The sequence below is a fragment of the Ictidomys tridecemlineatus genome, unplaced genomic scaffold, assembly GCF_052094955.1.
Source record: "Ictidomys tridecemlineatus isolate mIctTri1 unplaced genomic scaffold, mIctTri1.hap1 Scaffold_161, whole genome shotgun sequence".
Classification (NCBI taxonomy): domain Eukaryota; kingdom Metazoa; phylum Chordata; class Mammalia; order Rodentia; family Sciuridae; genus Ictidomys; species Ictidomys tridecemlineatus.
Genome location: NW_027521410.1, coordinates 165,790 through 309,968, shown reverse-complemented (window position 1 = coordinate 309,968; position 144,179 = coordinate 165,790). Strand labels below are relative to the sequence as shown.

Sequence of the window (144,179 nt, the reverse complement as noted above, 5' to 3'; positions counted from 1 at the left end):
GAGCTTAGGGCGATATTTGCCACAGCTGTTATCCATGTTGGAAGTGAGCTAACACTCTGTCCCTGGGAGACCTAGTGAAGGGTGCTTTATGGTAAATTCTGTGATTGATTGAAGAAAACTACCCTATTCAGGACAAATCTAAGTATTGGTTAGTAAGATATGTGACATGCACCTTCGGTGGAAAGATTGTAGTCTTTTTCATTCTGGGGAGGCACACTGAAGTAGGTGGACATACACTCTACATGTAAGAAGTGAGCTCTCCATAATCACAAAGTTTATGTAATTGGGTAATAAGCAACAGCAGGATGTCATTGTTTTCAATTTGGAGAGGAAAAGAGCAGTGAACTGACAATTCTTTGGCCCCACAAATGTTTCTTGAAATTAATTGTATGGAGGCATACATAATTGTATTCATTTGGCCACAACATCTATTTTTTTTTGTGATGAACACATTCTAGGATTTTATCATTTGACTTAATGCTTCCAAATATGAAAAAAATGTGAAAATTATAGTGTACATGAAAATATTCATGATATATTAACTCAAAATAATTCTTTAGCATATTAATTTTACTAATTCATTTCTTTAAGTATATTAATTTTACTAATTAAAATTAATTTGCTAATTTATGAAGAATTTCAAGACTAATAATGAAAGGGCACAATAGTCTTACAATGATTAAATTATCAGTGCTCTTGTGGGACTGTTGTGTATTCAAAGAATTTATGAAACATGGACAAAGTTCAGAGTCCAAAGTGATGTTGAAAGTATTGGCTTTTAAGTATACACACACACACACACACACACACACACACACACACACAATATTATAATCCTAAAGTACTTATTTATTTTTCCAAAATATTTGGGTAGGCAGTATCTATTCAAGACCAATTGTAATAATATTCTAAACCTAATAATTATGGGCAATATTTGTGGAACTGAAGGGTATGCATGCTACAATGTTTTTGCATGAATTTTCTTTTGTAATCACCAAACAATGGAAGAAGTTCATACTACCCTAATACATATTGTTAGTCTGTCCAGTCTGTACAGAATAAAGTTGAGGTGAATATTGATTTAAGTTTCCTAATTTTATCCATCTACTGGTAAGATATATAGATTTTAAGGTTAAGTCACCAGACCACAAATCTGTATTTCTGTATGCACATTATTAAAAGAAATGATTCTATTGAGATAAGGAAAAGAAGACAAATGCATATTAGTTCTTTAATTTTTAGAATTTGTCTTAACAACTCACATAAATTTCTGGATTTTCAGTGTCCACTTGTTAATATGCAGACATTCCACAGGATACTGCATGTGGAAATTTAAATAGAAAGGAGTGTTCAGTGAGTTAAAAGTTCATCAGATCACAAAAATGTTTTGAAATACTTTTAGTGTCAAATGATTTTCTTCTTCACATATAAATAGAGAGTACAAATTACATTGAAGTAATTTATGCTCTGCAGATTTTGTTGGAAGCTGGTGTCGACACAGCTGTTGCTGTTTTTATAAAACACCGGTCAGAGAGTAAATCCACAGCAGCAGGAAGCCAGGGCTGGAAGCCTCCAGGGCAGTGTGAGGTTCTCCCAAGTCTGGGACCTGCCGGGGCATGTCTCAGGGGGCTGGTGACCTGCCCCACATCTCACACACCTTTTCTAAGTAGATTTGTGCAGGACTTGGATGCTTTCCTTCCACTCTCAGGCTAATTTAGCTACCCATAATCATACCTCTGTCCATGATACACTGTGCTGCCTGGCTTAGCCACAGCAAGCCCTCCTTCATCTGTGGTTGAACCAGTCACAGAGCACAGTCTTTCCATCCACACCACACAGTGGGAAGACAAGCTTGGACCAGTGCATTTGTAAGACTGAGATATATGATAGCACTATTTGCTAACAGTGAAAATCAATACCAAACTCACAGTGATTATGAATATAGTTTACATAGCGATCAGTGGCACCTTTATCCAAAAATTATGCAGAGCATTCAGATTTGAAAAGCTACTCACATAATGCAGCCCATCCACATATGAGTAACAGCATGTAAGTCCACCAACATGGGTGTATATAATGCAAAGTTTGGTGCTAAATAGTGTTATAAAATTTTGGATTCTATAAAATAGTTCGGGGAAGATATCTACAATATATATAAATGATAAAATAAAGCAATTGTGTATAAATAACAAGATGTGTAAGAAACATTTTCAATAGAAAGAAGAGGAAAATATTTTAAAATGAGTTTGCAGATTAATCCAGGTGTCAAGGAGTAGAATAGTTTCTGCCTTGGTATCTTGGGAAATGTGACTCAAAACTTATTTTCATGGTATTATGACTGGCAAATTATTACTGCTCCTGAAAATACCTAACAACATCACAGCTGCAGGAATTGAAAAAGATTGACAGCTGAATATAGTGAGAAAGTAAGGGATTCATTTATCCTCAAAGAATAAAGGCAACAATTTAAGATTGTTTACTACAGAAAGTCTTACCACATATAAAGGACTTAGATCACCATATGAGTATTAGAGAGTTACCAGGCATTTATGAGTATAATATGCTATACACATATGTATAACTGATGCAGCAGTGATTAAGAATTGGTAAACTGGATGTATATATACATACATATGCAATTAAGAGAGCATGATAGTAATATGTTCAATATTATAACAATAATGTTAAATATTATGATAATTAGAACAATGGCTGTTTTGATAACAAGAACATCTAAGTATTTAAATTTAAAGAGCATTGTTGGCATACTACATTAGTCACTATAGCTGCAGTGTTTATTAGAGGTGTGCTGCCCACTTACAAAATTTATCTTGGGTTTTAATTAAATTGAAAAAGTAAATCAGAAATGGCCTGCTACACATAGATAATGACTGAACCCATGCATTTTTTATTGGTAGTCATTAATCTATTATTCTCTGTACAAACTTAAATTTATAAGGAGAAGATAAATCTCACTGAGGTGTGAGAAGAGAGCTTTTCACCCATGCAGGACATCATGGCAGAGAAATGCCATCTGGAGGTTTCAGTTACAAGAGAGCCATCTCTATGATTAACAGAGAGGCTCTGTGTCCTGTTCATAATCCACACTAAAAGAAGCTTGTTTGGGCCAGTCTTAAATTACAGATTGGTGCTTGTCTCCTGCCTGTAAGAACCTAGGATTACTTAAGTGTGAGAGTTTGCAAGTAGCACAGTTTGTTTCTTCATGTTATTTAAGTTCCTCTAAGAAATTATCAACTTTTAAAATAGGAATTTTCAGTCTAACGTAGGAGCTCTTTGAATACCTACTAGATGTGGAAGACAGTTGCCTGGAGGGTGTTGTACTGACCAATGGCTCCTGATCAGGAGGAGAAGTGGTGACCAGGTGAGGAGGTGGGCATGGTGGGGCACACCCCTGCCTTTGTGGAATAGAGAAATTTAGTCATGTTTTCTTTCCTAAACAGCAAAGTTTGATTTCAGTGGTTATACATTTTTGTTTAGATTACTTATTTAAATTTTAAATTTTAATTCATCCTAGCATTGAAGAAAATCTTCAGAAACTCCCTTAAATACAAGTGTGAGAAAACTGAAAAGTTACAATCACAAGAGAAAATGCAACATCCACTAACCTACATGAATTCAAAAGTCCTCCAACAGGGAGATATTTTAATGTAGAAACCTGGGATTACACAATATGACTTCTTTGGGCCAGGATGACATGAAAGGCATCACACTGGCAATCACAGGCCAAGCATCAGCCTTCTCAGACTAGCACTCTGCTGCAACCTGAGAGAGAGGCTTGTATAAGGCCATATATACATTTTGTATAATTTAGCTGGAATTGAGAAAATACTAAACTCCTGGCAGCTATTAACCGTGAATGCTACGGAAAATGTTTTGCTGGAGAGAAGAAAATTAAATAACCAGGCCTAAAGGATAAGGCTTTCTTTCATGTGACCAAGCCATTTTAAGGAAGTTCCAGATCCTCATTTTAACCAGACCAAATTCCTCAGACATTCTCCTGCCTTCCAGTTTGCCCATAGCCATGGAGAACTCCACTGACCCCACGGCGATGAACTTCATTCTCCTGGGGCTCTTTGACTACACAAAGACCCATCGAGTCCTGTTTTCTCTGGTGTTCATGACCTTCATTGCCTCCCTGGTGGGCAACATCCTGATGATCCTGCTCATCCACACAGACCCCAGACTCCACACCCCCATGTACTTCCTGCTCAGCCAGCTCTCCCTCATGGACTTGATGCTGGTCTCCACCATCATCCCCAAAATGGCAGCCAACTACCTGCTGAACTCCAGGTCTATCTCTCCTGCTGGCTGTGTTTCCCAGATCTTCTTGTTACTCACTCTGGGAGGGGGAGAGTGCTTCCTCCTGGCAGCCATGTCCTATGACCGCTATGTGGCCATATGCCACCCATTGCGCTACCATGTTCTCATGAGCCACAAGCTGTGTTCCCAACTGGTAGCAGGCTCCTGGCTTTTGGGAGGAATTGATGGGCTGATGCAAGCCAGTGCCGCTCTGAGCTTCCCCTACTGCCACTCCAGGGAGATAGACCACTTCTTCTGTGAAGCACCTTCGTTGATGCGCCTTGTCTGTGCGGACACCACTGTTTTTGAGTTTTTCATGTACATCTGTTGCATCCTGATGCTCTTGATCCCTCTGTCTCTCATTGTGGCCTCATACAGTCTCATCCTGGCTGCTGTGTTAAGAATGCATTCTGCTACAGCCAGAAAGAAAGCCTTAACCACCTGCTCCTCTCATCTGGTTGTGGTAGGGATGTTCTATGGCACCCTCATGGTCATCTACATGAGACCCAGGTCCTACCAATCAGTGGGCCACAGCAAAGTAGTCTCTGCATTTTATACCATCTTTACTCCTGTGCTGAACCCCCTCATCTACAGCGTGAGGAATAAAGATGTCAAGGGGGCCTTCAGAAATTGGCTGGGCAAGACACATGCTATGTGATTCCAACACGAGGATTTACTGAAATGGCACCTCCCAAAATGTACTCATGCTGTCATTACAAGTTACTAGTTTATTTTCTCTTTTGAACTGCTGGTTTTGTGTTCTTTCAATTTATTTTATTTCACTTTGTCATTTTACCTTTTAAGGTATTTCTGTGCAGTGTTTGGTGAATCAGTTAAAACTTTTATTGTAATAGGCCCAGTCTGATTCCCTCTTAAAATTGTGAGCCATCTCGCCACATGAAAATCTAATTTTAGCTTTACTATAAATTACTGCAAATTCTGATCTTGCTTGAAATGCCTGCCCTTGCCTTGAACTCACCCATGCCTGGCTCTCTCTGACCAGATAGCAGCCCTCTCTAAACTTTAATGATGCTTCATAAATCTTGGCCTTCCCTGGCCAAGATAATTACTCTCACTGAGGCTCTAATGACCTTCATAAATTCTGATGTCGGGGCCAGCGAAAATGTAAACTAGCATTAGTGTTATGCTCCTCAGAATTTTGTTATCTGTTACCCCCACCCCCTTGTGTAACTTTCTGCGCTATAAAACTGGGCTGCAAGAAAGATGCAGTTCTGTCTTGTTCCTGCGTTTTTTGTTGGGAGAGGCAGCCAGGCTGGTTGAAATAATAAGCTTACTTTAATTTGATTTTAATTGGAGTCAGTGATCTTTCCTTTGTGTCCTGGTCTAACACCATCTCCTTGTGTAGATGCCAGACTCTTTGGATAAGAACACATTGGGGGCCATGTTTTTGCCTGCCCACTGCATCCACTTGGTTTCAGGTGCAGTTAAACCCAGGGCTGCCCTGTTGGATTTCTGTCTGGTTGAGGTTCCCATTGCTGAAGGCAGGTGTTGAAGGTGCCTGTCATTATTACACTGCTGTCTCTGTTCTCACAGCAAAGAGTGTTGCTTTATATTGGGTATGTTTTTTTCTCCTGCTGAATCATCTCCTGTATAAATATGGTGACTTCAACTCTTTTTTCTTTCAGCATCAGGTCAGTCATTTTATTTGAATTCAAGCCTAGCTGGCTGCTCTCTTTGGCTTCCATTCATGGAATATCCTCTTCTTTTCTGCACTTTCCTCTGTGTTTTCTCACATGTGAGGGGTCTCTTGGAAGCATATGGGGTTGTTCTTTGGTGTTTTTAACCATTCAGCTCCTTAACATTTAAGAACCAAAGAATTTATTCATTGTATGTTCAATTTATTCATTTGATGTTCAAATGATGTAATTATTAATAGGTAAGAATTTATTACTTTCCCTTGTTTTTTTCTATTTTTGCTGTATGTTAATTCTTTTTTTTCTTACTGAATTCCATGTAGTTAAGCAATTTCATCTATTTTTATGTTTTGAATCTTTGCTTTTGATTTTCATTGCATTTGGTTTTTTGCTTAGTGATTACCACAAACTCTGTAGAGACTATTTTACAGTAATATCAGATTATATTAATCAAACACTTAATTAATTTTGTTTACCTTCAAAAAAAAAAACTAAAACAAGACAGGTGTATCTCTGTTGTACAGCACTTGTCTAGGATGCATAGGGACCTGCGCTCTGTCACCAGCCTCACAAATGTAAATACATAAATGTGAATACTCCATTTTAACTCCACTCCCTCCTCATATTTTCAAGGTAAGTTTTCATGATCTATAACCTTGTATCTTGCATACTTTTGAACAAATAATGGTTATTTTTAATAGATTCGCCTTTCAAACTTTGAACTAAGGAGAACCAGGGTACACACCCAGTTGTGTTGCTGGTACTTTGATTGTGACTTGAGACTTCTCTGTTCACTGGGCTTTTTTCCTCTAATTGTCTTTCTGGTGCTCAGCAAGGCCTTGTCTTTCCCTGACCCTTGACTTGGCACCTGTGTTTACTGGTGACTGCTGTGTGGGTGACATAGGAGCTCTGCTGTTCCCAGCCTACTCTGTGAGCAGTGTTCTGCTTGATATGGACCCTGAATCAGGAAGTCATGTGCTCTGAGCAGCAACTCCCCCTTCACTACTCCAAGGGGAATAATGTACAACACAGGGAATCAACTTGAGTGTATGACCAGCTAACTCTACAGTGGTTGGAGAGAAGTGAGTCAGAATTCTGACAGTAAGACATTGTGTTTGTCTTTTCACATTGTGTCAAATGTGCACTTGTACCAAAACACAGAATGGAAGATACAGATTTATCCACATGTGCTGTCTGAGGAGGTGTGATCACTATCTCTGGAGACAAGGGGAAGATTTCCCTTGATGCACCATGAGCAGTAAACCTTTTTCTTCCTCTTTGATGTCAGCATCACTTCAGGACTCATGCTTGCAAAAGAAAAGTGACAGAAGGTAGAGTTCTTGTGGAACCAGAAGCTTTGGGAGCCTTCCTCTTGCTCCTTATTTGCTTGTCTGCTGTGGTTGGGGCATAGCCTTCCTAGGGGCCAGTGAGTTTGCAGGAGTTTAAGCAGAAAGAAAGTTCCTGTGAAGCTAAGGTGAGGTCCACTCACACTCACCAGGACATGGATGGGGCATGTCCTGCACTGGGTACCATGGAGATCTGGGAGTGACACACCCACCTCCCAGCTCCAGGCCCACTGCAGGTAGTATCTGACCACTAGCAGTGATCCCATTCCTCTTGATGATGTTTACAGAAAGGAGTTTAGCATGCATTCCAGTTCGACCAGATGTACATCTGTGAAGAAAATTTTCAATATTATTATGACAGTTTCTTGAGTAGAATCTTATAAATACTATGAATTGTATATATAGAATTAGGAATGTGGCTCTCAGTTTTTGAAAGAAAAACACTCACATTCAAAAAGAAATTGTAACTCTATAAAGTAGAAAAAGGTGTAGAAGTGGAATTATTATATTATCAATCTATGCTGCGCCCCTCCCCTGACTCAGGCAAAGGAAAGGCCCTACTGAGGTGGATGGTGCAAGGTGTCCAACCTCTGGAGGAGCACAATATGTTTCTTGGTATGGGCTGGTTTGTTTTTGTATTCCTGTTAATAAGTATAGTTGCAACTTCTCATATGACCATTAAGTATGAAGGAAAAAAACATGACTTTCCCAATTAATGCAACCACTTCCAAAGAATAAATCTATTTGCTCTAAATGCAAAGATTCAGCTTTGGAATGTAAATTGATAATGTTTAATGAGAAATCCTTTATAGAAAAACAGTCAAGGAAGTTTTTGAGAAATTAAATTAAAATCTAGAGAAGAAAAATTAATATTAAGAAGACGGATTTGTGCTTGGTACTGGTCAACTTGTTCTTGTTCCTGTGCACAATGGTTTGGTGTTCTTACTCTTGTTTGATTAAAATTAGTAGCCTCTCTTTTCAAGTTAACCACATGCCATAACCGCGGCACCAGTTCTAGTCAGTAAGTCAAGAAAGAATAGTCAAGGTATAGGCCAATAGTCTGGGGCATTTCTAACTATTATTAAAAGCTAACTAAGCAGAAACAGCTCAAAGCAAAATGTGAACTGAAAGTAAAAATGCTTGCTTATTCATAAGCCAAGATATATTCTTTTTATCTAATTGTAGCTACGTAATACTTTGTTTCTTTGAATAATGATTCCTGATTTATAACCACAAAATACTGGGAGCCTGCCAAAATGAAAAGTATATATGATTAACTTCACAAGTAAAGATTGGGATTCAGCACCTTCACTTCGTGTCTGTGTTGTTTCTTGGCCACCTTTCATCGCCTCCTCACCATCCATTCATCTCCTGAGACCCCTTGCCAGAGCTGGACTCTGACAAATCTACTAAATTAAATGTGCCTCACAGTGAGCAGAAAACCTTCTCCTGAAATTATTAGGTGTTTGAGTTTCCAGGTGTTTTGTAGCGGGAATTTTTTATACAAATTCAACATTACTGAATTAAAGCAGTGCTGTTCCTAGAGCACTGCTGAGCATGTTGATGTAGCTCCCCTCCCACCCATGTATGCCACATAAGCAATGGTGATGGTGACTGGCTTGGAATGTAGATTTGCTCTTGAAGGCATGGCCTCCAGCAGAAAGAGGAGGGACCATATCCAGGAACAGTGGGCCTGTTGACAGGCCCATTATGTGTTTAAGAGCTCTTTTCATTCCATCCTTGTTTAAATATACCCCTGTAATCAGCTCTACCAGAGAATTATTTCCTTTAAATGATGAAACATCTTTAGCACATACTGTTAGAACTGTACATTATCAGTGATAACATAAAGAGATGCTTAACATTATTTGATATTATTGCCCCAATTTATTTTCATTCCATTTTAATTTCAGGCCCTATTTTTCTACATAAATCATACATGGCACAGTATTTTATTGCCAGATATCACCAAGTTATTGAGTTCAACATTTTTATACCTAAAAAACAATAAATGCAACTATATTTTTCTAGGCAGACACAACTATTCACAATCAAATATAATTAATTTATATTCTGGTTTTTGTCCATATTAATGTAAACTAAGTGTCAGAGAAATTGAAGAGTGTGTTCATCTTTAAAATCTCAAACATCCATGGACAAATTATTCTGATATTTTGCAGGCAATATATATTGTGTTTATTTTGAGTTTCCACCCAATGGCCACAATTCCACCTCACTCATAAAATCCAGTGCTTCTCAGAGGGATTCACACACTCTGAAATTTTGTCCCAGGAATCTCTGTGCTCTCCTCCCCAGATGTGCTCCCTTTGCCCCATGCCAGCTCTCCAGCTCCACTGTCTAGGGCCTGCTTTGTCCTTTGCAGGTGAACAATTCCTCCTCTGAGCACCAAACTACTTAATGTCCCCACCCCCTTGCATGGCTCACCTCCCTCTTCTAGAGCTCTACTCAGACATCAGGTCCTTCACCCAGGCCTCAGTCAACCAGGCCGTTCAAGATGGCACCTCAGAAGTGAGCACTGTTTCTGTTCTTTTCACCTATCATCCACTTTTAATTTGTATTTGGTTTTGATCACCTGTAATAATATGGATTTATTTGTTCATTTATGTGTTTTCAACCTTTCCCCAGAAGTTTCTTGTTTTGTACTAAATTCTTAAAATGTTACAGTGCCAACACTTCCTGGGGTGGTTAATAAATTGAATGGGATCTAAGATGAAGTCATAAAGGCTATATTTTTATACCCATCTAGTGTTTCCTCATTGTGGAATGTCCCATATCATGTGTGGGCCCCATCAGCCTCAGAAGTTCCTGTTATGAGGTAATGAATGTAGCATTGCTATGTCATATGCATTGACACTTGTGTCCCACTTCAGTGTGGTCTCTTGGGGCATCTGGTTGGTTTTCTGTGGCTGTCCTTGCTTATTGACAGTTACTATGAAATAATCTGTAGCCACCACTTCATTCTCAATATGTGAAAGCTTTGGAAAGGGAAAAAAAAGCAGGAGGTGGGGATAACCAGAGAAGCCTCTGTGTCATCACAGGGCCAGCAGCTGCTCAAAAGTGATAGTTGGCTCAAGGCACTGAAAGGAGCAGAAGCAGCATGGCTAGAATGTGTGTTTTATTACTGGCTTCTGTGGCTACAACACATGAGATTCCATGACCTGGAGTTAAAATTTAGAGTGTGGATACACAGCAGTTCATATGGGAAAGAGGAATCAAACAGGAAAAAAGGACAGAGGGAGATGTGGGCAGCAGCATTGAAGAAGCCACTTTGAGGAGGTGCTGCTGGGGCTCTCAGGCTCTGGACCACGCTGCCCAGACTGAAGAGCAGGACCAGCCCTGGAGGGAGTCTTCCTGGGTCATCAGGGCAGCAGCAGAAACCAGAGGGCTCTGGAAGCTTCAGACTTCAGGGCAATTGTGAAGGGAGGGATGACGACTCAGACTCTTCCCTGGACCAGATGAGAGGCCAATGGGTGTGGCATGGAGTCATGTCATCTTCTGCAGCTCACACAGCAGGCTCTGGTTGAGGAGAGAGGTGTGAGGAGGAGCCCAGGGCAGAGACTGGGCAGTGGGCAATGAGGACAGTTGGGGCTACCCTGGGTTTAGCATAGGAACCCAAGTATGCCAGGGACCCCTGAGGCCTGGGCACCTCAGTACAGCTGTGTGTATTTTAAGGACAAGGTGAGACCCATTGAATTCTGTCTCTGTTCACTGGCTCAGGAGCTATTAAATAACAGGCTTTCAGCAGATCTGATGATTAACTGAACCAACTATTAGTCTCCAAAGTAAATTAGTAATATAGACCAAACTAACGAAATCTGACTAGAACATTTTATAAATTAGTGTTTACCATGCATAGCCCAGAAACTAGGGCACTTTCTCCTTTATTGAGTCCAGTTTTAATTTCAGAGTAAGAAAGGAGCCAGCAGGCCTGGAAGTGCCACTCCCTGATCACACAGTCTCCTATAAGTTTATGACTTCCACGAAGTAGCCATTTTGAAGAGAGCCTCTGTTGACAATTATATTCTCTGCTATTTGATTATAATTCAGTGTTATAAAATTGTTTAATGATAATTACTGCAATAATTATTTTTCTGTTGAACCAGTGACACAAAGAAAAGGCCACTGACTCCAATTTTAAACAAAATTAAAGCAAGCATACATTATGTACACAAGAGAGCTGGTGGCCGGCAACTGTCTCACACAAAAGTCAGGCCGATCTAAGGGCATAGGGCTTTTTATAACCAAAATTTACAAAGACAACTGTCTTGGGAAACTTACAACTAACTTGTTTCTGGCAAGTGTAATACTAGGGAATTTTACTCAGCAATAAAAGAGAACAAAATCATGGTATTTTCAGGTAAATGGGTGGCCTTGGAGAAGATAATGGTAAGTGAAGTTAGCAAATCCCCCAAAATCAAATGCCAAATGTTTTCTCTGATATAAGGAGACTGACTCATAGTGGGGTAGGGAGGGGAAACATAGGGGGAATAGATGAATTCTAGGTAGGGCAGAGGGGTCAAGGAAAAGGGAGGGTGCAGGGAATTAGCAAGGATGGTGGAATGTGATAGACATCATCATCCAAAGTACATGTATGAAGACACAAATTGGTATGAACATAGTTTATATGCAACCAGAGATTTGAAAATTGTGCTGTATATGTGTAATAAGAATTGTAATGCATTCTGCTGTCATTTATTTTTTAACATAAAATCAATAAAAAAAATAAAATTCACCCTAATTATAATTATGTTCTTTGGATATTGTGTCCTTCCTAAAGAGGTTTTCATTTTCTGAAGTCCTACAGACTCAAACTCAAACACATAGATTTTTTACATCCTTTTGTGTGTGTGTGTAAGCAAATAACAACATTAAAACAATATGCAAGACTTTCATTCTATTTTTACATTTCACTACATTTCAGGAGGGTGAAAGTATTTTCTGTGCTCATGCTGTTAGGTTTGACACCTCTTGGTTGTTCATATCTACAAGAAAAGTTTACTCATGTAAATAACATGATAATAATATAAGGGCATCATGCAATTACAACATCAGAGGAAATCATAAACAAAGAAAGTACTGCCAGATTAAAAACCTATGAAATTGTAAAAAACTGGTTTGAATTAAAAATTCAATATGATTGTTTGTATTCCTATTTCGAGTCAGTTCTACTTATAAACTTTTTATGTAATTAATATTTTCTAAGTAATTTTTTTTTCTTTATTACATAAATGATAGAAGAATTTGTAGATTACTATCCAAAAAAATACTATTCTTTATAAATTGATTGAACTTGGAATTTTAAGTTTGAAAGAAAAATATAAACTATTGAAAAATGAGAGAAAACATACAATATGTTTTCAACATTTACAATATAAAGATTTTCTAATAACTGAATTTGCAGAGTGAAATTTGCATAAATTCAAATATCAAATACATGGCAGAGCCCTACAATTATGAGGTAAACAATGGATTATTTATTCATTATTAAAAATATAAAAACAACAGTTAAATGTGTAAAAAATTATGAATATCAGTGCAAATATGTAGACAAGAAATGTTACAAAGAAATACTAAAATAAGCATGCTAAACAGCACAGAGATGTGAGAAAAGACCTTACTATTGACTGGCATCAAATATTGGTTACAAAATCAAAGAATCTCTTGTTTTACTCACTAATCTATATGTAAATGATGTTAATTTAAGAAATAAGTGAAGATAATAAAATTCTCTTAATCCCAATATTTTACTTTTGACAACTTGTCAAGAAAAAAAATCATAGAAAATTTAGTGCTACTAAAAGCATAAAGTGGATGGATCGATAAGATAATATTTAAATAGATAATTAGGGTTAATTAGGTCAAACTTGTATAGATAATATTGTAAATATTTATCAAAGTTTAAATTTATGTTTAAAGCAATTAGTTAAAAGCATATTATCTATAAATAAAGAATTTCAAAGAAAAAACATGCACTTGTGTTTATATGCTCAAATATTTTGTTTTAAGAAGCAGAAAATGAATTTTGGGCAATGTATTCAAGTGTTTACTTTTCAAAATGTTGCTGTAATATTCTACTATTAAGAAATAGTAGGGAAGTTGGTGGTTGGCGGAAATGGCAGGAGCCGGGGCCCCAGCTGGTGGTCACGGCGCTAAGGGGACCTTCTGAGCCGGCTCATCAGCCGTGTAGACGCGTGCAGCTGCATTCGATGCTCGGGGCCAGGGCCTCGGGAGAGCTCAGCCGCTGCGTGCCCAGGACGAGGGCGTGCTGGAGATGGATTTGCGCCGACAGCCAGCAGCTGGCCGCCTGGCGCGGTCACGGAGCGCGTGCAGCCAAGGCTTCGGGCCGCGCGCTGTGAGCCGCTGGGCGGGAAAGGCAGCCGCAGAGCCCCGCGCACCCGGGCGTGGCGGGCGAGAGCACGAGTGGGACGGCCGCTGTGCGCAATCAGTGCAGGCTCCCACCCGGCTCTGACTCGGCGCGGCCGCGACAGCGCAGCCACACCCTCGGCCCTGCAGCCGCCACCGGCGCCGCTTCCTGAGAGCGCGAGTTAGGAGATGTGCCTGGGGCGGCTGTGCGTTCCAGAGTGCCAGCCCGGGCAGCCGTCGCAGAGAAGTGCCGCCTTGGCGGGGTCACGGCGCCTGAAGCTCACGTGTGCCGCCGAACCCAAGGTGGCCTGTGGTTGACAGCACAGCAGGAGCCGCTGCCCGTGCTCCTCCCCGAGGAAAGGATTTTGATTTCAAAGAAAGGAAGGAAGTAAAGACAACTCCCAGCTTCCCTGTCCCGCCCTCTCCGCTCCGTGGCCGCCAGGCCAGGCCATGCCCAGGAAGGCTGCGGCGGCTCAGCAGAAGGGACTTTCCTGGCAGCACCACGGCGAGGAGCGCGGACTGTGAGTGTATTCTCCCGCGGTTCATGCTTCCTGCAAGCTTTCTAGGAGGCCGAACGCTGCAGCCTCTCCTCACGCCCTGAAGAGCCCCCGGTGTTCTCTGGCCCTCGGGCTCACCCTACGCTGCCCGGGCTCTGGCCGCCGTAGCCCAGTGCCCTCTACCCGCGGCGGTGGATGGCATGATGGTGCGGGGAAGGCACCGCGGCCTTGGCCAGCTGAGGCCCAGGGGCGGCGGCAGCGGCGGTGGTAGCGGGCTCCCCAGCGGCATGCCAGTGCCCCCTGGGCGCGATGGCTAGCGGCAGCGCTGGGAAGGCGGCTTCTCCCGCTCCTGTGAGCGCCGTCGGTGCGGCCAGCTCGCAGCCACAGAAGAGGCTGGTGTCGGTCTGCGACCACTGCAAAGGTAAGATGCAGCAGGTGGCCGACCTGCTACTACTTTCCAGCGAGGCCCGGCCAGTGCTCTTCGAGGGCCCCGCCTCCTCTTGTGCTGGTGCTGAGTCCTTTGAGCAGTGCCAGGACACCATCATTGCGCGCACCAAGGGGTTCTCCATTCTCACCCATGATGTGCAAAGCCAGCTTAACATGGGCCGATTTGGAGAGGCTGGGGACAGTCTAGTGGAGCTGGGCGACCTGGTGGTGTCGCTGACCGAGTGCTCAGCCCACGCCGCCTATCTGGCTGCAGTGGCCACCCCAGGCGCACAGCCTGCTCAGCCGGGCCTAGTGGATCGCTACCGCGTGACACGCTGTCGCCACGAGGTGGAACAGGGCTGCTGCGCGGTGCTAAGAGCCACCTCACTGGCCGATATGACCCCGCAGCTGCTGCTGGAGGTGTCCCAGGGCCTGTCGCGCAACCTCAAATTCCTGACGGACGCATGCGCCCTAGCCAGTGACAAGTCACGGGACGGCTTTTCACGCAAGCAGTTCAAGCTGGGCGTCAAGTGCATGAGCACCAGTGCATCCGCGCTGCTGGCTTGCCTAAGGGAGGTGAAGGTGGCACCCAGTGAACTGGCGCGCAGCCACTGCACGCTCTTCAGTGGGCGCCTGGTGCAGGCGGTGAGCGCACTGTGGGCTTCGCCACTGAGCCGCAGTTCCTGGGTCGCGCGGCCGCTGTGATCGCAGAGGGCAAGGCGGTGCAGACCGCCATCCTGGGTGGTGCCATGAGCGTGGTGTCAGCCTGCGTGCTTCTGACCCAGTGCCTCAGGGATCTGGCGCAGCACCCGGATGGGGGAGCCAAGATGTCGGACCACAGGGAGAGGCTGAGGAACTCGGCCAGCGCCCTGTCTGAAGGCTGCACCCTGCTATCTCACGCTTTAAGACAGGTCTTCACCCAGGACTTTACCGCCAGTAAATTCCAATTCTGTGAATTAGTAACACCCCCCTCCACCCCATGCCCTTTCTTCTACCCCAGCCTAAAGGAAGACACTTATTCTCTGCCCCTCTCCATTTATACCAAAGAAATCATAGGTGGAACACCTGCCACCACCACCACCCCCATGTTAATTGCCCAAGAGGAATCTTCCAGGGCCACACACACAACTCACATGCACCGAAGAGCCCAGGGGTCAAGCAGCCCAAACAGGAGTGGGGAGCAGAAAATGGGTAATCTGCTGGTTGTGGTTTTACCCCTACACCCCCCACCCCTGTCCGTCAACTGAATTTTATTAATTGGGCAGGAAGGAGGTCATGGGTTCATTTCTTCTTTTTTATTTTAATTAAAAGAAAGGTTACCTCAGTTTCACTCCTTAGACATGGATGTAGGTACCTTTTTTTTGTATGTTATTTTTTTAATTAATTGTGTTGAATTAGGAGTATACTTGGTGTGGAAAGAGTATGACTTTGCCATGTGATTTGCAAATGGAAGGAAAGCTACTGTGAGCGTGTTTTATTTTTTAATTTACACCATAGAGTGATTTTTTCCCCCAGTGTCAAGTTTTTACCTTGCATGTACTGGAGTATTTATTTCATCTATTAAAATGTTATGTTTCTCAGAAAAAAAAAAGAAATAGTATAAAATTCTGTATACTGTCAACATTGAATATGTTCACATTTAAAATTAAACAAAAGGGTTGTGGTTTATTTTGATCAAATATGCTGGTATATTTCTTATTTTCAGTATTATGCTTAGTAGAAGCTCACAAGAAGCAGGGCTCTGCCCCATCAGCAGTCTGCTTGCACAGGTGGACTGGTTTGTCTGCAGAGAAGTGCCCTTTGCCTGCTGTGTATTGGCATCTCTGTTCTGATAATGTCCTTCTGCAGCAGAGGTCCATCCTTCCCCAACATGTTCACAATAAAAGCCAACTTCTGGTAATTCATCATGCCAGAACCTTCCTGCAGCCACCTCCTTGTTCCTCAGGCTGTAGATGAGTGTGTTGAGCATGGGTGAGAGGATGGTGTAGGAGATGAAGACCCTTCATCCTGCTCAGCAGTGTGATAGGCTCTGGGCAGGAAGTACTTGCTGATGGCTGATCCATAGAGGAGGGACATCACAATAACATGAGAAGAGAGGTTGCCAGAGCTTTGTTGACCCCCATGTTGGATCCTGACTTCAAATAGTGGAGAGGAGGCCACTCTTGGATACACACACACTAGGACATTGTGATAATTTGGCTTACTTCTAATTGGCTGTTCACCAAATGCATGGTATGTGATTTTCTAGAAACCCATGATTCCAGGACTGAGCATTTGTTTCTCTGGGTCCTTTTCTATAAATAAGAGAGTCATAGCATCAGATAGTAGACATTTTAGAATTATTATATAATTTTAACTTATGTTGTTAAATGATTTGCACCTATAATGTCTCTCATATGAGGCCATTAGGGCAGATATTGGAATGAGCAGGAACACAATGCTACTGACACAGAGACTGTTTTCATAAAGAGAGGTGTCAGAACAGATGAGTTTCAGCAGAATGCAGATCTCACCAAAGAAGTGGTGAATTTCCCTGGATGCGTAGAGGGGAGACCCATGGTGTACATGACCTGACCAAGGCATTGAGGAGCACCCCAGCCAGGTTCCAGCCACAAGGACAATACAGATAATGGGGCACATGAGGACTGAATAGTGGCAGATAGCCATGTAGCAGTCACAAGTAAGCCATGACTGCCAGGAGGAGGCGCTCAGCACCCACTAGAGTCATGAAAAAGAAGAGCTGAAATCCACAGGTAGCAGAGGAGATGCTGCTTCTTCCAGCCAAAAAGTCAATGCCTATCTTGGGGAAAAAGGTGGAGCTGTCCAAGAGAAACTGATGGCTGAGAAGGAAGTACATAGGCGTGTGGAGGTACATGTCCAGCCCAATTAGAGTCAACATCATGCCATAGCCCCCAAGGGACACAAGGAAAACCAGGAAGACAAGGGTGAAGAGAAGCCTGGGGGCTTGGGTGTGGTAGAACCAGTCCAGGATAACACAGTCAGCTCCCAGGGTCCCTTTTGTTCCCCTCCATCCTGCTCTGCAGCTCTGCCCTGGAGAGGCTTACAGGAACTTCATTGCCACTCTCCACCCAGAATCCTGCTGCGCTCTGAAATGGGCCGGTTTCATCTTCTCCATCAACATTGTGTGTTCTTGCTATTGCATGACAGAATCACCATTCTAAAGCACTGGTCTGTGTCAAACAGGAGTACAGATATCACCTAGGTGGGATATGTGGAAAACAGGCTCAATAAAAGTTCTATTTCTACAGCCTCTGTCATCTGCTGGAACAATGTTCTCCCTCCAAGAAATAGTATTACTGAGACATTAAGACTTTAGACACACTAGGACATTGTGACAGTTTGGTTTACTTCTAGTTGGATGTTCACCAAATGCATGGTATGTGATTATCTAGAAATCCATAATTCCAGGGCTGAGCATTTCATTTTCAACCTATAAATAAGAGGGACATAGCATCAAACAGTCATTTTAGAATTATTATATAATTTTAACTTCTGTTGTTAAATGACTTGCACCTATAATGCTTAACATACTGCTCCATAATGTGGCAGTTCTTTCATGCTCAACAGTTTTATGCAGAAGGAACAGTTTTTACACAGAGAGAGAGATGGCAGACCCTTCTGTAGACTCTCTGGGTTGTGATTACTCAAATTATTCTATTAAAATGTTCTTCAGGATCTGAGAATCTGAAGTGCTCCCAGTCCTTTTTGTTAATTGCAACTTCTTACCTAACTTTGGTTTAGGTCTAACTAAAGTTTACCTAACTTTTTGTTTTTGGTCCTGGGGTTGATGAATGCAGGGCCTTGTTCATGCTTGGCAGGTGTTCTAACACTGAGGTGGATCCCCAGCATTTCATGTTTTTTGAGATGGCATCTCCCTAAGTTGCCCGGCCTTGCCTGGAACTTGCCAATTCTTCTGCCTCAGCCTCTGAGTCATTGGGATTCTAGTGCACATTACCATGCCTGGTAGTTTTTACATTTTTGAGTACTATTTACAATAAGCTATTTCATCTGCATTAATTTATGTTTTAATATACCTGGTAGAAAAAGATCTTTTTTTTCCATAAAACACCTATTTTCAGAGTAACTATTTTCGATTATAATGTAATATTTGGATAAAATTCAAATTCTTGTATTGAAATCTCAATTTTAATCTTATTGGAGCCATCAGAATTGTATAAATAAGTCAATCTCTTCAACAATCCATGTTACAACATTCAATAATTATATGATCAGGATATGTTTTTTATAACTCAAAAATGTTGTGAGTCTAATATGCCCTCCCTAGCTATTGAAAAGCCTCTAAAGGTTGTATAACCTCAGAAACATATTGGTAAGTACATAAAAACTATGTTTCAGAGCATTTCTCAATTTTTCTTACATTTATCCAGAACTAAAGACTTGATGTGTTACTTTATAACTTTATTTTCAGTTGTGTATTAGAAGTAAGATGAAGAATATTGGATTAAGTAATGACTCACCCAAGCAGAACAACACATTGGTCATCATAATGCCTGAAACTTGATTAATTTCTTTTGGTGTAAAATAAATCCTATTTTTTTCAGAAATGCTAGATGTAAATTGCTATCTTTTATATTTTCCCTTCGATGTCCCCAGGAGTGTACTCAGGAGGAATGAAGGTTGCCCAGGAAAGTGTCCAGAACAATCATCTTTTCTTGATGTTGGAGTCATACTCTGCCAGCGAGTAAGGAGATTCAAGGCCCACAGGACTCTCCCACAGAGACTCAGGCCACAGTGTGCCTCTGCCTGCACTGTCCTCTGAGGAACACTTCTTGTTTTCTCTGCCTTCCCTCAGGTAGGATGCTGCCTAATTAAAAACTGTCCTTCAAATACTGAGCTCAGTCTAGTTTGTTTCCTTGGAAAAACATAAATAAAAATATCATTGAGTCACACAGTCACCAGCACCAGAAGCCTCCATCGGAAGAAGGCCATGAGGCAATCTCAGCTCAGAATTTCACATTTTCCCTTTGGATTTAGATCATGGCTGTTTCTTGGCTTTATGATTTTTTACTGCTCTCAGCTGTATTATGTTATGCTCGAATTTGGGACCCCCAAAGACCACCAGAGACCCAAGTTCAATGCAAGCAGCAAAGAGGTGTTTATTGCGAGCTAGCTGGGTCCTCCGCATGCACACACAGCAACTGGTGATGCTGAGAGAACCCGGAGCCCAGGGTTTGCAGCATTTTTATACATTCTTTGGAGAGGGCAGGGACTTCACATATATCATAGCAAATCATCACAAACCTTGGGAAAATCAAATAACAACTCTAAAACACGATTAGCACATTCACTGGCGGGAACAAGTTGGGGAGGGGTGATTGGTCAGTACAAAAGGGATATTCGTTTGAACTGATTGGTTTGAGCCAAGAGGGGTGTACATGCTGAACTACATGGTTTCCCAACTTGTTATCAACCACCATAAAATACTGGGAGGGTCATCTGGCATCCCAGGTATTTCCCTGTCTCCTGCTGATTGGTGGCTGCTAGAGGGTTGCTATGGATCTCCAGCTAGCCTGACTGAGTCAGGGACACCTGGCGCAGCAGATCTCTCCTGTTATTTGTAGATAAACAACTTAGCAGCATGGGAATGTGCCTAGGAGTACTCTGTGGGTTTTTCCAAGGACAAAGGCCATGTCCCTTCCTTGGACAGGCTTTGCTCTGAGATAGAGGCTGGTTTTTCAATTACTTACAGTATAAGCAATTGGTTCTTTGTTTCTTCACCTATAAAACTGGATGATATCAGGGTACATGGTATATATGGTCTGTGGGTATAAAGTTAATTTGTTAGTGAAAATTTCTTGGAAGAGTGCCAGGTACACACAGGATATTTAGAGCTACACCTCTTAGGTTGACTTTGAATTTTATAAAGGAGTACATATTAGTTCATAAAATATAGTTTTATTCACCTACTGACATCCTCAAATACACAGATTATGAAATTATACAAGAATTAACTTTAAAAATGTTATTTTTAACAATTTTATTTCTTGCTGTTCCTCATGGTCTTTTGATAGACGTGTATTTTGCAATGATTAGCTTTGACCAGTTAGCAGATGCAGTACCTTGTGCACTTGGGGTTTTTTTGTCCTGACAGCACTTAACCTCTGTCTTCTCAGCTGTTTTCAACATGTGGTTCATGATTATAGCTGAGGACACCATGCTTCATGGTAGATCTCTTGAACTGCTTCCTTTGAATTCCTGCCAGGCCACGTCACTTTCCCAGAAGCTCTGTTGGCCACAGTGCCACTCTGCTTCTATGAGTATCATTTTTTCTGACTCCAGGGTCAAGGTCATGTGCTGCTTGTTCGCTGAGCCTGGCTCCTTTCACACTAGGTCCTCCAGGTCACCCATTGTCACTAGTGAGAGACTGTCCCTCCTCTCTAATGCTAAGTGGTACAATGTCTCCTGCACACACGTGTTTTCTCAGTCCATTCATTTGCTGATGCACACCTGGGTTAATTCTGTACCTTGGCACTGGGAATGACGCTGCCATATGCTAGAGACACAGACTTTCTTTGACACACTGACTCATGTGGTTTGAGGACACACAGTGCTGAGGACTGCTGCATTCTATGGTAGTTCTACCTTAGGTTTTCCAGGAGCCACTAGACCTTTTCCCAAAGTGACTGCATCAATTATCACTCCCATTAGCAAAGTGTGTGTTTCCTTTTCTCTGAATTCTCACAAACATGTAGCTTTGTTTTTTTATAATAGCCATTCAAATAAATAGGTATGAAGTGAACAAATAAATAGGTATGAAGTGGCATCTCTGTGGCTTTAATTTGAATTTCACTTATGATTGATGATGTTAAACATTTTTCAAACATCTGTTGATTCTTTGTAAATTTTTTTAGTGAAATACTTATCAAATCACTTGACCATTTAACCATCAGATTATTTTCTTGCTATTGAGTCATTTGAGTAATATAAATAATTCATCTCCAGTTCCCCTGATCTTGCCCAAATGTTTACAGCCATACAGCATGTATTATCACAGAAAAAAAAATGTTTAATATTTAAGGTAATCAAATAGAAATGCAAATCAACACCAGGAGGCACCTCACACAATCCAAAATCATTACAGTCAACATGCTATTAGATCCAACCAAACTCCCTGGAAAAGAGTCACCAAATTCTTAGAAGAAACAAAATACAATGATTTGCATTACAGTTACTAGAAAAGAATTAATAAAAAATTAATATAATTTTAATATTAATCTTGTATAATATTTAGAATTTCAGTTGGATTTTAAAATTTCTACAGTAATATTTCAGTAACCTATGGCTTTATTTATTTATTTTTATTTGCTATTATTATTTTTTCAATCAAAAAAATGGAAAGACAAGGTTTTTTAAAATTCTCCTTTTCATTAAAGAAGCATGACTTTCTCACTAGGTCACAGTATTTTGAACATGTGTCTGCATTTTTATGTTGATGGAATTATTGTCAGGGTGTTGGCCACTCCATTGAAGTGTGAGATCTCAGGTGCTTGGCAGAGGAGAGTGGGAAACCATCACCCAGGAGTGTATTCCCTGTGTGACCTCTGCTGTCACCTGCCAGTAATGGGGTTTCCTTGGAGAGGAGAAGAGAATGAAATCAGTCCTCTCTTAGGCAGGCAGGCATCAGCTTGTAGACATTGTTCAGTGGATGTACCACGTTGGTGCCAGAGACCCAGACCATCGGGGGGGGGGCACCACATACCTTCTGAGATTTGTGGCAGCTCCAGGTGTTTTCCAAGAGCACCCCAGGGTGGCCTTCACTGTGCCCACCATTCCAGAAACCATAGAAGCCTCTGACTGCCAGTGGTGCAGTCATATACACTGAGAAGGTTGAGTGACTTCTGCCTTTCAGGGAATGCTGCCTTCCATACGGGGAGCTTCTGGAAGGCACTGTCAGGAAACAAAGGTCAAAGGTGGGACTTGATGTCCTATCAGTTCAGATGAACACACAGTGATTACATGGTTATGTGTGGAAAAAAACAAGCAGTGTTATTCTACAATGAGAAAAGATGGATTTCCCTGGTAACTTGGTGAAAGTGTTGGAGGAGAAACTTACTCCATGTGGGGGAAGGTGGAGTAGAGAAAGGGGCAGGTGCCAGCTGCCCCTGAGCTGGGATCCCAGCAGCAGGGGTTTGCTTCCTAACAGGGTGATGGAGGAAATTCACTGGAATTCCCATTGGACAGTAAAATAACCGTAGAGAGACCTTTACAAGTTTTGAAGATAGAACAAGAGGTGCTGCATTAGAGATGAGCCAGTTTTGCTGGAGGTGGAGTCTGCTCCCCCCTCGCCTTCCCCACTTCCCTTTAGGCAGCCAGGGAGGGAAGCCCTGGCAATGAACTTGGCATCTGTGAACCTGTGGAAGAGAGGGAAGTGGATCTCAACAGACCCAGAAAGGCAGAAAATTGGTGATGGAAAGACGCTGAGATTCTCTGCATGAGCTGGGGATTCCCAGGCCTGAGGGCACCCTTGGCTGCTGGGAGCTGGTGCAGGCATCTGGGAGGAGAACAGACAGTGTCCAGACCCCGCATCTGCACTCCAGGCCTGACCTGGGGAATGTGCATGTGGTGGAGTATGTGCGGCCTGTGCAGGGACTGGCGAGGTTTCTGAGCCTGGGCTCCAGTGGAGAGCACCGTGTGTGTGTGGGGTGTGTGTGTGTGTGTGTGTGTGTGTGTGTGTGTGTGTGTATGTGTGTGTGTGTGTGTGTGTGTGTGTGTGTGTGTGTGTGTGTTGTGTTTGATGTTTCATTTTTTTATCATTTTTGTTCCACTCATCTGTTGTTTTTCCCTGCTCTGGATTTGGAATGGAGGTTTTCGTGAATCTGTAGCATCCCAATCACTTCCTAGCTGCTCTTAGGAAAAAGGGGGGCAAGAAATAATAATGGTGGTGACCAATATAAAGCCTTAAAATAAATATCTGGCACATGAAATGACCTGTATATTACTAATGGCCACACAAAGCAGAATAGTGGGTCAACATTTAATGCAAGCAAAAGAAAAACAGAGCCACAAACTAGATCTGGCACTGAACCCCAGATGTCGCCTGGGTCACCCATCATGTCAATAACACAACATCATCAATGTCGGGGGCACGGAGTGACACTCACTAAACAGTTCTCACAGAGCAGGGTTAAGTACTTTAAAACATTTTTAAAAACCCAGTTTGGTGAAATGGGACAGAACGTGGATGGAGAGTTACCTCCAGAGTGGAGCTGGGCATGTGGCCAATGGCTTAAGGAACTGACCAGGCAGGCAGATTAGAAAGCACTAAACTCAGTGATACCTGCAGACACAGGCTGCCTGTGAGGCTGGGGAGGGCACAGCCATGCACATGAGAGAGGCACACTGTGTTGACTGCCCAGGTGGTGGGAAAGAAGACCCCAAAGAGCAGCTCAGAGGAGGCACTGGTGATAGGAGCCAAGGAGAACCTCCTAGTGGAGTCAAGGATCATGGATGCTGCTGGTCAAATAATTTGAAAAGGGAAGTGAAGGAAAAGTGCAGCATCTTCCCAGGGAAGAGAATGCTCTTTACATAGCACATGCCAGGAGAATGATCAGAGATTTGGGGGATGGCGGGTTCTAGGAGCTGCTTAGGGTACTATATTGCTACAAGAGTTACAATTGAAATTTAAAGGAAGTGAATGGCTATTTTTAAGGGTTGAGAGTACAATTCTTTGTCTCAAGACCAGGATCATAGTCAGAAAATGAAGCCACATGTTTCTCTGAAGGAGAGGACATTAGTCACCTGGAAGCCCTACACTGGGTCACATATGTTTGTGGGACACTTGATGGATCTATAGTCCAAGTAGCTGTAGGTTGTAAGTATAAATTACACACAAGATTTGACAAAATAGAATGAAAACAAAGTATATAAGCAATAATAATTTCATGTGATGCATGTAGACATAACATTGACTAATATATGTATGAACATGTACAGTATTGTATGAAATAATTCATAATAGTATAAAATAAAATGTAATTAATATTTGCATTGTAAATTTTAGCATGAATGTTTTGTTTTAAATTAAAGTATTAATCATTATATTAGTTTATAATGATCAATATATTATTTCAATTAATTTTACTTATAAATGTCACTAGAGACATATAGTGACATGCATCATTTTCACTATAGTACTATTGGTCAGTGCTTCATGAGGGTGTTCCAGTCTGCATGGAGAGAAGCCATACAGAGGAGTAGGGACAGCCATGCTAACTTCTTCCTGGGGGAGAATATCCCACACACTCTTCCCATGGCCCCCAGTACCTCCTTGTTCCTCAGGCTGTAGATGATGGGATTGAGCATGGGGGTGAGGATGGTGTAGAAGACAGCCAGGTTCTTATCCTCTGCCAGGGATCTGAGATTCTTTGGTCAGAAATAAGTGTAGGCAAAAGGTGTGTAGTAAAATGTCACCACGGTTAAATGTGTGGCGCACATGGTGAAGGCCTTTTTTCTCCCCTCTTTTGAGCGCATGTGAAAGACAGCAAAAAGGACCCGCCCATAGGACACAGTGATGCCAAGGAAAGGAACAATGAGAAACAGGCCTGTGCTCACAAACACCGTGTACTCATAGACCCAGGTGTCCATACAGGCCAGAGGAACCATGGCTGGGATGTCACAAAAAAAGTGATTGATGGCCCTAGACCTGCAGTAAGGAAGATGAAAGATGTAAAATGTGTGTGCCATGGAGTTGATGAATCCCAGTGTCCAGGGCACCAGGATCATCTTCAAACACATGCTTTTACTCATGCGGATGGGGTAGTGGAGGGGGTGGCAGATGGCCACAAAGCAGTCATAGGCCATGGAGGCCAGGATTAAACCTTCTGAGCCGGCCATGGTCAGGAAGAAGAACATTTGCACACCACAGCCCAGGGAGGAGATGCTCTTCTGGCCAGAGAGGAAGTTGATGGCCATCTTGGGGACAGTGGTGGAGATGTACATCAGGTCCATGAGGGAGAGCTGGCTGAGGAGAAAGTACATGGGGGTGTGGAGCCGCGGGTCCAAGAAGATGAGGGCAGTCATCCCTGAGTTCCCCACTGAGGCAAGAACAAACACAAAGATTATCAGAAGCAAGAGAAGGAGGCCAGTTTGGTTTTGAGGAAACAATCCCAACAAAATAAAATCACTTGAAGTTTGGTTCCATTTCTCCATGAAAAGGCACTGCTTTAATTTCCTTAAAAGAAAAATAAAAACAAAACTAAGCAATAAACATGATCAAATAGAAAAGGAGAATAGAAGAAATTAAGTTTATTAGTGTTTGTTTTGAATGAATTGTCATCCATACAACACCACAGATTCTGTTCAATAGATTTTTTATATAAGTAACTTTATGCTTCAGATAATGAATGTGTAGTAGTTGCTAAATGTGTCTGTCTTTTTCCCCATTTCTTATTGGTGCATTACAGTTGAGTATAATGACGACATTTGCTGTTAACATGTTTGTACAGGCAATACAATATGGCTGAAATCTCTCCCTAGAATGTTCCCTATCTCTCCCTGCCTCCAACTTCCCAGAACCTTTTCTCTACAGATTTCTGATTTTCATGAGATTTCCACTTCCCCTAAGTTTCTTTTCCTTTTCTCTCTCTTGTATCTACATATGAAGGAAAACATATGACTCTCAATATTTAGAGTTTGGCTTCTTTCCCATAACATAATGAACTCTAGTTCTATCCATTTTTCTTTAAATAAATAAAGTTATTTTTGTCTTTATGGCTGGATAAATAGCTGGTTCCATAGTTTGGCTATTTTGAATTGTGCTGCTATAAACATGGGTATGCATATATCACTGCAGTATGATGACTTTAATTCTTGAGTATAAAAACCGAGGAGTGGTAGAGCTGGGTCACATGGTTGTTCAGTGCTTAGTCTTTTGAGGAACCTCCATACTGTTTTCTGTTTTGTTGTACTAATTAACAATCCCAAAACTGTAAAAGTGTTTCCTTTTTCCCACATCCTCTCTATCATTTATTATTTTTGTATTCTTGATGACTGCCTTTCTGAGTGGTGTGAAGTAAAATCTTAGTGTAGTTTAAATTTACATGATCCTAATTGCTAATGGCACACTAGAAGACATAGGGAAAAGCCCACACATCTATATTCATCTGATCTCTGATGCAGTGCCAATAACATATATTGGAGAAAAGATGGTCTTTTCTACAAATGGTGCTGGAAAAACTGGTTATCCAATATGGAAAAAAAAGATACAAAACCTTATCTCTCACTCTATACAAAATTCAACTCATATTGTGTCAAAGATCTAGGAATCAAACCAGAAACTTTACTAGAAGAAAACATGGGATCAACACTCCAGCATACAGGCAGAGGCAACAATTTTCTGAATAGGACCTCAAAGCTCAGGAAATAACACTCAGAGTTCATAAATGGTGTGCCATAAAATTAAAAACTTTCTTTACAAAAAAGAAAATGATAAGAAATGTGAAGAAAGAAAGAGGGAATAGAAGAAAAGCTTTGCTAGGTATTCTTCTAACATTATTATCTAGAATACATAAAGAACTCACAAAACAGTAGCAAAAGTAGCTCAATTAATAAATGGGCAAATGAATTAAACAGACACTTCTCAATAGTGGAAATACATCGGTCAACGAATATGTGAAAAAATACTGTTCAATAGATTTTGATATTGGAAATAAAAATCACTTTCCCAGTTCTTTCTGGTAACCATCTCAAATTGAAATACAAATTCTACTCCCATATGCAACAAATACAAATGAAATAACTGAGGAAGTCTTTCCTAGATAATGCTGGGCAGGAGCATTCCTAGGACTATGCACCAGGCTCAGCCCCAAAGGAAGCCAGGATCCTGCTTTCCCAGCTCCCCAACTCAGCACTCAGGTTCATCACAGACAGGCCTGTGGGGTGCAGAAGTGCCCTGTGTGCTTGAGTCTGCATCCTCAGTGACCTCGCCTCCTCCACACCTTTAGTGCCTGCTCTCCCCTCCCCACTGGCACTGCTGCAGCTGAGTAAGCCAGGGTCTTCTCCCAGAGCTGTGCTGCTCACCTCCTAAACAGAAGCTGCTCGGCTGGCCCTAGAAGTGGGTCATCATTCAAAAGCATCTTTCTTAAGTTGTAAAGGTATCATGAGTCCTATATGATCAACCTTAGTATAGCATGTTCTTTGGATACTGTCTCTTCCCTAATGTGGTTTTCATTGTGAAAACCTTACAAACTAATATCAAATATTAAGGTTTTTATATACATTTTCCCTTTCTTCTTGGAAGCAAATTACATATGATGAAGTTGACCGATTAAATCATGTGCAATATTTTTTATTCTATATTCACAATGGCAAGCTGGAACTGGAACAGTAACAGAAATACAACCTGGGTATGGATAATGGAAGCACATACAAGGACAGACTTTTTGTGTATACAAGAAACCTGGATGTGTGCCATAACTTACACGAAAGGTTCTTCTCATTACTTCATTTATTGTAATGTGATTTAGACACTAATTTTTTTTTATTTCCAAGATAATAAGAAGAATTCATGGATGTGAAGAATAATATTCTCAAATATAGTTATACCTTGGAAGAGATTTGACTTCATATTACTAATCATTTCACAATAGCACATTTAGTAACTGGTGAGTGATTTACTGTGTGTGCAATAAAGCATTCAAAGTAATTGGTGTAATGATTACTGTCCTCCATAGGATCAGGCCTAATTCTAGGTCAGGCACATGGGCCATGGAGAGGATATTTCTTCCTGTCCTGCAGTTTAGTTTCCCAAGTTAAAAGCAGGAACTGGCTCTGCTGCTGAGCTGTTCACCTAGGAAGGAACATGAACAGAGGCAGTGTCCTGACTGCAGCTTACACGTGTGTGCACTTGCCCTGTTCGGACTTAATTATGTAGGGGAAGTAAAACCACAATTAGTTATTAATCATTTAGAGTAAAGAAACCAAAATGAGAAGAAAATGAGTGAGTTCCTCTCCTAGGTGATATTGTTGCTTAAGCTGTTCTTTGGGAATGTGCATCTGCCTCTCAGCCATTCACAGCCTCCCTTCTTCTCCTTGTGCCATGTCAGATCTGGAAATTTCATTTTCATTGTTTTTATTCTCACAAATATTCATAAAATAAGATAGTCACATTTCTTATATCGCCGGCATGTGTTTGACTTCTCCCTGTATCTAGTCTTAGAGAGAGTTGCACTTTATGTTTGAGCTCTTCAATGGGGATGCTGCCACAGACTACTGTGGATGTTAATTTGGATTAATGAAAATTAATCCAGGAAAGAACAGCAACCAATAGTTTGTTGTCATGATTCATCTCAGTAAGTAAACAGCAGTGATTCCTTGATATACCATAGAAAACAGGAATACAATTGTAAAGGAGAGCTTTTCACATAAGAGGGGACACATTTTGAAATCTGTCAGGTTGACAAGCACTGAGAGTAAAAAGTGGTGCTCAGGAGCACAGCATCACTTTACCTGCAGAGCAGTGAGATCTCAGGCTTCCTGTACCTCCAGCAGGTCTAGAGACAGAGCTCTGACCTCACAGAGAAGGAAAACACAATGTGCCCAGCCCTGAGATCCATTAATCCCTTCAAAATGTGCTCACTGCTTCTGTTTGTGGTAGTGCTGCTGGGCATCAACAGGATTTCGTGGTTAAAATACACAAGATTACACACTCTGGAGCTTGTATTCAGTGGGTGACACAGACAATAGAGCAGCAGCCCAAATAAATGCTGCAAGGTGTGTGCACATTAGTGACAGCAAGAACAACAGAGCAGGGAGGAAGGACAGAAGGACAATAGGGCAGCAGCACTGAGCACCACTCCAAGGAGGTACTGCTGGGGCCCTCAGGCTCTGGACCACTTTGCACAGACTGAGCAGCAGGAACAGCCCTGGAGGAGCCTGCCTAGGTCATCAGGACAACAGCAGAGACAAGAGGGATCTGGAAGCTCCAGGCCCCAGGGCAAGTGTGTAGGGAGGGGAGGACTCAGACTGTGCTCTGGACCAGGTGAGAGGCCAGTGGGTGTGACATGGGGTCAGGTCCCCTTCTGGAGCTCACACAGGAGGATCTGGTTGAGCAGAGAGTTGAGAGGAGGAGCCCAGGGCAGAGACTGGGCAGTGGGCAATGAGTACAACTTGGGCTACCTTGGTTTAACAAAGGAAGTCAAGCATGCAAGGGATCCCAAGGCCTGGGCATATCAGCACAACTGGGTGCTGCTTAGGGACAGTGTGGGACCCACTAAATCCTCTGTCTCTGCCTCCGGCTCAGAGGCTCTCAGAAAATCTGCTGATCAACGGAACAAAATATTAGCTTCAGAAGTAAATTAGTAACAGCGACCAAACTAACAAGGTGTGACTAGATCATTTCATAAATCAATCCTTAACACACACCTGGGGTTTGGAGGGCACAGAGCCATCTGGGGTGCTTTCCTCCTTTCATTGTTTAGTCCAGGTTTAATTTCAGTCTGCTGTTTATGTCTTCCTTGGGCCATTTTTGGAGGTAGGCTATGTTTATATTTAGATTATGTGATATATACTTTACAGATTAAAGAGTTTTGATGGTAGTTACTACAATAACTAATTTTGTAACATTGAAAATTTTCATGTGTTCAGAGAATGGGCCTGAATCATTACTTTTAGGATCCTGTACACCTTGTAATTGAGCTGTTGTGATCTGGAACCTTTGGGTGGTACTATTTTCATTGATTACCAGCAACTTTTTTTTTAAAATTAGGTATGGAATCTTATTTCTTACAACAGAATCATTTAAACACCACATTTTTTGCTGTATTATACTTTGTAGAGAACTATTCCTGTGGCTGCAAGGTGAGTCATCCTGCAAAGCCCATTGCTCAAATATATAGAATTTTTAAAAAAGAAAAAAATGAAAATCCAATTTGACATAGCCTGATACATGTAAACATAGCAAGTGTTGGACCCTGAGTTTAGCTTGCAAATGTTATGAATATTGCACAGTTTTGAAATGTTACAGAGAATCAGCCCAAGACAACCAGCAACTTGTCTGAGCCTCAGATAATTCAAATCTCAGCATTTTCCTATGAGAATTCTGAGGACAGAATTTAGGGGACAGAAGTAAGTGAGCTCTGTGTGTTCAGCACATAGAAGGTCTGAGTGTGAGTCCATGTCCTCTCTTCCTTCCATATGCTAAACACTGAGAAGACTCAGGCTCAGAGAAATTTGTTGTCCCAGCGAAGCTCCAAATCCTTGAGAGCAGCACTTTGTATAATTTTAACAGGTTCACATGGCCTCATTTTACCTTTAAGTTTACCCTTAGCTCTTTTCCAGTCTGTTAAGGAACCACTACAACAAACCATTTTTCTGTTCTTTGTGCAACAAAAAGTGTGTGAACTCGTTTCCAAACTATTTCCCTTATTTAAATTTTACCCAAATCAATTGAGTTCAATAATATCATCTTGACTTACTTTGTCTGAAGTGCTTAATTTTGTATTTTAAGAGAAGTAGCTTTATCATTAAAGGAATCCCCGCTGACAGTGGATTGAACTCAAAATGTTTAAACAGCAATGTTCCCAAATAGTCAACCAGGCTAAGAAGCTAGGTCCTGCCACTGAGCAGTAGCCTTGGTTCCCACCAAATTCTCCTGACACCAGATGTCAAGGGCACCAGGAAGGAATCCTCAGAACACATTAAGTGCTCACTGCTCCCGCCTCTACTATCATCTTTCTGCTGAAATCACAAAGCTCTTCACCTTGTGAGTGTTCCCCATGTTGTTGCTTTGCTCACACATCTTCCTTTGCTATTGCCTTGTTAAAGCCCAAACAAACTAGGATATGCCACACCTACTTACTTCATCAGGTTCTACAAAGGGCAACAAAGATTGAGCTGCTGCATTTGGTGTGCACAACCTTCCTCCAGCAAACCTTACATGTCCTCCCTTTGCCCTTAATTGATCCCCAGTGTCCAAGCCCACAAGGACAGGAGCCTAAGCCATTACACCTGACTTTGCTGATGTAGAAATGGACTCAATTCAAGCTGCAAGCAAATTCTCCAACACACTCAGTTCTGCAGCTCTGGCCTGCTGCCCAGGATTAGTCTCAGGAGAAGATGGAGTTCTGTAGGAGATATTTGGTGATGTTCACCAAAATCCCCTGATTTCCTAGGTTAGAGACCTAAGGATCAACAAGATGAAGGGAATACTTAGTAGTGTTCATTTGAGTAAGTCACAATGGAAATATTAGAAAATGTAAAAAATGATATATTTCTTATCATCATATCATATAGGAATGAAATTACAGTGAACAGCAAGAAAAATTATAGAAATTATATACACATGGAAGTTAAAATATATTTAAATAATGAATGGATCATAGAAGAAAAAATAGAAACAAATTAGAACATATATACAATATATTAAATTCTCTGGGACAGCATGAATGCCTCATCATAAGAAAGTTTAAAACTTTGGATTCGACATAAAAAAAGAAGAAGAAAGAAAGATCATAGATGAATAATCATGTTACACATCAAATACCCAGAGAAAAAGGCGAGCTAATTCCAAAACCAGTGCAAGGTGGGAAATAATTAAGATGATAGCCATAATTCAAAAAATTGAGAATAAAAAAATGCAAAAGATGAATGCAAAAGAATGGGTTCTTTGAAAGCTAAAGAAGATGGATAAACTTTAGACTTACTAACTGAAAGAGACAGAAAGGACACAAATAATCCAAATTTGAGCTACAAAAGGAGATATTACCACAGGCACTGGTGAAATCCACAGGATAATTAGAAATTCTTTTGAAAATTTATACTCCAATAAATAAAATCTAAAAATATTCTGATAAATTTTTAGCACTATCAGCTACCCAAATTGAACCATAATGATATGGAAAATGTAAAAAGACCAATATCAAGCAATGATACAGAAACAGCAATTAAAAACATTCCAATGAAGAACTGCCCTGGTTCAGATGGATTCTCAGTCATGTTCTACTAGACCTTTAAAGAAAACCCAATGCCAATCTTCCTCAAGTTATTCCATTAAATATAAAAAGTGAGAAGACTCGAAAAATTCATTCTGTGAACTCTGTGTCACTTCAATACCTAAACCAGACAAAGATACATCAAGAAAAGTATAGATTAATGTACTCAGTAAACATAGATACGAAAATCCTTAAAAATATCAGCAGACTGCCTTCAAAATCACATTAAGAGATATTGCACCATGATCAAGTGGGTTTCATCTCAAGAATGCAAGTTTGGTTCAATATACACAAGTCAATATATTTAATTCATCACATCAACAGAATTAATGACAACAATCACGTGATCATCTAAATAGATATAGGCAAAGCCTTCAACAAAATGTAGCCCCCATAAATGTTAAAACACTGGAGAAACTATTGATAGAAGAAACTGACTGTAATTTTAAGAGCTATATATGACAGATTCAAAGCCATTATCATCTAGAATGGAGAGAAAACAAACACATCTCCTCTAAAATGAAGAATGGGACAAGGATGTCCACTGTCACTCTTATTCACTATAGTTTTTAAAACTCTAGCTGAGGCAAGTGAAGGTCATTAAAGAGATATAACTAGGCAAGGAAGAAGGGAGTGTATCTGTGTGCTGAGGACATCTTCTTACACTGAGAAAACACAAGAAACTCTACCAGAAGAAATGCATAGTAATCAGGAAAATGCAAATCAAGACTATATAAAAATCACCCAAAATATGAACAATAATAATTTTTGGTGAGAATGTGGGGGAAAAAGTAAACTCATACATTTTTGGAGGGACTGTAAATTAGTACAACCACTTTGGGAAAAAGCATGGAGAGTCCTCAAAAGTATAGGAATGAAACCATCTTATTACCTAGTTGTCCCACTTCTCAGTATTTATGCAAAAGAACTAAAATGACCATGCAGTGATACATGCCTATCAATGTGCAAGGCAGCACAATTCACAAAAGTCTAGTTTGGGAACCTCTACAGGGGCCCATGAACAAACAAACAAATGCACAGAGAAAATGTGGCTTTGTTCAGCATAAAGAAGAATGAAATTATTTTACTTGATAAATGCATATACCTGAAACTACCATGTGAAATGAAATAAACCAGACTCTGATACTTGAGGTTGAGTGTTTTCTCTCATATGCTGAAGTCAGAGCGAATTAAGAAAAATAGAGAAATGATTCCCTGAAAAGAGAGAGGAGATCAGTGGGAGACAAAGGGGATGAAGGTTAGGGAAGAGGAATGGGAAAGGGAGGAACTGGGAATAATACTGACCAAATTGTGGGAGGTGGATGTATGAACACATCTCCATGAATAATGCCTTTATGTGTATGTATAAAGCACAATCAACCAGTCAACCAATCAATGAATGAAAGGAAGACCAGTAGATTAGAGGAAGGGGAAGAGGACAGGCAGGAGGGGAGGAAAAGAAGATGTACTGGGACTGAAATGGAGCAAATTATATTCCGTACATGTATGAAAATTTCAGCCTGCCCCTCACTATTCTGTATATCTATAATACAGTAAAAAATATTAAAATGAAACTGTTGTGGCAACATCCTACATGATCATCTAATATTTGTGGATTATGTAAGTTTTCTGTTTGCACTAAATAAAATGTGGGGAGAAATCCAATAAGAGAATTGTTTAAATCCCCAGTTCAAAGCTATTGGAGAATCTGACAGTTTCAATAACTGTCCTTACAAATTCTTTCTCTTTTTCTGGAGGCAAAAAACCTGAGGAGAACATAATATTTGGTGCTGAACATGACCTAATTTATGTATGTGTGCAAGTTTATAGAGAGAGGAAAAGTGTTAGTGCCATTTTTTATTGTCTTATCAAGGAGAGCTAGACTAGAAGCTAGGGGATTAGAGCTACAGATAAATTTACAGCATAACTCTGGTAACTTTGATTTTATCCCTTTGTAAGAACTCAGTTTTCTGCTAAAGATGGGTAGACTATGTATGTATAAGGTTGATGTTGGCCAAAAGTGGATTTCACCCAGGATATCCCCAGGTCCCACCCAGTCATTCCAAAGTACAGTCAAAATTCCAGTTATTCAAGGAGTCTCTGCTCAGCTTTGTCCTCTTCCACACTGCTCCCCTGACCCCTCATCCTCATCCTCACTCTCGTTTTCCACCTGCCACCCTTGGCAGGTGGGGGTCCTTCAGCATGGGCACCATCTACCACAAAGTACTGCAAATTCACTCTGTGGAATGGGGCTACGCCCTGTGCCTGTCCTTCCTCTGTGGTCTTTGGAGGGAGGAACAGCAAGCACTTCTCCATATTTAGGGGCTTCGCTTGGTCCCTGGAGCTTACTCAACATCAGCAGGTGTTGTGAATGAGTGAAAGCAAGAATGAGAGACAGCTGAGCTGCAAGGCCAAGGTGGAGGGTGACCAGACTCTGGAACACTGGGGTTGAAATCTCACTTGGTCTCACATGCTCAGGCTGTGTTGTTTGCTTTTGAATTTCAGTTTGAAGCAATATTACTCCTTAAATTATCCTTGATTAAGGAACAGAGGTGCCTGTGACATCTTAGGAGGCCTGATAGGAAGCTCTGTGACTCTGATAATTGGAATCCATTCTCCTAACTTGGTGTAAATTCTTTATTAAACTTGATCAAATATAACAGAATTGGAAAGATAAAATATGGAAGACAGTCTTGGGCTCTCTGCCAGGCCTCTATGAGGGCTTAGGATCCTATGGGTGGGCCCAGAGGCTGCCCAGGGAGGGAAATGGGTGGGTGCCAGATGAGGGACAATAAGCCACAGCCAGGGCCAGATGATGCTTCCAACCGGGAGGAGTCTCACTGTGACACTGACCAGGTGGGAATGCTGGGGGGGAGTGGCTATGTCTGAAGATGCTTTTTGAATCTTTAGAGGAATTGGGTCAAGCTTGGATAAGGGATGAGTGCGAAGGGCTTGAGGCCACCTGGGAGGAATGCAGAGGGCAGCCTCCAGCCCTGTACATGCCTTGGGGCCCCTTTCCTGCTAGGCTATGAGTCATCTGCCTCTGTGCCTACCAGCTGAGGGGTAGGTGCAGTCACCAGACAAAGGGGAAAGGAAGGAAGAAATGTGTAGTGAGGGCAGCAGGGATAGAGGACTCCCACCTGAGGGGGCCATTGTCCAGCTCTGGCACTCACACCCAGCTCCCTCCAAGATCCACAGGTGGAGAGCGGCTCCTATCACAAGCAGCATTTCAAGGTAACGTTCTCATAACCCTCCTAAGTAGGGTGCTTCTGTGTGTATGTTGTTACCTTGAAATCTTTTTCCCAAACAGTGTCAGTGGGGAAGCAGAAGAAGAAAATGCTCAACACAGCAAAAATGGGTGGCACAGAAAGCCAGAGGCAGATGGGGACCCAGATCTCAAACCAGGGTGCCTGCCATCACCAAGCCTCCCAAGCCATATCATTTTTTTCCTTTTCTTAAGGACAATACCACACCCCAAATATGCCTCAGCTTCTCAAAATGTAGGTTTGTCCTTCAACCTTATCAAAAATATTCCCATTTGTGATTTACCTGTGAAACTTACACTGAGTACTATCTGAGAACAGTTTTCTTTCTGCTGACACTATTAAAAATGCTGTACAGAACACTGAGAGGTGACATTTGAAGCTACAGAACCTCTGCTAGTGCAGGGGAAGTGACATGAGAGGCACACAGTCACCTGGGAGCACGCAGGCCTGATCTGCACAGGAGCATAAGCCCCTCTCGCTGCAGCCCACTCCATCCTGCCCCTGGGATCCCTGCACATTCTGGTTGTCACTCTTGAGCAGAGCACTGTCTTCCAACCTCTCATGGAATGAGGTCAGAGCCTGACTGTGGACATTTAACCTCACATTATAGTTCCTAGATGGGATAAAACTTCTGCAACCAGGAAGGTTATTTGAGCAAAGTAAAGTGTCCTAGGGCTGCCCCATGAACTTGGACAGCGGCAACCACCTTGCCTTTCACCTGTGCCCTTTAGACCTCAGAGTTTCTAACTGTGAATGGTCACTGAAATCTTTTTAAAGATTCTTTTGGGGTATAAATGTTATAGTATGTGACACAGACCATACCCTGGGTTATGTACCTCCTTGCTATATCATAATTGTATGGTTTGCAAAGATTATACATCATAAGTTAAACATTGAGTCAATTTATGTGCAAATCTTAAGTGTGCAATAGAGTAAGAATTGTTGTCAGTTAAAAAATTCTAATTTTCCTTAGAACAAGTACATTTTACTCACTCATTTTGAATTAAATTGAATTTGACCATATTTTTTGAAGTGCAGACAGTGTTGCTAGTGAAGTGTCACTTTCTGTGTGCACTGGGTGTTTCATTGTGGACTAGAGAGACCATGTTTTCCCAGGAGTGCAGGAGAAGGAGCCTAGTGAGGTTCAGCCTTCACCAGGAAGCCAGCCCATTGAAACTGAGGTACCAGAGTCTTTAAATGGCTCAGAAAAATCACACACTTTTGTTTGAATTCCATTTTGCATTGATTGTTTTAAGGCTAAATGATTAAGAGGTTACTGTCTGGAGCCCAAAAGCAATGATCTTATAGTCACAGTGTGCAAAATGCTACTAAAAAGTGTTCAACTCAGAGATTTTTTTAGGTTGTCTGTTTCAGGAGTTCCTAAAAAATAGCTTGATGGCTTAGAGATGTGTTTCTCTTTTCATATCTTTTTAACATGCATGATTGACAAATTGTATAATTTTTATTAAAAGCTTTTCAAAGAAGTTCTGGGACTTTCTAACCACAGGTGGCAGGGAATCCTTGTGCATTTCTGCAAACCAATCCCCAATATCTTAAATATTCCATTTCTACAAAAAATTTTTGTAAGAGTTTTTGAAAGTACTTATATAAATCTATTGCAGTGATTTTTAAATTGAGCATTTTATAAAGTGAAAGACAACCAGTATGCCGCTTGTCTGAAAGAAGAGATCTTTCCAGACCTCATCTTCTTGTCCAAAGTTGTGGCTTGGTGCAGACAGGGAGGCATATGCCCTCAAACAGCCACTGAGCTGCTAGGCAGTGTCTGCCCAGCCAAGTGAACCCAATGTCAAGCTGAGAAGAGGACATGAGCACACCTCATCTGCTCTTTCCAGGTAGGTATGTGATGTGAGTGCTTACCTAGTGTACACTTTTTTGCCTGTGTGCTTACCTCTTTGCCTGGATCCGGACTCTAATGAGCTGTGCCCATTACCCAGGTGTCTAGTGACATCTGCAGAAAGGACATCAAGGCAAGAACCTTACATTTATCTGGTGCCATATAGAGTTAATTTTGCGCAGTGGGGACAGGCTCCACAGTGTGACAGATCAGGGCTTGTTAGACAGTGTGGCCTCCACCTGAGGGGCATGCCCTGAGGGCCACTGCATTCTCTATCTGTGTGTCAAGCATGCCTTTTTCCTCTGAATTTGATCTCAAAATTCACAAGTGCACTTTATATTATATTACATTCAGCAATGCTCTTGGAAAAAGGCAAGGTTCTAGTATAGGTCAACGTTCTCAAAACAGCCAACACCATGGGATTTTTACCCAGTTTTGCTAAAATAAATTATTTTGTGTGTTTTTCTGCTCCCTGGAAGGTCTAGGAATTGTGCACTGTACCACTGTTCCAGCTACTTTCAATCAACTGGTGACATCAGGGAGGCAGAAGACACCACAGTGAGTGCTGGCTCTGTCCATTGTACCAGCATCCTGACTGCAACCCACTACCTAAGGGTCTAAATCAATAGGAAAGGGATTTTCAGGAAAAGCAGAATTCGGAGCTTGAGAGGTCAGCATGCACAATGTGTGTGATAGTAGGAGCATGAGCTGAGGCTCTCTTCAGACCAGTCACTACAAAGCCAATCACTTATTGGGTACAGCTATAGGAGAAAAGAGAGGCTGTCAGTTTGTGAGGTCTTCAGTGCTCAACTTGTCCAACTCTACTGTGGCCTGCTAAAGGTTTAAAATTACATCTTCCTCCCTGTTCGTGCTCTGGGGTGCTGGTCACAGGCTTTAAGTGAGTGCCATATTAAGTTGTTCCACTCAGACTGAGAGTCTGAGTCATGACCTAATGGGGCAGAACGGTGACTACTGTTCACTTCCGGGTTGGAGGTACTGTGTCTGACCTAGAGTGATGGTGAATGTGGGACCATAGAATCTGTGCCAGTTTTGATTTCCTTTCATGGGAGCTATGGTTTAGAATTTTACCTAAAAAGGAAGCAATATGTGCACTGGGTGAAGAGGGTGAGGGGCTCCCTAGGATTGAGGACCCAGGAAGCTCCTCTCAGCACGTCATTACCTCCTCCAGGTAAGGTTCCATGTGCAGCGTGCCCTTTCCCTGGGGGTCTATAGGTGAGTTCCTCTGCCCTGTGGGGAGAGGGTCACAGGAGTCAGGACTGCTGGTGCTCCTAGGGGTCTGTTTTTCCTGGTGGGAGTCAGAAACCTAACCAGGTAACCACCACACACGTTCCAGGGCTTTGAATTCTGTCCCCATTTATTAAGGGAGAAGAAGGACACATTTTTTTCCACACCAGGGATGGCTGAGATCATCGCACAGAGTCAGGCTCCCTGAGTTCCTCTCCTGCATTGATGATGCCTGATACAGTTTGCTTTGGTTTCGATTTCTCTCCTTTGCAAGTGGCAGGTTATATGGTCTCTGTTTGTGAAAATATTGATACATTTTAATTTTATATAAGATTTATGTATATTTATGTTAGTAAATGATAAAAAGGTAGCATTACCAGCATGTATTTCATGCATTCATGACATTCTAAATGTTTCTTAAATTTGGTGGGTATTTATGGTCACATGCTTTTTCTTCAAGTTTTATCAAATGCTTGCAAATCTCCAAACATGTTTCCAATGCATTTACTTAAAAAAAGATTTTTGTAGAAGTTTACACATGTAGTTCAAACCGGTGATGTTCAAGGATGAGCTGCATTTGCTATTTCCTAAATCCTATCAGGGGGTTGTTTGGAGTGTTTTTTTGTGCCTCTGAGCTTAGGAACTTGTGACTCTGGAAGAAGCAGAGGTTGGAGCTTGGCAGGTGTGTGCCTTTCCTCTTTGGAATGACAGAGCACAGGGGTGGATACGGATGAAGATGGCAGGAACGTACCCTGGGGCAGACCAGCTCTGCCTCTCCACATGTGACATTTACTTAACATACCGGTAGTGCCTCAGTTTCCTTTTCTATACTTTGTAGATAATAATCATAGCAGAGCCTCCACACCAGTGTTTAGGGCTTAGGTGAGTAAAAAATCCTGCTCTGTGCTCCTCTAAGCCTGGCGAGGAGTCCATACTCCAGCATCAGCAGGTGCCACTACTGGTGTTGACACCTCTCCTCAGGTGCAGTAGAGATGGATGGGACCAATGGCAGCACCCAGAGCCACTTCATCCTCCTGGGTTTCTCTGACCACCCCCACCTGGAGAGGGTCCTCTTTGTAGTCATCCTGGTAGCCTATCTGCTGACCCTGGTGGGCAACAGCACCATCATCCTGGTGTCTCGGCTGGACTCCCGGCTCCACACGCCCATGTACTTCTTCCTCACCCACCTATCCTTCCTAGACCTCAGCTTCACCACCAGCTCCATCCCCCAGCTGCTCTACAACCTGAATGGCCATGACAAGACCATCAGCTATGTGGGCTGCGTGGTCCAGCTCTTCCTGTTCCTGGGCCTGGGTGGAGTGGAGTGTCTGCTGCTGGCCGTCATGGCCTATGACAGGTTTGTGGCCGTCTGCAAGCCCCTGCACTACACGGTGATCATGAGTTCCAGGCTCTGCCTGGGCTTGGTGTCAGTGGCCTGGGGCTGTGGAATGGCCAACTCCTTGGTCATGTCTCCAGTGACCCTACGATTACCCCGCTGCGGGCACAACAAGGTGGACCACTTCCTGTGTGAGATGCCAGCCCTGATCCGTATGGCCTGTGTCAACACAGTGGCCATAGAAGGCACTGTCTTTGTCCTGGCCGTGGGCATCGTGCTGTCTCCCCTGGTCTTCATCTTGGTGTCCTATGGCCACATCGTCAGGGCTGTGTTCAGAATCCAGTCATCCTCAGGAAGACACAGAATCTTCAACACCTGTGGCTCCCACCTCACCGTGGTCTCCCTGTTCTACGGGAACATCATCTACATGTACATGCAGCCAGGACACAGCTCCTCCCAGGACCAGGGCAAGTTCCTCACCCTCTTCTACAACATTGTCACCCCCCTCCTGAACCCCCTGATCTACACCCTCAGAAACAAGGAGGTGAAGGGGGCACTGAGAAGGCTGCTGCTGGGGAACAGAAAGGGGGGCAAAGAGTGAGGCCCTGGACTGCCCAGCATCCAGCCTCAGGGTCAGCTGCAGTGGGGCCACTGCTGGCCTCTGAGCTGTGGAGCAGAACTGGTCTCAGCCTGGAGCTCTCAGCATCCTAGCAGGGCTGGCCTTCTGGAAACCTGTTTATGGACAGTGTTGGGTGTTTTATGAGAGAACAGCACAGGGTCTGTCACCCACACCCAGGTGTGCAGACCTCACCCCACCAGCTCCTATCAGGGCCTCACTGGAAGCAGCCCCTCTCTGAGTCCTGCTTCTGTAGCTTGTTGTTAGTTCACATAGTGCTATCAGCATTTTATCTAGAATCCCCCAGCTCTCTCTGGGCTCTTGGTGTGAACCACTATCTCTTCCTGGATGGCATCAAAGGCTGAGTTCAGTGTGGTTTGGTATTTTTCTCCCATATTGCACCACAGGCTTACATAGGATCATTTTGTCTTTTTCTGTCCTTTATTAGGAGACAGATAGATGAGTATGGCTGGAACACAAGTTTAAGAGAATAAGTATAAAATGGGCCCACTGTGCTCACTGCACAAGCGTTTTTTACCAAAAAGCAATTTCCCTGCAGCCCTGCCAGGCCTAAGTGGACAGAATGTGTTGATTGCTCAGCAAGCTTCCTGTTATCTGCATGGAAATGCAGGTAGGAATTAGCATTAATGAGAGGAACCCAAGACACTTTGAAGGGAGTGACTTTTGTGACCCTTTTTCCATACCAGATTCTGAAAGATAAGAAAAATTTCTCCTAACCATAAACCTGTAAGAATGTGTAGTGACAACTGCAATTAGAACTGGTCAGGATGGGCCAAGGTAACATAGGGTTGCCATGACAGTGGGAACCTGAAAGTCTGAGGTCACCCTGTTTTCATTCTAAAGTCAAGGGGAAGACCTGGGCTGGACTTTCTGGAAACTTCTCTGGGACCCCAATAAAACTGGAGTGCAGGAATGGTACACTGTCCCTCTCCTTTCTGAGTTGACCAAGTCTCTCACTTGAGAGTGTCCCCTTCCCCGTTTTCCTAACCCTTCAGTGAACTCATGCCTGTTACTCGGACTGACTTGTCTGAAACCTTTCTGACATGATCACAGAGTCAGGGTTTGTAGGGAGTCTTTCTTGTGCCTCAGTTTCCCTGAAGGCCCCATACCTGTAATATTTCGTCCCCAAACTTGGTCATTGTCCCTGATTCATTGTCTTTGGTCATTGTCTGGATTCATGTCTGGATTAAAACTCTGGATTCATGAAGATTTTCACAATGACATTGAATTTTGGCTCATTTACATCTTGAAACATGATGCTTTTGCAGTTGTGTTTCAATTTTGTTTGTGAGAAACACCTGGTGTTTTCCAGATTCCCACCTGGTGCTCAGTTCATCTAACCTCTGTGCTTGTGAGAGGCCAGTGTGAGTGGTATCCTTCTCACTGTTCCCACTTGGTGTTTGAGATGTGGAGGTTGCATCAGGAGATTTGTTCAGGAGAAGAGAACCTTGATTTACCCAGGGCCTCTCTGACTTCAATCCCTGAGGTTCCTACTGCACAGCAAACTTTCAAAGTAAAAAAGTCCTTTAGCCTTTGACTCTCCCCAGGGCTACTCCACTTACTGTGTACCCACATCCCCTGAGCTGGGAGGCACACTCTGATTCAGGGGTCCTGGGAGGGCTGAGGGTCTGCACTTCCCTCATCCCCCAGGTGACACTCACTCTTGGTACTCAGGTTGAATTTTGAGGAACTAAGGGCAGGTAACCTTTGTGGTGAGGACAGATACCTTTAGGGAAGAGCCAGGACAACATCACCGACCAGGGAAAGGAGGTGAGAGAAGGTGATCCAGGCTCCTCTGCCACCACAGCCCTTCTCAGCCCTGTGCCTCCCAGACCTCCTTGGCCTGTGCTGTCCCCACCCAACCTCTCATTTCCTCCTTTCCACCCCACAAGTCACCAGCCCCAGGGTGGGATTAAGTGGAAACAAACCAGAGCTCCCTGGATAGGATTCAGGGGAACCCAGGTGTGAATATGCCAAGTTCCCTGTGCAAAGGATTAAAAATGTGGCCAGGCTGAGGGTGAAGGGGAAACTGGGGCTCCCTGTGAGACCCTCCCCAGAATGAAACCCAGGAATCCTGCTGGAGCTGAGCCAGTCCTTGGAGAGGTTCCTAGGAATGGGGAAGAGCTCCCTGGACCCCTGGGGAACTCTCCTCTTTTTGGAAGGAGCTCACTGGTGCTCTGAGTGAACTCCATGCTCCTTGTCCCCAGGCATCTGGGAATGTCCAAACTTTCTGCTTCCAAAGTATGTGCCTGAAAGAACAAACATCACCAATTTTGACCTTATACACTGGATTGTTTTTCCTTCTTGGAATTTTGGAAGCAGAAACAAGTTCCAATTGAGCAGCCAAAGACGCTTTTACTCTTTCTCCAAGAGATGAAGAGGTGCTCACTGAGGATAGTATGTCCCTGGACATGCCTCAATTTTCTGCGCCCTCATTTGGTTTATCACCCTTTGACTCCTTCATCAAGCTTTCTTTTGGTAGTCTTGGTGTTTGGTTGCCAGGGTGACTGGGTTGTGATAGCTTCTGTGGTAATTAAAGGTCCAGACCACCAGGCAGGGAAGGGCCCGAACTTGAAAACTGGTTTTTCTCAAGGTTGTGACTATGGGCTGTGGAAGGTGTGACTCACCAGGCCCTACCCTCTCCTTCCCTGAAGGAGAAGACTTTGAGTCTCCCAGAAACCCTGTGATTTTATGGACAGTGGCCTCCTGTGTTGTGGATCACTAGAAGAGTTTACAGTCCATGTTGCTGAGACTTGGGGGCTAGTATGAATTACACACAGAACTGACAAAACAGAAGCAAAACAAAGTCTACAGACAATAATAATTTTATGTGAAGCATGTAGATGTGATAACATATCAACATCAGTATGAACATTAGAACATTAACTAATATATAAGAACACATCATATATATGATAACTTATAATGACATAAATTGTGGTTAATATCTATATCATTCATATTAACATGGATTTTAATGTATTCCATTAAACTCATTAATTATTTTTATATTTGTTTATAATGATTACTATATTAAATTATTTTACTAATAAGCATCTTACTAGAAATTAATTACATATGTGAAATCACATCATAATTCTCTTGGTCATCTCTGCTCCAGTGTGTGCTAATCAGCATGGAGCAACACAACAGAGAGAATCAGGTGATGAATCCAGCCTAATTCCACCTTAAGATTGGGAGCCATCTTGTCACAAAGTCATGAAAAGTTAATTTCTGTTTTACTATAAATTACAGCAATTTCTAAACTTGTTTGGAATTCCTGCCCATGACTTGAACTCTCCCATGCCTGGCTTTCCCTGCCCATATAACAACCCTCTCTGAAACCTTAGTGGCAAGTGATAAATCCTGCCTCCCTTTGACCCGATAACAACCCTTCTGAAACCTCAGCAGCACCTCATAAATTCTGATGTTAGGATTTGAATTTATTCCCTACTTTGTTTTTTTTTCTTTTTTTTATTGGTTGTTCAAAACATTACAAAGCTCTTGACATATCATATTTCATACATTAGATTCAAGTGGGTTATGAACTCCCATTTTTACCCCAAATACAGATTGCAGAATCACATTCGTTACACATCTACATTTTTACATAATGCCTTATTAGTAACTGTTGTATTCTGCTACCTTTCCTATCCTCTACTATCCCCCCCCCTCCCATCTTCTCTCTACCCCATCTACCATAATTCATTTCTCTCCTTGTTTATTTTACCATTTCCCTCACAACCTCTTGTATGTAATTTTGTATAACAATGAGGGTCTCCCTCCATTTCCATGCAATTTCTCTTTTCTCTCCCTTTCCCTTTCACCTCATGTCTCTGTTTAATGTTAATCTTTTCTTCCTGCTCTTCCTCCCTGCTCTGTTCTTAGTTGCTCTCATTATATCAAAGAAGACATTTGGTATTTGTTTTTTAGGGATTGGCTAGCTTCACTAAGCATAATCTGCTCTAGTGCCATCCATTTCCCTGCAAATTCCATGATTTTGTCATTTTTTATTGCAAAGTAATACTCCATGGTGTATAAATGCCACATTTTTTTTTTTATCCATTCATCTATTGAAGGACATCTGGGTTGGTTCCACAGTCTAGCTATTGTGAATATCATCAATGCAGATCACTGACCTGCTATCTGCCTTTGTATTATGCTTGTCAAAATCTTGTTAACTATAAGTTCTCAAGATACCTCCCCTTTGCAACTTTTTGTGCTATAAAACCTGTAAAGGTAAAATTTCTAAGCTGACTCTAAGCTGCAAGAGTCTGAGTTAAAGTGTAAAAGACTGGGGATTGTAAGGTTTCTAAATTGAAAGGCTTGGGCTAAAAATAATAATAATAGGCCAGGTATTGTTAAAATTCCTCTGCTACCCCCAGAACCTGTAATCTCTGTAGCTGTTAGAACAATACCTGAACTGCCCAGTAAATATTTCCATTGATTCCCTGGTTGTTCATTAGCTAAGGGCTCCAAATAGCTCAGACGTAAGCATCCAGGCCACAAAACCAATCAGTTTAAATGTGTACCCCACTCAGGGGTGACCAATCACCTCTGCCCAGACTGTTCCCCGCCAATAGATGTACTAATCATGGCTCAGGGTTGTTGTTCAATTTTCCCGCGCCTCAAGATGATTTGTTCTGATGTATGCAAAGCCCCCCACCCTCTCCAAAAAGTGTACTTAAGCTCTGCTTGACCTCTGCTCAGGGCTCTCTGGGCTGCTCTCCCTTCCTGAGTGAGCCTTGAGCCCCAGCATGCTGGTTCAATAAAACCTCCCCCTGCAATTGCATGAGGCTGGTCTCTTGTGTGGTCTCTCCCTCTGACGCTCTGCTGGACCCTTACAAACCTTGTTCCTGAAGAGCTGGGGGGCTGCTCTCTAGCCCATGTTAAGAGAGACAGCCACTGATAAGCTCTCTTTGTGTACACAAATACAAGTTTGCTTTAATTGATTTAAAATTGGAGTCCGTGGTCTTTTCTTTGCATCAGGGTTCAACAGAGGGACAGTCACACTCACTTCTTCCTGGGGTTGAACTCTTCACATACTCTTCCTGTGGCCTCCAGGACCTACTTGTCCTCAGGATGTAGGTGATGTGATTGCACATTGGGAGTGATAATGGTGTAGAAGGCAGCTAGATTCTCATCCTCTGCTGATAAGCCAAGACTCCTGGGCCTGAAGAAGCCAGAATTAGATAGGCAGATAAGCAAGGATCAGATCCAGAGAATGGAGAGATTGAAATGTTAATTCCTTCAGAGCCCTTCCCCCTCCTCTTATCAATCATCTGCCTCTGCTCCAAGGGATTGTCACTCCATACAGGGAGTTGTTAATTACACCCCCTTCCTGACTGAATCACTCCTCCCTGGCCCCTCTAGCCCACCTGTTCCCACTTTAAGATTATAGCTATCTCAAGGAACCTGCAAGCTAGGACAGGAAAGAGTAACCCCACAGGAAAATACCCTCTACCCCAGACCACAAGGCAACTCAGAGGCTACCTAGGGATACTGGATACTATAGGCTTTAGATTTCTGGGAATGGGGAAATGGCTAAGCCTTTTTATAGCCTCATTAAAGGAACTCTACACCAAGTAATAACTGCCCTGATATGGGAACCAAAACATTGTAAAAGTTTTCAGACATTGAAAAGGGGACTTACTTCAAGATCTTGTGCTCAACCTACCTATGAAGCAAAATTTAACCTGTTTGTCACTGAGAGAGGAGAAATAGCCCTAGGAATGTCACACAAGAGAATGGACCTACTCAACAGACAGTAGCTTATCTCAGTAAGAAGCTTAACATAGTAGCTTTGGTCTCAAAAATAATGGAAACTAAGGTATCATAATTTTTGACATCCAGACCTGTGGGTTACCAACTAGCAAAAATGGTTAAAATGTCTTGGGCATGAGGTTTCTGCTCAGAACAGTGGTTTTCCTGAGCTTTTTCCAGATCTTAGCCAGGACTTACATTGAAATGTAAATGGGAGAAGACTGCAGGTTTAGTAGGAGACTAATCTGAGGCCCAAGGGGGGGAGAGGAAGAATGTCTTTTACCTGAACTTTTACTAGACTAAACCAAAAAGTTAATTGTACAGTAATTTACTAAAATTGTTACCAGCCGTGTCTTTTTTTTTTTTTGTAGGAGTCTTGATTTTTCTTAGATTCTGTATTTTTTTAGCTCATAATTTTGATTCTACAAACCTAAAATAAAGCTTTTTCTGATCAGTCCTATATTTTATTCAACCAAAAAGGTTTTTAAAAATTTATTTATTCATTTATTTAAACATTTATAACATCATCATGGAGATTCACCTTGGGAAATCTACAAGGCCTTCCCTTTTGGTTGTGTGCATACTGTGTATTGTGTTTTCTGTCCACATGTGTGTGCATCCATACATTATGAATAGATAGATAGAGTGCTCATAAATTTTTAAAAAAGGATCCAAATACCTTAATTCACATGATTTAAGAAGGTTCAGTTTAGATTGAGTAAACAAATAAAAGTAAAGATATCTTTGAAATTACTTAACCCACAAGTCTCTCTAGTTGTTCAAGGAACTAATAAAGTATTGATATTTATAAAAGTTAAATATCCATTGTTTCTGGGACTTTTCTTCAACAAGGGAGAGATGGCTAATACTGGTCAATACACTTGTCTGATATTTTGGTAAAAATAAGTAAGTTAATTTTGAGTTGGGATTTCTCATAAATGTGTTTGTTAGACATCTGATTAACTTACAAGGTTACAATGTAAACTGTTGAATTATAACATCAAGTACTCTTAAGTCCTTAAATTCCATTGAGTAGCATTATTGGTGTTTTTACAAATTGAAAAATAAGAAAAGAGTTTAAAATTGCTTTGTCATCACTGAAAACAAAGTTACTAACAGTTTAAAATTGCAACAGATATAATTCTATATAAGGGAACATTGTGTATGTTTTCATAACATAGTAAACAGTTATGATTCTGTATACAAACGGGCCCAAAAATTCCAACTGTGTTTTTAATTAGAGTACTATCAATAATGTAAAGTATTTCTTCTCATTAAAATGGAGTCTAAATTCAGAAATTTACAAGGATTGTTTCAAAATGTGAACAGAAAAGGGGGTTAACAGATGGGAAAGAGATATTAAAAGGTTCTAGATATGAAAACTTTATTCAATAGAAGGAAAAGTAGGTGTTATGGGGTAAGAAAGTCATCATTTGATTAAATAAAGAAAAAGAGTTAAAGTAAGTGATAAAGAACATCTATGTAAATAAAGAGCAAATTTCAACAAGTTTGTATGATACTAAGTTGGTTATTTACATATATGGAACAATAATTCAAAGCTATTTAAGTTTTTTCCCTAAGGTCAAATGTTGATACACTAAAGATTAATCTATATGTTAAAGTGACAAGAAATTTCTTAAAATATTAATTTACTAACATGGTGTCTGTTAAGTTTTATTTTTTAGAACATCTAATTTTAAAGAAATTAAGATTTATACAACTGTGGTTAAACAACTGTTATTTTGGAATATTGCATTTTTACAAAGTCTAGATTTTTCTTTAAAAGTTAACTTAGTTAATATAAAAACATCAATGTAATTGTAGTGCTATTACTCCTCTTTGTATAGTAACTGTGTTCATATCTTCCAGATATACAAGTGTTTAATGTAGAAGAATTATATATATATGCATATACATATATCAAGCTTGTGTTCTCCAAATTAAAGTTGTATGGTAATTTTAGACTTATAAGGATTACAAATTTTATTGGGGATTTATTTATATCATTTACTGATCCATAACTGGACTTGTTAACTTTTACACTGGTGTAAAATTTCAATATAGTTTGAAGTAAATGAGAGCCTAATCAATAAAATCATTTGCTACTTCTCTACAAAAAAGGTTAAAAGCTCTCAGCTTTTCTTTCATTTACTTTTAAATGTAATATATTGTGCTAGCTAAAATTCATGTGGACTCAAAAAAACAATATATGTAAACTTTATAAAATGATATTTAAAAAGCAAAAATCAGCTTCAAAACTACAACACTTTACTTAAGATTTATAAAGAGCCCACCTTACCTGAGATAAGGCTCTGCCCACTCACCTTATTACACAGCAGAATGACTCCAAAGTAGGCCACACTTCATTCAGTTAATTGAAATTGTGTTAAAAGGATTGATTTTTGTTGTAAGAATTACTGTGGTCTCAAACAGGTGATTGTTAGATCAGGCACCAGTGATCAAAATGAAGCAGATTAAATGCAGCTGAACAAGGTTTTATTGAGATTCACTCCTGGGCAAGACCCTCCAGTTCAACAGAGCAGGTCTAGGGGAATCATGCCCAGGCTCAGCCAGATTGGAATTTTATTGAGGGTAGGGCAGGAAGGGAGGAATTGGGACAGGAAAGAGAGGTTGTTCAAGTCCCTTGTCCTCCTGGGGTTGGTTAAGGAATCTTGCTGAGATCTGTGTCCTTCCAGGATTGATCAGGAGACCCTGCTGATTGACAGGTGGTCATAGGAGGCATCATCACTGTGTGTCTATTGGCATCTGATTGGTTGTTCTTTCACACACACAGGTTGCCTGATGCTTTTGTTCCCTTAGCCACCTCAAATTGACCTAAAAAGGATATAATGTATAACTCAGCAAAAATTCAAGGTAGCTATTACATGAACTAAATATGTTTTTACATTTGTTAATTTCATTTTGCATTCTCTTTATAAATGGTGTAACTGTTGCCTTTTAATATTTTGCAGAGGTATTGCTTCAAGAACACACAACCTGGATTAATTTAAGATAATAAACCACACCCACAGGACACATAGGAAAATACAGACCCCAATTAATAAAAGGGGTCAATGACTGTAAGATTATAGACATTGAAGTTAAAGCCCAGTACTCTTACTTTAAGATGGGTGAAACTGACTTGCTGGATGTTTAAGATGAGGACTTAAAAATTAGAGTTAAATTAAAAGGGCCAAGAAATCCAATATTTGGCTCTTGCATTCTAAATCAGTCTGAATCCAGGGAACAAGGGAACTTCTCTGAAGAGCTTTGCAACTCTGGGCCACACAACCTCCTGATCAGGGAGATTAATGTGACCACTGGAGAACAAAAAGCCAATTGGTGCACTTGCTATGAAGAGGAGGAGGGTCATTGGAGAAGGTAGACATCTATAATACTTCCAAGGGAACTCACATGGTCAGCAAGAATGTGAACCATTCTAGCACAAATGGCACTAACAGAGATAAGAAGCTGCTCTCAAGATTCACAATAGTGACTCCCATGGAAACTCACCTGACTCTTAACAGTAGATAGGAAGTAAATTTTGACCAGCATGATTTTGAATACCTAGCAAAAACAGTTAAACCAAAACACAGCCATTTCTTGGCATTAAAAAAAAAAAAAGAAAGTTAAATGTAACTTAAGATATATACACTTGTGTTACCCCCAAGAATAAGTAAAACTTGAAGCTACAAAAGATTATAAGAGATTCTTAGGAAGAATGCCTAATAACTATCACAATAAATTACCAGAGTCAGAAGTTTTTAATTAGTTTAAGGCCTATATTTATTCCTAACCTACACAGGTAAGCTTAATAGATCCCTTTATTTCTGTTACTTAGGGATAGTATGATTATCTAGCCCTAAGTAACAGAAATAAAGAGATCTCTACTAAACATAGAAGTCATACAAGTAGAAAGACTTTACAAAATTAAATGACATTAAGTAACTTAACTACATCTTAAAAGGGTAAACCTCTGTGACATTAAAAGTTAAATGTTGTGCTTTAATTCCTGATAACAGACAATGTTAAATATTTACATTCCCAAATAAAGGCCTTGTTCTCTCCAGTCTAGTTATGGAGACAACCTAACCCTCAAACCTCTGGGTGAAAGACATTCTATTATTTTCATGATATTCATTGACATGTTCTAGATGTTGCAACATTTATTTTGTATTAATCTCATTTTAGTACTCATGTATTTTTGTTTATCTTTTATAGAAGCACCTGCCCTGAAATAACTTTACAAACTATTCTTTCCCAAACAGACTTCAATTCAACCTGACTTGTAAAAGGAAACTTCAAACTGCTTGTGGCATCTCACATTGTCCCTTTCAGCTCCAAGCAGCCAGATGATCATTGTCCCTTTTCCTCACAGCAGTAAGAAGTTTCTAAAATTAGAGGGGAAAATGAAGCCAGAATTCGGAATATAGGCAAGAGTCAGATATACAGGATGGAGGAATTGAAATGTTAATTCCCACAGGGCCCTTTATCCAACCTTATGGAGAACCTGACCCTGTTTCAACCTATTGCTAAGGTAACCTATCCCAGAAATTGTCACTCCCTACAGGGAGTTACTAATTACATACCCTTCTTGCCCAGATCACTCTTCCATGGCCCCTCCAGACTGGCGTCCCACCTTTTGGCCACCCCACCAAGCATTTCCTGGGCCTAGTCACATACACAAGAAGGAAAAAGGGGAAGAGAGTAGAACAAAGGAAGCCTAAGACACATAAAAAGAAAAAACACCCTTACTTCTTGCCATACCAGGATACCAGCTATAGCCCCCTTCTCCCTCCTGAAGAAGTCTGTTACCAGCTTTTTAAGTAAACCCTGCTTTATATTCTTGTCTTGGAGCGCTTCTCTAATGTTATAATTCAACATGTGAAGGAGCAGAACGCATCACTTATAACTGGCAGTATCACTGAGATAAGTGTAAGCAAAAGGTGTATGGTAAAGTGCCACCAGAGTTAAATGTGTGGCACATGTGGTGAAGTCCTTTCTCCTTCCCTCTTTTGAATGCATATGGAAGACAGCAAAAAGGACCCATCCACAGGACACAGTGATTCCAAGGAAAGGAACAAGGAGAAATAGGCTTGTGCTCACAAACACTATGTGTCATAGACCCAGGTGTCCCCACAGGCCAGGGGCAACATGGCAGGAACTTCACAGAAGAAATGATTGATGACCCTGGACCTGCAGTAAGGAAGATGAAGGGCATAAAATCATCTTCCCATGCATCATGTTACTCACATGTATAGGATGGTGGAGGGGAAAACAGATGGCCACAAAGTAGTCATAGACCGTGGAGGCCAGGATTAAATCTTCTGAGCTGGCCATGATCCAGAATAAGAAGCTTTGCACACCAGAGCCTAGGAAAGAGTTGCTCTTCTGGCCAGAGAGGAAGTTGATGGCCATCTTGGGGACCGTGGAGGAGATGTACATCAGGTCCATGAGGGAGAGCTGGCTGAGGAGAAAGTACATGGGGGTGTGGAGCCGGGGTCCAAATGAGGGCAGTCATTCCTGAGTTCCCCAAACAGGCGAGAACAAACACAAAGATGATCAGGAGCAAGAGAAGTAGGCCAGTTTGGTTTTAGGGTAACAACCCCAACAAAATGAAATCATTAGAAGTTTGGTTCTCTTTCTCCATAAAAATGCACTGCTTGAATAAAAATGAATTTTAAAAACTAAGTAATAAATATGACAAAATAAGAGAATAAAGGAAATTTAGTTTATTAGCATTTGTTTAGAACAAATGGTTAATCCTACAGAGCTTTTGTTAAATGAATTTTTATATAAGTATCTGTATTACTCAGATAACAAATGTGTAATAGTAGCTTATATGATTTTATCTCTTTCCCCATTTTTAATTGGTGTGTTACAGTTGTACAGAATGTACAGTTGTACATTTGTTGTTAAATATTTGTTTAAACACATAGTATAACCATAGGATATGGCTGATATCACTCTCTAGAACTTCTCCCTGCCCTCTCTGCCTCTCTCACCTTGGTCCCTTTCTTCTACTGATCTCCCTATGATTTTTATGAGATTCCCATTCATTCCTCTGTCTTTCATTTCCTTTTTCTTCTATACCTTCCACATATGAGAGAAAACATATGACTTTTGAACTTCTCAGTTTTTTTTTTTCACTTCACATAATGGTCTCCAGAGCTATCCATTTTCCTTCAATTGACATAGGTTACTTATTCTAAGGATGAATAAAAGTATATTTTATTTGTATATGTATATTTTATTTGCTTATTTTTATTTGTATATGTACCACATTTTCTTTATCCATTCACCCATTGATGGAAACCAAGGCTGGTTCTATAGTTTGAGAATTGTGAATTGTACTGCCATAAACCTGGGTATGCATGTATCAAAGTAGTATAAAGACTTTAATTTTTCAGGCTAAATACCAAGGAGTGGAACAGCTGAGTCATATGGTGTAGTTCCATGCCTATCCTTTTGAGGAACATCCATACTGATTTCCATTGTGTTTTACTAATTTATAATCCCCAAATATGAAAGTTTTCCTTTTCTGCCACATCTTCTCTATCATTTATTATTATTTATATTCTTGATGACTGTAATTCTGAGTTGCATGATGTAAAAGATCACAGTGTAGTTTTGAATTGCATTTTTCTAATTGTTAATGATACAGAATAGAGGACACAGAGACAAAGACAGACACCTATAGTCATTCAATCCCTGACAAAGATGCCAAAAACATACATTGGAAATAAGACAGGTTTTTTAAAAACTGGTGATAGAAAAACTTATTATTCATATGTAGAAAAATAAACCTTTATTCCTCACAGTACTTGAAAGTGAACCCAAAATGGATCTAAGATCTAGGAATCAGACCAAAAACTGAAGCTTCTAGAAGAAAACATAGGGTCAACACTCCAGCATACAGGCACAGGCAATGACTTCTCAATAGGACCCCTAAAGCTGAGAAAATAATGCCCAGAGTCCATAAATGGCATGCCATCAAATCAAAACCTTTCTGCACAGAAAAAGAAACAATAAGGAATGTGAAGACAGAGCCTACAGAATGGGAGAAAATCTTTGTTAGGTACTCTTTTGAAAGAAGCTTAATATCTAGAATATATAAATAACTCACGAAATTTTTGGCAAAAAGTGAAATAGCTTAATTAACAAGTGAGCAAATGAATAAAACAGATACTTTTGAAAAGAAGAAACACAAATGTCCAACAAATATGGGGAAAACTATCAATTGATTTTGATATTTGAATTGAGTATTACTTTTCTAGTTCTCTCTGGTCCCCATCTCAACTTCAAATATAATGAAATAACTGGGGGAGTCCTTCCTCAACACTGCTGGGCAGGAGCATTCCTCAGGACTATGAAGGAGTCTTAGCACCTGAGGAAGCAAGGATCCCTGCATTCCCACCACCTCAACTTAACACTGCATTTTTACCATAGATATGGCCTGTTTGGCTCAGAAGATTTCTTGTAGTTGACACTACGTACTTCATGACCTTGCCTTTCACATCTTTGGTTTCTCGTTTTCCTTCCCCACTGGCACTACTGCAGCTGAGTAAGCCAAGGTCTTCTCCCAGGTGCTGTGCTGCTCACCTCCTAAACAGAAGCTTCTCTGCTGGTCCTAAAGGTTGGTCACCATCCAAAGCATTATTCTTGAACTGAAAAGGTATCATGTGACCCATAAGCACCACCCTAATTATAACATTTTCTTTGGACATTGTCTTCTAATGAGGTTTCCATTTATGGATAACTTTACAATATATTTTTTTTTTATCAAACATAGGTTTTCAGTACATTTTCATTTTCTTTTTCTAAGTAAATTACATATATCAAGTTGACAGACTAAATCATTTACAAGGTTTTTATTCTATTTTCACAATGACAAGCTAGAACTAGAACATGGGTGTTGATAATGGAAACACAGACACACTTTCTTCTGTGTATAGGTGAAATTTGAAGATAACATAACTTAAATGAACTTTTCTTCACATTACCACATTTACTTTAATATGAATTTAGTCATTAAGGTTTTTATTTCCCATGTTTCAAGTAGAATTTGTGGATGGAAAGAATAAATTCTCAAATACAGGCATGTCTGGGAACACACTTTGACATCACATTTCTAATCATTCCATGATATCACATTTCATAACTGGTGAATGATTTACTGTGTATGTTGTAAGTTATTCAATGCAATTTGTGTAATTATTAATGTCCTCTAAAAGATCATGCCTAATTACAAGCTTCAGACCTGGTCAAGGTGCATGGATCATAGGATGCTTGTTTCTCTCCCTGTCCTGCAGTTTAGTGTTACAAGCTGCAGTCAGGAGCTGTCTCTGCTGCTGAGCTGTTCACCTAGGAAGGAACCTGAGCAGAGGTGGCTTCCTGAATGTAGCTTACACAGGTGTTTCCTTTCTGGCTATTGTTTTTTCCCTCTCATTTATTCTCTCATCTATGCACATATTCTGATTCTGACATTCATTATATTTCCAAAATATGTTTGTGACTTCTTCAGTGTCAGTTTGATTGTCTGGTTTATACATTTGTGCCCTTCTATCCTAAAGAAATACAGAGGCCACATTCTATCCCACATATTAGTTTGAGTAGTTAACCTGGATTATTGATTTTTAACAGAAATAAACAACAATTAAGATTGCATTTTTATTATTCATATTTAGTAACTTAAAATCAACTCCTACTTTCTGCTACTGTGAGAAACATGAATAAGTTTGTGATGGAGAGCTTATGATTAAAAAATGGGAATGTATTTTGGAGTTGTCTGGTAGAAACATACTAAGTGTGACAAGTGTATAACCAGGAACCCAGCAGAGCACAGACAGAGCCACTGGGCAGAAAGACAGACAAGATCCAGGCTCCTCTGCTTCCACCACTGACAGCAACAAACACTCATGACTCACCAAGAAGATGAACACAAGATCACCAGCACTGAGATCCACTCATCCACTCAGTAAGTGCTCAGGGTTCCTGCCTAATGGCCATGCTGCCCTCGGTGGACTGGCTTCTGTGGCTACAACACATGAGATTCCATGACCTGCAGTTAAAATTTAGAGTGTGGATACACAGCAGTTCATATGGGAAAGAGGAATCAAACAGGAAAAAAGGACAGAGGGAGATGTGGGCAGCAGCATTGAAGAAGCCACTTTGAGGAGGTGCTGCTGGGGCTCTCAGGCTCTGGACCACTCTGCCCAGACTGAAGAGCAGGACCAGCCCTGGAGGGAGTCTTCCTGGGTCATCAGGGTAGCAGCAGAAACCAGAGGGCTCTGGAAGCTTCAGACTTCAGGGCAATTGTGAAGGGAGGGATGATGACTCAGACTCTTCCCTGGACCAGATGAGAGGCAAATGGGTGTGGCATGGAGTCATGTCATCTTCTGCAGCTCACACAGCAGGCTCTGGTTGAGGAGAGAGGTGTGAGGAGGAGCCCAGGGCAGAGACTGGGCAGTGGGCAATGAGGACAGTTGGGGCTACCCTGGGTTTAGCATAGGAACCCAAGTATGCCAGGGACCCCTGAGGCCTGGGCACCTCAGTACAGCTGGGTGTATTTTAAGGACAAGGTGGGACCCATTGAATTCTGTCTCTGTTCACTGGCTCAGGAGCTATTAAATAACAGGCTTTCAGCAGATCTGATGATTAACTGAACCAACTATTAGTCTCCAAAGTAAATTAGTAATATAGACCAAACTAACGAAATCTGACTAGAACATTTTATAAATTAGTGTTTACCATGCATAGCCCAGAAACTAGGGCACTTTCTCCTTTATTGAGTCCAGTTTTAATTTCAGAGTAAGAAAGGAGCCAGCAGGCCTGGAAGTGCCACTCCCTGATCACACAGTCTCCTATAAGTTTATGACTTCCACGAAGTAGCCATTTTGAAGAGAGCCTCTGTTGACAATTATATTCTCTGCTATTTGATTATAATTCAGTGTTATAAAATTGTTTAATGATAATTACTGCAATAATTATTTTTCTGTTGAACCAGTGACACAAAGAAAAGGCCACTGACTTCAATTTTAAACAAAATTAAAGCAAGCACACATTGTGTACACAAGAGAGCTGGCTGGCCGGCAACTGTCTCACACAAAAGTCAGGCCGATCTAAGGGCATAGGGCTTTTTATAACCAAAATTTACAAAGACAACTATCTTGGGAAACTTACAACTAACTTGTTTCTGGCAAGTGTAATACTAGGGAAGATAGCAAGTTAGAGCTCTACATGGCTTAACATTTCAAGGTAGGGAGTGAATTGAGAGTCCAACATCAGAATTTATGAAGGGCCTCTAAGGTTTTAGGGAGGGTTGTTATCTGCTCAAGAAGAGCCAGGCATGGGTGAGTTCAGAGCATAGGCAGGATTTCCAAAAAAGTTTAAACATCAGATTATGGTCAGGAAAAATAGAAATCCTAGTATTTTATAGAAATGAACCTTTTATGACTTTGTGATGAGATGGCTCCCAATCTGAAGATGGAATTAGGATGGGTTTATCATTTTCCAAAATTGAGAACTTTTCTCTTTTCAGGTAATGGATTAAAAAAACCATTTACTTTGAGTGCCTTAATATCTTGGATTTGAAGTTGGTATAATCTGGGACAATGGAATTTGTCCTGAGGGTCTGTTTTTATTGATGATAAGCAAGTTTTTTTTTTTTTTATCAGAGATGAGACTTATTTTCATGCCCCAGAATTACATAAAACACCACCCTTTAGTTACATTATAACTTGGAGAATATTGTTTCTGTGGCTACATGTTGTGTCAAAGATTAATGTCTCCTTTAATCGTCCTTAAAAACAATGCTCAATGATGTAGTAAAAAAAAAAACCCAAACAGACAAGCAAAACCTCATTTGACAGGTCCTAGCAGGTGTAAGTGAAGCAAGAGTAGAAACACAAGTTATGTTACAATGTTTACAAGTAATGCACACTTTTAAAAGTATTACAGACAGTCATCTCAAAAACAATGAGCAAACAGTCGAGCCTCTGCTAACTCAGTCCCAGCAACCTCAGGTGAGAGCTGTGGAGAAGGAGTAAGAGAGCTGTGTGTGTCCAGCACATAGCGGGGCCTGAAGTGGTGTCCCTCTTCCCTCTTCCTCCCATACCTCAAGCATGAAGGAGACTCAAACCCAGGGAACTGCATTATCCCAATTAAGATTAATTACTAGTTTGTTAAAAATTAGTAAGGGAGTGTCCAGCACCTGGAGTGCCAATATCTTCCAGGGTAGTGGCCAAGTAAAATAGGCACAACCAAAATAGGAAGTTTATCTACATTGAACTCTTTTGTAGACAGTCCTATAATCCTATAATCCTAGAAAGCATCACACTGTGGGATTTTAAAACCCACATCACTTCATTTAACTTTTTTTTTTTTTTTGTACTGGGGATGAACCCAGAGGTGCTTAAACATCGTGTACATTCCCAGAACTTTTTATTTATTTATTTATTTTTATTTTGCTGATGAGCAGAAAGGAATACTTTGTGATTTCAGCATAAACATGATGACTAGAGGTGGGAGCAGTGAGGCTGAACGCTCATTCAGCCTCACTGCTCCCACCTTTAGCCATCATGTTTATACTGAAATCACAAAACCTTTCTTTCACCTTGTGCATTGTCCCCTAGTTTATTGTTTTGTTCATACATCTTCCTTTGCTGTTACCTTGTTCAAGTGGAAACAATAAAACATTCCTCACTTCCTTGAGGCAGGGCCTACAAGAGGAACAGAAAGATGAGCTGTTGCACCTGGTGTAGATACTTCCTGCAGCAAGCCTTGCATGTCCTCCTCCTCTAATTGATCCCCAATGTCCAAGCCCAAGGGACAGAAGCCTCGGCTATTCCACCTGTCTTTGCTGACTTGGAGATAAACTCAGTTCAAATTTAGAGCAAATTCACCAACCTGCTCAGCTTCTGCAGCTCTGGCCTGATGCCCAGAATTAGTCTCAGGAGGGAGACACCCAGCTATTCCAGAACAGGATGGAGAGCTTTAAGTGTTAGATAATGGTGATTTGAATTCCTTTGCTTGTAAATTAGAGACAAAAGTTTCAACCACACATAGGAATCACTTATAATTCTTCTGCTTGATGATAGCTACACTAGCAGCAGGAACAATTACTTTCTATAGTCTGCTTAGTTTTCAGAGGAAATTGTTGAAGATTGTGACTAAGTTAATTTATGCTAAGACAAATAAATTGTTCTATTTGAACAAAGGTAGATCATGGTTTTGTGATAATAATAACACAGAAATTCTACTAACATGGAAATTTTGATTTAAATAAATTGTGATAAAAATAAAGTTTAAGATTCAGGTAAATAAATCTATACTACAAGATCCACCGCTGACTAGGAGACTGACTTGTGATAAACATTTAAAATATTAGTTTATTGACAAATCACTAGAACAAAACTAATTTTAAGGACATTCTGAGAACTAAATGGAATTATGCATGCCAAATGTTTGTAGAGTATCAGCTGCAGAGGTGAGCATGGAGAGACGTGAGGGTCTGTTATTATCTTATTAACTCCAGAGACTGATAAAATAGAGAGGTGTGCATTCAAGTTATCTTGGGTACTTGATTTGTCCCAGAGCCTATTACTATATCATTCGATGACAACATTAGTTAATGATATTGTACTTAATAAATATTAGTAATTCATATTATGGAAATATAATAAAGTACAAAACTTTAAAAAATGAGTTCAAATTTCAGGAGTGCATGTTATAAATATATATATTTTTTAATATTATTTTTGCTCATCTTTTGCAAGTACCTTCTGCCTCCTCATGTGCAGAGTGGTGCCCACTGTTCCTACTGAAGAACTCCAGTTCACCTAAGCCCACTTCAGCCTATTTCCCTGGCTGCACAATTCACACAGAAGAACAAAACATGGCTGGAGAAAGGTGCAAGCTATGACAACAAATCTTAGTTTGAATTTATGAACACAAATATCATACTGGTCATTTTGGAATGGCACAAAACATTCTCACTCTAAAATCTAGTAGTTCATGCCTTTTCCAAACTCCAACACCCATCCACATTCCCTTGCCGTAACTTGGAAAGGAATGAATTTGGTAAGAAAGTATGGTACGAGTTCAAATCTACTGCCATTAAATGGATTGCCTTCCTTCTCTCTGGAACCACAAGCTCAGCCTTCTCTCCAGTGAAAGTGCGGGAAGTGGCCCTTTTCTAGCCTAAGTTCACAATCATCTTCTCCAAAGGCATCATTTCTTCTGTTGTCTTTCCTTTCCATTTTTTTTCTCATCTAGACCAGCCTTATAAGCATGTATACAATTTTGTTAAAACAAAGTGGGTGTATGAAATTTAATCATACTCTTTAAACCAATGTAAAATTCAAAAAACCCTGATATGAGATTGAGGATTTTTTCTGTTGGTAGAGATGGTAGCTACTCATTATAAAGGTGGTTGATGTGGGTATTATGGATAAAGGGTATACCAGCTCTCCCTCCAGCCCCTTGCTCATCACTTCATGGGCCCTTTAAAAGTGGCTATGGGAGCTTAGACAGAGTCAGTGCAGGAGCTAATCAGCATAAGCTTGGTCTTGCTGGGGATAACTTTTTAAATTATTATTAATATCGTCATTATTATAATTGAGACATAATGTCAATATGCTTCAGGGATCCTATAGGATAATCTGATATATTTACATAAGGCATAATGAGTAAATCAGGGCAACAAACTCTTTCAACCACTCAAACATTAATCTGTCCAGAGTGTTGGGAAGCTTCATCCTCTTCTAGACATTTTTAAACATGCCATCTGTCACTGTAGCCAGCACTTACCCTACTGACTAGAGAAAATCAGAAACTATTCATCCTCCTCCTGTGTTTGTGCCCTTCTCTCACTTCTCTTTCTCTCTACTCCCCACTGTTTTTCTATTTTTACCAATTTACCCTGTTTATCTACAAGATCAACTTTTTAATTTCCACAAATGTGTGATAATATATCATATTTGTCCTTCAGCCAGTTTATTTCACTTAATGACTAGCAGTACCAAACAGAGTGGGGCAAAAGACAAAATTCCATTCCTTTTGTATCTTAAAAATGTTCTATTGTTAATATATATCATTTTCTTTAATGTTGAAAGTTTTTTTTTTTTTAATTAGTGTTTCTGATGGCTAATCTGAATTGTCAGCTGGACTAGATTAAGAGATGCCTAAGTTTAAAAGGATTCTGTGTGTCTCCTTGAGACTGTTCCTAGCAATGATTGGCACTGTGGGACAGCAAACTGAATTGGAGACCCACACTAAGAGGTTGGAGCCTTGAGTGGAACAACCCCGTAGGCTGGAGTCTTAGATGGAACAAAAGTGGGAAGCACAGCAAAGCACAGTCGATGCAAGCTTGCTACTTCTTGGATGGACTGGTGATTGCTACTGTGATGGCCTGAGGACACCAGACTCCAGGTCCTTCATGCTTACAAAGCAGTCTCTGCCCAGTGACACTTCAGGGAGTTTCCATGCCTTCAGTCCTGGACTGGGAAATAACCACAGGGTGAATAAAGGGGCCCACTGGATCCACTGTGAGATGGACCTTGGCCAAAACTCCTTTGGTCAGCGGACATTCACAAGTCCCCCCCCCCTTTTTTTACAGGACAGCTAAAATAACAAGTTTGATCTCCCAGAATCAATATCAAGTAAGAGACTGTATCTAGCTGTCCCATAAAGATCTTTATCACTGACTTTTGACCCATGCACAGTTACCCTGGTTAAGGCCTTTGGTGCCTTTGGGAAAGAATGGGAGAAAAATTAACAGTAAAGCCTGGAGTCTCAGAAGAGATTTTGGACTTGGACTTCTGGTAATGCTTGAACTGTCAAGACTATGGGGAGTCTTGGAAATGGACTAAATATATTTTGCAGCATGAGATGAGCATGAGCTTTGGGAGGCCACAGATCGAATGTTATGATTTCAATATTAGTTGTACCCCAGAAAACTCATTTGTGACAAAATTTATGAGAATGTATAAGAAATGTGATTGGGTTATGACAGCCCTAACATAACATGTGAATTAATCCCCTGAGAAGATTTACTGATTAGTAAGTGAAGGCAAGCAGGGTAAAGTGGAGTCTGTTGGTCATTGCCCATATAGACTGGCCCATAAAATTTACCCCTTTTCTAGAAACAATGAAGCCCTTGATTTGTCTTTGAAATTAAGTAAGGAGTTATAATGGCCATTCATGTACATTAACTCAACTGATAAAATGTGTTGCTTTAACAGCTCAGTCCTTATAACATAGTCTAAGCAAGAGAAAAAAAAATGGGATTAACTTTTTTTTTTTTTTTACTCAAACTAGCCTCCATTTTGCAATTCAACCCAATTGTCTATCTATCTCTTATTTTTTTCTCTAATTTTTGGGACTTCCTATTGCTATAAGGAAAAGGGCATTGACCACTCTTGCTGCTTAAAGCTGAAAGTGGGTGACATGGAGTGAAGCAAGCAGTTTGGAGTCCCTTTTTAGAAATTGGTTCAGTTAAGGGGTCCATGGTAAAAGTCTGGTTCAGGAGGAACAGGTTGTAAATTCACCTGGGGGTAAGTGTTTCTATGAGAGAAATAAAAAGACATGATCACTGAAATGAGATTAATTGTTGCAGCATCTGGAACATGCTAATGGATATCATGAAGATAATAGAAATCAATAAGCTCTCACTAGGAGGTGAGAGAACTGAGAGGTTGTCTCCTTAATAAGGCCTAACGAAGTCTAATGAGACCTTTATTTGGGAATGTAAACCTTTAAAATTGTCAAAGTTATTAGGAGTGTAAAGACAACATTTAGCTAAGTTACTTAGGGATACATAATCATACTAGCAAACATTGATTAAGCTGTGTAGGAGGTTAATAAGATCTTTAGGCCTTAAAATGACTAAAATCTTCTAATTCTAGAAATTTCTCTTATAGTTATCACACACTCATCTCTAAGAATTTCTTTCTTTTTTTTTTTTTTGCCTCTAGTCTTACTTATTCCTGAGGGGCTAACACACATGTACATCTTAAGTTACATTAAAATAAATATATTTTTTTAATGCCTAGAAACGGCTGCGTTTGGTTTAACTGTTTTTGCTAGATGTTTAAGATCATCAAGTTGGCTTTGTTCTCATTTGTTGTTAAAAGTCAACTGAGTCCCCTTGGGTACACTTTTGGGAAACTTGTGAGCAGCCTTTTAGCCCCACCAGTGCCATCTGCTCTAGTATGGCTCTAGGTCTTGCTGACCACATGGCTTCATTGGAAGCATCAGGAATGTCTTCCCTTTATGATGACCCTCCTATTTTGTAGTATGTACACTGATTGGCTTTCTTTTTAGAGTCCCAGCAGTCTCCCTGATTCAGAGGTCTTGTGACCCAGAGTTCCAGAGCTCTTCCCCTTGCTCCCTGGGTTTAAGCTTACTCAGAGGGCAAGAGACACATATTGGTTTTCTTGGGCCCTTTATTTTTATTTTTAAGCCTTAGTCTTAACCATCTTGCAAAGCAGTATTACCAGTCTTAAACTAAGAGTATTGGGCTTAAAGTTTAATGTTTATAAATTCATAGTTATTTTTCCCCCTTTATTTACTATTTATTTATACTTGATGGCTTAATATCTCAAATTAATTATGTGTTCTTGAAGCAGAACCTCTGCAAAACATTAACAGGCAACAGTTGTAAGGAAAATAAAATGTGAAATTAACAAGAGTAAAAACATATATAGTTTGTGTAGTAGCTATCTTGAATTTGGCTGAGTTATACATTATACCTCCTGTTTGAGATCACCGTAATATTTATAACAAAAATATGACCTACTTTGGAGTCATTCTAACATGTAGTAAGGAGAAAGGTAGAGTCTTATCTCAGATAAGGCATGACTTCCTACAATCTTAGATTAAGTGTCATAGATCTAAAGCTGACTTTTGTGTCTTTTTTGATATCATTTAATAAAGTTTACATATATTTTTCGTGAGTGTATATGATGTTAGCTAACACAACACAACATTACATCTAAAACATGAACCAAATAAAGGCTGAGAGCCCCCAACTTCTCTCTTGTGTGAAAAAGGTGGCAAAATGTTTTACAATATTAACCTTTACATAGATAAAGCTCTCATTATCTTTTATAAATACATTTATATTTTTATCATCAGTGTAACATAAGGTTTAGGTTTGGTTTGGTTAGAAAACATCAAGTAATATAAATAAATCCCCAATAAAATTTGCCATCTTTATAAGTCTAAAATTACCATTGCAGACAACTCTAGTTTGGAGAACACCAGCTTGATTAAAATGTTCCTTTAAACATTTTACTTTTAATTATTTGTATACCTGAAAGATATGAACATATTTAATATAGAAAGAAGAGTAATAATACCATAATTACATTTTTTTGGTGTGTGTGTGTGTGTGTTGCTGGAGATTAAATCCAGGTCCTTGTGCATGAAAGGTAAGCATTCTACCAACTGAGCTGCATCCAGAGCCCCCTATATTGATGTCTTTAAATTAAACAAGTTTAGATTTTAAAGAAAAATTTAGACTCTGTAATGTAGTACAATACTCAGAAATAACAGTTGCTGTTTAACCAGAATTGTACAAACCTTAATTTCTTTAAGACTAGTTGTTCTAGAGCATAAAACTTACCAAACAAAATGTTGGAAGTGAATTAATGTTTTAAAAAATCTTTGTCATTTTAACATAGAGATAAAATTTTGGTTTATATCATTATATTAATATTTGACATTAGGAAAAAACTTTAAATAGCTTAACTGTTTGTGTTTCTTATTTGTAACCAATTTAATTACATTAAAATCTTTTAAAATAGACCATTTATTTATATAGACTTTTATATTACTGAATTAGACCCACTTGTTGTTTACACTCTGAGATAACACTTATGAATTCTCAAATTTAGAGAATTTTTTTAATTTTAATAAAATAAACTATTTCATGTTATTTATAGTAATTTAATTGAAATGTACTTGAAACCTTTGGTATGTACATAGAAATATGCCTGCTGAGACTTTTAACTATTAGTAACATTGCTTTTAGTGATGACACAAAGTAATCTTAAACCCTTTTTTAAATAAAAGCACCAATTATGTTTAAATATATTACCCTATGGATTTAAGAAGTTAAGAGTTCTTTATTTTATATTTAGTAGCATTTTAACTCTGTAGATTAATTATATTTATGATCAGTCCCATATATGTCAAATACAATTTACTTATTTTTAAAAACTACAGTATCAGATAAGTGCATTTAACAGCATTAGTAATTTTTTTCTATTAAAGAGAGAAATCCTAGAAACAATGAATATTAAACATTTTATAGACATTAATATTTTATTAACAACTGTTTAACCACCTAGAAAAGCTTGTGAGTTAGTAACTTTTAAAAACATCTTTATTTTATTTGTTTACTCAACTTAAATTAATTTTTCAATCATGTGAACCAAAGATATTTGTATCCATTTTTTAAATTTTAATTTATGAGCTCATATGCTTATTTTGGTACCAAACATATGTAGACATGACAGTACACGTTGACTGACAATACATAGTGTACATACACAAAACAAACAGTCAAAGCCTTGTAAATTATGTTCTTTAAAAAAAAAAAACTATTAGATTGAGAGCTAACCCTTGTAATTTGACTCTGAATAAATCAGAGTGTAAAAAAAAAAAACTTTGTAATTGGATAAAATAGGTCTGAATGGTTTCTTTGGGACAGCCCCTCAGGTTGGGGTCCTGATCTACATTGGTTTTTCTGGTCTCTTGGATAGTGTCCACTAAAATCTTAGCCTGGCATTTTGAAAAATCTTTATCAGTTGGACTGTCACAATTAAAAATCTTTAGGGTTACCTCTAATAGTTGGAAGTTACACATGCAAAACTGTAAATTTTTGTGACTATCTGGGTTTGAGAGACAAAAGACAAAATTTGTAGACAAAATTACACTTTTACATATTTTAGTAATGGTAATCCTATACAATTCTCTAATTCTAATCTGCCCTTTATAGGAACTGACATCATCTATTCTGCTGGCTACTGGCCAACTTCCTAAATGAAGGCCTACGGATCAATAAGATTCAGGAAACATAATACAATTGTTCAGTTGGACAACAGATATTTTAGATCAGGAACAACTTCTTTGTATAGTCTGGTCAGATTCCAGAGGAACTTGTTGGTATTTCTGAGTATGTTAATTTATGCTATGACAAGATACTTTCTTCAATTTGAAGGAGGTAGAAAATTGATTCATGAAAATATAATGCAGTCATCAGTTCTACTAAAGTGGAAAGTAGACTCAGAGGTCTTTTGATAAAGTGGGGACTTAGAATTAGAGAGAGGCATCCAGATGTCCAGATCTCCCATGACTGGGACACTGAATTGGCACAATTATGTCCTTAGTTTGTTGCCAGACTGGCAAAACAAGACTAATTGAAGGGTCGTTCTGGGAACTAACTGGAGGTATGCATGACCAAGATCTGCAAAATATCTGTTGAAGGAGTAGAAATGAATAGACATGACAATCTCTTATTGTCTTACTAAACTACAGATGGGCAAACCAGAGAAGTGATGTTACATGTTGAGTTGTTTTGGATCCTTAGCTGTGAACTGGAGACTCTTATCATAGGAGATAAGAATCAGGACACTGTACCCATACATATTAATGAACCATTAGATAAAAATATGATGAAGCACAAAACTTAACCAATGAGGTTCACTGCTTTAAATTTCAGAGGTAAATCAATTATAAATCCACAGAGATTTGTTTTTTTTTTATTACCATTGTTCATCTTTGTGAATACCCCCTATCTCCTGTTTATGCAGAGTTGTACTCATTGTGTTGAAACCAGCTAATCTCCACTTTCAGGCTATTACCAGAACTACAAAATCTATATGGAATAATAAAATTGCCAGAAGAAGAGCGCAAGTCATGATGATGGATCTAAATTCAAATTTAGGAACACAAATCTCATATTTGTGTTTTTGGCCTGTCACAGGCCAAAATCTAGCCTTGTCCAAACTCCATCCCCTTTTCAATAGCTGGAAAGTGCTGGAAGTGGACCTGCTCTTGTGGAAAGCCATTCTTCTGCTTTGGCAAGGTGCCCATCTCTCATCTCTTCATCTCTTTCCATTTTCTCTCAGCTAGATCATTCTCAGAGGCATTTAAACATATATTTTTTGATAAAAAAGTATGGATATATGTAATTTAATATTATTCTTTGAGCCAATGTAAAAATGAAGACTCTGGAATTAAGTTGAGCTTCCTTTGCTTTGGAGATGGAAGTTTTCATCATAAGGTGAAGGTATAGTAGTTGATACCTGTTTTCTTAGAGGACTTGGTACAGGGCTAGGAAATCAGTTGAAATCCTAATTGACTCACCGCAAAAATGTGACCTGCTGCTTTTTTTCCAGCTTTAAAAAAATCTATTCATATCCTGTATATTAGGAATTTTAATCAAAATGTGCCTTGGAGAGGATGTTTTTTTTATATTGCCTATTTGGGTTCTAAATGTCTCTTGTGTTTGAATTTCTACCTCATTCTTAAGATTTATAAATTTTAAAATCTTATTTCATTAAGAAATTTATGCAATCATTTTGTTTGTATTTCAGAGTATCCTTCTCTGTATTTCTCAAATTTCATCTCTAATATTATCTTAATATTGAACATTTTGTCCCTGGTCTCTTAACATATTTTCTTCATTTTCAACTTTATTTTCAAGTTTATATGCTTTGTCTTAAAGGCCTGAGAATCTGTCTTCAGTGTGGTTTAATCTACTAGTGATGCTTTCAACAGAATTCAGTAATCCCAGCAACAGCCAGGATCCCTGCATCCTGAACTCCTACACACCACAGAATCAGGCAACAGACATTATCTGCAACTTCTGACCAGCCACCTTTAGTGACAAATTAGAAGCAGCTGGTGGGAAGTTCATGGCAACCAGGGGAGTGGCCCATGTGTCCCAGCACCTCCTGGGATACCCAAAGCCAAAGAATGATGGACATCTCCTAAAGGTCCCAAATACTGAAGAAAGCCCAATCAAAACTCAAGAATTTTCTTCATTTGGGCACAGTTTATTATAAATAGCTCTAACAGTGATTGTCAACAGCTCAACTTGGATTATGTATATATCAGTTTTCATTTTCATTTGGTGATTGTTGACTTGATAGCCAACATTGTGTCCTCAATCCTTTTGATTGTGGTTCTTCTATTTTTAATTTTGAGTTAGGGTTTGAATCTCAGGGTGCTAACCACAGAGCCACATCCTCACATCCTCAGCACTGCTTTTTTTTTTTTTTGCTTTTTTTTTTTTGAGACTAGGTCTTCTACATTGCTCAGGGTTTCACTAAGTTGTTGACCCTGGCTTTGAACTTGCAATCCTCCTTCCTAAGCCTCCCAAGCTGCTGGGATTACAGATGTGCCCAGATCTCTTATAATATTTAAATCTTTAATTGGAATCATCCTCTGTGTGAGTGTGGTTTTCCTAGATCAGATTCACATACATTCCTCTTACCTTTCTTTTCCTCTTACAATCACCTGCTACTGTCTCAAATTCCCTTAATCATCTTTTTCTTCTTTTTTACCTTGGTGTGTACTATTCTTAAATACCTTTTATTTCTTTTTATTTTCTTCTTTTGACCTGTTTTTTTCTCTTTCCATTTTTAGTTCCTATATTAAGTTATATCAATTTTACTATATTTAATAACTAACTTTTTAACATATTCCATCTCTGTATCACAAGTTCATACTTGAATTGGAGAAACTGTGAAGAACAGTGTTGACTTTTTCATTTTTCATGCATTTGAATAGTGTCTGGCTATACTTTGAAGAGATGGTAGTAAATACGGTTTTGTGGCTTTTGTCAGAGAGGTGCTGATACAGGGAACAGCAAAGGAGATAAAACATGAATATTCAGATATTCACCAAGTACAGGACTTTGAAGAGAAAGAAGCTCATAAAATGGTCACTTACATTGGGCTGGGGATGTGGCTCAAGTGGTAGCATGCTCGCTTGGCATGCATGTGGCCCGGGTTTGATCCTCAGCACCACATACAACAAAGATGTTGTGTCTGCCGAAAACTAAAAAACAAATATTAAAATTCTCTCTCTCTCTTTAAAAAATTAAAATGGCATTTCCATAAAAGAAGCAGTGATGATTACCTCAAAAAATGGGTAGATGCTCAAACAATTTTAAAAAGCAAGGGAATAACCACCCCATTATAGCCCATAACACTATGACTTCAACAACTGACTACAGTGATACCACAGTCGATAAATTGTTGGGGAAAGAATTTAGAAAATTTATAGTTATAATGTGCAAAGAGCTTGAAGAAGAAGTAACAAATTAAATTAGAGAGAAAATTCAGGAACTAAAGACCATTTCAATAAGGTGATTGAGATTCTGAAAAAGAGCCAAACAGAAATCATAGAAATAAGATAAAATGAATCCAATTAAAACTTTAATGAAAAGCATCACCAGTAGATTATACTAATTAAAGGTTGATTTTTCAGGATTTAAAGGCAAAGTTTAAAATCTGAAAGTAAAGTCAAATAGAAAGAAAAGATATTAAGAGATCATGATAAAATCTGGGATAACATCAAGAGAACAAATTTAAGAATAACTGGAATCATTGAAGTCTCTGAAATAAACTAAAGGAATAAACAATCTTTTCTATGAAATCACATTAGAAAAACTTCCAAATTTTAGGAATGAGATGGAGATCCAAATACAAGAAGCACACAGGACTAAAAATAGGCAAGATTAATTAAGAAAATCCTCTCCAAGGCACATCATGGTAAACACAACTAAGATACAGAGTTTTAAAAGCTGAAAGAGAAAAACAAGAGGTTGTTCACATATCAAACGATCTCTCAACTCAGACTTAAAAAGCCAGGAGGGGTTGGAATAATATATAACAAGCCCTAAAAAAATGTGTGCCAATAAAGATTACAACATTCAGTCAAATTATCCTTCAGAATATAAGAAAAAATAAAAATATTCCATGATAAGAAGAAACTGAAAGAGTTCATAATCAGTAAGCCTGTACTACAAAATATATTAAAAATATATATCATATAGATGATATAAAAAACGGAAAATTAAAACCAGCATGGGGTAAATTGTAACAGAAGAATTGTCAGTTAAAGTAGAATACAGTTTGAATTACGCATTTAAAAAAACTCTATAACAACATTAAAGGTAAATGGTCTAAGCTGTTCAATCAAAAGGTATATACTTGCTGATTGAATTAAAAGACAACAAGACCAAACCATATGCTTTTTGTGAGAGACTCACAATTACAAAGACATCAACAAATGAACATTAAAATAGAGAAAATCTATAACACACAAATGGTAACTTAAAGAAAGAAGAAGTTGGTACTCTTATCTCAGACAAAGTAGAAATCAGGTCAAATTAATCAGAAGACAAAAAGAAGTCACTTTATATTGGTTATAGGAATCATCCAAAATGTATTGTGATTGTGCATATTTATGACCCAAACATTGATTTATCTACTTATATAAAACAAATGCTTTTCAGTATAAAGAAACAAGTAGCTTTGAAAAAGTAATATTTGGTGATTTGAACACACCCCTCTCACCACTACACAGGTTATCCAGACATGATCTAAGCATAGATTCTTTAGAACTAAAAAAAAAAAAAAAAAAAAAGAAAGAAAATAAGAGGGAAAAAAAGAAAGAACAATAACAACAACAACAAAACTATTAATCAAATGAACCTAACAGACACCTATAGAATATTTCATCCACTGACAACTGAATTCACTTACTTCTTATCAGTACATAAAACATTCTCTAAAACAGATCATATTTTAGGGCAAAAAGTGAATCTTAGCAAACCCAATAAAAACTAGATATTTACTTGCATCCTATCAGATCAAAATGGAATACCATTTAAATATCAGAGAAAAATCAACCATTCTAACATCTGAAGTATGAATAATACATTTTATCTTAAAGAATTGGTCACAGAAGAAATCAGGGTAGCAATAAAAAAATAGGAACAAAAATAGAGATACAACATATAAAAATATCTGGGACGGTATAAAAGATGTTCTAAGAGGAAAGATAACACTACTGAGTTCCTACATTTGAAAAAAATAGAAAGTCATCAAATAAATAATCTAACATTAAACCTCAGATCTCTAGAAAACAAAGAAAGTAGCATCAAAATCAGTAGAAGACAAGAAATAGCTAAAATTCTAGCCAAAATCAATTAAATTGAGACTAACACAAACAATACAAAGAATCATTGAGGGCAGACGCAGCAGCTTCGAGGCCCACGGGCTTCTCGATCGTCCGCGCGCACGTCGTGTCCAGGCCCAGCCCGCCGTCACGGCGAGCATGGCGGGCGCGGGCGCGAAGCGGCGCGCGGTGGCGGGCCGGCGGTCGAGGAGGAGGAGCGGCAGGCGCGGGAGAAGATGCTGGCGGCTCGGCGACCCGGCAGAGGAGGTCGTGACCCTACAGCGCAACATCACGCTGCTCAACGGCGTGGCCATAATCGTGGGCACAATCATCGGTTTGGGCATCTTCATGACGCCCACGGGCGTGCTCGAGGAGGCGGACTCGCCGGGGCTGGCGCTGGTGGTGTGGGCTGTGTGCGGCATCTTCTCCATCGTGGGCGCGCTCTGCTACGCCAAGCTGGGCACCACCATCTCCAAGTCTGGCAGCCACTACGCCTACATGCTGGAGGTGTAAGGCTCCCTGCCCGCCTTCCTGAAGTTCTGGATTGAGCTGCTCATCATCCGGCAGTCCTCGCAGTACATCCTCTCGTCTTCGCCACTTACTTGCTCAAGCCGCTCTTCCCCACCTGCCCCGTGCAGGAGGAGGCCGCCAAGCTCGTGGCCTGCCTCTGCGTGCTGCTGCTCACAGCCGTGAACTGCTACAGCGTGAAAGCTGCCACCTGCGTGCAGGACGCCTTCGCGGCAGCCAAGCTCCTGGCCTTGGCCCTGATCATCCTGCTCGGCTTCATCCAGATCCGGAAGGGTGGGTGGCGTGTCTAATCTGAACCCAGAGTTCTCCTTCCAAGGCACCAACCTGGACGTGGGCAACATCGTGCTGGCCTTGTACAGTGGCCTCTTTGCCTACGGAGGATGGAATTACCTGAACTTTGTCACAGAGGAGATGATCAACCCCTACAGGAACCTGGCCCTGGCCATCATCATCTCCCTCCCCATTGTCACCCTGGTGTACGTGCTGACAAACCTGGCTTACTTCACCACGCTGACCACTGAGAAGATGCTGACATCCGAGGCTGTGGCCGTGGACTTTTTGGGATCCTGGATAATCCCCGTTTTTGTGGGCCTGTCCCGCTTCGGCTCTGTCAACAGGTCCCTGTTCACGTCCTCCAGGCTGTTCTTCGTGGGGTCCAGGGAAGGCTACCTGCCCTCGATCCTGTCCATGATCCACCCACAGCTCCTGACACCCATGCCATCCCTTGTGTTCACGTGCATCATGACCCTGCTGTATGCCTTCTCCAAAGACATCTTCTCCGTCATCAACTTCTTCAGCTTCTTCAACTGGCTCTGTGTGGCCCTGGCCATCATGGGTATGGTCTGGCTCCGCTTCAAGAAGCCTGAGCTGGAGCAGCCCATCAAGGTGAACCTGGCCATGTCGGTCTTCTTCATCCTGGCCTGCCTGTGCCTCATCGCTGTGTCCTTCTGGAAGACACCTGTGGAATGTGGCATTGGCTTTGCCATCATCCTCAGTGGGCTGCCTACTTCCTCTGGGTCTGGTGGCAGAGCAAGCCCAAGTGGCTCCTCCAGGGCATCTGTGAGTGTCCAGGCTGCTGGCCGAGATGGGCTGGTACCAGCCATGCCTTTGGCCACTGCAGGGTGTCAGTGGTGAGGACACCCACCTACTCCCAGCTCAAGAGCTAAGCAGCAGCTCATCTCAGAAAGAGAGGTTTCCGAGAATCAGGCTGCTGTTGCCAGAGAAGTGCCCACTGTCACTCACCAGCCTTGACATACTGCCTGACCTTCCTGGGCAGAGCAGGAGAAGGCGCCAGGCGCGGGGTGGTCCACATCAGAGTGGGCCCTGTCCTCACCCGTGTGGAAGGCCAGGCTTGAGAGAGTCCGCACCAGCGGGCCTTGCCAGCACCTCAGCGCTGGGTGACCTAAGATTCTAGGGTGGCCCCTGTGCAGGCGAGGAGACCCACACCAAGAGCTGAGCCACCCATCATTTGAGCAGGACTCTCCCTCCAGCCTGGGTCCCTGTGGAATCTCATGCAGGGTCACACCCAGAGCAGACTTAGGATAGAAACCTTGTTCTGAAACCACCAGTCTCCCTCGCCAGACAGGCTCTGCGTAGAAAGTGCCAGGGTGGCCCTGGAGGTTGCTTGAGGGGGCGGGGGGCGCTGGCCAGGCAGCGCCACAAAGAAAAAGGAGAGAGAGTGCCAGGCGGTTCCTGGGGCCCCTCTCAGGCAGCCTGGTCTCAGGGCACAGTGGTGACATGGGCAGTCTCAGGGCACAGTGGTGACATGGGCAGTGTGGGCCGGGCACACGCACAGTGGCAAGGCCACCAGGTTGCTGTGCAGTCACAGGGCTCTGGGGTGGGCAGCTGCACATGCTCCCACACTCCTCTCCCACTGGCCCGGGCAGTCTGGCATGACGGAGAGTTGCAGAATGTGCTGCTTGCCAGGAAGCCCTGGGGAGGCGCCAGTGCTTACCACAGGGTCTGGAGGGCCACACAAAACTTGGAGTTCCTGTCCTCCTGCAGCTTGGCACGGTGTGGGGACAGGTCGGGTGGGAGCTGGGCTTGTGGGTCCTTGTCTCCACAAGAAGGACGCCTGGCCCAGCCTGTGGCCTGGCCGCGCTCACTCTATGTCCTCTCCCTGCAGTCTCCACGACCGTCCTTTGCCAGAAGCTCATGCAGGTGGTCCCGCAGGAGACCTAGCTGGCGGCAGATGCTGCGGGCAGGAAGCACACGAAGGCCACGCGCAGACAACTTGCCCTCAGAAAAGTATCTCCTGGTCTCCCTTGTCCCCTCACCGTCCTTGCCCGGGGCAGCACCCACAGCAGCTGTGAACACTCTGGTACGAATGGTGTCCTGGAAGATGGATGTCCCTGGTGGCTCCCGGGCACGGTGCCAGCAGTGAGCTGGAGCAGGCTTGGTGCCCCCCCCCCCGTGGGACCCATTGCCTTCTCCCTTCCCTATTCATCTGCATTCAACTTAAATTTGGGGTCAAGTCAGTGCCACCAACTGATTGCTGTTTAGAGAGGTCAGGAGGAGGTGGGAGACATCTCGATAGTGCCTTGTGCCTCCAAGGGACCCGACGCTGTGGCTGCACAGAGCACTGAGGACCTGCACTGGCGTGGCAGTGCCTGTATGCGGGCGCACCTCCAGCTGCTCCAGCCCTCTTCCCTCCAGCGCCTGTGTAGGGCTAAGAGAGAAGAGCCCTGGCTGTGTCTTTGCCTTAAAGTCTCGAGATGGCTCCTGCCCTGCGAACCCTGGAGAAGGAACCTTCAGCAGCAAGAGCCAGCCCTGCCTGTCCCTGGGGTTGACCATGGGGCTGTGTGCATCTGGGGACAGCCAGGAAGGCAGGCAAGGCATGGCTGGGGACCCCAGCCTCTGCCTCCCACTGACCACAGCAGCCCTTCAGCCCTTGGGCTGGCTTCCCCTGTGGCCAGGGTGTTGCCTTCCCCTCACATGCCCCATCCCACTCTCAGAAGACAGCAAAGCCTTCCTGGGCTCTCCTCTCTCTGCCTCCGGTGGGTTTGTCTTTGTTGTGCCCTGGAGCACTTGAGGCCTGGCCAGCACATCTGGCCACACTGTTCTTACTGAGCTGTCAAGAAGTCCCTGCTAGTCACCTGCAGAGAGTGGGTCCTCTCTTCGGGTCAGACTGAAGAGACTCTGAAACCTGAGAAGAGCTCAGCAGGCTCCTGTCTTGCCCTGGGAGCTCAACCTCAGCATCAGACCACTGACCCCCCAGGAGGAGGGCAGTGCCAGCCACTTGGCAGGGTGCAGCGTGTTCCTGGGATGCGGTGTGGCTAGATCGTGGGACCCCCACCTGCGAGGCAGGTCAGAGGGGTCTGTCTGGTTCTGGGGCCTGTGTCCATGGTGCTGACTCTGACTTGCCGGCTAGTGTCCAGGAGCATAGTAGGACCATGGCCCATCTGGGAAGTCTCTGCTGTCCAGCCAGGCATGGCCGACAGACCACAGGGCCTGGGATAGCAGACCCTGGCCTGACAGCCTCTGTTTGTCCCCTAACACTTACTAACGCGGAGGTACGGTTGGCACTGTGTTTATTTATTTCAGGTGGCAGGCTGGAGCCGGCCACCTTGGCCATCCACTGTGACGTCCACAGAGCTAGTGACTTGTGGCTGGTACATCTTCTATTCTGTGTTAATGGCTAACCTGTTACATTGGGCTGGTGGGGTGGGGAGTTCTATTTGTGGGGTCATTTGTTTTTAAAGAAATGAGACTGAGATTCTAAAAAAAAAAAAAAAAGAATCAATGAGACACAGAGTTCTTTCTTTAAAAAGGTAAAGAGATTGATAAATGTTTAGTCAAATGCAAAGAAAGAACTAGATTAACAACATTAGAGATTAAAAAAAAATCAGCAAATATCACCACAGAAACTACTAAAGACCAGACTATCATCAGACACTATTTGGAATTTTATATTCCAATAAGCTAGAAAATCTCAAACAAACTTGCAAATTCCTAGAAATATATGACCTACACAAATCACTCCATGAGGATATAGAAAACTTAATCAGGGCAATATAAAGAAATGAAATAGAAGCTACCATTAAAAGATTTCTAATAAAAATCCAGAGCAGATGAATTCTTAGCCAAGTTCTACCAGGCCTTTAAATTCTCCTCAAATTATTCTATGAAAGAGAAATGAAGGGAAGACTGCAAAATTAATTCTATGAAGTCAGTGTCACCCTGATACCTAACAACATTACACCAAGGAAAGAAAAATTCAAGCTAATATACTTGATAAGTACAAATGTAAAGCTTTTTAATGGAATTTTGACAAACTGCATTAAAAAACATTATAACAAGACAGTGTTACCATGAAAGTGTTTCATGTCCCTGGGCTTTTATAACCACAGGCCCCATGTTTCTCTGGGACACTTGACAAGTATAGGGTGGACATTGTTATGTGCTATAAGCTCAAAATTCATACAAGACCTTGACAAATTAGAATGAAAAGAAAACTAGACAAGAATAGTCATAATATCATCTCAAATATTTCAAATGATAACAAGTTAATATCAGTATAAATATTGTTATGTATATTATAGTAATATATGTGTAACATAAAATATAAATAATGTATAATTAATGTCCACATTGCTAACATAACATAAATAATTATAGAATTTCCTAATATAAACATCCATAATGTTGTGGATCTATATAATAACCAACATATCATTTAAATTAATTTTATTTTTAAATGAGTCACTATAAAATTTAACTTGCACAGATGGCTTGCATTATCCTTCTATTAGTCAGCACTGCTCTGAAGTTTGCATGGAAAGAAGTGATGCAGAGAAGCAGGAACAGTCATGCTCACTTCTTCCTGGGGGAGAACATCCCACAAACACTTCCCATAGCCCCCAGGACCTCCTTGTTCTTCAGGCTGTAGATGATGGGATTGAGCATGGGGGTGAGCATGGTGTAGAAGACAGCCAGGTTCTTATCCTCTGCTGAGGAGTGGAGACTCCTGGGCCGGAGATAAGTGTAGACAAAAGAGCATAGTAAAATGTTACCACAGTTAAATGTGTGGCACACGTGGTGAAGGCCTTTTTTCTTCCCTCTTTTGAGTGCCTGTGGAAGACAGCAAAAAGGGACCCTCCATAAGAGGCAGTGATCCCAAGGAAAGGGACAAGAAGAAACACAACTGTGCTCACAAACACCAGGTGTCCACACAGGCTAGGGGCAACATGGCTGGAATGTCACAGTAGAAGTGATTGATGACCCTGGACCTGCAGTAAGGAAGATGAAGGGCATAAACAGTGTGTGCCAGGGAGTTGATGGAGCCCAGTATACAAGTTCCTATGATCATCTTCACACCAGTCCTTTTACTCATGCAGATGGGGTAGGGGAGAGGGTGGCAGATGGCCACAAAGCAGTCATAGGTCATAGAGGCCAGGATTAAACCTTCAGAACCAGCCATGGTCAGGAAGAAGAAGCTTTGCACACCACAGCCCAGGAAGGAGACGCTTTTCTGGCCAGAGAGGAAGTTGTACACCATTTTGGGGACCGTGGAGGAGATGTACATCAGGTCCATGAGGGAGAGCTGGCTGAGGAGAAAGTACATGGGGGTGTGGAGCCGTGGGTCCAAGAAAATGAGGGAAGTCATCCCTGAGTTCAACAGGCAAGAACAAACACAGAGATGATCAGGAGCAAGAGAAGTAGGCCTTTGAAGGAAACAACCCCAACAAAATAAAGTCATTTGAAGTTTGATTCAATGTCTCCATTAAAACTTTCTGCCTTAATTTCCTTGAAAAAAACACCAAAACTAAACAATAAATATGAAATGTAACAGAAAAAGATAATAAGAACTATTGAAACTGGTAGTCTTTGTTCATGAATTCTTTTTCCTTCAAATCTGTAGCCTTTGTGAAACTGATTTTAAAATCTGAATATTCCTGCTGCAGTTCTCTCTGTATCTCAGCACATCCTGGACACATACGTGGTCTTGGAATACAAAGTCTTTACCAGGCACAGAAAAGGGTACCTGGAGCCTTCCTGCCTGTTGACTCCCAGCAGGAGCATTCCTAGGACTATGCACCAGGCTCAGCCCCAGAGGAAGCCAGGATCCTTCTTTCCCAGCTCCCCAACTCAGCACTCAGGTCCACCACAGATATGGCCTGTGGGGCACAGAAGTGCCCTGTGTGCTTGAGTCTGCATCCTCAGTGACCTCACCTCCTCCACACCTTTAGTTTCTGCTCTTCCCTCCCCACTGGCACTGCTGCAGCTGAGAAAATGGGGATCTTCTCCCAGGTGCTGTGCTGCTCACCTCCTAAACTAAAGCTTCTCTGCTGGCCCTAAAAGGGGGTGGGGTCACCATCCAAAGCATTGTTCTAACCCTGTGAATCCATTGTGTGTCCCATAAGATCCACCCAACACTTCTCTTTGTGATCATGCCTAATTCTATATTTCAGGCAGCAGAAAGAACAAGGACCTTTGAGAGGATGTTTATTTTTTTGTCCTGACCTGTAGTACAGTTTCCAGAAAGTACAGGCAGAGCATGAATCTGCTGCTGTGCAGTTCAACTAGGAAAGAATCTCAACTGTGGTACATTTGTGATTTGGAAAAAAAATCTCTCTCTCCTCTCTCTCTCTCTCTCTCTCTCTCTCTCTCTCTCTCTCTCTCTCTCTATATATATATATATATATATATATATATATATATATTTAAATTATCTTTAGTATTAAATAAAGTAACAGAAATGGGATTTTCATTACCAAAAGAGAGAAAAAGTAAATAAATAAAAAAGAGGAAAAAAAACAAGTAAAATTCTTCATCTAGATAAATTTTTCTTACTATTTATGCCCATTTTTATTGGTATTTATACATTTTATTAAAGTATTTTATACTTATTAATTCTTTTATTTGGGCATAACCCTAAGAGGTGATAAACTATCACTATTTTATAGATGAAACAACAAAGTCACAGAAAGATTAATTTATGCAAGGTCATATTACTAATAATCATCAGACCTGGGATGCTAACCAAGTAGTCTAGGGTCAGCTAATCTAAATTCCACTAAACTGTATTTCGCCTAATGTTAAGGAAATGTTATTCATAGACAACCCCAATTTTTTATTTGTTCTAATTAGTGATACATGACAGTAGAATAAAAACTGAAAGAACAGGGAAGCGGCAGCAAATGCAAGGTCTATTTTTCTTGCATGTTTTCTAGATTGCTGCTTTGATCATCTGAGGATATCAGAATATCCCTTTTTCACTCTTCCAAAGCCATGCCCCAGAAGTTTTTGTTCTCAGACTAGGTTAACACTGTTGGTACCTCCTGTTCTAGGGCTCAGCCCCTTGGACTGCACAGCTTCTGTTTTTTCCAGCTCTGCAGCCTGCAGAAAGCCCTAATGGACTATCCAGCTTCTGGCTGCATAAGCCAACCTAATAAGTCCTCCTATTATAACTATACTTCCTGCATATTCTGTTCTTCTAGAGAATACTGACTAATACATTAATTGGCACTGGATGTATTGTAAGGATGAATTTTCTTAATTGGTTTTGTGGGTTCTGGAGAGGCTGTCTAAATTGGTTAGACCTAATGTTAATAAAGTCTCTCCTACTGGTATTATAAAGAGCACTGATAATTCATGGTGTGAACTGTTTAAAGAGATTTGTAAAGTAACTACACTTGATGCTACCAATTCACCACTTTTAAAAGCATGATGTTTAGTGAATCTTTACATGATAGTTTTGAACAATTCTGGAAAACTAAGAAATATGATGATGTTTGTTGATGGCTTCTGGTTTCATTGGACAAAGTAACAAAGGAGAATGATGAGCTCAAAAATTTAGTTTCTAAGCTGCCGTCACATATAATTGATCTGAAAGCTACTAAGTGTGTTCTGAAGGAGATTCTTCTCTCTTGTAGTCAAAGGGCTGAGGTTGATGAAAACCAAACACAAACTCTAATTGTTCAATTGGCTGAATTACATGGATGTTTAACTCTCAGCCTCAGAAGGTGTCTGCAGTTAAAGTGAGAGCTCTGCTTGAAAAAAGATGGGATCCTGCAAATTGGGTTGGTGATGTATGGGAGGAGACCAAAGTGGCTGGGGTTATTAAACTTCCATATTATAATGAATTTAACTTGCTAGAAATCATTGAGTTCCCACCCTTTGCCACAACAGAGGAATCCCTATACACACCTTTGTGGCATTGGCTTCTTCACCCTGGCTGGAGGGAACTAACCCTGCTTTACTTATGGAATCAGTAAAAACCTTCTGTGACTCAGTTGCTCAGCATGACAATGTTCATACTTCTTAGGACCCACCCTCACCACACACTTTTGCCTCCAGGCCTATAACTAGGTCTAAATTCAAACTGACCTCTAGAAGTGACCTGTCTTGAAAATAGATCAATACCTTGCTGAATCTCACTCCTCAACCTTGGCTCAGGGTTGTCTTGTGTCAATACTTACTTGGCCTCTATTGTCCAGGTCTGAGAAACACTCATAAATAAAAGCAAATCATTGGCCTTAACCCATAGGTAAAGGGAGACTGGACCCATGGCCTCTATCTCCATAGAGATCTCTAAGATGTGAAGATGAAGAGGTACATTTACTTGAAAAAGAGTCAAGTAGTTTACCCAGAAAGTGACTCATTTATTGCTGCCCTCTGGACATGGGTTAGCAAGGCAGTGAGATTTGAATGTGAAACCCTCAATCTTGCTGCTATATTTTATCATGTTTCCTGAGGATGATATTCAAAATGACAGTTGTAAACCTTTGGTTTCTGATAATGGGGATGATTCCACAGAAAGGCTGCCCCTGTCCTGGATTAGGACATGGTCCCCACAATTTTATTTTAACTTGCCTGTTTACCCAAGATTATTGATATGCTCTGTGAAAATACTTGGCACTTCTCAAGTCTGGGGAATCAGTGGCCTGTCTCCACCTGCTGCTCCCCTGACACAAAGGCTAACTTGGACGCAAAGCTCTGCAGCCATGTGATCCTGCAGGAGCCAGGGGGGCACCCTTCCCACACACTTCACATGACTTCTCCTGCAGTGTTTCTTAATTCAAGGAGAAATGATGGAGTCTGAATCTCACTTATGCTTTCCCTGCAAGTGAAGTAATGAAGTGGAACCTCCTTTCTCCACAGAAAAGTCTTAACAGGGTTTCTCCAGAAATCTTCACCATGGCTGATTTTAGGACTGTCAGCAAAAGAGTCTCTACAAAAGACTGCAATGTAGATAAACTTCCTATTTTCATGTTGCCCTGTTTCCTTGGCCACTGTATGGGAGGAAATCAGCACTCCAGGTGCTGGTCACCCCCTTATTAGTTTTTCACAAACTCATGTATAGTAGTTTGTAGAACTGTGAAAACAAGGCCTCTGATCTTGAGCTGGGCTTCACAGAGATGTCTATATTTTTAACATAAGTTACCAAATGGACTCCATGGTAACAGCTGAAAGAGAGAGGAAAGAAAGGGGAGAAGCAACTCTCCTCTTCTCAGATGTTGTTCTTGAAAGGTTAACTTGCCCAAAACAGTAAAAGAAAAAAAGCTGCTTTTATGTGAATTTCTGCAGACTGTGAACTTCTGAGTCCCTCTATTTACATACTGAGTATAAAATTCTGGAACTACCTGAGCTCGTGGTTCTGGGGATTCATTGATTATAGCAAAAGCTGTGCCCTCTGAACCTGGTTGCAGCCAAATAAAACTTTCTTGCTATCTTCAGTGCCTTGCCTCATCTATCCCTACAATAGTAACAGAACAACACCAAAGCTATAGATGACAGAGTTAATACCATGTTGAACTCTAGCATTAACTAATCATAAAAACTTTTCTCCCTCACCATAATAATAGGAACTGGGAAAGTGCTGTCAGCAATGAGGGATAGGGACATCTGTTCTTTTCATAACCTTCCTGGAATCCAAGGGGGAGGCTGGGTGAAAACTGGCCAACCTGTCTCCTCAGAGCTGGGGGGCTGATTGGAACTCTGTGGGCCACAACTTCATTCTGCTGCTGAGGAAGAGGGTGTGACTGACCTTAAGTGAGGAGGGGGTTCTTCCACTTACAGAGCTGTGACATGAAGGCCAGGAGACTTCAAGGAAGGGTTGGTTACCATGAGGCCTCCCTCAGAACCCTAGGCCAGCCTCCTCTCCCCCACTATCTAGTGTGCGCCTGCTCTTACCACTCTCTGGTGCCCACATGTGTGCCTATCATGTGGAAAACATCCCATGCATCCAACCCACACAAGTGAAAGAGGCCATAAATCATTTACTTTGGGAAAACAGGAGGCATGGGACTGAAGCCATCCAGTCATCTTACCTAGCCCAAGATAGAAGACAGCCCTGGGAAGAATCTTGTCACTACTACTGTTCTTTTTATTTTTAATATTTTACTTTTTACTTGTAGTTGGACACAATATCTTTATTTTATTTATTTTTATGTGGTTCAGAGGATTGAACCCAGGGTCTCACACGTGCTAGGCAAGCACTCTACCACTGAGCCATAACCCCAGTCACAGTATTATTCTTGTCTGCAGTGTGTGACACAGTGTCCACCCACCAGTGACCCCAGATTTACCTAGACAAAGGCATCCTCCCCTAGGCACATTACCTTTCACTTTAAACCTGGGCAAAAGAGGATGCTGAAAGGATTTTCCTGGATATTTGTCTAGACATGCATCTAGTATGGAAGGAATAGAACCTGAGGTGGGCAGAAGATTTTCAGTCCTCTCTTTCCATTTCAAATTCCCCTCTAAAGGAACTCTTGTTTCTAGGCTTTTGGGTCTTCCCTTGCTGCCAGAGGACAGACAAACGTTACCCCCCCAAGCCTTTTGTGGCTCTAATGACTGTGGAAAATATGGTCGCCCACTAGGGCTAACGCACACCTCTGTGGGTCTCAACTTCCTACTCAGACTCTCCTAGAGGGCCAGAGTCCCAAAATGCATGCACTCAAGCAGCCAGGAAGGAGATCTGGGGCATACCTGGGACCAAGTTCCTCATCACATTTCCTCTTCTGGGCCCCAGATGCTGATGAAATGTGGGGGTGGGGGACTTACACCAGTCTGGGATTGTCACTGTCCTGGAAATGGGTCTTGCAGTGGTCTGTGTAGAGCCCCAGATTACATCTGCAACCCAGGTGGCCTGGGACCCTGTCCCCAAAGAAGCAGAAGCAGTCTCCAGAACTCACCCTTCTCATGGGAGTAAGATGTGGCATGTCTGCCATTCAGTCATTGCTTCCCCACCCATTGTTCTCATGGCATTCCATTCTTCTGTGTAGACATGAGGCCATATTTCCGGTCCCAAAGTCAGCTTGTGTTTTCAGTTGACCCTGGAATCATTCATCTTGGTCAAAATGTGAAAGGATGCTTCCATATCCAGGGGAGGTCATGAAGGCAGATCATCTAATAAATATTCTGTGATCACTGCCAGCTTTTGAGTCTTCAGGACTCTGTAGAATAATTTAATTCTAAACTCTGATTGAAGTCAAACTAAGAACTTTTTTATTTTATTAGTAAAATATTTTGCTTTGTTCCAGGTGTGGTGGTGATGAATATAATATCAGCCACTCAGGAGGCTGAGGCAGGAGGATCAAGAGTTCAAAGCCAGCCTCAGCAAAGGTGAGGGGATAAGCATTTCAGTGAGACCCTGTTTCTAAATAAAATGCAAAATAGGGCTGGAGATATGGCAAAGTTGTTGAATGCCCCTGAGTTCAGTGCCAGGCATCCCCCCTGCCAAAAAAAAAAGCCCCCTGTTTCTTCTGATGATCAGAATCACAGCCTCTGGGACAGGAACTCACGTGCTGTTCCTTTGCTAGAAAAAAATTCTTAATACATTTTCTCTCAAAGTCATGTTATTATTGGATTGGAATTGGGGCAAAGGATGAAACATTCAGTAACACCTTATCTGCATGTTTTCATGACTCATAGCTGTTATCCATCAGCAAATTTTGGGTTTTGAAATAGTTTGCCTGATGTTAGGAGAAGTACTATAGCACACCTTAATTGTGCTGTGTGCTTGCATGGTGTATGATTCATATCCTTCTGTTTTCAAACTATATATTTGCATCCAGACAGTGACTCCTGTAGATAATATAGAATTGGACCTTCTTTTTATTCTGCCTGATGATCTCTAGCTTTGGATAGGATTCTTTAGTAATTTCACATTTCTTTTACTGTTGATGTAGTTAAAAAATTTATGTCTGCCTTTTTACATTCTTCTATTTTCTTATGTTGTTTTTATTCCTCTATTCCTCTTTACTGTGTGTGTTTGTGTTTTACTGGGGATTGAGCCCAGGGGTGCACTATAACTGAACTACATTGTCTGTCTCTTTTAAAGTTTTACTTTGAGAGAGATGGAGGCCAAGATGCTGAGGCTGGCCTAGAATTTTCAATCCTACCAGCATGGTTTGTACAACCATATCAGGCTACAGCTCTATTTTGTTTTGTTTGCTAATGAAGAATGTCTTTAATGATTTGTTTTCAGTGTTTTTATGTATTGGTCTAGTGATGACTTATCATGTGTGAGAAATATGCTCACTTGTCCAAACCCAAATAATTGCCTTGTTATAGACCTGGGCCTTCTGAGAAACTTAGGCAGAATAAAGATCCCCTTCAAATCTCAATTCTTGCAATCAAGTCAGAAAAATTTCAGCCATGTCACCTGGTAATAGGCATGAGCTTATTGAAGGGATAGGAAAAGGGGAAGGGAACATTTTCAAGGGAGAATGTGGTTTCTCTCAGAGAGGAGAAGGACACTGTGCTTCTCCTGCACTCCAGTTTTATTGTGTTATGGGCCAGGCTCTATATGCAGTGACCAAATAGGCTCCACTTTACCTGAGACTCCATATCATGTAAGAAATGCTTCTACCATGGAAAAGCCCCACCTCTGTACTCATTAATAGTTACCTAGCATAGCACACTTGTCAACACAAAATAGCAATTCTTATACAATGTAAAATTGTTCTCTTTTGTTCCATTTTATTGGGTAAGATACCTTGTCAGATTGATTGTCTGGACATCAGTAAACATTTTCTAATGTGTACTATACTAGGGTCATTTTGACCCACTTCCTTCTGCTTGCTTGCTGCTATGCCAACCTGGAAAGTACAGGGGGAAATGCCAATGTACCCATTGCATAGTCTCGCTAACTGCCCAATCCATAGCTTGCAGCTATGTCAATCCAGATGTGATTTTTGCCTTTAAATATCCTAAAATGCTCAGGCTCAGGGCTGTTCTTTGCAGAGACAGTTATGGGTCCTTTGGGGAGCAGTTGCTGGCCAGCCAGCTAAATAAAAACTCCTCAATTTGTACAAAACTGGTGTGTTTTCTGAGTGACTGACCCCACAACAATTTGTATCCCAGAGAAGTTTCCAGAGAGGCCTGTGCAGGTCCATCCACTTGACTTTTGGCTGACCGTAGGGTGACATCAGATTTTCAAGTCGCCACTGTCATGGCAACTCTATGTCACCTTGGCCCATGCCGAGTGATTTTAATTGGATTTCTTAAAAAAAAAAAATTATCCTTATCTTCCAAAATCTTGCCTTTGAAAAGGGTCACAAAAGTCTCTCCCTGAAAAGTAATTTGGGTTCCTCTAAGGGTATTTCTTGACTGTATTTCTTCTGTAGATAATAGGTTGTTTGCTGAGGAATGTGACATCACCTGTCCATGTAGGCTGGGCAGGGTTGCAGGTAAATTGCTTTTTGGCCAAGAAAGCATGTGGGGCTCAGCACAGTGGGCCCATTTTATAGAATTATTCTCTTTACATTGTGTTCCCACTATTGACTTCAATCTTTACCCTAAAAGACTAAGAGACAAAAGTACAGAGAAAGCACAGCTTTACTGATGGTCTCACAAGATGGAATGCCTGGGGAAGCAGGCACACCCAGAGCCATTATGATCAGCATTTTATCCTCAGGTGCACAAGGTCCCCTCTACCTAACCCAGTTTCTCATTGGCTAAGTAATATTGGGTGTTCATTTTCCGGATCATCACCTGGGTTCTACTGTCTCCCATTGGGTCATTTAAAGGAAAGTGTTGCCAGGCACAGTCACACATACTTGCAACCATAGTGTCTTGGGAGGCTGAAGCAGGAGGATTGCAATTTCAAGTCTCTGCAACTTAGTAATGTCCTAAGCAACTTAGCAAGACCCTGTCTTAAAATAAAATAAAACTAGAAAGAACTGAAAATTTGACTCAGTGGTTAAACCCCCTTCAGTTAAATCCCTGGTATCAAAAAAACTACATTTATGTATTTAAAGAAATATACCATTAATTGTCCCCACTTTCCTTTGTTATCTTGCAGCAGGAAAGTCTTTGTATATTGAGTGCATCTTGGCATGTACAGAGTTTTTACTTCTAAACTAAAAGATATTTCTATCTCTGTTGGTCAGGTTGATCCCTTCCCCTACCTCCTATGGGTCAAGTGTAGTTCAGGTGCATGAACTCTGTATCTGCCACATGCAGAGGCTGTGGTGCTGTTTGGTAACCTCCAATTATGCTCTGTTTCCCATCAGGCTGCCTTTCCTACATCCCAATTTTACATTTAAGGCTAAATACTATATTCTGGAAATTGATCCTTGGACTTTTTATTTCTCACACCATGTATATCTCATCAGAATCATCCACACATTCATACTAACAATTCCAGATAAAGAGAAACATTATCTTACATAGCTCTATATCCTCCTACACATATAGCTGTATATCCCTTTCTACATTCCGTTTTTGCATCTTATTATTTTATATATCATACCTATAAAATTATAGATTAAACAGCAATTGGCTGGAATAGTTTTAGCATTATGTAAAACTATATCTTTTGAGGACATTAAAGGGAGAGAAATGATATAGTTAGAATTTCTTTTCTTTTCTTATTTTTTTTTTTTTGATATGGGGGATTGAACTCAGGCTTACTGACCATGGAGCCACATCCTCAATGCTATTTTGTATTTTATTAAGAGATTGGTTCTCACTAAGTTGTTTAGTGCCTTTCTTTTGCTGATGCTGGCTTTGAACTAGCAATCCTCCTGCCTCAGCCTCTGGAGCCACTGGGAATACAGGAGTGTGTCACCATGCCCAGCCTAATCTTTTTTGTCATTTTCTTTATTTAATCAATAATAGATTAAAGTCACCATCTGGAGTTATATTCTAAAACTCATTACATTTATGCTCCATCCCACCTTCTTTGTACTACAATAAAAAGGGGACTGGGGATGTGGCCCCTGCCATGGATTAAATCCCTAGAATAGAATAGAGAAAAAGACAAAACAAACCAATAACAACAACAAAAACCACCTGGAGTTCAGCTTTCACCCTTGGACAGGTGCGTGGCTGCTTTTCCACACTTGTGGAGATACAATCTTTATACATAAGCCCCCCCCCCCCCCGCCTGTTCATGGGCGATTTTGTTAGGTAGCATGAATTAGGGCCAGAGTGCAGGATGTGGAAGACTTCACAAAGTCCAAGTTTACAGTAAAGAAGAAAACTTTATTTACTTTCCAGGAAGGGGTATATACCACAGGCCTTATCTGCCCCAATTGTGTTTTTATATGCAGGCTGTATGAGCAGAGCTGAGCAGGGTTTTTGTTTTTTTCTGGTTTGACTAACAGTTGAAACCCAGGAAGCTGAGAACACTGGGTCAGCATCTGGGGTTATGTTGCTTTCCAGGCAGGAGCAGGTGGGCTTGTGGATTTTTTAAGAAAAATGTAGGTGTCTCTGAATGATTGACATGGGAAGAACACATGAGAGGGGGACTCCTCCTGAGACACAAAGTGAGATCAGTCTGTGCAATGGAGTGCTGGGTGTCAAGGGGGAAAATGAGCATGAGCTCACAGACATGTTTAGGATCCATAGATCCATGGATCCCCAAAGTCACAGATAACAGCAAACCTTACATAGAGTATTTCCTATACATACCTTCCTATGATCACTCTTTCTATAAAACCTCAGAGTCCTTGTCAGTCCCTGAAGACAGAGCTAAGGACAGGGTTCCTTTGTCTTCTTGGTGTAGCTGCACTAGTTAAAGTTACTTTCTTGCTTTTCATCATGACCTTTTCTATTTGGTTTTGGGGTAAACAGCTGACCTGACCTGTGGGATCGCCAGAGTCAGGCCACTGCCTAGGACTCCTCTAAGAGTAGAATGTAGAACATGTACACTAAGCACAGACACCCAATTTATTTCCACTGCACATTGCTGCCTTACAGGATTGCCTCCTTCCCCCACCCACCTTCTGCTGGGAATGGGACACTGAGCCAAGGCACCAACATCAATAGCTTCCTTTCATAGCTCAGGCTCTAAAGAGCAGTAGCAGGAGGTGATGAGAATTACTAAAGTAATTGCCAAACTATTTGCATTTTTAGATATCATATATGTGTGACAAAAGTTTCAATTTTGTTTTGACTGTGTCTTGTTAAGTTGCCTGAGGTCGCACCAGCTTATAAGATTTCATATATATGTGTGTGTGTATATATATATATATATATATATTTTTAGGTACTGCGGAATAATCCCAGTGGGGTCCACCTCTGAGCTGGGTTCCTAACCGTTTTTACTTTATTTCAAGACAGGGTCTTACTGTTTGCCGAAGCTGATGTGAACTTGGGCTCCTCCTGCCTCAGATTCCCCAGGAACTGTTGTTGTCATTGCTGTTCGTTTCCCTGGTGAGGTTACAACCTAGGGCCTCACCCATGCTAGGAAAGCCTCTCCCTAGAGCCACAGCCCAGGCCTAGAGGTCACCTTCTTTTTTTTTTTTTTTTTAATTTTCAGGAAGCAGGTTTATTTTTAGTCTCATTGGTCCAGAGGGGCTTATGCCTAAAATCTCCTTGGATGCTGAATATGGAAACTCTTTCAACTTTATACCCAGGAGGAGGAGGGGTTTGAAGGTTTAAGTAAAAAGTGACTTTGTTTCCAATTTTTTAAACTAGACAGAGGTTTCATAAATTTTTGCCACAAACAGCAGAAGTAACCATTCTTGAACACCATCAAGTTAGCAGGCAAATTTAGCTTTTGCAAGACAGAGCGACTTAGCCCTTACAACAAACGGGAAGTCTCAAACCACATTGAGTTCTTTGCAGAATTAGTTTTTGATATTCTGTTAATAAGAACAATTATGGTGAGGGTCTCTGGAGAAGCTTAATTATGGCAAGGGACTTTTGGGTGGGGGTACCTGGTCTGCTTCATACAGGAAGTGCTTCCTGACCATGGCTGTGCGCTACACAGAGATGGTGAGGGTCTAGAGAAATATGGGCAGCCCCCGTGGGAGGGGTGCCAGCTCAGGGAATTCTGTGAATACAGTTCAGATAAGTCAGCATCAGGGAAACCGTGGTCGGGCAAGCTTTGGCTGTAGATGCAGGAGTAGAAAGGCCTTTGCACACCTGGGAGGGATGTCGGTGGGTGACCACTGCTGAGGCCCAGGGCCCTGCAGAGAAAATGTGGATGACAGCCAGAGGCCTGCACCATGGGGAGATGGCCTGGCATTTCAAGATGCTCATGGACCCAGTCAAGGAGCCATGAGTTAGGGTAAAAAAAAGTAATTACTCAGCTTACCTGTAGGGACCTTCTGTGGCTACTCAGAAGCCCTACCTCTCCCTCTCCAATGGGTCATTCCTATGGGCACCAAGGTCCGTCACTTCCCCATCTTTACCCTCCAGCTCTTACCCTGATTCCCCTCTGCTCCTGGCCTTTCTGTTGAGCAGCCTCCTATCCCCCTCACTCTCCCATGAGCCCTCTTTAACTGGCTCTCACTCCTGCAGGGTGCCGATGCCCGCAGGTTGCTGCCCATGATGGACACTTCGGCGCCTTTGTCTCTGAGCTTCCAGAAGGAGATGATGTGTGTTGACCTTCCCACGAGGCTCCAGCTCCGACCCTGTCTGGTTCTTCCATGTTGGAGTGCTCCAGATTCCAATCCTCATCTCTTCTCTCTGCATCAATTCCCTCAGTGACTTCAGATGCACGTCCCCAGTAACATCCACACCCAGAGCACCCACAGATGCTCACCTTCCATGCAGACCCCTCCCCTCCCCTGCAGACTCGATTCCACTCAGTAGGCCCCCTGGATGCCTCAGAAACACTTGGAACGTACGTGAAGAGAAGAAAATGAGAAGAATCACTACCTCGAACACACACACCTGCACACACACACTCACACATTCATGTGACAGACCAACGCATACACACTCATACACACTTGCACTCACATGCGTACACTCTCAGATACACACACACACACACACACACACACACACACACACACACACATCCTTCACATCCTCCCCTTCCCCTGGTCTTTCCTGTGTCTATAAATGACAGTCCCACCCTTGTAGCTCTCAGAGCAGGAATCTTTAGAGTCACCCGGGGCCGAACGTGCCCAGGTTGGTGCTGAGCTGGACCTCTGGTTATCTGCGTTCTTTCTACTGGTCTGACATTCAGGCTCCACATACATTCAGAGAACCCATGATCACTGGTCCTTCAGATGCAGCATCCCACTGGGGAATGAAGAGCACTGAGAGATGAGAAGACACTCTGGGGACTCACCAGATGACGATAAATGCCAGTGGGAAAGTGACATGGGTGGAAGGGGTGCACGAAGCCTCGGGAGAAGGTGATGATATTTGGGAGAAGATCCCAGCAGAGAGAAGCAGATGTAAAGGTGAAGGGGAGGGAGATTCCTGCTGGGTTAGAAGAAGGTGAGCAGCTGGTGAGGTTGCAGGATGGCGGGGGAAATCGCTGAGATCAGAGAACAGCAGGGCCCTTCAGGAACAATGTGGCTATGGGAGAGCAAGGTAGATTCGTTAGAGGATTTTGAGCAGAATGATCAAGAAAATATAGTGACACATGTTTCAGGGGATCCCTGCACCGAGAGGGTGCTTTGGGAGGACAGGGAACCACACTGGGCCAGTGAGGAGGCAATGCAATACTCTCTGCATGACAGGATGGTGGCCCGACCCACAGTGGAGTCATGGGGGTCAGATTCTGGATGCATTCTGAAGGTAAGCCAGATTGACTTCCGGATGGGTTGGACGTGGAATGCAAAACAGAGGTCACCTTCTATGCTGGGTTCCCAGCAAAGGCTTCTTTCAGGGATTGGTTCCCAGAACAGCAAAGAGGCCCCGCCTGAAACAGGGCGGGGGCCAAGGATCTGTCCCTCTAGCCTATGTTTGCCAGTGATTGGGTGATATTATCTGTCACTCACGATGCGAAGCCGCGCCTGGAGGCGGCTCATCAGGGAGGCCGGGTGGAACTGTCCAATCAGGTGCGCCGACGGCGGGGGGAGGGCGGGCTTCCGCGGCTTGGCGGGCTTTCGCGGTCTGATAGCCTTTTCTTCCTCAGCAATTCCGCTCCTGCTTTTCAGAGCCGGTAGTCCTCAGCTCGCAAGACTCAGGTGACCGCGCAGCCTGTGTACCGCGCTAGTTTGTGTGCCCGAAGGTCCCTCGAGAGGACATCATGTCCCTATGGAAAGCAGAAATGGCAAGTTAGCGACCAGGGCTGACGGCACGGGTCAGCGCCTGCCTTGAGGCCCGGAGTGCTGGTGAGCTGCGGAGTGTGGCAGAGTCGGTCCTTGCTGGTGGCCCCGGTCTCTGTCCCTGGTCCCGCGGGTTGGGCTGAGGGGCAGGTTCTTGAAGTCAGAAGCAGGCGTGCAGCCTTCTCCCGCCTGGCAGGTAGCCCTAGCTGCGGTCCCCTGGGCCTGATGGCCGGGCTCTGTGGCTAGTCCCTGAGGTCAACTGCGGACGTGCAGTTCCCGCTGGTGGCCCTGGGCCCTGGGCCGTGGCTCCGAGTGTGGAGTGGGCGGCTCAGGTCCCTGCTTGCCCTCCCCTCCCTGCCGGCTGTCTGCTCCTACTCTTCCACATGTGTCCCAAGTAGGACCTCAGATTGCTTTCCTTCCCCCACTTAGGCGCCTCTGAAGTGGGCTGTAGGTGCTGAAACTGCACCTGCCCTCTGCGTTCTGAAGCGCCATCTGCTCTACAGCTTTGTCAAATAGCCGTTCTTCCTACTGTGTTTCCAACGGACACATCTAGAAATTTTCATTTTCCCCCTCGTGAAGTATTGCAAAGCATCTATCTGTCTGTCTGTCTATCTATCTATCTATCTATCTATCTATCTATCTATCTATCTATCTACCTACCTACCTATCTATCTATATTGGGAGCAAAACTAGGGAAGCTTTGTCAGTGACATCCCAGCCCCCCCTCCCCGCTGTTTTTTTAATTTTTTTTTAATTTAGAGATCTTCTCCCAGGTATTTTGGATACTAGCCCCCAAAATGTGATCCTCCTGCTTCAGCCTTCAGAGTCCCTGGGATTACAGCCTGTGCCACTATTCCTGGCAAAAATAACACTTTGAAAGCATTTGTTTTCTGTTATAGAATATTATACTTGAGGGGAAAGAATAATTACCTGACACAAACTGTGTTTGGGTAAAGTAAGTGTTTTAAATGAAATAAGGGAGATTGTATTGGTACTAGGAATATTGAATCATGGGGTACATCACCAGCCCTTTTTTGTTTGTTCCTTTTTTGTTTTGCTTTTTGTCACAAATTATTTATTTTACTTTGTTTTTATTAGTTACACATGACAGGAGAATGCATTTTTGACACATCATACATAGATAGAGTGTAACTTTCCTTTTCCTGGTTGTACATGATGCAAATTCACACTGGTTGTGTAGTCATATATGCACATAGGATAATAATATCTAGTTCATTCTGCTGTCCTTCATCCCCAGCCCTTTTAAACTTTATTTTTAGACAGGATCTGGGTATGTTGCCCAGCCTAGCCTGGAACTTGTGATCCTCCTGCATCAGCTTCTCAAGCTCTTGGGATTAAAGGCACTGGCCACCCCACCTGAGGAAAATAGTTTATTTTGGTTAAAATATTAATGATGATAGTCAAACACATGAATTCATCTCATCCTGAATGATGTATGTGTCCCACCCTGGAAGAGATTCATATATATATATATCCCCAACCCCCTCTATAATTCTTTTTTTAAAATTTTGATTCAGGGTATTGCCAGCTTGCTTAGGGCCTCCCTAAGTTGCTGAAGCTGGCATTGAACTTGAAAGCCTTGTGCCTCAGCCTCCTGAATCTGGGGTTTTTGAAAACTCATTTCTAAAAGACACTTTTCCTTCAGCATTCTTTATCAGATTTTAGGTGATGGTTGACTGAATAAACAATAATCTGCTGTTTTTCCAGTTGCAGGCTGTTTGTTTACTTAAATCCTTTTAAGGAATTTCTGCTAATTTTTCACAGTGATTGTTTCTAACTTAGAAGAGTGAAGGTTGTTTTGAACATTAAGATAATCCTGTGATGATTTTAGTACAAAATACAGAAACTTGGATAAGATCTGCTTTGTGCATTGTGTAGCCAGTGACCAGGGTCTCACACTGGGATGTGAGGCCGCTGTCCTACATAAGAGAGGGACTGTCTGAAAGAGGAGTGAAGGCCACACCATGCTTGCTATTCTCCACTGTTCTTCATGACTGCTTCATGTGGCTGTGGTGAACATTTCAGGGCTTTTGGTCATGATGATGTTCTTGTTCTGATGGTTCTGCTTGTGTTTCCACTTTTCTCTGGAGGGAAAGCTTGAGGAGCACTCCCACCCCCTGGAGCCATTGTCATCTTGGATGTAAATGACTTTTCTTCTTCAAAGATCAGTTGATATATTTGTGTGAGTGTATTTTGGGGGCTCTATTCTGTTGTATTTTATGGCAGTACCAGGATGGTTCCAGGCTTTCAGTTCTGTTCTATTTCATTGCAGTAGTCTGATGGTTCCAGACTCTATTCTGTCATTTTGGTGTATGTTGATCTTTTTTTTTTTAGTGCTTATGATTTTTATAGAATTGCGTAGCTTATGGCAGTACTTTGATGGTTCCAGACTCCCTGTTGTGTCATTTTGGTGTGTTTATCTTTTTCCTTACTGCTCATCATTTTTGTAGAATTGTTTAGCTTATTCTATAAAACTAAATTTCCACTGGGTGCAGTGGTGCATGCATGTAGTCCCAGAAGCTGGGGACACTGATGCAAGAGGATCTCAAGTTTAAATGCTAGCCTCAGCCACTTACGAGACCCTGAGCAACTTAGTGAGTACTGTCTCAGACCAATAAATGTGCTGGGGATGTGGCTCAGTGGCTAAGGGCCCTTGGTTCAATCCCACCTTTTTTTTTTATTTGCCCCATAATAAATAAATAAATAAGCAAGCAAGCAAATAAATAAATAAAACTAAATTTCTTTTAAGCTTTTCAAAAGTGTTAGTCTTTCACATTTGAATGTATAATAAATGGACTTTTGTCTACAGAATAGAGGGATGTAATGCCTTTTGCCACCTAGATTCCAGTTTGCCTACAGCATCATTGTGATTTCTCTCCATGACGTCTGCTGTCACTCATCTTTCCATTCTGTGAAGGCCAGCTCACGATGGCTTTCTCATGGTCCCTTTCTAATCTCTGCTGATACTGTGGTGTTCAGAAAATCACATGTTTTAAGTCCTTGAGTATGGATGTATGTCAGTGGTAGGGGCACCTTCTGGTAGGTGATATTTTAGGCTGTTCCATCACTGTGCAGACACCATAGTGTGCTTACGTTGTACTTGTGGTGGCCTGTTTCACACCCAAACTGTGTTGGATAGGTGAGAATTTGGGGCTGCAAACCTGCTGATTTACCTCACCCTGGAAGTGCTCCCATGTTTGGTTTATTTATACCAGCATCATTACAGGCATGAGGAATCTCTTTCACAAAGACAACCATTGCACATGTGGCCTATCTTTGTTCAAAGTGCCCTTGAGCAGAACATGGCTGTGTGGCACGTGACTGTACCTTGTTCTAGTGAACCGCCTACTGTTCAGAAGAGATTGACAATCATTTGTCATTCATTATTGCTATGAAAATTAGAAAAGTAGTTTCTGCTGTTTATTAAGAAGACTGTTTTTGAGACTTATATAAAAATTTGTAAGGGTGTTATTTGGACAAGGTGATATCTTGGGGTGATTGAGTTATTTCTAAGACATGTGCTATCTTTCCACTTACCCCATTCTGCTTTGACAGTAACCACAATAAATTATTAAATTGTTGTGTTTATTAATAATTGTACTTCTTTACTAGTTGGCTAAAGTGGTTCTGGAGTAAAGTGCCTGCAAATTGTAGTTATTCTCTTGGTGTAATCACACAGGATGAGCTCAGTCCCCAGTTAACACATTGTGACCATCTGTGTGAAAGATTTTCTGAATGTTGTCTGAGAGAAGCTCCTTAGTGACCCAACACCAAGAGTTTTTGCATGGAGGCTGAATATAGGCACTTTTTAAAGGAAGAAACAATAGACTTTAAGAAGGAAACAGTAGATCAGTAAATACCATGTTGCTTACATTAACTGTGTAGGCACAGTGAACCACTGTGGTTGGCAGGATCTGTCCCAAATGCTGTGTTTCCTGATTCTAGCAATTTCCTACCCAGTCAACATTCTTTCTAAGTATAAGTAATATCGGGGTGCTAATATCTGCTAATTGTTAGAATGTGTGTTGGAGGTGCAACCAACAAAGAAGTTAGGAGTGATATGGGAGCTTGTCTTTCTTACTGTGAACGCATCAAAAGAAGACTGTAAAACACTCTACTGTTTTCCTTTTGAGTGACCCAATTCCAGTGTTGGAATAACTGAGGAATTGAGTGCAGTAAAGATTTGGTGGACCAAATCATGGAGTTGATCTCGAGTCCAGAGAATCATTAAACATCATGCTTCTTGAATATTGATTCCTCATGCTGTCAATCTCTCCTGGCCTCCACCATACATTTGTAGGCTATTTTAGATCTCAGTGACCCTTGAGGATGTGGCTGTGAACTTCACCCAGGAGGAGTGGGCTTTGATGGATCTATCCCAGAAGAAACTTTACAGAGATGTGATGTAGGAGTTCCTCAGAAACCTGGCTTCTATAGGGAATAATGATGTTTCTTTATTTAATCAAATAAAGAACTAGTGTTTATTTTGGTCATTTATGTGGAACACGAAAAGGAAATCATTTGGTGAATTATTGCAGCATAAAAGACTCCTAGAATTTGTTAAAGCATTTCTAGTTCCTAAGAAGTCATAATGATTGTTCTGGATTGTCGTTCTAGCAGAAAAAAAAAGGAGAAGACAAGAACATTGAAGATCAGATTGAAAATTCTGGGAGCAATCTAAAGTAATCGTACTCAGAAAAGGAAGCTATGTCCTTAAGGGAATCTAAGAATGTCATATTTTTAAAACAAACCAACTTAAGGAATATGCACAACTTGAAATAAATTTATTCTTATAAGATTTTTTTTAACTGGAAATATATACTTAACTGTGACAGATATTCAGTCTTCTCAAGTACTTGACATGCAGAAAGTATATGAAACTGCTTGGGTGAATATCACTATTTGGATAATAGACATAGGGAAGCTGTGTTGCAAAGGATTGTTTCCTTTGAATCTCTATTTTCAGGCAATTTGAACAAGTCAGAAAATCTTGCCTTTACCTGATGTTGGTACTAATGTAAGCCAAAGACCCATGAATAACTACAAAATCATGAATGAATCAAATATCGATAATGTGCTGGTCATTATTCCAAGAAGTCTCATGGTAAACTTCAAAGGTAAAGAAGATAATGTGGGAAAACTTTCAGTGAGACTCTTAACCTGACAAAGATAAATTTATTAGCATAAATCCATGTGACTGAATTATGTATGCAAAAGACTTCATATGTCCTTCACTCCTTCATAGGCAAATTACATCTCACTCTGAGCAGAAAAGCTACAAGCATGAGGAATGTAAAGAGAACCCACATGATTTTAAACAGTATAGGAAATCTCTGGTTTCTTTCAAAAGTGTTCATACACAAATGTCAATACAACCTCAAGATGGACTTTATAAAAGTACATTATGTGGGAAAGTCTTCATTTGTTCCAGTTCCATTCAAAAACACGAGGAAACTCATATTTGATGGCAATCCTATTAATGTAAACAATGTGGTAAAGCCTTTTCTTCTCTCACAAATGTTCAAAGACACATGATTGCACATGGTGGAGATAAACCTTTTCAGTGTAAGGTATGTGGGAAGGTTTTCATTTTCATTCTTTATTTATAAGACCTCATTCTGGAGAGAAACCTTATGAATGTAAACAAGGTAGTCAACCCCCCCCCTTTCTTTTACTCAAAAGTCTTCAAATCACATGATTATGCACACTGAGAATGGAAGTTTTAAATGTAAGTTATGTGGGAAAGGCTTTGGTTACACCAGTTTGTTTAGAATACATCAGAGAACTCATCCTGGAAAGGAGCCCTATGAATGTAAACAATGTGGGAAATCCATCACTAGTTCCAGTCACCTTGGAGTACATGGAAGAATGCATACTGGAGAGAAGCCCTATGAATGTAAACAATGTGGTAAAGCCTATAACACTTCCTCTTCAAATATATGAACAAACTCATACTGGAGAGAAGCCCTATAAATGTAAGCAATGTGGCAAAGCCTTCACTCGTTCCTCTACCCTTCACTTACATGAACAATCTCATACTGGAGAGAAGCCCTATGTTGGTAAACAATGTGGAAAAGTCTTTGTTTCATCCAATGAACTTCACTCACATGAATGAACTCATACTGCAGAGAAATCATACTAATAGAAACAATTGGCAAAGTCTTCTGTTATTACTTTTTTACTTATAAACATGTAAAAAGTTTTCTGGGAAGAAATTCTTTGAATTTAAAATGTGGTAGATTAATACTCCCAGGGACTATATATATATATATATATATATATATAGTCCCTGGGAGTTAGTCTGGTGGTGCTCTACCCCTGAGGTACATTCCCAGTTCTTTTTTCTTTTTTATTTGGATACACGGACTTGCTGAGTTCCTTAGGGTTTTACTAAGTAACTGAGGGAAGCCTCAAACTTACAATCCTTCAGCCTCAGCCTCCCGAGTCTCTGGGATTAGAGGTGTACACAACCATGTCTGACTGAATAACTTTTTAAATATGAAAAATATGGCAAATCATTCCACTTCCCTAGTTGTCTTCAAAGCCATTTCACTTACACATGAAAACAAACCCCCTAAATGTTTGCTGTTACATTTTCCTGTTCTTATATGAAAATACTCATGGACAGAAGCCCTGTGAATGTGAGAAATGTGGGAAACGTTCCAGTTTTCCCCACTTCTTCTATGGACTAGGAAGATTCCTGGGAAAGGATATAAATCCCCCAAAGATAAACGTAACATAACCCTTTTTACGTTAAACTTTTTAAATTTGGATTCATCAGGTCTTAGTGCTGCAGAAAGGCACATATGTCCAAAAAATGTACATAAGCAAAAAGTACTTTGGAAGGATATTCTAACTGGACAATGGAAAGGTCCTGACCCAGGGATTGTCTGGAGTGGGGGGTCAGTTTGTGTGTTTCCACAGGGAGAACAGCAGCCGATTTGGATTCCAGAGAGACTAAGTAAAGCGATATCTACAGACCAAAAAGAAGATGATCTGGCTCAAAATCCAAATCCATAACACTTTATATTCAGAACCTCAGTTTAGCTATTCTTACGTCGGTGATAATGGTTTTCCTACACCTGGAGGCTAATGAGCACCTTAAGGCTTATTTCAAATGTGAAAAACCTTGAGGCTTACTTGAGGGAATACCTTCAAACCCATAAGCAAGTTACAAAAAGAATTTTTCTATTTTATTTTTTGAGCTCATACAGACCTAGGTTAATGTTTTTCTGATCAGCTTTATTTTTTTTTAATCAACTGTGCAGTTTTTAAACATTGAAATGGATATTTCACGTGTGAAAAGCTACAAGGCCTTTACTGTTGTATTATGTGTGCACACTTGTGTTATGTGTTATATGTCTGTATGTGTGTATGTTCATATATTAAGAGTGCTCATGAAAAAGTGGATCCAAATATTTTTATTCACATGATTTAAACAGTTTAAATTGGGTATTGCTTTTAAAAGTGAGGTTAACAGATCTGTTTATTTACTTTCACCTTTCCTTTTCATTATATTTGATAATTCTGTTCAGGATAATGTAAATAATTTCCAGTATTACTGAAAAACCAAATGAGACTTCGGAATTACAGCTGCCATCATCACAACTGTTGCTGTTTCTGCTGCTGCTACTACAGCTTTTGCAATGGCTGTCACACAAACTGTACAAATTGTTGCATTAATATTTACTTCAAGAAGAAATATACATATTAATGGATTTCTCTGCTTTAAGCTGCTTGCGAAACTTATTTGGACTATGTATCATTTATATGCATTATGAACTGATACAACAAATTGTAATTAGTACCAAGGTAACTTTGCTGATGGTGTCATCGGTGGTACAATTTTTCCATAAGGAGCTGTTGATTGACTTGGTATCGTGGCATTTTGTATCCTCCCCCTTCTGCTTGTAGCAGGTTATCCACAAGTATGGCTGAGTGTGTTGGGCCGGTAGCCAAAGATAGGTAAGATCCAATTACAATGGTACCAACCTAAGACAGGAGGCTGACGATTTGAAGTCAGACCATCCAATGATGGGTAAGGACCATATGTAGTATTGGATAACCTAAAACAGGCACGGTCCCTAAGCCACATACTTGTTGTTTAAATTAAACAAAACAGGGAGATGATGAGGGCCACAACCAAGTTAAGATGGCGCCTGGCAGTATGCTAGGAGGAGTGGTTTCTGAGCCAACGCCAGTGAGCCATTAAGATGATGAGGATTCCTTAATGACTGACTGCTGTATCTAGATGATAATTAAGTTAAGCTGTGTGTAATTATTAAGATGATGAGGATTCCTTAATGACTAATTGATGTATCTAGATGATGTTAATTGAAACAAACTGTGTATAATGAGTTAGGTATAAATACCTCTGCTGTCCTACAATAAAGTGGCTCCCACTGTTTCAACCTCACAAGTTGCTTGTCACCCCCTATTTATTTTGCCCAGCCAGACTGCAGCAGATTCTCATTGAAAGATTTATGCCAAATAAATAAATCCTATGCAAGTAAGAAATGTAAAAGTCTTCAGATGTTCTAGTTTTTTTCAGTTGTATGAAAGGACTCATACTGTAGAAAATACTGTAAATAAGCAATGTGGGGCAGTACTCAACTTTCACAGTTTCCTTCAAAGACATCAACAGATTCACATCAGGGAAAACCATTCTGCCCTTTAAAAAGTGTGGTAACACTTTCAGCTTTCCAATTGTCTTTAAAAGGCATGAAAGAGCTCATTCTGGAGAAAAGCCTTGAATGTAGAAATGTGGTGAGGCTTCCAGTTGTTTCAGATCCATTCAGTTTTGTTCAGACTGAAGGGAATTTTATTTTATCTATCTATCTATCTATCTATCTATCTATCTATCTACCTACCTACCTATTTATTTATTTTGGTATTAGGGATTGAACCCAGAGATGTTTAACCACTGAGTGATATCCTAGCCCTTATTAATTCTTTTTTTTCAATTTTGAGCTATGGTCTCACTGAATTGCTTAGGTCCTCATTAAGTTGCTGACTCTGGCTTTGAACTTGTGATCCTCCTGCATTAATCTGCTGGGCTTTTGGAATTACTGCTTTGAGCAAATGACTTATTTCTTGAGAAAAGCACTGTAAGTGTGTGAAAAGAATGTTTGCCTTGATTTCTTCTCTTTTTTATTCAGAAGTAATAGAATGGCACCTTGGGGTGGAACTAAGTGTTGCATCAGTGTGAAGATGTGAAAACAGCATTATTTGCTGGGTTAAATCTCTCTTATTATTAGATTCAATTTTCCTGTATTTTAAGTTTTTTTGCATCTGTAGTCAACTCTCATATTATGACACGATCTTATACATACTATGCATAAATATGTGTGTAAATCTAGTATGTAGTATAATTTTATATATAGAAGTATATATTATATAGAATAGTTGACAAAATTTCTAGTTTAAATTTATAAACATTTATTTGCAGCATTTTAATTATTTTTTAAGTTTCCATCTATGTACTTCTTTAAGAACATTTTCTTTCATATTATCTATTTTTTTCCACTAAAGGCCTTAGCAAATAAATCATATTTTAAACCTCTGGTTTTATACTTAAAATTAACATTTTAAAGGCCCATGTGTAATTCTAATATTTTCTGTCTCCTCAAATATCTTACAATTTTATATATGTTGTGACAGAATAAAAATGTGAGAGGTTTTAAGTATCATTACCAAGGTCAGAGAATGAAGGGGGAGCAGAAAAATAAAATTATTATCATCATCATATCTGCAGTGCTTATAAGATCTTTCTAAATTCCTCCCAAGGGCCTCACTAAATTCCTGAGGCTGGTTTTGAACTTGTGATGCTCATGCTGTAATCTCGTATGCCACTAAGAATACAGGCATATGCTATCATGCCTGGTTCCTGGATGTTTCTTGAAACCCTAATGTAAATCAAAACATGCCTCATTTGTGTATAGTTTCCAGGTGTTGACCAATTCAAAAGCAAGAATTAGTTTCTAATGGGTTTATGTACATTTATGTTCTTCAAGCTGGAAGATTCTGTGCTTCTGTTTTTAATATAGCTTGGCTATTCAGTATCACTTTTAAAAGAGAATTTTGAAAGCTCCCCAGGACTACTGAAAAGTTTCTTTTGACCTAATACGACATCTGGCAATTTCCTAGTTTTATATATTTGATTCAGTAGAAATATTGCATACTGGTCTTGATCAGTTGATGCAGAGTCTGGGTTTCTCTATAATAAATCCATTTGCCAAAGGCAGAAGTTACAGGTTTGCTAGTGGCCAGTGTGAAGCACATGAGTGATTGCAAGTGTCCTGGGGTGGGGGCATGCTCTGTAGGCGTTCAGTCTTGGTGAGTACATGGGTGCAGGAATCAGACTCCTAGGAGGGTCACAGTATCTCCTGGCAGGAGCTGCCTATGACTTCTGGGCAATTGGCTGGTATGTGAGGTGGCAGGTAGACGACTGCCTTCTGATGTATTTGGTTGAATAGCTGAACCAGTAGGGAGGAATAAGAAATATAAGATTCTTCATTATACTAAGACATGTTTTGAGAGCCAAAAACCTTATCGTCTTGGATCTTGAACCACATGTTTTCCTTCAAGTATGCTTTCCCCTACAAACTTTTGTAGCTTGATCCTTTTGTGGAGTGAACTGAGATGGATATGAAGAGGTTTTATTTAATGGCATAGTGTTCTGGAAATTTTGAAGACATGCAGCAGATTTAAATTCCAACTCTTGTTACAACTTTATAGAAGATTGGAAAATTCTCAAAATGCTATGACTCATCAGGTGCAGTGGCACCCAGCTGGAATCCCAGTGGCTTGGGGTGAGGTAGGAGGATTGTGATTTCCAAGCTAGTCTCTACAAAAGCGAGGTACTAAGTAACACAGTGAGACCTTGTCTCTAAATAAAATACAAGAGGGCTGGGGATGTGGCTCAGTGTTTGAGTGCCCCTGAGTTTAATCCCCTATAATTTCTCCCAAAATGCATATGAATCAAGTTTTAATATACTGTATTATGGGAAGATGGGCCTTTCCATTACACCATTTTTTTCCTTTGGTTTGTCAGGCATGGTCTGGCAGTGCAGGAATTCTGTAAAATGAACAAATTCAATTAAAAAAAACCCCACAAGCATATGTTTTTTTTAAAGTAATGAGATAGCCAGAGTAATCATATTTTAAACCTCTGGTTTCATACTTAAAATTAACTTTTTAGAGGACATAAATGTACATAAACCCATTAGAAACTAATTCTAGGAGGGCCACAGTATCTCCTGGCACTAGCTGCCTGCCACTTCTGGGCAATTGACTGGTATGTGAGGTGGCAGGTGGATGGCTGCCTTCTGATATATTTGGTTGAGTAGCTGAACCAGTAGGGAGGAGTAAGAAATACAATATTGTTTTCATAATGACTATTCCAAGAGTCTCCTGCTCTGGGAATCCTCAGTAATTGATGGTCATTACTGGTGACCATGATTTCTTTATTACTAAAAGAGTTGTGAAAGCCTCTGCAGTGCAGGAGTCTCTGAAGCTGATAATAGTGCCTGTCTGTTCAGAGCATTTTGGTGGAAGAATCCCATATGGGCCTGCCTGATTAGTAGATGGCATGATCATAGAGATTGCGTGAGACTTACAAGTGAGGAACACATTACCACTAGGTCCCCTGCAGCCTGAAAAGTGTCAGATTTGCTTGTTTTTAAAGAGTGTGTCAGGGATCCTTGGAGAGGTTGTCAGCAATGTAAGGTCAACCCTGTTCTCCTGGAGAAAGGGGGTGCTGTAAGTCTAATCTCATGGTACATGTTAAAAGCTGTTGAGTACTCTAAAACAAGTACTTGGTCCTTTTAGAGGTACGTACAATTTTCAGTAGAATTGCTATTTAAATAAAGGCAACAAAAAACATTAGCCAAATCTTTCTGTTATTAATGTAGAAAATCAAAGTTATATATTTTTTCTTTTAGAATTGCCTTCCTATTCTCTCAAAGATTTGGCATATTGTATCTTCTTTCATTTGTTTCAAAAAATTATTTCTCCCTGGATTTCTTTTATGATAGGTTCTTCTTTCAAAATTGTATTATATAATCTTCAGGTGTTATAATGGTTTCTGCTTTTTATCTTTTTTAAAAAATTTTAATCCATTATGATCTTATCAAATGCAAGGAATTATCTCTATTTTTTTGAGATAATTCCTTGCATTTGATATTTTGCTTTGAGCCCTAAAATATGATGTATTTTATGGAAAATTCCATGTGCCACTGAGAATGAACTGAATTTGGTTGTCAATGAATGAAATATTTGATGGATGTCTTCTGGATCCTTTTGATTAATAATGATTTTTAGTTCTGAAGGGTCTTAAATTAGTATATTTCTGGATGATCAATCTACTGGGAAGAAATATGTGTTGGAATCTCCCAGTGTTCTGGTTTCTTTGAATCTTTATATTGAGAAGGGTTTGTTCATGTGGGTAGTTGCATGAATGTTTGGGGTATAAATATATACAATGATTATATTTTGTTGGATGTTTCCCGTAACCAGTATGAAATGGCCTTGGCTTATGTTAAGATGCTACTGCAAGCAAAGGAGTGCAGGCATCTCTTTGAAATAAATCATTTCCTTTGTATATACACCCAATAGTACTATTGCTGAATCCTCTGAAAGTTCTACTTTTAGTTTCTAAGGAACTCTCCATTTTTTTTTCATAATGACTATACTATTTTATATTCCATCCAACAGTGTGTAAGCGTTCCTCTTCCTCAACAGCCTTGTTAGTTTTGTGAATTATGTTTTTCCCTTTTGTAATAAACAGCCTTTCTAAATTGGGTAGCATGACTGCAGTTTAGATTTGCCTTTACTTGATAACTTATGAAACTGAGAAGATGCAGAAATTAGAAAGTTTTAAACACTAGGATATTTCAATTTGTGCTTAAAGAAGTTTTACAAATGCTTTCTCAATAATTTGATTGCTACAGTTTTCTATTTGTATATTTTTTTATTTTTTATTTTGGTCAATTAAATATGAATCTATCCTTATTTTAGATTTATTACCTAAATATTTTAGGTGTTAGTTACTTAGACCATGCATTTATTTAAAGCTTGTATGTTTATATTTAATTTCAGAATGCAAAACATACTCATGTGTATGTATATGTGTTAAGTGTATATATACATGTAAAATTTTATATGGTTTCATGTATGTGTGTATACAGTGGAATATCTAGAATCTAGAGAAGTTCATGGACTTCAGGCAAAGTACTTACAGCTGTTTTAATGGATAAAAATTAAAGTGGACCTATTATCTCAATTTTATTTATTTTTACATGAGAAAAAACTGTCCTCACATTATTGAAACAAATGCATATTGGTTAAGGCTGTTTCCATGTGATGTGAAGGCTCTATTTTATTATGTTATAGGTATTATAATGTTAACAGATTGGAACATGGGTAATGAAATAGATGCTGTGTTGGCTTTTATGACACACAGTAAAGTAAATAAGATTTATGTGTCATTCATTTTTATCTCTTCCCTTCTCTTTTTCCAAAATTTTGAATCATGATAATTTTGGCCATCTCATGGTAGATGAGTCATTGACAATCCTATGTAAATCAGAAATGACAGAAATTATTGTAGTGGTAGTTGACTTTGAATAGTATATTTTTACTTGCTAATAACTAAGTTATTTAAACACCATGATACATGATGTTGTCAGTCTAAACTGCTTGTTTCATGTTGACTTGAAATGATATTTAAAGAATAATTTGCTCTCCTCAATTTTTTATTTTACAAATTATCAAAATTCATACCTTAATTAAATATCAGTTACTCCATAAAGACTCAGAATTCTACCTAAATGATCTTAAAATTCATTTGGCCATCCAAATTGGAATGACTGAATCTCATTTAAAAGTTTTGGCTTTTATATTAGGATAAAAATATATAAAATACAGTGAAAGCATTCACATTAATGTACAACCATCACTGCCATGCATTTTCAGAGGTATTTAATCAATCTAAACTAAAAATTGTTAATTAAATGCTCTCTCCCCTTCTGTTATTCCCAGACAACCACCACTCCAATTCTTATTTCTGATAATTTGACTCCCCTGCTTTTTCATGACTGGCTTCTTTCTCAAAGTATAATCTCTTCAATGTCCATCATTACTGTAGTCTATGACTATATTTACTTTTTTGTAACCCCAGTTATTTTATCATTGTGTTAGTGTTTCACATTTGTTTCTCATTAACCTGAAGATGGACATGGCACACAGATACCTGTTTTAGCACTTCCTTTTTTTTTTTCATGTGTATGCACCCTAGAGGTGAAATGCTGGCCCATTTATTAATTCAGGGATAATTTTTTTTGAGGAATCACTGTATTGCTTTCCACAGTAGCATCACCATTTAAAAATTGCCACAAAACCTAGAAAAGCTTCAAGTTCTACACATCCTTGTCCAAACACATTTGTCTTTTATTTTCGGATGAAACTTTTCCTAGTTTGTGTGAAATGGATTCTCATTGCAGTTTTGATCTTCATTTCTCTGATAAGTACATATACTGGGCATGAATAATGTGTTTATTATTCATTTGGATATCCTCTTTGGAGAAATTCAGTCTTCAAGTTGTTTGCTCTTTTTGAGTTGTCCTTCTTCATTGAGCTGTGGGTCTCTTAATGCTCTGGATATTATTTCTAATCAGATGTGTGATTGTGAGAATCCTTCCCTCCTGTGCTGCCTTTGCACTTTCTTTGTAGTGTCTGATGATACAAAAACATTTTAATTTTTATAAAGTCAAACTGATGTTTTGCATGTTATTTGTACTTTTGGTGTCATATTCAAGAAATCACTGCCTAATGCACTGCCAAATACATTACTATAAAGATTTCCTCTGTACTCTTTCATTGATGTACCTCTCTTATACCTTGACTCCCCCAACCTGCACACCCTTCCATGGCTCAGCACTTAGCACCTTGTGCTGAGGAAGTGACTCCTGGCCACATCACCCCCTGCAGGGTGCTCGCCCTCTTCCAAGTCTCTCAAGGGCTGTATCCCTCGTTATGGCTCAGGGGAGAGTTGACTCCATCCTTGCAGTTATCAATGCTAGTGTTTTCTCAGATGTTTTAGGATCTTGTTCCCAAGGAGAAAATACTTTCAATAAAACCTTTCTGACTTGTTTTGTGATGTTTTCATACAATAGCAAAAATATTTGATTTCTGAGAATTTTCTTTCCTTTTGCCATATGAAATCTATTATTTTATTTTATGTTTCTATGAATGCACATAAGTATCCATTAGTTCTCCATTATTATTTCTCGTTTGTACTTTTTTATATTGTCAACTATCTCATGCTGTTTCTTCTGTCTCATATTACCCAGTGTGTCCTTTAAACTTCTCTTCATATTTTTAACAATCATTGTGATTTGTTTTCCAGTAGTCCTTTACTGTTACTTCATCTTGTAAAATTAAAGAGATATGTTTGTGGATTTAATAACATCAGATTCTTCTCCAAAGTTGTGAAATTTTCTGTAAAAGGATCCTTATCCCAATCACTTCCAATCTAGGGAATACACTTGCATGTATTCTAGTGTATACACTGTGTGTTGTCAAGAGCATCGTGTGTGTGTGTGTGTGTGTGTGTGTGTGTGCAGATGTATACACACAATAACACTTGTATGAATCTTAATGTTTCATGATGTGAACTTTCCTCAAGTCTGTTGACCTTTGGGTCTAAAATAATATTTAACCTAGAAATCACATACCTTTTGGGAATACTTCTCAAAATTGTTCAGTGATCGATTTCATCAAGACCAGAATCCCCTATACTCTTCTGATCTGAATATTCTCAGGACACAGTTCCTCCATCCACTTAGGAAACTGGCAGGTCTTCTATCCAATTTCTTTTTGTTGAAGGGCCCATAAAGCCATGTGTTTCGTACATAAGTGTCACAGAAGCACAGAGACATAACACAAATGCTTTTTGGTAAGAGTTTGGGTACAGCTGGGAAGTTGCAGAGAACATTGGCATAAGGTTAGGGACTGACATTCTGTAGCACTCTTGAGATTAAATGAACACCCAAAGGAGATTTGGTGGAGGTGAACACTGAAAATCCAGAGTATGATGAATTACTGTGACTTTGTATGTGAGGTATTTGGCAATAAGATTTCAGGATAGATTTCAGAACAGAGGAAAAAAGTTGATGATCCCTGACTGAACAACTGCTGGACCTGGAAGTGTTGTGCAAGGACCACTCAAGAAGGTAAAATCATATTTCCTTACAGCTAATATTAGAATACTGGAAATTTGGAAGTAAGTCTTACAAATATAAATATGGAAGAAATAAATCATGCTCTGAGGATTTTAAAATATTTTGTAATATGGACCTCTACTGGATGCATTACATGAATTTTCTATGCCTATATTTCTGGGAAAAACACAAATATAATAACTTGTGAGTGGGTTTATTGATATAAGACATTTGTATCCTACTAATATTTTAACAAATGTTATTTTCTGTACATCTTCAAGTTTCTTACAAAACATTTTGTCATAATATTTCTCAGAAAATATTAATTTCTAAGGAAGAATATGAGACTTCTTTTTGGTAAATACATAAAACTGGTTCTTCATTTAAGATGTACAAATTTAATGAATAACACACAGCCTGATTCACAAAGGAATTTTCCAAATTGATCTAATAGTCACTACTCAACATACTGATTCTTGTGTGTCACTGCAGAATGAGCAATATTAAAGCTCTGTGGCAAATTATGAGCAAGAGTCAACTGATTTCATCTTGTTGGGGTTGTTTCCATTATTAAGAGTAAGTCTTGCAGAAACATTGTCACATGCCTATAATTCCACTGACCCAAGAGGATGAGGCAGGAGGATGGCAAATTCAGACAACCTCATCAACTTAGTGAGGCTCTAAGCAACTGAGTGAGACCTTGACAAAAATAAAAATTAAAAGGTCTGGGGATGCTCCTCACTGGTTGAGTACCCCTGGGTTCAATATTCTGTAACCAAAAAAAAAAAATTGGTCTTTTCTGTATATTTTCATTGTTCTCATCTTGATTGCTCTAATTGACAACCTATCCATGATCCTTCTCATCCTTCTCAATATCTATTTCCTGCTTAGTTGGCTGTTTCTCATTAATCTAAGTTACATCTCCACAAGTGTCCCTAAGATGACTTCTGCTTTCCTATTTCATGGAATGTGGAATTCATTGTTTCTCCTTTCTTACTTTAATAGGTGGAGAAACACTATTTCTGATATCTGTGTCCTGTGATATATAAGTGGAATTTGTTTTCCTCTCTAGCCCATCTGCATAACAACAACAAAATACCTATTACCTGTACTGGTGATAATGTTTTGTTTTGTTTTATACCCGCTATTGAACTTAGGTGAACTTAGCCACTGAACCACATCCCTAGCCCTATTATGAATTTTATTTAAAGGTAGGGTCTCACTGAGTTGCTTAGCACCTTGCTTATGCTTAGGCTGGCTTTGAACTTGTGATCCTCCTTTCTCAGCTTCCTTAGCTGCTGGGATTACAGGTGTTTGCTACTATGCCTAGCAATACTGGGTCTTTATAAAGGGCTTCATCAACTTCTGTGCTTATATCACATATGTACTCCATATCTTTTACTGTTGATCCAAGGCCATCAATCATTGCTTCTGGGATATCCCCACTATTTTGGCTCTGGCTTGAATGAAAATTTGGGTCCATGAGTACACAGTGTTTGTGAGCACTACCCTTTCCTCATGATTGAATTAATTGGAGTTACTTCCTTCTGTGGTCAAGTTCTCCTTGCTCTCTGCTTTATGCACTCGGGGTAGGGAAATAGAAGGCTTACTCCCTCTATAGCACCCACCTCACTGTGGTGACTTTCTACTATATATGCTTTGATTACACTTACCCACAGCCAAGATCCCTCTGGTCTTCACCAGAGGACAAGGTTCTGGCTGTCTTCAACACCACCCTCACCCCAGTGCTCAACTCCATCTTCTACAGCCTGAGAAACAAGGAGGTGGTGGGGCCCTGAGCAGATGGACTCAGAGGATCTGTGTTATGTAGATAAACCTTCTGCCTTATTCCCCAGGACTTGTCTGAAAGTCTACTCAGCAATGTGTAGTAACTGAAAATATTATTTTATACCTAGAGTGTAGAGACTAAAAAGAATCTAGAATATAAATGAACTGATCATCTGTACAAATTGTGTTATAAATATGTCTAATTTGAAATAAGACTTTTTAATGATGTATTTTCCACTAATTATGAATGTGTTTATTTTCTGCTAATTTACTATCAATGAGATTTTTTTTTGGTCTTGCTGAAATACAATTGGAGATTGACTAACTGAATTGGCATTCAACATAACAATTTTATTATTTTTCAATTTATTATTTATGCCCATCCAAAACAGAAAAAGTAATTCTGCTAAATAATGAAGCTAATCAAAAACTGTAAACTTTGTATTTTCTTCCCCTCATTGTATAAATTTAATCATTATCATTTTTTTTTCAATTTAGGGAAATTATTACAGGATTCATCAAAGAACTCATTAGGAATTTTTAAGTCTTTAGGTATCACGTGTCAAATTAATGCTTCTTTGTGGGGGCTGAATCCTAAGAGTGTGAATATTAGTGAGGACTGAGAGGTACCAATAGAGGCAAAGAGTGGAGAGGAGGTGAACCAAAGGATGTACAGGTCAGGGTTTAGTCTGATGAGTGGAGGTAAAAATACAGAGGCCCTCCCACCATCCCCCCTAGCTTGACACACAATCCACTTATATCCCACATGGCCACTACTACTCATGCATCCCCTAATGCCTGTCAAATGGGGCTTTCTTTACTTTCTACTTGCCACATCTCATACATTTATTGAAATGAGTTAGAGAAAGTCAGCATTTATGCACCAAGAATTTCAGTCATTCTTAGCAGATATTTGAAGATAATCTTAATAATTTTCAGCTCATTTAACTAAAGTTTTGCTGAATATTTACAGTTGTAAAAGGTTTGGTATAAATTTCTGATGAATAAGTGCAAAAAACTTTTATTATGCTAAATTTCACAAATCTTAAGAAGTAATTTATGTTCTAATAAAATATTTAACTCTTGCTAAAAGTGAAATTCATATCATTAAGGGTTTAGGCTTCAAAAATAAGAAACACACACACACACTCACACACACCACAAAAATTGATTTTTGGCAGTGTCGAGTATCCAAACCTGAGACATGCACCTATGAAGCAATCTCTCTACCACTAAGGTATGCTCTTTGACCTAAATTAAAACTTCATCAACAGCATTCAAAAGATTCTCACTGGGCTGGGGTTGTGGCTTAGTGATAGAGCACTTGCTTAGATGTATGAGGCACTGGGTTTGATCCTCAGCACCACATATAAATAAATTAAATAAAGGTCCATTGACAACTAAAAAAAATATTTAAAAAAGATTCTAACATTTTTTCAAAGTTGTGGAAATTATGCAAAAATAAAATGTGTGCATGCTCAGCCTAGTTATGTATTGTACATCTTGTTGTACAAAGTACACTTAATTTTTTCCTTACTCTTAATAATTGTTTTATTTGGCTCTTTATAATAAAATAGCATTTTGATCCCCAAGATTTTTTACTTTTCATTCATATAATCTTTTCATAAACTTTAAATTTCATTTTTGTATCTCAATTAATGGGTATTCTTTTCATAGTAAGAGTACTCCAATTGTTGGAGTTCAAACTTGCTAAACTCTAATACGTTCCTGCTAGATGTTTCTGCTTGGTGTTCTTGCAATGATCAGGTGTACACTTCTATTTAGTTATAGTTTCCTAGTGAAGCATAATACCTAAGTTCCCAAGAACTTCCTGCCTGTCTTTCAAATCAGACAGTAAGTATGTTGTAGATCCCTCAGGGCAGGGTTCTGGAACAGAAGAGAAAACCAGCTTCTCACCATGGCTAGTGCCACTGCCAACAGAGCTTCTCTTCTCTCCCGGGCTATGTTCCTCTGTTAAATCTGCTGCTGCCACCATAACTACTTTATCTGAACCCAGTACAGCCCTTTGGCTCCCTTGATTACAGAGGAACCATGATCTTGTCCAAGAAGTGTGTTTGCACAATGTCAGAGGACAAACTAATATCTCTGTGTATAAACCTGCACATAGAGAAAATGTGTGAGCCCTGCTGCTGAACTGAACTCTGTGCTAATGCTGTCACCAGCTCAGCCCCTCAGCTTTAATACATGCTCAGAGATGAAATGATGAACAATCCAATATGGCACAGCACAGCACTGATGCTCTCACAGGCCCTTTCTGAATGGGGGACACTGTGTATATACACAGGTCTCATGTCCTAAGACAGCCCTAGGAAGGACAGCACTCAGATATGGAATTTGATGGGAATGTGCTATGGTGGGAATGTCTGTCCCCTCTAAAACTTCTATATCAAGATCCTAACCCTGTGTTGATGGCACTAAGAGGCAGGACCTGTGGGAGGTGCCTATCAGGTCATGAATGTAGGGAGTCATGAATAGAACTGGTACCTTTGAAAAAGACCTCCTAGTGAGCTTGTTCACCCTTCACCATGTGAGGACACAGAAAGAAGACACCATGATTAACCAGGATGCAGGCATTGAATCTGTACAAATAGATTTACATTCTTATATGCTTCCCACCTTAAGGTATCTTGGCATCACAGTTTGAATGCACTAAGGTCCAATCTCTGCTTTTCTTGTTAGTTACTGTCCCTGGAAAGGACCTGGAGGATACGGAATTAAGCAGTGGTGCCGAATGCAGGCCCTGTCTTCATTTCAGGCTGTGAATGATGGAGGCAAACAGGAGCCTGGTCCACTCTTTGACACACCATTTCCTTGGGGGAACTTGTGCATTTCTCTGAACTTAGTTTGTTTGAAAGCAAATGTCAGCACTGTGCCCTGTAATATCAATAGTGATATCACTAAAACTGAGCATGCAAATTGAACTTTTGTAATTACCCATTTAAGGTAGATCTGAGATGTCAGAAGAAAAACAGTAAGATCACACACAACTGTTTCAGGAATTGCCCTAGTAGGTCACAGAATTAGCCTGCTATCTTGTCCTGACTGTATGTTTTGTTCTTAACATCTTTGATGGAACTGCCAGCCATGACCTTAAGATTACCTTTGCGCAGTAGCTGCTGGACCCATCTTGAAGTGCTTTCCAGGTTCCTTAGTGACTTGTGCAGATTCTCCTTCACAATTCTTAAGGTTTGATATGGGGCGTTGTCTCCTAAGTCCAGTACAGATGATAGAAATCCAGTTTCCTCTGTATGAAACAGGCTGGCTACTACATAAAGCTAAGAAAAGAAGGCAGCAAAAAAAAAAAAATTAATCACACACACACACACACACACACACACACACACACACACATGACACAGAAAGTAATTTTAGAAAGCGAAGGCAGGACACCTCTTTGACGTTAGGGGTCCAGCTTCCACACTGGAAAGAGAGAAAAAGAGCTTGTGATTGCTTTATTTCTATGGGGGAACTTCAAAAGCTTTCTACAGAATGTTCTTAGCAATTAAGGTAGGAGATGAGCTGTCCAGTTCCAAATGGGTTACGCCCAACTTTGGAGCTCCAAGATCAGTCTCCTAGCCAAGCGAAGATAAAAGTCATGTGCACTGGGCAATCCATTAAGTGGGAGGAGCCACAAAATAGCTTGTAGTGCCAAACCATAATCTCTTTGGCTCCAAAACTGAGTGAAGATGCTCAGGGGTGGCTCCCCACAAGGTATCTACCAAAAGTTCATGTGTGAAACAATGCAAGAATTTTCAGAGGTGAAATGATCAAATTATGAAACGTGTGACCTGATCAATGGATTAATGCACTGATTTGGATTAACTAGTTGGTAATGAAAGATGGTAGAATGTGACTGAAGAAAGTATGTTCCTGCTGTTGCCTTTTGTGTTTGTGTTTTTCTCTGATGAGTGGAGGTCCCTCTCTTTGCTTCTTGACCCTAGCATGAGGGCAGCAGCTTTCTTCCACCAAGCCCTTCCCCCATGATGTTCTTCCTGACCCTGGAGTCAGAGAATCAAGTTGACTGTGTATAGACTCAGGTCTATACAACCATGAGTTCCAAATAAACTTTCCCTGCTCTGTGTTGTTGACAGTAGTTCTTTTGGTCATGGCAACACAAAACAGATTAAAATACAAATAAACCCCTTAACCTTTCCTGTGTGCTCCATATACTAGCATCAACTTAGTCTTTTCACCAGGATTCTGCACAACAACTCAATTTTTTTTCTTTCTTTCTTTTTAAAAATATTTTGTAGTTGTTGATGGACTCTGTTTATTTATATGTGGTGCTGCGAGTCAAACCCAGTAAGTGCCTCACATATGCTTGGCAAGTGCTCTTCCACTGAGCTATAACCCCATCCTGCAACCCTATTCTTTATTCCCAGATAAAAAAAAATTTGTTGGAGACTCATCTGTCCATATTAGTTTTTTGTTTTAGTTTTAATGGTTTCCATACTGACTTTCCAGTGAAAGTCAGAAATGATGTAATTTTCATGCCAGTATCTCTTTGCTATCAGTGATATGAAGAATACCAAGGCCATCAGAAATGATTTTCTGAAATCCTTCACCTAGTAGGTCCTTGGGATCAGAAGAATAAGAAAGTTGTGTTCACAACCATGCAAATGCACCCAAAAGGCTCTTTTTCCCTTCAAATCCCTGACATTTGGAGAATGAGTATAGAAAGAGGAGACACCTGCAATCTGTTATGTTTTTTCTCAGCATATACTCCATATGGTCTTGAATGTTGTATGATGATGCAGCTCAGGGAGACTGATCAAATCATCTCCACATCACTATCCTGGTCCCGTATTCAACATGCATCATTTTGGTCATTTTTTATCCCAGTTGTTAACCTGCAGTCAATAGTTTACACTGCCTCTCATTCAGTTTTCCCCTCCAAATGTTAGATGCAAACTTCACAGCACATGTTATCTATTCAGATTATTTTTAATGCTCACCATATGCACTATAGTCTTTTACATCTTAAGATAGCAAAGTTTGATATGAGGAAAAAGAAATGAATATTTTCTCTTTCTCATTCACAATTGTGCTTCAGCATTGTGATAACATGGAATGTAGCAACAATTGACTTAAAAAATCTACATCAAAGTTATTCAGTAATTTTTTCTTGGTAAAAAATTTTTAGTGGGTAAAACAGCAATTACTTGTACAAGCATATATTGTATCAGTCTCTGAATACTGATAATTTAAGACATTTTTGTGAACACAGATATGTAAGTTCCCATAAGTTGAAGGCTAGTTTGATATTTGGGCCTTAAACTGAGCCATTCTCTTCCTTTTTCAAAACTCTGAAAGATCATAAAACAATTTTACTTTTCAGCCAGCTCTAGGGTCACTATCCTTACTTTCTGAAGTACTTCCTAGACACAGTTAAACTGACATTTACAATATGATTGCAACACCCAGGGTTCTTAATTGAAAGAAAAACAAGTAATCAATCCCCCCTGATACAAAAACAAAGAACACTGGTGACCCATTAAATCTTCAGACACAGAAGAAGCAGGATGAATGTGTATACATTAATAGTGCCTAACAGCCATGAGGCACAATTAATAGAAATTGTCACTTGGTCAAACCTCAGCTAGATGTGCTGAATAACTCCAGGACTTTCAGGACAAGGGACCTCAAGACAGCCCATTGCATGGGTTTGTGGAATGTGAACATTAAATTGGATGGTGAGTCACCTCCAGGAAGGAGCTGGGCATGTGGCTGGTGGCTCATGGAATTGGCCAGGCAGATAGATTACAAAGGATAGATCATAGTGACAGTATGCACACAGCTGCTTGTGAGACATTGGATTTTAAAACTAATGTGCCCTGTTAGAGGCACACTAAGTACTTAGATTTTAGGGAATCAGAGACCCAATGTCCAGCTCAGGTGACCACTGATGACAAAAGCTCAAGATGATCTTTCAATGAAGGCAAGAACCATGGCAATTATTCCATCATGGAATGAGAAAAAGGCAAAGAGAGAAAACTGTGGCATTGGTCCCTGTGGCAGAAAGAACTCTTTTATGTATTGTGTGCCTGGAGAAAAATTACAAATGTAAACGATTGTGTTTTCTAGGAGCTTTTTGGATTTCAATATGTCTATGTAAATTAAAACTAAAATTTATAAGAATAGAAAATTTTTGTTTGTTTGTTTCTGTTCCTGCCATTTTTATTGGTACTGGGGATTGAACCCTGGGGTACTTAACCACTTGAGCCACATCCCCAGCCCTTCTTCTTTCTTTTAATTTTGAAATAGATCTCCTTAAGATGCTGAGGGCCTTGCTAAATTGCTGAGACTGGCTTGGAACTTGCAATCCACCTGCTGTGTTCAAAAACACAGTAATACTGAATGAAACCTGTGACACTCAAATATTTAAATATTCATATGTTTGGTCTTCGAGTTTATCAAAATCTTTCAAGTATCCAAACATGTTAACAATACATTTAGTACAAAAGATTTTTGTATGCATGTACCCATGATGTTCAAGGATCAGCTGCATATGGTATTTCCTAAATCCTACCAGGTGGTTCTTTGAGGTGATCTTTTGTTCCTCTGAATTTTGGACAGGAGCTCAGGAAATTGTGGTTCTGGAAGAAGCAAAGGTTGGATCTTGGCAGGTGTGTGTCTTGCCTCTCTGAAATGACAGAGCACCAGGGTGGATAAAGATTAAGATATCAGCCATATTCCCTGAATGCAGACCAGCTCTGACAATCTACATGTGACATTTAATTAATACATAGGTGTGTCAGTTTCCTTTTCTGTAAGATGAGGATAATAATAATAATAATCATAGGAGAACCTCCACACCACTGTTTAGGGGGTAAGTGAGTAAATGAATCTGCACTGTGCTCATTTATGCCTGACAAGGAGTCCATACTCCCCAGCATCAGCCATTGCCACTACTGGAGTTGACACCTCTCCTGTAGTGCAGTAGAGATAGACTGGAAAACAGAAGCAGCCAGGGCTTCTTCATTCTCTTGGGATTTTCTGACACTCTCCCCTGGAGAGGATCCTCTTTATGGTCATTCTGGTAGCCTACCTGCTGACCCTGATGGGCAACAACAGCATCATTCTGGTGTCTCGGCTGGACCCTCGGCTTCACACGCCCATGTACTTCTTTCTCACCCACCTGTCCTTCCTAGACCTCAGATTTACCACCAGCTCCATCCCTCAGCTGTTCCAAAATCTGAGTGGCTGCGATAAGACCATCAGCTAGGTGGGCCGTGTTGTCCAGCTCTTCCTGTTCCTGGGCCAGTGTGGCCTGTTTATTGCAAGCAATCATGGCCTATGAAAGGTCTGTGGCCATCTGCAAGTCTCTGCACTACATGGTGATCATGAATTCCAGACTCTGCCTGGGCTTGGTGACCGGAGCCTGGGGCTGTGGGGTGGCCACTTTCTTGGTCATGTCTCCAGTTGCCCTATGATTACCTCGCTGCTGGCACAACAAGTTGGACCACTTCCTGTGTAAGATGCCCTCCCTGAACTGCATGCCCTGAATCAGCAAGGTGGCTATCAAAGGTACTATTTTTGTCCTGGCCGTAGGCATCATGCTGTCTCCCCTGGTCTTCATCTTGATGTCCTATGGCCACATTGTCAGGGCTGTATTCAGAATCCAGTTGTCCTCAGGAAGACACAGAATCTTCAATACCTGTGGCTCCCACCTCAACATGGTCTCCCTGTTCTACGGGAACATCATCTACATGTACATGCAGCCAGGAAGCAGGTCCTCCCAGGACCAGGGCTAGTTCCTCACCCTCTTCTCCAACATCATCACCCCCCTCCTGAACCCCCTGATCTACACCCTCAGAAACAAGGAGTTGAAGGGGGCACTGAGAAGGCTGCTGCTGGGAAACCGAGATGGGGGCAAAGAGTGAGGGCCTGAGGAATGTAATGTATCCAGCCTGAAGCAGCTGCAGTGGGACCACTACTGGTCTTTGAGCTGTGGAGCAGAGGAGGTTTCAGCCTGCAGGTCTCAGCACCCTTGTATGGCTGGCCTTCTGGAAGTCTGTTTAAGGTCAGCATTTTGAGTTCTTTGAGAGAAACAGATCAGGGTCTGTCATCAATACCCTAGATGCCCAGACCTGACCCCACCAACTCATACCAGGGCCACGCTGGAAGTAGCTCCACTATGAGTCCTGCTTCTGTTGTGTGTTTTTAGTTCACAGTAGTGCTCTCATCATTTTATCTAGAATCTCAGATCTATCAGGGCTCTAGGTGTGAACCACGATCTCTTTCTGGATGGTATCAAATGCTAAGTTCAGTGTGGTTTGGCATTTTCTCTTCTCATATTCTCCAACAGGCTTACATAAAATCATGTCTTTTTATGACCTTTGTCACCAGACAGATGGATAAGGATTGTAGGAACACAAGGTTAAGAGAATAACTATAAAATGGGCCCACTGCTGACCCCACATGCTTTCTTTGCCAAAAATCAATTTTCCTTCAGCTGTGCCTGGCCTAAGACGACAGGATACATCACATTGCTGAGCAAACTACCTGCTATCTGCATAGATATTCAAGTAGTAATGAACATTAATGGGAGTAACTTTCATGACCCTCTTTTTCCAGACCAGATTCTGAAAGATAAGGTTAATTCCTCCTAATGATAAACCTGTAAGAATATATAGTTAAGAATCCAACTAGAATGGGTCAGCAGGGGCAAAGGTAACATAGGGTTGCAATGACAGTGTTCTGATGTCACCCTATTGTCAGTCAAAAATCAAGAGGCAGACATGAGCTGGTCTTACTGAAAACTTCGCTGTAGGACCTCAATAAAACTGGAGTGCAGGAGTGGTACACTGTTCATCACCTCTCTGAGTGGACTTACTCTCTCCCTTGAAAGTGTCCCCTTCCCCTTTTTCCTATCCCTTCAGTAGAGGCATGCCTGTTACTGTAACATGTCTGAAACCTTTCTGACTTGATCAAGAATAAGGGTTTGAAGGGAATTTCTGCTGTGTTTCAGTCTCTCTGAAGACTCCATGCCTGTAACACCTCCTTCCTCAAACTTGGTCATTGTCCCTGATATCTGGTTTGATTCTGTATTCACCAAGATTTTCACATGTGACATTGATTTTGAATCATTTAACTCTTGAAGCATGATGATTTTGCGGTTGTGTTATAATTGTGCTTGTGAGAAGCACCTGGTGTTTGCCAGGTTCCCACCTGGTGCTTCAAGGTCATCTCATCTCTGTGATTGTGAGAGGCCAGTGTGACTGGCATCCTTCCCACTGTACCCACTTGGTGCTTGAGATGTGGAGGTTGCATCAGGAGATTTGTTCAGGAGAAGAGAGCCAGGATTTATCCAGGGCGTCTCTGACTCCAATCCTTGAGGTTCCTACTGCACAGCAAACTTTCAAAGTGAAAAAGTCCTTTAGCCTTTGACAGGTGGAGACTCTCCCCAGGACTCCTCCACTTACTGAGCACACAGATCCCCTGAGAGCTGGGAGGCACACTCTGATTCAAGTCCTGGGAGGGCTGAGGGTCTGCACTTCCCTCATCCCCCAGGTGACATTCATTCCTGGGACTCAGGTCACAGTTTGAGGACCTAGGAGCAGGTCACCTTTGCCCTGAGGGCAGACACCTCTATGGAAGACCCAAGACAACATCACAAGACCAGGGAAATGAGGTGTTAGAAGATGGCACAGGCTCCTCTGCCACCACAGCCCTTCCCAGCCCCGTGCCTTCCCAGACCTCCTTGGTCTATTCCTGTCCCCAGTCCTCTTCTCATTTCCTCCTCTTCACACCACAAGGTACCAGCCCCAGTGTGGGTTTAAGTGGAAGCAAATCAGAGCTCCTTGGATGTGCTTCCTGGGCTTCAGGGAACACAGGTGTAAAAGATTAAGGGTGTGGCTAGGCTGAGAGTAAGTGAGGTACAGGGGGCTTCCTGTGAGACTCTCCCCAAAATGAAACCCAGGAGTCCTGCTGGAGCTGAGCCAGTCCAGGGTGAGGTTCCTGGGAATGGAGCAGAGCTCCCTGGACTCCTGGGAACCCTCCTTAGTTTAGAAAGTGCTCAGTGGTGCTCTGAGTAGACTCCATGCTTTTTGTCCCCAGGCAGCTGGGGATGTCCAAACTTCATGCTTCCAAATATGCTCCTGAAATAACAAAGCATCACCAGTTTTTGTCCTCAAAGGTCATTTTCCCTTCTTGCAATTTTGGAAGCCAAAACAAGACCAAGTGCCAAATGAGCAGGCAAGTAGATTTTTACTTTTGCAAGAGGGTAAGCAGAGATAAACTCCCAAGTTAACCCCCCCACACCTGAAATAGGGTGGTGATTTTTTAAATTATTTTTTAAATGAGGCATATGACGGCAGAATGCATTTGATTCATTGTACACAAGTGCAGCATAACTTCTCATTTCTCTGATTATACACAATGTAGCGTCACACCATATGTACAGTCATACATGTACCTAGGGTATTAATGTCCATCCACTATTTTTCCTTCCCTATGTGCCCTCTTTCCCCTTTGCCTAATCAAAGTAGAGTAAAAGACATGAGTGAGCAGACCTCTAAAAGTAGAAATATTCATGTAGGTTATATTGATGATTTCTGAGATGGTCTGGTGGTCACTGTCAACAAGTTCATCAGCCCCTGAAGAGGGACTCTGGCCTCCATCAGCCTGTCCTCTAGACAAGATTAGGTTGGGGCAGAAATTCAGTGAGACCACCAAGGCTGGCCAGGACCAGGCAGGTAACAATCGTGGTTTGCCTAACTCTTAAGTGTTTCAGAGCAGGGATCATCAGGGAAACTGGGGCCCTAGGAAGTCCCCTTCAAGCCCCAATTTTTGCCATCAAGTCCAAAAGATTTTAGACAGGGTGCTCAAAGTAGCAGTCATGATTGTATTATAAGGGATAGGAAAGAGAAAAGGGACAGTTTCAAGGAAGAGAGAGGGTTCTCTCAGACAGGAGTGGGACAACCTGCCTTTCTGGCTTCCAGTTTTACTGAGTACCAGGGAAATTTCCAGAGTCCTGCCCAAGTCCACCTTCTGACCTTCTGACTTTTTACTGACAGCATAGGAAGTGCATGGACCTCCTCAAGAGATGGGGTGGTGCTCACAGAGGACATTGGGTCCCTGAATGTGCCTCAGTTTTCTGCCACCTTACTTGTTTTAGCACCCTTTGAAGACATCAGCAAATTATCTTTTTGGTGGTCTTTGTGTTTGGTTGCCAGGGTAACTGAGTTGAGATAGCTTCTGTGATAAGGGAGGATCCAGGCCACCTGGCAGGAAATGGCCTGATCTTGAAAAACTAGTTTGTCTCAGGGATGTGCTTATGGCTGGAGAAGTGTTAATACATCTGATCCCATCCACTTCTCTGAAGGAGAGGACGTTGAGTCTCCCAGAAGTCCTGTAATTTTGGAGACACTGGCCCTATGTGTTGTGGGACACTTGAAGGGTTTATAGTCCAAGTTGCTAGGGCTTGGGGGTTATAAGTAAGAATTAGACACATTGACAAAATGGAATAAAAACAAAGTATACAGACAATAGTAATTTCATTCAAAGCATTTAGATGTGATAACATATCAACATCAGTATGAACATTATTACTTTAGTATAGTAGAACATATAAGGTATATGATAACTTATAATGGCACAAAATAAAATGTGATTAATATCCCCATTGTTAATATGGAATTTATTGTTTTCCATTAAGGTCATTAATTATTATTGTGTTTGTTTATAGTGATCAATATATTCCTTGAATTAATTTTACTGACAAAAGTGTCACTAGAAATGTAATTATAGATGTAGACTACATTATACATCTATAGGTCAGCAGTGCTCTAGATTTTTTCAGTCTGCATGGAGAGAAGCCATGCAGAGAAGCAGGGACAACCGTGCTCACTACTTCCTGGGGGAGAACATCCCATACACTCTTCTCATGGTCCCCAGGACCTCTTTGTTTCTTAGGCTGTAGATGATGGGATTGAGCATGGGGGTGAGGATGGTATAGAAGACTGCAAGGATCTTATCCTCTGCTGGGGAGCGGAGACTCCTGGGACGTAGGTAAGTGTAGACAAAAGGTGTGTAGTAAAATGTCACCACAGTTAAATGTGCTAAGCATGTGGTGAAGGCCTTTTTTCTTCCCTCTTTTGAGCGCATGTGGAAGACAGCAAAAAGGACCCGTCCATAGGAGGCATTGATGCCAAGGAAAGGAACAAGGAGAAACAGGCTTGTGCTCACAAACACCATGTACTCATAGACCTAGGTATCTACACAGGCCAGTGGCAACATGGCAGGAACATCACAGAAGAAATGATTGATGGCCCTGGACATGCAGTAAGGAAGATGAAGGGCATAGACAGTGTGTGCCATGGAGTTAATGGAGCCCAGTGTCCAGGACCCCAGGATCATTTTCCCACACAACCTTTTACTCATACGGATGGGGTAGTGGAGTGGGTGGCAGATGGCCACAAAGCGGTCATAGGCCCTGGAGGCTAGTATTAAACCTTCTGAGCCGGCCATGGTCAGGAAGAAGAAGCTTTGCACACCACAGCCCAGGAAGGAGATGCTCTTTTGGCCAGAGAGGAAGTTTATGGCCATCTTGGGGACCGTGGAGGAGATGTACATCAGGTCCATGAGGGAGAGCTGGCTAAGGAGAAAGTACATGGGGGTGTGGAGCCATGGGTCCAAGAAGATGAGGGCAGTCATTCCTGAGTTCCCCAAACAGGCGAGAACAAATACAGAGATGATCAGGAGCAAGAGAAGTAGGCCAGTTTGGTTTTGAGGAAACAACCCCAGCAAAGTAAAATCATTTGATGTTTGGTTCCATTTCTCCATGAAAATGAACTGCTTTAACTTTTTAAAAATGAAAATAAAAACAAAATTAAGCAATGAACATGACAAAATAACAGGAGAATAAAAGAAATTATATTTACTACTGTTTATTTAGAATGAATTGGTAATCCTAAAACATCACAGCTTTGCTCATTGGATTTTTAAATACAAGTATCTGTGTAATTCAGATAACTAATGTGTAGTAGTAGCTCATATTTTTTATATCTTTTCTCATTTTTAATTGGTACATTATACTTGTACATAATTATTGTATTTTTAGTAACATTATATATGCACATAATATAGCCATATAATATTGCTGACATCACTCCCTAGTATTTCCCTCTTTCCTCTCTGCCTTTACCCCTCTATCCCTTTCCTCTACTGATCTCCCTGTGGTTTTCATGAAATTCCCATTCACTTGGCTTTCTTTTTCTTTTTCTTCTCTGGCTTCCACACAGGAGAGAAAACATGATTTTTAACTTCTCAGTTTTCCTTCTTTCACTTAACATAGTGGATTCCTGTTTCATCTATTTTCCTTCAGTTGGCATAAGTTATTTATTCTTCCTAGCTAAATAAAAATACATCATGTGTGTGTACCATATTTTCTTTTTTTTGAGACACAGAGAGAGAGAGAGAGAGAGAGAGAGAGAGAGAGAGAGAGAGAGAGAGAGAGAGAGAGAGAGAGAAGAGAGAGAGAAAGAGAGAGGGAAATTTTTAATACTAATTTTTTAGTTTTCAGTGGACACAACATCTTTATTTTATTTTTATGTGGTGCTGTGGATTGAATCCAGCACCCCATGCATGCCAGGTGAGCATGCTACTGCTTGAGCCACATCCCTAGCCACACCATATTTTTTTTATCCATTCATCCATAGATGGACACCATCATTGGTTCTATAGCTTGCATATTGTGAATCATGCTGCCATAAACATGGGTATGCATGTATCACTATCATATGATGAATTTAATTCTTCCATTTAAATACTGAAGAGTGGCAGGGCTGAGTCATATGGGTTGGTTCCATGCCTATTCTTTTGAGAAACATTGATACTGATTTTCATTATGATTAACTAATTTATAATGTCAACAGTGTAAAAGTGTTTCTTTTTCTCCACATCTTCTCTAGGGTTTATTATTATTTGTGTTCTTGATGACTGTCATTCAGAGTGGTATGAGATAAATCTAAGTGTAGTTTTGATTTGCATTTTTCTATTGTTACTGATACACACTAGAAAACACAGAGACAAAGTCAGACACCAATTCTCATCTGATCCCTGACAAAGATTCCAAAAATACAGTGAAGAAAGAATAGGTTTTTTTTTTTCAAAAATTTGCAATAGGAAAACTGATTATACATATGTAGAAAAATGAAACAAGAACTTTACCCTTCACACAGCCTAAAGTTCAACACAAAAGAGACCTAAGCATAAGGATAAGATCAGAAACTTAAACTCCTAGAAGAAAACATGGGGTCAACAAACAGACACAGGCAATAATTACTCAATAGGACCCTTAAAGCTCAACAGATAATGTCTAGAGTTCATAAAGGCATGCCATCAAATTAAAACCTTTCTTCAGAGCAAAAAAATCAATAAGGAATGTGACGAGAGAATCTAGGAGATGGGAGGAAACCTTTGTGAGGTACTCTTCTGCCAAAGGATTAGTGTCTAGAATATATAAAGAATGAAGAAAATGTTTTAGACAACAGTCAAACAGCTCAATTAATAAGTGGGCAAATGAATTAAACAGACCCTCTCAAAAACAGAAATACAAATGGCCAACAAATATATTAAAAACTATTCAATTGATTTTGATATGCTAATTGAATATTTATAGTTCCTGCCCCAGTTCTCTATGGTAACCATCTCAACTTGAAATCCAAGGTTTCTTGTATGTGAACCAATACAAATTAAACAACCAAGAAAGTCCTTCCTAGACACTTCTGGGCAGGAACATTCCTCAGGACTATGCATCACCAGAAGAAAACATGGGGTCAACATTTCAGCATTCAGGCACACGGAACAACTACTCAGTAGGACCCCTGAGGAAGCCAAGTTCCCTGCATTGTTACCACCTCAGCTTAACACTGACTGTTTACCAAACTTGTGGAGTGTGTGACTCAGAAATTTTCTGTGTGCTTGACACTATGTACTCAGTGACCTTGCCTTTTCAAATCTTCAGTTCCTGCTCTTTCCTCCCCACTGCCATTACTGCAGCTAAGTAAACCATGGTCTTATTCCAGGTGCTGTGCTGCTCTTTCAGATGCTGTAGATCACCATCCAGAGCATTGTTTTTAAACTGTGAAGGTTTTGTGTGTCCTATATGATCCACCTAGTATGTCTCTATATGATCATGCTTAATTCTATAATTCAGACAGGTAAAAGCACATGGACCTTAGACAGAATGCTTATTTCCTCTTCTAGTTCTGAAGTTTGGTTTCCATAAGGGGCAGGCAGAGGGGGAATCTGTTGCTATGTGGATCAAATAGGAAAGAATCTTAAATGTGGCACATTCAATATTTATAGCTTATATGTATTTTCAATTATTCTCTTCAGATGTAATTACATAAGTAAAGCAACAAAAATTAGATGTTCATCATTAAGAAGAGAAAAAAGGTAAAGAAACCATTAAGAGGGAAAAATGAGTAACCTTCCCCTCCTAGATAAATATTTTATACTTTTTATGCAATTCTTATTAGTATTTATGTTTTTATGTAAGTACTTTTTACTTATTGACTTATTTTATTCTGACAACAACCCTAAGAAGTGTTAAAATATCACTATTTTATAGGTGAAACAACAGAGGCGCAGAAAGATTAATTTACAAAAGTTCAGATCACTAGTAATCGTCAGATCCCAGATGCTAACCAAGTAGTCTAGGGTCAGGTAGTCTAAATTCCACTGTACCCTAATTTCTCTAATGTTACTGAAATACTAGTTAACTCAAATATTTTAAAGTTGATTGCCATTGTTAATATTTTGGTACACCATTAGCAAACTGATAAAATTTCAAGTCTTTATTAGTTTAATTTTTATAGTACAACTGAAATATAATGTTTATATTTGTAACTCAACTTTAATACCCCCTCTTTTTCTCTTTAGGTCTTCTCATTTCTGATAATGAATTTTGCCTTTCATTTATTTTCCCACATTTGTATGAACTTTGATTATGATAGTTTATAATACCTACCACAGGTAGCCTTGGTATGAGATATGCTGCTTTACGGTTTTGTACACATCCATCTGAAAGGTTGCATCCTGTGTCAGATATAAAGTTTTATCATTTTGATTATAGTCTTTTCAACAGAAAACAACAGTAATTAATAGCTTGTTGTCACAACTTACACTTAGTAACAAAATTTTTGGCTTCATGTAACCACTGAAAACAAGTAACATTTTGGAAAAGGACATCTAATAAAAAATGAAAAGCATTTTAGAGCTTTCTAATTGACAAATATTAGGAGTAAAACATGTTTGGGGAACTGGACAGATAAATGGAAGTGTTGGGCATGTGGGAGAGATGGGATCACAGACAGCTCTTCTTCTAAAAACTTTTGAAAACAAAACACTCAACCTCAGTGAAAATGAGAAAACACCAGACAATGATCTTCATGAGAAACTCATTCCTTAAACGTGTTCACTCCTTCCATTTTGTGCCAGTGCTGCTGGGTATTGACTTGCCCTAATAGACAAAATACAGAAGATTCCACTGTCTGAATTTAATATTTAGTGGGTGATAGACAATAGAGCAGCAGCTCACACATGCTCTCTGATCACACAACTATTTCTAAAGGAAAAAGAAATCAATCAGGGAATAAGGACAGAGAGACAGCTGGGCAGCAGCACTGAGGAAGCCCCTCCAACGAGGTGCTATTAGAGCCCTCAGTTCCTAGACCACTCTTGCACAGACTGAGGAGCAGGATCAACCCTGGGGAGAGCTTTCCTGAGTCATCAGGGCAGCAGCAGAGATAAGAGGGCTCTGGAAGTTCAGGCCCTAGGCAAGGGTTTAGGAAGGAGTGAGGACTCAGACTCTGCTCTAGACTGGTGAGAGGCCAGTGGATGTGGCATGGAGGCAGGGCCCTTCTGGAGCTTACTCAGCAGGCTCTGGATGATCAGACAGGTGAGAGGAGGAGCCTGTGACAGAGACTAGATGGAGGGCAATGAGGACACCTGGGGCTAACCTGGGTTTAGAAAAGGTAGTCAAGCAAGCAAGGGAACCCTGAGGTTTGAGCATATCAGCATAACTGTGTACTGCTTAGGGAGAGGGTGGGGACCTATTGACTCCTCTGTGTGTCCCCTGGCTCAGGGGCTATTGCTTATTGTGCTGTCAGTATATCTGCTAATTGACAGAACCAAATAATAATCTTAGGAGTAAATTAGTGATATAGACCAAATTACAATCTGACCAGATCATTTTATAAATTAGTCTTTACTATGCACACCATAGAAATAAAGGTACTTTCTTCTTTGTTTAGGAAAGGTATAATTGCAGAGGAAGAAAGGACCTAGTAGCCCTTACAATGTCAATCCCTGAACACACAGTGTGCTGTAAATTTGTATCTCAATCTCCCAGTCATTTTGAAGAGAGATCTGTGTTAACAATTAGATTCTCTGCTATGTAATTCAATGTCAAAAAAATTGTTTAATGATAATTACAGCAATAATTATTTTTTCCAAAGTTGAAACTTTTTCTGTTGTCAGGTAATTGATAAGAATATTTACTTTCAGTGTCCTACATCTTAAGTTTGAAAGTGTTATAATCTAGGACATTGGAGTTTGTCCTGAGGATCTTTTTTCATTAGTGATCAACAAGTTTCTTCATCAAAGATGGAATTTATTTTTATGCTCCAGCTTTATATAAAACACCACCTTTTAGTAAGTTTATAACTTGAATAATATTGTTTCTGTGGCTACAGATCAGTGTCTCTCTTAATCATCCTTCCAGGCATGTTGTTCAATTCTGTAGTTAAAAAACCCTGCATTTGACAGGTCCTAACAGAGGTAAGGGAAGCAATTGTAGAAACCCAAATTTATGTTGCAAAGTTTACAAGTACTGCACATTTTTAAAAGTATTACGGACACTCATCCCAAGACCAATGAGCGAACAGTTGAGTCTCTGCTAACTCAATCCCAGCAACCTTAGGTGAGAGCTGTGGAGAAAGGAGTAAGAGAGCTTTGTGTGTCCAGCATATAGCGGGTCATGAAGGCTTTATCCAACTCCCCTCTTCCTTCCATACCTCAAATTTGGAGGAGACTCAGACCCAGAGAAATGCATTATCTCAGTTAAGGTCACAACCCTGGGGAAAAGCACAATGTGGAATTCTGAAAGTTCATATCACCTCATTTTACTTTTTTTTTCTTTATTTGGTGCCTGGCATTGAACACAGTGCTTAACCACTAAGTACATCCCCATCCCTTTTCATTTTTATTTTGAGACAATTTCTGGCTGAATTGCTTAGGGCCTTGTGAAATTGCTGAGGCTTGCTTTAAACTTGTGATCCTCTTGCATCAGTCTCCAGAGCCACTGGAATTAAGGCATGCACCACCATACCCAGCACCTCATTTTACTTTTATGTTTACCCTTAACTTTCCCAGTCTGTCATGTAATGACTTACTCATTGTACAGTAGAAAGTGTTTTCTTTTGAAAGGAAAACCACATCTCCACAAGGTCTCCATTAGTTAAAGCTACCACAGATCAACAGCTCAGCTAAATAATATCATTTTGTCTCATCTCATTTGAAACTCATGAGTTTGTATTTGGAGAGAAGTAAGTTTATAATTAAAGGATGCCCTGCTTACATTTATTGAGTTTTTCAAAAAGGTTTATACACCAGTGCGTCCTCAGTCTTCCAGGCTATGCAACTAGGGCCTGCCACTGAGTAGAAAGGAATTCTCAGAACATATTCATCTTCACTGCTCCCCCCTTTAGCCATCATCTTTATACTGAAATCACAAAGCTCTTGACCTTCTGCATGGTCCCCTATGTTATAGCTTTGTCCATACACCTTCCTTTGCTGTTACCTTGTTCAAGTGGAAACAGTAAAACATTCCTTACTTACTCAGGTTCTACAAGGAGGACAGAAGGATGAGCTGCTGCAGCTGGTGTGCAGGACCTTCCTCCAGGAAGCCTCACATGTTCTCCTTTCACCTCTAATTGATCCCCAGTGTCCAAGTCCACAGGGAGAGGAGCCTGGCCATTTCACCTGAATTTGCTGACTTGGAAATGAACTCAGTTCAAACTTGGAGCAAATCCACCAATCCACTCAGCTCTTCAGCTTTGACCTGCTGCCCAAGGTTAGTCTCAAGAGGGAGGAACAAGCTATTCCAGAACAGCATGGAGAGCTGTAAAGGGTGTTAGGTAATGGTTATTGAATCTCCTTGTTTTTCTTATTTAGAGACCTAAGGATCAACCAGATGTAGGAATCACGTATGAATCTTCTGCTGGAGAATAACTACATTAGTTGCAGGAGCAATTACCCTCTCCAATCTGGTCAGTTTCCAGAGGAAATTATTGGATCTAATGTGACTAAGATAAATTATGCTCTGACCCATACATTCTTCTATTTGAGCAGAGGTAGATGATGGTTTTGTGATAAACCAGTCAAAAATTTTACCAACATAAAAATTTGATTTAGACAAAATGTGAAAAAATAACATTTAAATTCAGATTAAATAAATCTATCCTACCAAGTCCACCATTGACTAGATGACTGAGTTGGGATTAAACACTTAAAATATTAGTTCATTGGAAAAATCATTAAAATAAGACTAATTGGAAGAAAATTATGACAACTAATTTGAAGTATGCATGCTCAATGTTGCAGAGTATTTTTTGCAGGGATGGTAATCTCTTACTATCTCATTGAGTGTCTTACTAGATGTGAGGACCTCTTACTATCTTATTGAATCCAGAGACTGATAAAACTGTGAGGTGTGCATTCATGTTGTTTTTGGTGCTTAATTTTGATCTGGAGTATTTTATTATATTATGAGATGACCAAATTATTTAATGAGATTGTATTCAAAAAATACTAGTAAATCATATTATGGAAATATAATGAATTACAAAACTTAATTATTTCAAATTTTAGGAGTGCATATGTTCTAAATGAATAAATAAATCTATTATTATTATTACTAATCTTTTACAAAGATTAGTAATAATAGTACCTGCCTCCTCCTTGTGCAGAGGGGTGCCTACTGCATCTACCTGCAGAACTCGAGCCCAGCCTATCCTCAGAATCCCCAGGCTTCACAGTTGACCTAGAGCAATAAAACATGGCTGCAGAAGTGTGCAAGCCATAATGACAAATCTTAGTTTGAATTTAAGAACACAAATACCATATTGGTTATTTGGCATGTCAAAAAACATTCTTATTTTTTAAAATCTAGTCAAACATGTCTTTTGCAAAATCCAATACTCTTCCATGTTTCCTTGACTTAACTTTGAAATAAATGGATTTAGTGAGAAAATACAGTCAGTATTCAAATCTCCTGAAATTAACTGTATCCGCCTCCTTCTCTCTGGACCCACATGCTAAGCCTTTTCACCACTGACAGTGCAAGAAGTGGCCCTGCCCCAACCTAGGTGCACCATCATTTTCTGCAAGTAGATCATCTCTTCTGCATCTTCCCTTTCCATTTGTCTCTCAGCTGGATTAGTCTCATTAAGCATGTAAATAATTTGTTAAAGAAAATGTGTGGTAGTAGGAAATTTAATCATACTCTTCAAACCAATGTAAAAATCAAACAACCTGAGGTAAAGTTCAGGATAGTTTTCAGTTGGTAGAGATGGTAGCTGTTCCATATTAAGGTGGGTAATGTGGGTATGATGGGTATTAAAGTGGATGAAGTGGGTATTAGGGCCAGGGTTTCATACCGACCTGCAAAGATAAAAGGACCCTAAATTTCCATGATGGGAATGGGTGAAGACAAACAAAGCAAGTATTTTCATAAGTGTGTGACACAGATGAAGGGTGTAACATGGGAGGGACACAAAGTAAACTTCGTTCCTTGAACACCTTGGAATGTATGTTTAGAAACTTTACTAAGAGTTTTAAGGGAGACTATGGGGTGAAACTCACTCCACAAAGGTTGCATACTCTCTGTGAACTAGAATGACCCAACTTAGATGTGATCTGGACATCAGAAGAATCTTTAAATGAGAGAGTCATTGCTGAGGTCTTTTTTATAGTTGTTGGAACACCTGGACACCCAAAACAGTTCCCTTATATTGATTGCTGGCAAGAGGTACTACAGAAACATCCCCCTTGGTTCAGGGCCTGTCTAAATGGACAGTCCAAGCTGATGTTGGATTAAATCATAGCAGCCTCTAAGACCCCCTGAAAAAGGCAGCTAAGCAGAAAAAAAACCTGACAAATAAAATACAGAAAAGGAACTAGTTTTTCCCCAATGAGGGAGAAAAGAACACACCACCTTACACCTCTATTCAATATAGAGGAGCTCATGTGGGTGACCCAAGCTGCTTGAAATGGCTGGAGGGACATGTTCCACATGCAGAAGGCAACATCCAAGTCTATGCCGAAGCCCAGTTCCCTGACAGAGACACAGAGTCAGACCTCAACAAAGATGAAAAATTCCCAAAGATAAAAACAACCCACTCCACCCAACCTTACCAAGACCTATGAGACAACAAACAGGCTGCCCCCTCAGCCCATTCATCCCGAGAGGCAATGGATGATGCCTCTTCTTTTTTTTTTATTTTTAATTTTTAATTTTTTTATTGGTTGTTCACAACATTACAAAGCTCTTGACATATCATATTTCATACATTAGATTGAAGTGGGTTATGAACTCCCAATTTTACCCCAAATGCAGATTGCAGAATCATGACGGTTATACATCCACAATTTTACATAATGCCAAATTAGTAATTGATGTATTCTGCTACCTTTCCTATCCCCTACTATCCCCCCTCCCCTCTCCTCCCTTCTTCTCTCTCTACCCAATCTACTGTAATTCATTACTCTCCTTGTTTATTTTCCCATTCCCCTCACAACCTCTTATATGTAATTTTGTATAGCAATGAGGGTCTCCCTTCATTTCCATGCAATTTCCCTTTTCTCTCCCTTTCCCTCCCATCTCATGACTCTGTTAAATGTTAGTCTTTTCTTCCTGCTCTTCCTCCTTGCTCTGTTCATAGTTGCTCTCATTATATCAAAGAAGACATTTGGTATTTGTTTTTTAGGGATTGGCTATCTTCACTAAGCATAATCTGCTCTAGTGCCATCCATTTCCCTGCAAATTCTATGATTTTGTCATTTTTTATTGCTGCATAGTACTCCATTGTGTATAGATGCCACATTTTTTTTATCCATTCATCTATTGAAGGGCATCTGGGTTGGTTCCACAGTCTAGCTATTGTGAATTGTGCTGCTATGAACATCGATATGGCAGCATCCCTGTAGCATGCTCTTTTAAGGTCTTCAGGGAATAGTCCAAGAAGGGCAATAGCAAGGTCAAGTGGTGGTTCCATTCCCAGCTTTCCCAGGAATCTCCAAACTGCTTTCCAAATTGGCCGCACCAATTTGCACATGGAAAATGAACAATATGCTACTGAATGATCAATGGGTTACAGAAGACATAAAGGAGGAAATCAAAAAATTCTTAGAGATAAATGAAAATACAGACACAACATATCGGAATCTATGGGACACAATGAAAGCAGTTTTAAGAGGAAAATTCATCGCCTGGTGGTCATTCCTCAAAAAAGGAAAAAACCAACAAATAAATGAGCTCACACTTCATCTCAAAGCCCTAGAAAAGGAAGAGCAAAACAACAGCAAATGTAGCAGAAGGCAAGAAATAATTAAAATCAGAGCGGAAATTAATGAAATTGAAACAAAAGAAACTATTGAAAAAATTAACAAAACTAAAAGTTTGTTCTTTGAAAAAATAAATCAGATCGACAGACCTTTAGCCATGCTAACAAAGAGAAGAAGAGAGAGAACTCAAATTACTAACATACGGGATGAAAAAGGCAATATTACAACAGATGCTACAGAAATACAGAAGACAATTAGAAATTATTTTGAAAACCTATATTCCAATAAAATAGGAGATAGTGAAGACATCAATAAATTTCTTAAGTCATATGATTTGCCCAGACTGAGTCAGGAGGATACACACAATTTGAACAGACCAATATCAATGGATGAAATTGAAGAAGCCATCAAAAGACTACCAACTAAGAAAAGCCCAGGACCGGATGGGTATACAGCGGAGTTTTACAAAACCTTTAAAGAAGAATTAATACCAATACTTTTCAAGTTATTTCAGGAAATAGAAAAAGAGGTAGCTCTTCCAAATTCATTCTATGAGGCCAACATCACCCTGATTCCGAAACCAGACAAAGACACCTCAAAGAAAGGAAACTACAGACCAATATCTCTAATGAACCTAGATGCAAAAATCCTCAATAAAATTCTGGCGAATCGAATACAAAAACACATCAAAAAAATTGTGCACCATGATCAAGTAGGATTCATCCCTGGTATGCAAGGCTGGTTCAATATACGGAAATCAATAAATGTTATTCACCACATCAATAGACTTAAAGATAAGAACCATATGATCATCTCAATAGACGCAGAGAAAGCATTCGACAAAGTACAGCATCCCTTTATGTTCAAAACTCTAGAAAAACTAGGGATAACAGGAACATACCTTGACATTGTAAAAGCTATCTATGCTAAGCCTCAGGCTAGCATCATTCTGAATGGACAAAAGTTGAAGGCATTCCCTCTAAAATCTGGAACAAGACAGGGATGCCCTCTATCACCACTTCTATTCAATATAGTTCTCGAAACACTGGCCAGAGCAATTAGACAGACGAAAGAAATTAAAGGCATAAAAATAGGCAAATAAGAACTTAAATTATCACTATTTGCAGATGACATGATTCTATACCTAGAAGACCCAAAAGGGTCTACAAAGAAACTACTAGAACTAATAAATGAATTCAGCAAAGTGGCAGGATATAAAATCAACACGCATAAATCAAAGGCATTTCTGTATATCAGCGACAAAACTTCTGAAACGGAAATGAGGAAAACACTCCATTCACAATATCCTCCATAAAAATAAAATACTTGGGAATCAACCTAACAAAAGAGGTGAAAGATTTATACAATGAAAACTACAGAACCCTAAAAAGAGAAGTAGAAGAAGATCTTAGAAGATGGAAAAATATACCCTGTTCATGGATAGGCAGAACTAACATTATCAAAATGGCGATATTACCAAAAGTTCTCTATAGGTTTAATGCAATGCCAATCAAAATCCCAACGGCATTTCTTGTAGAAATAGATAAAGCAATCATGAAATTCATATGGAAAAATAAAAGACCCAGAATAGCAAAAGCAATTTTAAGCAGGAAGTGTGAATCAGGCGGATGATGCCTCTTCTACACCAGCTACTTCTTCTCTGTGATGTCTTCAGGAATCAAAGGGAGTGAAAATCAAAGGAAGTGAAACTATTGTAAGATGGAATTCAAGCAAGTTACTTCAAGCTCTTTCAATGGATAAATATTAAAATGGATAAGTTACCTCAATTTGATTCATTTTTACGTGATGAAAAAAAAATGTCCTAACATTATTGAAACAAAATCACAATGGTTAAGGCTGCTTCCATGTGAGGTGCAGGGTCTATTTTATTAACAATATTTTATGATAGGTGTTGTTAAAGTTAGCAGATTAAAACATGGGTAATAAAATAGATACTGTGTTATCTGTTATGACACACAATAAAAATATCATATTTATGTGTCGTTCATTATCTCCTCTTTTTTCAAAATTTTAAATCAGGATATTTTTGGCCATCTCATGATAGGTGAGTAATTGATAGTATATAATTAAATTAATACAATAAAAAATACAGAAATTGTTGTAGTATTAGTTAATTTCAAATAGTATACTTTTTACTTGATAATAACTAAATTATGCATCATGATATATGATGTTATCAGTTTAATATGATTGTCTTGTGTTGATTAGAGATTACATTCAAAGAAATAATTTACTCTCCTCAATTTTTTTCTTTTGCAAATTATGAAAGTTCATACCATAATTAAATATCAACTGCTTCATAAAGACTCAGAATTCTACTTTAATAATCTTAAAATACATTTTAGAATCCAAATTTGGAATAATTTAAGTTTATTTAAAAGTCTTGGCTTTTATATTAGGGTAATAATAAATAAGATAATGTAAATCATTTTAATATTTTTAAGTGTATAATTTTGTGCTATTAAGAGCATTCACACTGATGTACAACCAGCACTGCCATGCATCCTCAGACTTTTTAATCAGTTCAAACTAAAACTCATGAAAAATTTATCTCCCCTTCCCTTAGCCCCAGGTATCCACCACTCCAATTCCTGTCTCTCTTAATTTGACTACTCTTTTTCATGACTAGTTTCTTTCACTAAGAATAATGTTTTCAGTGTTTATTCTTATTGTGGTCTATGTCTATATTTACTTTGTTGTAATCCCAGTGAGTTTTACATTGTGTATATGTACCACGTTTTGTTTATCATTCACCTCCAGATGGACAGGGCACACAGAGAGTTGTTTTAGCATTTCCTTTGGTTTCTTTGTGTGAATACCCAAAGGTGGAAATGCTGGACATTTATTAATTCAGGGCTATTTCTTTTTTGAGGAGTCACTCTATTATTTTCCATAGTGGCATCACCATTTCAAATTGCCACAAAACCCTGCAAAGCTTCAAGTTTTATACCTTCTTATCCAAACATATTTTCTTTTACTTTTGGATGAAACTTTCCTTAGTGAATGTGAAATGGCTTCTCTTTGCGGTTTTGATCAGTTGCCTGATGAGTACAGAGGTCTGTGATAGCTTCATGCCTGTGGTATGCTTGGCGGCTAGGGAGTTTCTGTGCAAAGACACAGAGTGCCTTTGAGGGAAAACTTCTATGCAAAGACACAGGATACCTGACTGCTATGGCAATGGCCTTCATGAGGATGCTCTATGTTAGAGTCTTATCAGTCTCTTCCTTGATCTCAGACCCACAACTCTTGGGAATAAATGAACACTTGTTAGACAGCTGCAATGTTTCACTGAGCCTAAACTTGCACATAACAGTAACTTTATACAATGGAATTACCTGAGAGCTACACAAAGCTCCTAACATTGCATTTTGCAACTTAGTATGTAACTGAGGAATAAGCTTCATAATGTTGCTAAGTCTGAAACATGTGTAGTAATACAAGGAACAATATGTATTAATTATACCAATATAACCTATTGTTATAAATAAAGCTAGCATCTCAGGTGAGCAGCTTTGTTTTTGCCTGTGTACTGTGCTTCTTTCTCCTTTTATTTTCCTTACACCTCCCAATGCATATACCAAGATCCTCACCCTGCATTGATGGTTCTAAGAAGTAGAATCTGTGTGAGGTGAGTATAAGGTCATGAACATAGGGACTCACAAATGGAATCAGGGCCATTGAAAATTAGCTCCTAGTGAGCTTTCTCACCCTCCACCACGTGAGGACATAGAACAAAGGCACCATGTTTAATCAGGATGCAGCCCTCACCAGGCACTGCATCTGCAAGAATAGATTCACATTGCTTACGTGTTTCTTACCTTGAATGCACTAAGGTACAATCACAACTTGGATGCACTAAGGTACAATCTCTGCTGTTCTTGTCAGGTGCCACCAAGCATGACACAGGCATGAGTCTATCACAGACCTCTGTACTCATCAGGCGACTGAAGATAAGAAGCACTAGAAGAGTGCAGGCCCTGTTCTCATTCCATGCGGTGAATGTTGGAGAGAAGAGGAGCCTGATCCACTGTTCTCTGACACTCTATGGCCTTGGGAAACTCATGCATCTCTGAACTTTATTTGTTGGAAAGCAAAATGTCAGCATTGTTCCCTGTAATATCAGTAATGGCATCACTGAAACTGAGCTAGCAAATTGAACCCTTCTAACACTGATTTAAGGTTGACCTGAGATGCCAGATGAAAAACAATAAAGTCACTGCTTCAGGAATTGCCCCAGTAGGTCATGCAAACTGCCTGCTGTCTTTACAACTCTTATTTTTTTTCTTAGCACCTTTTTATGGAACTGCCAACCATGACCATAAGATTGGATTTATACAGTAGCTGGTGAACCCATCTTTAAGTGATTTCCATTTTTCTTAATGACTTATGCAGATTCCACTTCAAACTTCTTAAGATTTTGATATGAAGTATATCTGAAAAGATCACATTTGAAACAATGTGAGAATTTTCAGAGTGAAATCTAATCATTTTCAGAAATGATTAGATTAGGAAAAGTGTGACCTTATCAGTGGATTAGGCAGGTATCTAGGTGGTAACTATATGCAGTAGAGCATTACTGAAGCAGGTAGGTTTCTCTGTGTGTGCCTTTTGAGTTTATATATTGCCCTGATGAATGCAGTGCGTTCTCTCTCTCTCTCTCTCTCTCTCTCTCTCTCTCTCTCTCTCTCTCTCTCTCTCTCTCTCTCTCTCTCTCTCTTCTCTCTCTCTCTCCCTCTTCCTCTCCCTCTCCCCCCCTCTCTTTCTCCCCTGTCCTCCTTCTTGACCCCACCATGAGGGCAGCAGCTTTCCTCTACCATGCCCTTCCTCCATGATGTGCTTCCTGACCTTGGAGTCAGAACAATCAAGTTGACTATATAGACTCAGATCTCAGAAACCATGGGTTGCAAATAAAATTTCCTCTTCTGTGGTTTTGACATCAGGTCTTTTGGTCATGGCAAAACATGGCTCCTCCACATACTAGAATTTACTCAGTCTTTTCACCAAGATTCTGCAAGTCAATGCTAGTTTTTATTCCCAGATAAAATTCCTCTGTTGGAGAGGATATATCTGTCTAAATCTAGTTTTTTGGTGCTTTATTGGTTTTCACGCTGACATTCCAAAGATGGGCAGAGATGATGTAATTTTCATTACTGTAACTTTTTGCTATCAGTAAACATGCACATGTCAAGGCCATCAGAAATGAAGTTCTGAAATATTTTTCTAGTAAGTCCTCTGGATCAGGTGAATTATAAAGTAGAGCCCACTGACATGCAAGTAAACCCAGAAGCTCTCCTTCCCCTCAACTCCCTGACATTCAAAGATGAATTGTAGAAATCTCTGGCATTGCTCAGATTTCTGCAATCTGCTAGGTTCTTTATTATCATCTACTCCTTATAGTCTTGAATGTTGTGCAATGATGCATCTCAGGGAAACTTATCAAATCCTCTTCCTCTCAGCATCCTGGTTCTCTACTCAACATGCATAATTGTGGCCACATTTTTAACCCAATTGCTAACCTGCAGCCATTATTTTGTACTTCCTTTCATTCATTTTCCCCTTGCAACTGTTAGATGAAAAATTTATAGCACATTGTATCTATTCAAGTTATTTTTAATGCTCTCTGTATGTACTGGTCTTTAATATATTAATTAGGAAAGTTTGATATGAGGAAAAAGAAATGAGTATTTTCTTAACTTTTTCATCACAAATGTAGTTAAGCATTGTGATAAAATGGAATATAGCAACAATTAACTTTTTTATCCACCTAAATGCTAATGAGCATTTTTTCTTGCCTTTAAATCTACAGGAAAAAAAGAACTTATGTTAAAGAGTAGATGTATAGGTATCTGAATATTGAATACTTAAGTTATTTTAGTGGACAAAGATGTATAAATGTCTCATAAGTTGGATACCAGTGTGATATTTGTGCCTTAGCCTGAGTTCTTCTATTCCTTTTTCAGAACCCTAAACAATCATGAAACAATCTCACTTTTCAGCCACATATTAAAATATTGTTTTAATTCTCCTCAAGCCCTGTAGTCACTACCATTAGTTTCTAAAGAACTTCCTAGCCACAGTTAAACTGATATTTACAATCTAATTGTAGCACATGGGGTTCTTAATTCAAGGTGAAAGAAATAAATTAATCTCCATTGAGACAAAAAAAGAACATTCTGAAAGATGTCTGGTTGCCCATTAAATCTTCAGATACAAAAGAAGTAGGCTGGATGTGTACACACCAAGAACAGTGCCAGAATAGGCATGAGGCAGCATTATTATAAGATGTCACCTGGTCAAACCTCACTCCAGGACTTTCAGGTCAAGGCACCTCAACACAACCCATAAGCACAGGTTTGGGGGATGTGGACAGCATATGGGATGGAGAGTTACTCCAGGAAGGAGTTGGGCATATGGTTGATGGCTCATGGAACTGACCAGGCAAACAGGAAGAATGGGATACAGTGATACAAGGCTGCCAAGTAGATGTTTGATGTTGACACTAGTGTGCCCTGTTGGAGGCCCAGGAATTACTTAGATTTTAGGGAATCAGAGACCCCATGTCCAGCTCAGATGAGCCACTGATAACAAATGTCAAGGATAAATTTTTAGTAACAGCAAGGAACATGGCAAGTACACAATCACAGAATATGAAAAAGGCAAAGAGAGAAAACTATGGCCTTAGTACCTGTAGCAGAAAGAGCTTCTTTATGTATTATGTGCCTGGAGAAAGATTACAGATGTGAATAATTATGCTTCCTAGGAGCCATTTGGATTTCAATATCTCTACAAAAGTTAAAACTAAATGTTAGAAGAATACAACTTGTTGTTGTTATTGTTTTTGACTTTTTTCCACATTGGTACAGGGGATTAAACCCAGGGTACTAAACAATTAAGCTACATTACCAGACCATTTAATTTTTTAAAAATTTTTATTTTGAGACATGTCTGTATAAGATTCTCAAAGCCATGCTAAGTTGATTAGGCTGCCTTTCAATGTGCAATCCTCCTGCCTCAACCTCCTAAGTTGTGATTTTCGGCACCACATCCAGGTGAAATAGTTGTTTTAAGAGTATAATTCCTTGTCCCAAGACCAGAAACCATAGAGAGAATAATAAGCCGTATGTGATCCTGAAGGAGAGGACTACTAGCCACCCAGAAGTGCTGGATATTTGGAGACCCAGGCCCCATGTTGTTGTGGGAAACTTGAAATGTACACAGTGCATGCTGCTAACAGGATATAACATGCAGTGCTGGAAAACATAAAATAAAAACACAGGATACAAACACAGCAAGGGTATAATGTCAAACAGAAATAATATTTCAATATCAGTTTATTATTACTTTAAAATATTATGTGAACAAATAGCATATTGTATATTACATATAATAGGATAATATCAACATTGTCAATGTTATCATTGAGTTTTCAATTAAATATATTAATTATTAATTATATATAATAATAAGTAATTTAATATCACATTTAAACATGTTACTAGAAATCTAATTACATATGTGGAATAACATATATCTATACGTCAGCAGTGCTCTAGAGAGTTCCAATCTGCATGGAGAGAAGCCATATAGAGGAACAGGGATGGCCATGCTCATTTCTTCTTGGAGGAGAACATCCCACACACTCTTCTTATGGCTCCCAGCACCTCCTTGTTCCTCAGACTATAGACAATGGGATTGAGCATGGGGGTTAGGATGGTGTAGAAGACAGCTAGATTCTTATCCTCTTCAGGTGAGCGAAGACTCTTGGGCCGAAGATAAGTGTAGGCAAAAGGAGCATAGTAAAATATCACCACAGTTAAATGTGTGGAGCACGTGGTGAAGGCCTTTCTTCTTCCTTCCTTTGACCTCATGTGGAAGATAGCAAAAATGACTCGTCCATACGATGCTGTGGTGCCAAGGAAAGGAAGGAGGAGAACCAAGAGTGCACTAAAAATAACCATGTACTCATAGATCCAGGTGTCCGTACAGACCAGAGGCATCATGGCTGGGATGTCACAGTAGAAGTGACTGATGGTCCTGGACCTGCAGTATGGAAGATGAAGAGCATACACAGTGTGTACTAGGCCATTGAGGGAACCTAGTGTCCAGCACCCAAGGATCATTTTCACACACATTCTTTTGCTCATATATATGTGATAATGCAGGGGGTGACAGATAGCCACAAAGCGGTCATAGGCCATGGAGGCCAGGAGTAAGCCTTCAGAACTTGCCATGGTGACAAAGAAGAACATTTGCACACCACAGCCCAGGAAAGAGATGCTCCTCTGGCCAGAGAGGAAGTTGATGGCCATCTTGGGGACAGTGGAGGAGATGTACATCAGGTCCATGAGGGAGAGCTGGCTGAGGAGAAAGTACATGGGGGTGTGGAGCCGGGGGTCCAAGAAGATGAGGGCAGTCATCCCTGAGTTCCCCAAACAGGCGAGAACAAACACAGAGATGATCAGGAGCAAGAGAAATAGGCCTTTCTGATTCGGGGGAAACAACCCCAACAAAATAAAGTCATTTGAAGTATGGTTCCAATTATCCATAAAAACCTATTTTCTCAAATTCCTTGAAAAGAAATAAAAATGAAAATTGAGCATATAAGATGAAATAAAACAGTAAAGGGAAAAAAGAAGAAATTGCCTTTATTAGTGTTTATTTAAAATTAATTATTTTAATTTCAACCTGTACCTTTTCTTAAATTTATTTTGAGACCTGAATTGAATTTTCCTTCCCCAGTTCTCTCTGATAACCATTTCAGCAAGTCATAGGCACATACATGCTCATGAAATACAAAGTTTAATATGACACACAGCAAGGACAGTTGAATTCCCTGGAGCCTTCCTGCCTGTTGACTCCTACTAAGAGCATTCCTAGGACTATACACTAGGCTCAGCCCTGGAGGAAGCCAGGATCCTGCTTTCCCAGCTCCCCAACTCAGCACTCAGGTTCACCACAGACATGGCCTTTGGGGCACAGAAGTGCCCTGTGTGCTTGAGTCTGCATCCTCAGTGACCTTGCCTCCTCCACACCTTTAGTGCCTGCTCTCCCCTCCCCACTGGCACTGCTGCAGCTGAGTAAGCCAGGGTCTTCTCCCAGAGCTGTGCTGCTCACCTCCTAAACAGAAGCTGCTCAGCTGGCCCTAAAAGGGGGTCACCATCCAAAGCATTATTCTCGTCCTGTGAAGATATAGTGTGACCTATAATATCCATACTTATTATAATATGTCCTTTAGATATTGTCTCCTCCCTAATGAGTTTTCTATTTTCTGAAGTCTTATAGACTCATTTTTTTCTTTTTTATATGTGTGTTTGTGTAAGGAAAAAACACATGATAAAAATAACAGGTTACAGTAATATGCAAGATTTTTATTCTATTTTTCACAGCAGCAAGCATACTTTATGTGGTGATGGGTATACCAACATGGGTTTTGATTACAGAAACACATAGTCAGAGGCTTTTTTTCTGTTTACATAGGAATCTTTGAGATGTCATTGCTTATATGAACTCTTATTTATGTTACTTCATTTATCTTAATCCATATACAGCCCAATTATGTAAATATAGACACTGATGTCTTCATTTTCTAAGTATGAAAAGTAGAATTCACCAATGAAAAGAGAAGTTTTTGAAGCTACAGTGTGTACTCAGAGTAGGAATTGAGCCTGTGTGACTCCTTTACATTTTCAATCATTTTTTAACTATTTGGTAAAGTCTTTACTGTTTATACACATTCAAAACAATTTCTATAACTATCACTGTCCTCCATAAGATGAGGCCTGTTTTCATATCTGCGACTAGGTCAGAGCACATGGACCTTAAAGAGGAAGTTCTTTTGTTCTCCCTGTCCTACACTGCAAGTTTTCATCTTGTCATTTAATAAGGAGGCCTATGATTCCATTTAGAATAGCAGCTACAGAGAGTTCAGAGTATCATAAAAATATAGATGATAATTGCTGTATTAATTATCTTTGTTTCCTAAATTGAAAACGCATGTGCATTTTCAATTCAATGCATGAGTATATTGACTTCAGGATCACATTCATCTGTATTGAAGATTTTGCAATCTGGAACTTTGGAGTTAGATATGAGGGTATAATTCCTTTGAAGACCAGAAAATTTCTATATTGGGTATTGGACCTTATTTTATATCCTAGAATATCTTCAAACACCACTCTTTTTGTTACATTATAATATGGAGAATATTGCTCTGTGATTACAAGCTGTCTCAAGGATTAGTGTTTCCCTTGATTATTTTATAAGGCATGTTATAAAATATTGAGAGTTTAAAAATATAACCTTGATCTGACAGAACCTAATACATACAAGTGCAGCAAGTGTAGCTGGATGAGTTCATTTTGCAAAACTTACAAAAAAGCAAAACTAATTAATACAATGAAAATTAATGGTCCCTGAAAAAAATGTTACAGTCAGCCCTGGACTAAAAAGTGAATTGTTTAATTGAACCTAGGCTAACTCAGTTCCAATAACCTCATATAAAAGCTTTGAAGATGGAATTAAGTGAGATTTGGGTTTAGCTTATAGAACTCTGAATAAGTTTCACTCTTCGCTCTTCCTTTTATATTTTAAATTCAGAAGAGGTACACCCAAAAATATTAATCTCTCAATTAAGTTCACACTCCTGGATAGCAGTACATTCTAAAATTTTAACGGTTTCACATCAAATAATTTTACATTTAAACTCTCTCTTATATTTTACATTTTGTTATACCATGGCCTATTCTGTGTGCAAAATAAATGATTCCTAATGACAAGAAAATATTAATTCTAAAATATTTCTTGGTTAAAGCTAACTCAAATTAATTTAGCACAATTAATTAATTTTGATTTTTATTTTGTGAAATTCTTCAGACTGGGTTTTGAGAGAAGATGAGTCATTTTAATTACAATATACCCTGCTAAAAGTCCATTGAATACTTTGAAATATTTAAACCCAAAGCTGTGCTCACACTCTGCCAGGATAAGCAAATAGGTTCTGACACTGAGCAGCTGGCCTGGATCTCACCAAGCTCTCCTGATGTGAGGAGCCAAAGGTACCAGGAGGAAGTTCTCAGAACACATTCAGTGCCCACATCTCCCACCTCTAGTATTCTCTTTTTCTGAACTCTCAGAGCTCCTCACCTTGGGAGCTGCTTCCTTATTGCTTTGCTCAGTCATCTCCCTCTTCTCTTCCCTTGGTCAAGTAAAACAGACTCAAACATGACACACTTACTTCTGGAGAGTGGACAGAAGGATGAACTGCTGCCTCTGATGCACAGAACATCCCTCCTTCAAGCCTTAAATGTCCTTCCTGTAATGGATCCCCAGGGTCCAAGCCCATGGGAGAGAAAACTTGGTCATTTCACCTGACTTTGCTAATTTCCCAGTGAACTTGATTGAAGTGTGGAATAAATCAGCCAACCCACTCAGCTGCCACTCTCTCCTGCTGCCCAGAATTAGTCTCAAGAGGGATGAGTCATTCCAGAACAGGATGAGGAGCTGTAGGGGTGTTAGGTCATGTCTAATAAAACCTCCTGTTTTGTAAGTTAAAATCTGAGGATCAACAAGAAGCAGTGTTGAGCTGGGTGATATCAGCTATAGTAGTGAGAGCAATTACCTTCTATAGTCTAGTCAGATTCTTAAACAAATTATTGGCTGTGGTGGCTGAATTAAAAGACAAAATATCTTTTTCTATATGAGGAAAGTTATTAATTGATTTGTGAAAATGTGAATGAGGAAAGCAATTCTCCTAAAGTAAAGGTTGACTTTGAGGTTTTGTAATACAATGAGGATTTGGAAGCACAGTGGTTTCTACCAGGCAGCTCCAACACTGACTAGGGAAAAAAACTGGAAAAATCCCTTCACACTTTTCTCGATTGTCAATGTTTTTTGGTTTTTGTTTTGTTTGTTTTTGTTTTGTTTTTCGTTTTGGTACAAGAGGTTGAACCCAGTGGTGCTTAAACAATGTGCCACATTCTCAGCCCTTTTCTGTTTTATTTTGAGACAGGATCTCACTAAGTTGCTCAGGGCCTTGCTAAATTGCTGAGGCAGGCTTTAAACTTGTGATCCTGATCCCTCAGCCTCCTAAGCTGCTGGAATGACAGGCATGTGCCACCAACCCTGACAGCTGTCAACTCCTTAAACAAGACTAATTGGAGGGACATTCTGAGAACAGCATGGAAGTATGCATGCAGATGTTTGCTCCCTGTTGCATGGGTAGCAGTGACAGATGTGAGGATCTCTTCCTTTCCTGGCAAACTACAGATTGGTACACCAGGGAAGCGTATATTTCACGTCATCTGTGGGTCTTAACTGTGACCTGGCTCTCATCATATATGAAGAAAATATTCACCCTTTGACTTTCTGAGTCTGTCTTTTCCACAGAGTATATGTTTTCTTGTTCCATCAGTTTACTGTCAAATGCCATAACTTCATTTTTCTTTATGAGTGAGTAAAACTCCATTGTATATATATAGCACATTTCCTTTATATATTCATCTCTGTTTTTAAAGAGAGAGAGAGAGAGAATATTTTAATATTTATTTTTTATTTTTCGGCGGACACAACATCTTTGTTTGTATGTGGTGCTGAGGGTCGAACCCAGGCCGCACACATGCCAGGCAAGCACGCTACCACTTGATCCACATCCCCAGCCCAATTTATTCATCTCTTGAGAGGCACCTTTCTCATAATATGGGTATC

At 40.3% G+C, this 144,179-nt stretch overlaps 3 protein-coding genes, 1 long non-coding RNA gene and 8 pseudogenes across 7 annotated transcripts; 6 read left to right on the top strand and 6 right to left on the bottom strand.

Moving 5' to 3' along the window:
• The first annotated feature begins 4,042 nt into the window (after nucleotides 1-4,042).
• On the top strand, nucleotides 4,043-4,978 carry LOC101957604 (olfactory receptor 2T33). The gene has a single exon (XM_005342699.3). It carries the CDS (start codon nucleotides 4,043-4,045, stop codon nucleotides 4,976-4,978), a length of 936 nt encoding a protein of 311 aa, XP_005342756.2.
• An 8,672-nt stretch (nucleotides 4,979-13,650) lies between these two features.
• Nucleotides 13,651-16,307, top strand: LOC144372775 (talin rod domain-containing protein 1-like; annotated as a pseudogene).
• Nucleotides 16,308-24,810: 8,503 nt separating this feature from the next.
• LOC106145584 (olfactory receptor 2L13-like) lies at nucleotides 24,811-25,818 on the bottom strand (annotated as a pseudogene).
• A 14,137-nt stretch (nucleotides 25,819-39,955) lies between these two features.
• Nucleotides 39,956-41,629, top strand: LOC101972942 (olfactory receptor 2W3). Of its 2 annotated transcripts, XM_078036019.1 has the most exons (2): nucleotides 39,956-40,872; nucleotides 41,608-41,629. In XM_078036019.1, the coding sequence occupies exons 1-2, from the start codon at nucleotides 39,956-39,958 to the stop codon at nucleotides 41,627-41,629; spliced, it is 939 nt and encodes a 312-aa protein (XP_077892145.1). The 2 variants fall into 2 exon arrangements, with proteins under 2 accessions (XP_077892145.1, XP_005342818.2); XM_005342761.3 differs by lacking the exon at nucleotides 41,608-41,629 and having other exon boundaries at nucleotides 39,956-40,900.
• A 9,972-nt stretch (nucleotides 41,630-51,601) lies between these two features.
• On the bottom strand, nucleotides 51,602-52,349 carry LOC110597412 (olfactory receptor 2L13-like; annotated as a pseudogene).
• Nucleotides 52,350-71,056: 18,707 nt separating this feature from the next.
• LOC144372771 (large neutral amino acids transporter small subunit 1-like) lies at nucleotides 71,057-73,621 on the top strand (annotated as a pseudogene).
• A 2,616-nt stretch (nucleotides 73,622-76,237) lies between these two features.
• LOC144372765 (olfactory receptor 2L13-like) lies at nucleotides 76,238-77,148 on the bottom strand (annotated as a pseudogene).
• Nucleotides 77,149-86,758: 9,610 nt separating this feature from the next.
• On the bottom strand, nucleotides 86,759-127,913 carry LOC144372761 (uncharacterized). 3 transcript variants are annotated; one of them, XR_013432656.1, is made up of 6 exons: nucleotides 127,731-127,913; nucleotides 124,861-124,928; nucleotides 115,414-115,527; nucleotides 111,985-112,159; nucleotides 90,565-90,821; nucleotides 86,759-90,139 (listed from the first exon to the last, which is right to left on the bottom strand). It is a non-coding gene; the product is annotated as an uncharacterized LOC144372761 (long non-coding RNA). The 3 variants fall into 3 exon arrangements; XR_013432657.1 differs by lacking the exons at nucleotides 86,759-90,139; nucleotides 90,565-90,821 and adding an exon at nucleotides 105,280-105,588; XR_013432658.1 differs by lacking the exons at nucleotides 86,759-90,139; nucleotides 90,565-90,821 and adding an exon at nucleotides 109,869-111,758.
• Nucleotides 106,949-108,906, top strand: LOC144372767 (olfactory receptor 2L3-like; annotated as a pseudogene).
• On the top strand, nucleotides 115,585-116,767 carry LOC144372766 (olfactory receptor 2W3-like; annotated as a pseudogene).
• Nucleotides 120,735-121,679, bottom strand: LOC144372763 (olfactory receptor 2L13-like; annotated as a pseudogene).
• An 11,104-nt stretch (nucleotides 127,914-139,017) lies between the features above and the next one.
• LOC144372762 (olfactory receptor 2L13-like) lies at nucleotides 139,018-140,023 on the bottom strand. The gene has a single exon (XM_078036017.1). It carries the CDS (start codon nucleotides 140,021-140,023, stop codon nucleotides 139,085-139,087), a length of 939 nt encoding a protein of 312 aa, XP_077892143.1. The 3' UTR covers nucleotides 139,018-139,084.
• Between the last annotated feature and the right edge of the window lie 4,156 nt (nucleotides 140,024-144,179).

Excerpts from the sequence above, each read along its gene's own strand:
- LOC101957604 (XM_005342699.3), top strand. The coding sequence starts at position 4,043 with ATGGAGAACTCCACTGACCCCACGGCGATGAACTTCATTCTCCTGGGG.
- LOC101972942 (XM_005342761.3), top strand. The coding sequence starts at position 39,956 with ATGGATGGGACCAATGGCAGCACCCAGAGCCACTTCATCCTCCTGGGT.
- LOC144372762 (XM_078036017.1), bottom strand. The coding sequence starts at position 140,023 with ATGGATAATTGGAACCATACTTCAAATGACTTTATTTTGTTGGGGTTG.